Here is a 142198-nt window from a genome sequence, read left to right as displayed (position 1 = left end):
ATCATCCAAACCACTACACTTTCAAGGGAGAGACGGTGTCCTATTGACAGCCACTCCCAGTGACAAGGACAAATGAGGTTGCCCAGGAAAACCAAGACTATGCCCCAAATTCCCATGAGGAAGCTGGCAAGGAGACATTTTGCACAAAGGGCTTCAAAGGAGCAAGGTGTGGTTCTAGTCTTAGTGGTCCCCCATCTCCCCTATTCTTTCCTACCCCAGAGGCCGGCACAGTATAGGCTTCGGGTAAACCAGGTTCAAATACTGGCTGTGGTCAAAGCACTTCACCTCCATGTCTGCTTCTCCATCTGTCAAACAGAAATCATGGGGCCTCCCCGGCGGCGCAGCGGTTGAGCGCTGGGTTGCGAGGCTGCCCGCGGCCTCTGTGGCACCGGTTCAATCCCCAGCTGCTCCCCGGCCACCGGAGGAGGGTCCCGCATGGCGCGCAGACCTCTCCTGCCGCCCGCTGCTCCCCTCAGCAGTGTACTTCGGTCCTTCTGCCTGCTCTGCTCCCCGCTCTGGCTCTGGGGAATTCTCTCACCCTCCCACGCTTCTGACTGTACCCAGTGCTTGTATAAATAAATAAAATAAGTAAATAAATAAATACATAAATCTTTAAAAAAAAAAAAAAAACAGAAATCATGGCCCATGGGACGGGTGTGGGGGGAGGTGGTGATGTGTGAGAATGAAATGCATCCCGCAGGGCCGGGCACAGAAAAGGTGCCAGCACCAGAGTTTCTCTTCCCCTAATACAGAGAAATAATGAAACCCTGCAGGCTTAATCCTGAAACTCTTGGGGGAGAGCAGAGAGGGCCTCTCTCCCGGACCAGATTTGCAAAAGCCTTGTGGGTGAAGGATGGTGTCGGGCCGGCGCTCAGAGACGTCGATTCTCATTCTGGGAGTCATTTTGCGAAGCGCCTTTCTCGCCGTGACTCATCTTGGGACTGGCTGAAAAATCCTTTGAGTTAAAAACAAAAGTTGAGTGAGGCTCTGCTTGCCTTATCTTTTCCCTCTTCCTGCGGCCCTGACCAGGGCAGAGCAGGGGATTCAGAGGGGCTCTGGGCAGAACTGAACCCGATGTCCCTAGTGTGTCACCAGAGGCTGAGCCCAGGCCAGGGGCTGAACAGGAAGGCTGGGGAAACGTGATGGGGTGACTTGGTCCCCCTCTCCTGCAGGTCCTGCTGCTGTGCCCACTCCCCAGCCTCCCCAGCCGCCACCCCACTGTTCCTGGACTGTAGTCGGAGAGAGGAAAGGAGACTTCCCTCCCCTGAAAAGGAACCTTTATTACTTAACACCCAGCGGGAGATATCTGCCCCCCTGCTGCCAGACCCATTCTTGGGGGTGTGACTGGGGCCCGCTGCTTGGCCTCTCTGAGCCTGAGTTTCCTAAGTGGAGCATGAGGACATGACGAGACCTACCGTAGGCGCCCGAGCCTGGGGAAGGGGCAGCATCATCGACAGACACGCAGTGAGCCCAGTGCTTGCCTTCCCCAGGTCCCGGCCACTCCCGAAGTTCCCTTCCAAGAGGAAGGCCAGGTCCTCGCTCCCCTGCTAACCAGCACAGCTCTTGGGCACAGGGCCTGTCCTGCAGTAAAAGGCCTCTAGCGGGTTCTGCCGACCTCTTGGGGTCAGCCTTGGCCCCTCACCTCTAGGAAAAAGCATCCCGGGGGATGGAGAAAGCCTTCCCTGCTTATGCCACGTATTTCCAGTTTCTTCCGTCCCAACCCCCACCTCCACCCCCAGGCTGAAGCCCCAAGAGAATGAGGCTTATGTTTTGGTCACAACCGTGTCCCAGTGCCTACAGCAGTACCTGGCCCATAGGAAGTGCTCCTAACTCTGTCAGGTGAATGAACGAACTGTTTGTTCCACAAATATGGCCGTTTTTACTTAACCCTCTGCTAACACTGCCACACACCATATCAGAATTTCTATTTCTTCTTATTATTTTCTGTAATGTTTATTTCTTCTATTTAATTCTTGGATCTAGCTCACATTTGCAGCAAAGTCCATTTACTGTGAGACGAGGCTATCAGCGGGTTCCCATCTACACTATTAGCCATTTGCAGAATGATCCAGCGTCCTGTGGGTTTGTGGAAGGGCTGGGCCCAGGCTGGCTTCTCTGAGCCCCCCCTCCCCCGTGCCTCCTTAAGGGGGCAGCCCTGAGTCAAGCCCTTCAGGAGGCAGCCCTGCAGGGGCTTAGGCACGCAGCTGCCCGCTGGCCTGGACAATCCGCCATCCAACTTCCCACTCAACCACCTACTCTTGCCAGCGACACTGACAAGAGAATTTGCTTCTCCGAGCTTCAGTTGAACGCTTCATTTGCCCCATCTGTAAAATGGGCATGAAAGTAGCACACAACCCCCTCCCTCGGGCAGGTGTGTCCGGGACACGGCCACCAGGCAGAGCGTCAAGGGGAGAGTTGGCACCTGCTGGGGAGAGTTGGCACCTGCTGGGGAGAGTTGGCACCTGCTGGGGAGAACCACAGTCCACCGAGGCCCTCTGCCCCCCAGGTCAGCGGAGGCCCAGCAGGCGTCTCCCAGGCCGGGAGGGTGACCGCGCTCGGCAGTGGGCAGGCAATGTCAGTCCTGGCCCCCCACTCCTGGGGAACACAGCTCTGCACACAGAGGAGAAGCAACGAGTGTGAAACAGGAACTGCGGGTCCAGAGCCTGCTGTACTCAGGAAGTGCAGCTGGGCCGGGCTGCTGGGCCCCACAGAGACTGTCCTCTGGGCGGCTTGAGCGTTTCTTCGTGGAGGCTGACTTCCCCCAGCGGCCTCTGCACTCAGGCTGGCCTTGTGGGGCAAAGGGAGTGCAGCGCCTCGGAGAGGTGGTGCTGGCGCCCGAGGCTGCGAGCAGAGCCTTTTCGGCCCGGGGAGCCCGTGGCGCCCACCGGTGCTCGCACTCAGCAGGCGCACAGCCGAGTGTGGCCAGAGCCGCGCAGGAGCAGCGTTAGGGGGCAGCGCGGGGGCCCGCGGGCTGGCTGGCCGGTGGCCTAACGAAGCGCCCTAAAAGAGGGCAGCGGGGGGCCCACCGCCGCGTGAGTGAGGGGCCTCAGTTTCCCCATCTCTGAAACGCGAAGGGGGCGCTCTCGAGGCCCGGGAGGGGTCCGGGCGCGGGCGCGCGCAGCCGGGCCCCCCCTCCGCGGCCGGCGTGGCGGCGGCGCGCACGAGCGCAGGGGGCGGCGCGGCCCCGGGCGGGGAGGGGCGCGCGGGCGCGGGCGCGGGCGGCGGCGGAACCGGGGGACGAGCGTGCGGCCGCGGCGCCGCCAACTCGTGTGGGACCCACCGCTCCGGCCGGCGCCGCGGTCCCCGCGCGGGTCTCCCGCCGGCAGCCGAGCCCGCCCGCGCGGTGAGTGGCCTGGGGCGGGGGCGGCCGGCGCGGGCCGGGGAAGGGGCGGGGAAGGACCCGGGGCCGCCACCCACGCCCGGCCGAGCGGGGCGCGTGTCCGCGCGCGCGCCCGAGGCCCCGGGCAGGGGCGCCGCGCGCGCGTGAGGCCCGGGCGCGTGTGCCCCGCGAGGCGTGTGCGCCGCGTGTGTCCGCGCGGGCGGCGTGGCCGGCGGCCCCGGGGGGGGGGCGCGGGAGCGCGCGGGGCGGGGGCGCCTTGGGGGGCCGGCGCGGGGCGGGATCCCGCGTGCCCCGGCAGCGAGGGTTCAGGGCGCCCCAGGAGCGTCCCGGGTGCTTCTCCTGCGAGAGCCCGCTTATGTGCGGACCCGGGGAGTGTGTGCACGTGTGTGTGCTCACAAGTGAGCTGTCTGCGTGCGTGTTAATGAGCCTAAGTGGACAAAAGTGCCCATGTGGATGCATGTCCAAGAGTGACTGTGTGTGTGTGTGTGTGTGCGCGTGTGTGCGCGCGCTCATTCACCCTGGAGCTTGAAGATCCCGGTTGCCACCCCCCAGGCCTCCCTGTGTGATGTGTCTGTCCATGACCCCAGTGCCAGGGAGCCCCTGGAGAGAAGCAGGCCTGCTGTGGGCACTCAGTGGGTTCCCGGCCTTTTTGGGTAAATGAGAGGTCAGGGGTCAGACCCACAGAGGCCTGTTGGGACTGGCAGGAGGACAGGCTTCAGTGGGACCTTGGGGGTTCAGGCACACGGGTGCTGGGCCAGGCTTGTGGTGGAGCTGGAAGAAACCCCTCCTTCGGGTACTGGGGGGCTTGTGCTCGGTTCTCCCTAAACACCCTTCTGCGTGGCCTGGCTTCCTCTTCCCTCCCTGGCCCTGGAGGGCCTGGTGGGACGTTAACCCTGGTGAGGCCAGGGGGCCCCGGACTCTTGTCTGTTTATCTCGGGGTCTGTCTCTGGCTGCTGCGCTAGGTAATGGATATTCATCTCATTTATTTGTGCCGAGCCTGGGCTTCGGGCATGAGCCCCCATGACAGTAACAAATTGATCACAGCAGGCTCGGGATGCCGTCTTCCAAGATCTGTCCTTGCAATTTTGACTGACAGGTTTTTTGTGCTTTCTAAATGTTGAAAATCACTGCAGTCAGAAAGTCTTAATTGCTTTAAGCAAATTTTGGAAACTCTGGGGCTCTGGAGTTCCTCTGAATAGTCAGAATTCAGCTTGTCTTTCTGAGGGGAAAATGTCCTCTAAGGAGCTGGGTGTGTGCGCGGCGAACCTTGGAGGCACATTTAAAACCCGTGGCATTAATGGAAGAAGAATTTCATTGAAAGGGATGCAGGGCCGGCTGGAAGCGCCTGTTCCCAGCACAGCAAGCTTCCAGTGAACCTTGGACGTCTTCTTTTAGCAAACAAAACCTGGAAGGAAACAAAAAAGACCCACATTCTTTTTCTTTTTTGTCCTAAAAGTGAGAAAAAACAAAAAACAAAAAACAACCCCCTTCTGAGTTTGCTGGAAATGCTGCCTCCCCTGCCTCCCTCGATCCCCCACCCCTAAATAAAATATGCCTGTGGGGAGCTGTGGTGAGTCACTCCCTGGCAGAGCGCCCCACGGGCAAACATTTGGGAAGGTTCTTGCCTAACTTCCCAGAAGAAAAGGCCCAGGATTTAAAATGGTCCCTGTGGTTTGTCAGGCTGCTGTCCCGACTGCTTCGGAAATGACTAAAAAGTCGTCTCTATCTCAAAATAAAGTCTCAGGCCTGAGCACCGGCCCATGTTGGTCTGGGTTTAGGGCTGTTCAAGTTTCAAGAAATGGAGTTGCTGGCGTTGCCAGGTGGCACCGTGGTGGCTTTGAGCAAGGAAGGAGCAGAGCAAGGGGCGGACAGGCCCATTGATGGGGCACCCGCTGTCGGCTGGGAAGTCTTCCCGGCATCGATTTTCCTCCCCATGGTTACGCTACCCCGAATGGTGTTTAATTTTTATACGCGCAGGGAAACTGAGGCTCGGGAAAGTCTGTGTCCCGGGACCCCTGACTTTGCAGCCCACCCTCTTTCCACTGGCCCCAGAGGGGGGTCACCCGTGGCTTTTGAAGGTGCTCAGACTGGGTGCTGAGTGCTTTAAGCACATCCACTCACTTAACTCTCATGTGAGACAGGGGTTGTCATCCCCAGTTTACGGATGAGACGAGTCATATCATGTGAGCAGCATTAGTTCATGAGCCATGCCAGGTGCTTGAAGTGCCGGCCTTCCTCAGCCCACTCGCGACAGGACGCCACAGGAACTTCCACAGGTGAGGAAGCTGGGAGGCGGATGAGTTCGTGAACTGAAGACCGTTGGCTAACAGGCGACGGATCGTGGATTTGAACCCAGGCTTGTCTGAGCCGAGCTCGCCGTATTCCCACCGAAATTGCAAGTGACCGTCCCTGTATGCCCAGCACCTGGCCCAAACGCTGGGTCAGGACTGTCATCTTGATCATACAGAGAGGAAGATGAAGACCTAGAGAGGCCAGATCATAAACTGGCAAATGATCAATTAGGATTCAAACCCACACCTCTGACTCATGAAATTCTTATTTTTTTAAAGATTTATTTATTCATGCATGCAAGAACTAGGGTGTAAGTCAGAGTTGGGGGGTAAGAGGATTCACCAGAGACAGAGGGGAGCAGAACAGCAGTGTACCGACATACACTGCTGAGGGGAGCAGCGGGAGAGATAGGAGAGGTCTGCTGTGCCATGTGGGTCAGCTCCTTGCTTGGCCAGGAATGGAACTCATGCTGCAGTGGCTGGAGATTGCTTGATAGTTCTGAGACTCAACCCCTGTGCCACCAGGGAGGCCCCTCCTGAAATTCCTAACCTAAATTGAACCCCACGACTCTGACTCCACAGTTGAAGGTCTTAACCCGAAGCCAAGTCTGTCTGCCTCCTGTGCTTTTCTGCTCTCTCTCATGTGCTTCAGAAACAAGTGGATTCAGACGCCCCTCCCCCAGCTCCCCAGATTCCCTCAACGCTGGGCAACTCATTGGACCCCAGCCTTCCTGAAGATGCTGTCCTCCGCCTTGTCCAGAGCTGCCCTCAGGTGTGGGTGACCCACACCAGGGCCAGAGCTGTCAGATAGAAAGGCTCACAGTTCACATTCTTCTTCCTTTCCTCTCGAAGTGCCAAGGATTGCTTTCAGAAGGGAAGTGTCAAAACAATCAGCAAGAAGAGAAGGCTGTTCCCTTCCTCTTCTTGGGTCATACCAAGGCAGGGAGTTAGAAGGTGGAGAGTGGCAGAGCCTGGTGAGTCATCGAGATTAAGTGCAGTTGGCACCTCCAGGCTTGCACGGGGAGAGAGCAAGCTATGATACCAGCCTTGGGGACAGCCCCTCGTTCTGACCCCTGATGGTGAGGAGTTACTTCCCTGGGCCTGCCTGCAGGTTTTCTGCAGAGCTGACAGCCATGTCTACTTAGATTTCTTGTCACTTGCCATTTCAGTCCCCAGCCTGTCTCTCATCCTCGTTCATTTCCATTTACATCACAGTTTAAACTGCACTGTTTGAAAGGGCCGTGGTGTGTGAGGACCTGTGTGGTTTGGGGTGTGTGGTGCCCTGCAAGTGTCTTTGGTGTTCAAAGGAAAAGGTATTTCTTTCCCTCTCGAGTATGTTCTGCAAATTGATGAACATTTGCAAATTGCTTTGAAATGCGTTAATTTAAGGTGTGAAATAATAGATCTTGTATGAAGGCTCAACCACATTTCTGGCATTGATGGATTTCTCTCCCGTCTGGCCTGTGATTTGGGGAGGTAAAAATAGTCCGTTTCCACGTTTTTATCTTTTTTTTTTTTTGCTGACGTCATTCTTAGGAAGCCGTGTGCACATCCACGGAACTTTCCTTGGCCATCAGCTCGGCTGAAATGCAGGGCTCTGGGAGAAGGCTGCTCCTGGAGCTGGGGGGCACAGCAGCGGGGAGGGGTCTGGGCACCTCCTGGGTGTCTGTGAAGTTGCTTTGAGAAGAGCAGGTGGTGGGTGGCCAGGCTTGGCCAAAGACCCTCAGAGGCTTTTTGGTTTTTGGTGATCATATTTCTGACTGTCGGGTGGTGACGAGATGGCTTTTTGGGAAAATGTTAGTTTAAAAAATAAAAATCAGGCCTGTGGCCTCCCTCATTCCTGTCTGAGCTGGGTGACAGTCTCTTCCTTTGGCCAAAACTGAATTACACCACCGCCTTCCCAGACTCGACTTCCAGACAGAAGCTGACATTGGGGCAGATGGGCGGGTGGTGTAATTTCCTGTGATGTTCAATTTGGGAACTTGAGTGCGATCTAGCATGTCGACGCCCCGCCCCTCTAACAGGACTTGCTTGTGTGGAACCAGACCCACATACGCGGCCTCTGCCGTTGTCTCCCTTGCTGGACCTTTCCACAGCCGGCTTCCCGGGTGGTCTGGTGGCAAAGGCCCTGTCTCCTCCTCGCCAGGCCTTCTTGGCACCCCCGCAGGATCACCGCACCCCACAAAGCCCAACTGGAAGCAGTAGCTGCGCCTGCCAGTCTGGGGGTGGAAGGGGGGCAGCGCGGGGCAATCGTAATTAAAAGGTGGCCCAGCCCAGATCTGAAAGGCATCCAGTCCCTTGATCTGCATGGAGCTTTCTTTCTTTCTCTTAGACATCTGCGTGGTGGTGACCTCACAGAAAAGAAAAGGGGCTTTATGTAGGAATTCCACAGAGTGTGAAGGAATTCTGACAAGGGGAGGGGGAGGGAAGCTGCCATTGAGAGCCTGCAGAGCCTGCATTTTCCCTAAGTTGTTAACCCTCACACTCCAAAATTGGGCTGACATGGGGGTAGGGGCGCTTGACCCGGGGCCATTGAAAGGAGGGCGTCCTTAGTGGATGCCTGGTTCTGTCCCTCTGACCTGCCAGCAGCCTTGGAATATGTCCCCAACCCCTCCCCTCAGGGCCTGCCCTCTCTGTTCCTTGGTGGACAGGAAGAGACCTGCAAAGGGCCCCAGTCACTTTACAAAGGGCTGCAGCCCGGGCTGCCCTGGAGCACAGCGGGAGACTCACAGCCTGAGAGGAGCGTTTGCTCACGGGGTTTATGTATCGTGGACCTTTGGAGTCCGGAGGATTTGCTTCCCATCCCAGTGAAGGCCCGGGGTGGGGGAGGCACTCGCAGTGACATCAGGAACGTGGGCTCTGGCACAGAAGGGGATGTGGTGGGACTCATGACTCTGGACCAAGTGGTTCTCTTCTGGGTGCCTCAGTTTCCTCATCTGGAAAATGGACAGCACCCTAGCCCCATAAAGTCTGAGGGGAGCCCTGAATGCCTTTGGAATGCTCAGCACATAGGGCGACCTTGTAGGTGGCTGCCGCCCCTGCCCAAGACGCTGGAATCACTCAGGGTCTGCCCAGGGCCACTCGGTCAGGAAGGTGGTCTCTGTCCGGAGCCTTTTCAGTCTCCTGCAACATGGCAGGAAGGGGCTTCAGGGGCCTCATCCGGGTACCACTGAAGCTCTTCTCTATAATCCTGCCCCTCAAAATAGACAGGGTGGGGACAGCGGCGATTTGGAAAGAGGCAGGACTCAAATGTCAGGGTGCCCCTGAGTTTCTCCAAAAAGGGGAAATCAATATGTTGTTTTCCTCCGCGCCCTCTCCCCACCAGACGAGGAAAGTGAGCCTGATACATTTTTGGTGTCTTCTCTTGGAGTCGGAGGGCCTCGGAGGCACGGAGAGCTTTGTCAGCCGCGGCGTGTTATTAAGCAAGGCAGATGTTTTGTTAATTATTTACACAGCATCGGCCTGTGGAGGTCTGTGCTGACAGAAGTGGCTGTCGTGGCCCCGGGCCCAGGGGCAGGCAGGGCTTGGTCAGAGTGAGCGAGCAACCCCCTCCCCACGCAGAGCCCTCCTGGGGTGTCTGCACAGCAAGACCTGAGGGAGTCCCCGAGTGTGTGGTACCCCCTTCTCAGCCATCTGAGGTTTCCTCAGCCTGGCTTACTTTGCCAGGGAAGGAGAGATCTTTGGCCCTGGGAAGTGGCTGTTCCTCCTGGGCGGCCTCTGTGGGCTCTGTCATGGTGTGTGTGGAGGGGGGAGAAGGCCCCCAGCCCCTGCACTCCCCGGCTGCCGCCCCTTCACCTGGGCCTGGCCTCCACTGCCTCACCTGGAAAAGGCCCCCGTAGCTCCAGGCTGGGGTCCTTGATTGTCGACATCATTTGGAGGGTTTTTCTTGGAAAACCAAATTTCAGATTAGAATTCTGAAAAGGTGTCAGAACCTTTCCTGAAAGGTCGCCAAGAATGGGGGACGTGAGGCCCCGGGGGGGGGGGGCGGGGGGGGGAGAAGGGGAGTCTGCTCCTGCCTGTGCCCAAGAGTCATTGTTAAGACAAGGCGCGTACATGGAACCTCCGGAAGCTATGAATCCCCGGAGATCTGAGCAGCTTGGTGCTTACCAAGGGCTGCGGGAGGAGCGGTGGGGAGCACCTGCTGAACGGTCCTTTTCAGGTGACACGGAGCTAGGTAGAGGTAATCTCGTGTTGTGTGGGGAAAATCTTTACAAGGAAAGGCTCTGATGCTTAAAAATAAAAGCAGGAAGGTCTCTCAGTTTACACATGGGAAGACTTGAGACCCCGAGAGAGTCTTGGATCCCTGGTCGCTCTGGGCTTGCGTCGGGCCAAGGTTCCGGGGGTGGGGCTGGGGGTGGGGTGTGCTGAGTGGGCTGTGTGAACTAGACATGTCTGCACTGGCGGGTTCGTGACTGTCCTTTCAGTCATTCAAGAAACACATCCCAGCTTTCCAGCAGCCCACCCTGGTGGGGACAGACATTGGAGATGCTTGTGAGCAGTTTGCTGGAGACATGTTCTGGAGCTCACTCTCTTGGGGGTGGGAGGGCTTCCAGGAGAAGGCGTGTCTGAGCCAGGCTTGAGGGATACGCGAGGTGTCCCAGGCAGGGTGTTAGGAGACTTGGAGGCCTGCGAGCGCTGGGTGAAGGGCAGGTAGACCATAGGTGAGGGGGTACATGAGACTGTGGGGTGAGGAACAGGACTTGGGTCCTAGGGACACCCTAAGCAAAGTGAGGCCAGGAGCTCCTAGCCCCTTCCTCAGCCTTTGGTCCCTTCAGATCCTCAGTAGCAGACACTCCACGGATGTTAACTGGATTAACTCACTTTATGTTAACTGGATTAACTCACCCCACGCCCATTTTATGGACAAGGAAACAGAAAGTCCAGGATACATGGTGCTTGACCCATTTGCGTCAGGCTGTGAGGATAGCATAGGGGGGTCCCGTCTGAAGAGTGGGCGGGCAGAGGCTGCCCACTCCATGGGCCTTGAGTTGGCTGGACCCAGTATCTGGAAGGAACAGCCTGTGCCAGGCTAGGAGCACAGAGCAATGTCTTGTCCAAGAGAAGGTCAGGAATGCTCAGCTACACAAGGGACAAATGGCAGGAGAGGAGGCTGTTGAGGCCCCCCAGGGTCCGGGTGAACTTCTGTCTTTGTTGTGGGAGCCGTGGGCGCTTTCTACCTCTGTAGCCGCACTTCTCAGCAGTCTTTTTCCCCACCCGCCTCACTCAGCTCCCGCCATAGGCCTTCTTACCTTTCCTCATGCCAAGCATCCTCCCACCTCAGGCCTTTGCACTTGCTCTCCCCTCTTCCTGAAGCGCTTCGTCCCTCCTCATCCCCATGTCTTGCTCCTAGCCTTCATTCAGAACACTGCAAGAGGTCCCTTCTTCAAAGGGACCCCACCATCCCACCCTATCAAAATTTCTCTTTCCCCACCCCCTTCCACGCATGCTCCCTTCCCTAGCCTGGCTTGACATTTCTGCAGGACCTGCACCCCTCCCTGATGTCTGCCTCCCAGACTAGAGTGTAAGCTCCTTGAGGGTTAAGACTCGATCTGTGGACCACAGTTATATCCTCAGTGCCCAGCGCCAGGCCTGACACGTGGTAGGTGCTCAGTGAATATATATGGAATGAATAGAAAGTTTTAAGTGGGCAAGTGACAGGGTCCTGGGAGCAGGTTCACACCGTGCATCTGAGTCTGAGTTGCTAACCCTTTACTACCTGCAGTGCTGCTCTTCCCCGCAGCCCGCCTCACCCCTCCAGTGGCAGGAGGGAGCTGAGCACTGCCCCCCAACCCCTCCCTGTGTAGACAGGGTTTCTTAGAGAAAGACTCATGCTTGATTTATTCCAAGCAGGAGGCACTAACCCCCAGAGGAGCTTGTACCTCCCGGAGTTATGGGGTCTCCTTCCTTTGCCTCTGCTGCAAAGGCGCCTCCTGGTGTCTATCTAGGAGGGGCCTGGGGTTGGAGTGAGGAGGTGCCACATCTTCAAACAGCATTCTCTGTCAACACACTCATGTTTTAGAATGCATGCCTTGCGGGGGCCGGGGGCGGGGGTTGCTAAGGGAAAGGAACAGGCTGTGCCCTTCTAGCCCACCTCTGGGCACAGACGTTTCTGCCTGGCAAATGAGCAAGACCCCAGATTCCTCTCCTGCCCAGAAAACCAGGGACGCCCTAGCTGGTGTGGCCTTGGCTGGTCATCAGGGCGGGTACCCAGATGGCGGGGCCATTGGGCACCACATGGCAAGCAGACAGGGAGCCGGGGAGAGGAGCCCACCCCATGTGGTTGGCAGGCCCAGCAAATGCAGCCGGATTTAGTTACCCCCGGATCTCAAGTGTGGACTTGGCGTGCCTGACTCAGTGTGCGTGCGTTTCCTTTGTTCGGCTCCTCTCGGAATCTGAGCGGCCTTTTGTGTTTGTTTTAAATGCCAGCCTCCTCGGCTAACCCAGGGGGAAATGAGGACGGGATTTTTGTCTGAAGAGGCCAGGGACAGGGATGAGGGCTGCCCGCTCTGGTGGGTGGCGATAAGGCGTTTGGGAAACATGCAAAGAAACTCCACGCTAAACAATTTTCAGGCATCTACTTTTATGGAACCCCGGGTCTTCAGACATCCGTCATCGGTACACCAGGCACATGACCACAATTCCCAAACCCCCAAAGGGCAGCGGTCTGTAAAAGCATCGTAGTGACATTTGGGGACAGGAGAGGCAGTTTGGAAGATGCTACTTGGTCGCTGGTGTGTGAGAAGCTCCTGGATGCTCGAATGGCTTAGGGGGCAGCATCCTTGAAATTGCTCAGCGCTGAAAATTCTGGGACATATGGTCCCTGTGATGTGCTAATGTTAGCAATCGGGATATTTAATTACCCAGAAAAACCCCTTTGCCGACCCACTACGGGTAACTGGAGAGCCTTTATTTCTCAGGAGGGGGGTTTCACATGGTGTAATTCAGACCAGCAAACAGGGAGTCATTATCCCTCATTAATTTATTAGCTAATTAAGTGATTTATCTGGTCACGCGTTTATTCCTTCAATTGCCACTCATCTGACAGCGTTTGCTGGGTCCCACTCTGTGCCTGGCCTGGTGCTGGGCCCCGGGGATAGAATGAAATGGAACAAATAGCACTGAACCCTGCTGGGTGCCAGCCTGTTGGGGTGCAGCTGTGGGCTGCAGGTGACTTCATTCCATTCCCAGGGACGTTTGCTGAGCACATACTAGGCACGCGCAGCAGCAGATGTGAGCTGAGGCAGCCAGTGACCCTGGCCCGGGCCCCATTCTGATGGGGCCTCGTGGTCTCTGACCTCTGCTTGCGGAGACAACCCCGCCAGCCGCCATTTGCAAGCCACGGGGTGATGTCTCCAAAACAAACCAGAAACAATCCAGATGCCCCAGGAACCGACGTGAGAACAAGGCATCTCCTTCACACGTCGCATCTCAGTTCAGCATCTTGCCACCATCCAGCATTTTGAGACAGAATGTGAGATCTCGTGGTTGGCTAAATACATAAATATTTTATGTCTCGATATTCTGAAAACGAAGCCCAAATGCGCAGAACTGTAGCACATCAGTGCTATAGATCATATGTTATAATAATCTGATGACATGTTGTTTAAATATTTATGGACTGATGCGACATGACAATGGGGGGAGAGAGCAGGCTCCGAGCAGCGCTGTGGCAGATGCCGGAAAGACAAAACCTATTCACGCCATCCCGGGAAGTGTGAGGCGAGGTCTGGGTTTCTAATTTGGTGTTTTGGGGTTTCGGGACGAAAGCTACGGCTGACATTTATTCAGCACTTGCTGCGCCGAACCCCTCGCTAACGTCATTCCTTTCCATGGGCACAGACACCCCATGCGGATGGGACTCTTAACGACCCAAGTCACCAAGGGGAAACTGAGGCCCAGAGCAGGTCAGATAAGCTCCAGACCCCACAACTGGGGAGTAGCCCAGGATCCAGCCCAGGATGGCCACACTCTTCCAACTGGTCGACCCCTTGTTCCTTACAAAGTGGGCTTTCTAAGTCACAGCAAGGAAGGTGAAGCCTGCAAACTGTCAGGCTGAAACAGAAACCACCAGGAACCAATAGCTGAGCATGTATAGGTGAGCAGAGCCCTGTGCCGGGCACGTGATGGGGCTGGGGACATGGTGCCCCTCTTTTTGTCCTTGGTGCTGCAGGCATTGGGGAGTTTTCTGCAGGCTGTCCCTGCATTAGTGTCCTGTGTCCCAGCCTTTGCCTGTGTCATACCTGTCCCTGCCAAGCCTGCCCTGCCAGGCTGGGTACACTCAGACACCATAGCTGTTCGGTCTCCGACAGCCCATGAGATAAGTCAGGGTGTCCTGCTCTACAGGTGAGGGCCTCCTGCCTGTCTTCCAGGGCTGATTCCAGAATCCCTGCCTGTTCCTTCCCTGCCCCCTTGATGCTGTTCAGACTGATGTTCCTTCTGCCTGACGGTGCCACCTCCAGTCCCGCCTGTTTCATCACCACTCTGAGTCCTGGTTGACTGTCACACCTCCAGCACAGGAAACAGAGCCTGGCCCAGAGACCACAGTAAATGACCAACGGGGATTCAAGGAGCGTGGGTGGGTGAGACCCAGTGGCGTCTTGTAGTTTTGCAGAGGCCTAGGGGTTTTCCCAGGGGCCTTAGGGAGTGGGGGTGGAGGGTGAGAGGATTGTGTAAATAAAGGCTGGGCCAGTTACATAATTTGTGGGGTCTCATCCAAAATGAAAATGCAAGGTGCCCTTGTTTAAAAAGCAGGGGAAAGCTTTTTTCTTCCCTCCCAGTTCCTCTCTCCACCTGCTGATATTTTTATTAGCTGTTTAATGCCACGCCCCCTCGGGCACAGGGACACTTGTGGGGTGAGTGCAGACCCTCACAGGTGCCTGGACCCCCCACCCAGGGTGCACCTGATTCCCTCCCAGGCCCTTGCTAAGGGTGGAGGGCTGCAGGAGTTGCTGGGATGGGGAGGTGCGGGCAGTTGGGATCCTGAGGAAGGAGGAGCCACTTGGGGCTCAGGTGCCAAGCCCCCAGCACACACACAGGAATTACCTGGACTTTGCTTTTAAAACACAAGTTCAAAGACAAAATAAAGAATTTCAGGACAGTGAGGACAGAGCATGAGCCCCAAGCGTGGGGCTCCCTTTTGAAATTGTACTCAAACTGGCCCCAATGGGAGTGCCCAGCTTCCGCCCCTCAACACACAGATTTCAGAGCGATTATGGGGCCTGTGTCAGGTCTCTGCCTGGGGCGGGCCCTATCTTATTTGAGGGGCGAGTTCTGGGAAGCAGATCTCCAAGCCGGACCTGCCCACTGTCACATGACCGCCAGTCTGCTCCCCACCCCGGCCTCTCCATGGACACACTGGACACGGGCCTCCTCAAAAATGCCCTTCTGACTTAGTCCCCCATGTTGCTGACGGGTGTTGCTGCGTTGACAAAGCCATCCCCTCGCCTCCCTGCCCTTGAGTGACAAGGGTTGGAAATCACGGATGAGGTCGTTGACCAGCTGGCTCAGGAAGAACGCCAAGCAGGCGGTGCCCTGGAGGCCAGCGAGGAGCGAGCCATTCCACCAGCCACCCATGCTGTTCCAGCCACTCTGGAAAGCACCAGTGAGGAAGACTCGGGCAGGGAACAGATGCGTATCGCTCAGCACCGACGGTGCACCCGAGACCCGGCCAGGCGCTTAGTCTGTGTTGCCTTATAATCCTCACGACCGTTTCGAACTGACCTCATTTTTTACAGGAGGGTAACTGGAGCCCGAAGCCGCCATTCCAGAGCATAAACCACATGTTTGAAACTGAGATTTGAACCCAGCCCACTGACCCCAAAGCTGGTGCTCTTTGCGGGATCCCAGGTATCCTGGCTGGCTGGGGCCGCTGCCTGGCCCAGCCCCTGCCCCGCCATCTGCTGCACATGCAGGGTTGGGGGGCGCGGGGAACACCCAGCCCCGGCTACCCCGGCTCCTGCCTCTGAGATTTGCGCTTCTCGGCAGGGAGCCGGGTTCCAGCTCCAGCTTTCTCCTCCAGGGTCCAGTAGCCTGGCGGCTACTCAGGACCACTCAGAGAGGCCGTGGGGTCACATGGACCCAAACGCAGCCACTCCCTGCCTTTTGCTCACTTTGCTTGGCTTCTCGCGTCCCACGGTGGCACCCAGGTTTGTCACTTGCAAAGCGAGGGGCAGCCTCAGTTGTGGCCTCCCAGGGAGTTTCAGGACCCGGTGAGGCAGGCAGGCCTGAACCCCACGGGCGATCACCGCCTATGGGCTTTGCTGTGTTGGTTGTGAGTGACGCCGTGTTGGGGGACGGCTGCAGCTTGGCAGCACGCGGGGCGCTCAGGGCACCTCTCTATACTGGGATTCACTCACCCAGAGCCTCCTCCCCGAGGAATTTTCCAGCGACCCACAGAGCCAGGCACTGTTCTAAGAAGCATAATGAACAAGACACGAGGGAGCTGGCATTCCAGCTGGGGGCTGCCGGGAACAAGACACGCGCCCGGTGTGTCTGGTGCTGGCCGAGTGTGGCCAGATGGATGGGACTGCAGCCCAGGAGGAAGCAGTGTCCCACGCTGCTGGTGAGGTGACGCTCCCCAGAGTCTCTTTTTCCCTCAAAGGGCTATGGCTGGGGATTTCACATCCTGCCTGTTTAAGGTCCCAGCTCTCCCGGGGGACCTGGGATGTCAGACTGGCTTTGAGAAAGCCCAAGTGGTTTTCCCAGTTGGAACGAGGGAGTTTTTCCCAGGCCCTCCAAGACTCTCCAGTGCGTGTTCCTGCAGCGGCTGTGAACCAGGGCTGGGTGGCCGGACCCCAGCCGCCTGGCACCCGCTGCCTCCTCCAGGAGGCAGGTTCTACTGGTCCCATTTTACAGACAGCAAGTCTGAGTATTTGCCTAAGGACACACAGTAGGTCTGTGGCCAAGCTGGCTTATGAACCCCAGCCTTCAGTTCCCAGAACACACCCCCTGAACCACTCCGCTCCAGCGTGAATAGATGCTTTTGTTTTTTAAGCAGCAGAAAAGCCACAGGTTCCTCTCCAATACCAGGTGCTCAGCCAGCCTCATGCCTCTGTGTCAGGGGCGTGCCGGGTGCTGCGGGAAGGTGCTAGATTGGGCTTGGGAAGTGACCGTGTTCCACTGAGCTGGGGTTGCATTGGCCCCTTGCTCCAGGACTGTGAGGTGGGTGAGGTTCACCTCCTGTTAGGGCTGAGGAAGCTGAGGAACAGAGAGGTTCCAGGACTGGCTAAAGCCACACAGCCCCGGGAGCCTGGCTCCACGCCCACCAGCTCTGCATGTCTTTGGCCTTGGCTGTCTCCGTACCTGCTTGGGCCTCTGCCCTCATTTTGCCTTTGGACAAACTGAAGCCCAAAGAGCTTGTCAGTGGTTTGGCCCCAGAGTGGAGAGCGAGGAGAGCGCCTGCGCCACTGCGGAGACGAATGGCCCTTCATTCCGCAGTGAGGATGCCTTGGCCATCCCGATGATTCTCAGGCCGGAGGAGGCAGCGGATGGCGTGCGATGGGGGCCTGTGGGTGTGTGACTCTGTCTGGGACGCCTCCTGGGACTGACGCCGGGGCCATGGGGCTTTATGGCATCTGGAACAAACTGGCCTTTTAAAAGTTTTCCAGAGCTGTCCCGTCCGGCTGCTGGCAAACAGTTCTCAAGCGGCAGAGCAACAGCCGAGCTCGCGTTCACAAAATGGTGAGCCGCGTTCAGGCCCATTTATCTAAACCCAGAGTCCACGAGGCTAAAGACTCAGCTCTGAGAGGCGGCTCGCGGCGCGCTGCAGCAGGGGAGCATAATCTGCAGGGTTTTCTTCCCATTTACAGGTTTTTTTGTTGTTGTATATTTGTAAAATGAGGCTTCTGCTGGCAAAAGCAGGTTTTAGCGAGTGCGGCAGCTCTTTCAAGACCTAATAAGGCCCCAAAGGAGGGTGTGTTCTGGTAACACTTTCCGTCCCCCGGGGCGGCCGATTCCGGCTTACCTCATTCACTCTGGGCACCGAGCACCATCCATCTTGCTTCCCATTAGCGGAATTACCGCCATCACTTCTGCGGGATGAGATGGGCCCTTTGGAACCGCCTGGGGGACAGAGCAGGATCAGCCGCCAAGCGGTTTTGCTTAAAGGGGAAAAAGAAAGAAGAAAAAATTAGATTCTTTGGAGCACAGGAGTCCTCGGAGCTGAGAGAGCCCGGGTGCCAAGGACAGGCCGGGAGGGCGTGCGGTCCTGCTTCCTGCTCACTGACATGGGGGCAGACCCCAGCCCCTGATGGATGTGAAAGGCGTCCTCACCCTCGCAGGGTTAAGCATGGATTCGGTGACAGGGCCCTGTAGATGTCAGCGTGGACGAGAGGGGTGGGGGCCGGCTGGGGTCGGGGTGGTAGGGGTGGGGGGGTGGCTGCAGCCAAGTGAGGAAGGACCTGTTGGCCATCGGGGCGCCCATCTGGAGGCCCCGGTCTCAGGGACAGCGAAGGTGTGGCGGCTACAGGTTAGAAAGAAAGGATCTAAGAAGTGATGGGCCACTGGGCGCCAGAACTGCACCCACTCTGTGTCATCAGCAGTAAGGGAGGGGCTTGGCCCCCTTCGCCTTTGACCTTCCTCAGCCTGGCCCTCCACACTCCCGACAGGAGTGGAATGGGGATGGGGCGAGACTGAGGCCCACGGAAGTTACATGGTAGGCCTAAGGGTGAGAGGAAAAAGCAGAGTTGTGAGCAGTGGTGAATTCCTGTGGTACCTTCAAGGTATCCTCTGCTGTTGAACCCCCAGTGGCTCTGAATGGGGCAATCCTGATGGGGCCCCACTCACGGCCCATGCCCTGGGCCTCCTCCACAAAGGCCAGTTCCCTTCTCTTGCCGGGATGTTTTTTATCCATACAGAATTCTCAGCTGTCTTTTTGCACACAGCTCCTCTTCCAACTATTACTACTTGATCATCAGAGCGTCATACAGGGGTTACATGTGGTATTACCAGATTGTCTTCATTTTTTATGGAATGGCTCCATTTGATAAATGGACCCAAGGCTCAGAGAGGTAAAGGGACTTACCCAAGGTCACACAGCACAGATTTGCAGCCAGATCTGGAAGCACCTCTCCATCACCAGCCAGGCGGAGAGGACATCTTGCTAGGTGGAGCACAGAGTGTGCAGGGGCGCCAGGGTGTGAGGCAGCAGCTGTGGGGACTGTGAGAGGCCCCGTGCGGCTGTGGCCGGTGATTGGTGTCCTTTGGGACTGGAGCCCCACAGGGCAGAGCCTGAGTTTCTAAACTCAGGAATGGTGGATTTATCCGAAAGGTTTGAGGTTGATAAAGGAAGGGGGTTTGTCAGGCAGCTGTTGCTGGTGGCATGGGTGAAAGTGGTTTGGTGAAGCTGTGTTCAAGCCAAGAAGTGGGTGTAGATTCTCCCAGAGGCTGCAGTTCCACCCAAAAGGAACCCTGGGCCTTCTCCCACCCCGCCCCAGCCCTTTCCCGCTGGGTGTTGGGGCGGGAGGCCCCTCACCTCCACACCCCCAGCCTCTCTCACAGCTTTCTTGTGAAAAACAAGGCCGACGCCTACCAACTTGCTGGGGACAATGTGAGAATAAATGATAAAATATGTAAAGCTCGCAGCGCCGCTTTGAGAAGGGAAAAAAAGTGCCATGGATGTGTTATTTTCCCTAAATCCGGATTTCTGAGTGTCATTTTTTTTCTTCCCTGTTGGAGAAGCTGTTTTGATTCTCGGGGATGAGAGAAGCTGGCGTTAATGGGAGCACATCATCTCAGGCCAGGCCCTTCAAGTCGCCTGCCTCGGAATACATTTATTTTCCCCCAATTTCTAGGCAGTCTCATTAATCTACATGAACCCCAATTCTAAAGCCCTTTGCCAGAACCAATTTTGTTGTTACTGTGATTGAATTTCGATTCTCAGCTGATTGATCTGGAGAATTTAGAGGTGAAACTGTGGAAACAGGCAGCGTAGAGTTTAATATAGATCTGGGGCATGTTGTCTGTACTAAAGGGTAGGCTGTGGGGGGGGGGGTCATAGGTCCCGCCCCTCAAGAGCCCTCCACCCTGACCCCACCAGGAGTGGGCCTGACTGGCAACCACAGGGGTTGCCAGTCCTTTTTCTGGTTTGGTGTGAGGCAGTGTGGCTGGGTAGGCGGCACCCAACAGTTGAGCTGGCTGTTCCCAGGATCTGTCTGGGGCTCCAGGGGGAGATCACAGGCTGCGAGGAGCCCCTGGGCACCCCCTCCCAGAACCAGGAAACCCCAAGGTGGTCCCCAGGGGACTGGGTCCTGCCAACCAACACTGCCCATCCGCCCTGGCCCACCGCCGGGCCTACTGTGGGACACAGTCAGATATTTTTATGTCAAATGGATGCGTGAGGTGAGGAGATGATGTGTCCATCCCCATGACGTCATCAGTAGGTTCTTAGAATCTCTTGACTTTAAGCAAAATGACAGAAGGGAAGCAGGTCTCGAATAAAATTGTTTAAGATTTGGTTTTTCCTGTGCATTGTTATAATGAAACAACATTTAAAGAGGTGTTACCCGAGCTGTACCTGGGCTCCCATTTTATCATCCCTAGAACCCACCTTTTAGCTGGAGAGACAGAGACTCAGGTGAGGATCCTGGGGAGACACTCTGAGCAAAGACACCTTCTCAGGCCTTTCCTTCCAGGCACCGGGGGCTAAACGGAACAGCCCAGGCCAGGTCCCTTACCCTGAACTCCCTCCCACGCGGGCCCCATCCCCTCAAGTGGTCAGGTGGGCCTCCTGTGTGCCAGGCACACCGGGGGCTTTTCCAGACTTTCTCATGGAACAAGTGAACCTTCTGGGTGGGTCTTCTTCCCATTTCCATGTCACCGAAACGAGGCTCAGAGAGGCAACCAGACTGGGTGACAGTTTCCCAGCAGAGAGGTGATGGACCCCCAGGTTTAGATTCAGGGAGGACAGTTGCCTCTGGACCAGTCCCAGTGATGGGAGGGTTGACTCAGACCCACTTTGGTGTTTTTGGGGGGAGAGGGAGACTGGCCTAGGGCATGATGCTTTAGAAGGCGAGAGAGAGTCTTTGACTTTTTCCCCATGATGTCAGGGACAGAGCTTTCCCATCAAGAAAGAACAGGGGAGTCAGCTGGGCAGAGTGGGGAGGCGGAACCCCTTAGGTTGTGGGGCACGTGGGTCAGTCCAGACTTCCGGCCAGCTCAGTGTCCAGGCAGTGTGCTCCAATCCTTCTCTTTCTGGCTTTGGGTGCCCGCCTGTGCAGTGGGAGGATCTGGGGACCCCACTTTCCGCTGAGTGCTGATTCTGCCCTCGGCATCTGCTGCACCGTCTGATTAAATGTCCGCGCTACTCTGAAGCCAGGTTCCCTCGTGCGCGCTCGGGCCGCTCCTCGGCTGCATTTCTCTCCTGGCGTTTACTGTCTGAGACAGCCGCGTTTCTTTGCGTCCACGTGGGTACCCACCTTCCTCTCGCCGCCTCCTGGAGGGTGGGGTCTTCTCCACCTTGTGCCTCGGACAGTGCTTGGCCTGTGAGCCTCTCAGGAAATGCTTGACGAATGCTGATGGAATGCGTGGAGCTCTGTTTCCCTGAAAAGGCAACTGAGGCCCACAGAGCACATGTCGGGGCCCCCATTCACACTGCCGGGCCAGGACCGAACCCTTGTCTGTCTGGGCCCAGCTGGGGCCTCTCTCGCTGACCATCTGGCAGCCTGGAATTCCAGGTGCGCACATCAGTGTCCCCACAGGCTCACACTGCCCAGAGGAACGTCAAGTCCACGCTTGTGGCTTTGGATCTGCTCACAGAAAGCGTGTCCCGTGGCTGCTCAAGGAATCTGGGCATTTAGCCCAGAAAAGAGTGTGTTTCCTGGCTTCCTGAGAACTGGGGCCCACCCTGCCCCTGGCCCAGGCCTGCAGAATGGCTGAGAGGGGGAGATGGACTCCAGCCCTAGACGGCGATTGTGTCAGATCTTGTCCTCCCAGGTTCACAGCCCTGAGCCCAGACCTGTCCCCACAAGGTCATCCGGCCTGACCTGCACCCCCATGTCCGAGCATCCTCTGAGGTGGGCTCAGCTCTCTGGAGTGTCTGGAAAAGAAACACCCTCACTCTCACACAGATTCTTTCCCCGGGTGGCTTTCCTAGTGCGCCCCAGTGCTTACGCCACACACGCAGGGCAGACATGGCCCGATGCCCACTGAGCGCAGGGTGACCCGCTTGTGCTGGGTCATCAGGCTGGCGGGGCCAGATGTTTCGAAAGCTCCTCCTGGAGCTCCAGGCTTCTGGCGTCTCCCGCCAGGCCCGGGTGCGGGTTTATGAGGTGTCTCTGAAGAGGGCTGATCCTCAGCGTCTGCGAGTTGCGTAAGTGCTCTCTGTGGTTTTCTTTTCACCAGAGGGGTCGGTCCTTCTCTCTGCCTCCTGCTTTTCATTTTTCTTTTCTTTTCCTCTGACTGTCCCTCTGCACTGGCCTGGGATGCCTCCTCCCTGGAGCCAGAAGGTCACCCATCCTCAGAGGTTTGAGCAGGCCTTGCCCACGAGTTAACTGGAATAGACGGCAGATTCCTGTGAGGAGAGGCCTGTTTCGTACTCAGAAGAGCGTGGAAGAGGCCTGTTTCGTACTCAGAAGAGCATGGAGGAGGCCAGCGACTGTGCAGCCAGGATTGACGCAACCCCCAGCAGAGCACAGAGGTTGTGTTTGCTGTTTCCCAAATGCAGACCCAGGCCAGATTGTCATCTACCCATGGCGAAAAGAGGAAAGTCAGGCAGGCCTGGCGTTGGCTCCTTCCTAGTCCAGTGTCCTATTTTTATGCAGCATGGTGATAATAGATGGAAATGCTGTTTTAGATGCCAGGAAAAGGGGGTCTGTCTGTAGGATCTGGGGAAGCCATGACACTCCCAGGCCTGGGAACTGCAGGCTGACTCCCTCGGTGGCACCGGCAGCCTCAATCGAGCCTGAGGGCCTTGCTTGGAGTCTGCAGCTCCTGGGGGACCCCGTTCGGCTGCTTGCGATGCAACAGGAGTGCTTTCCTTTTCTAGGGCCACTGTCACAGGTGACCACCTGCTGGGGGGTGTACGACAACAGCAATTTACCCTCTCATGGTCCCAGATGCCAGAAGTCCTTCTCCTGGAGGTCTGTGGGAGAACCTTCCAGGTCTCGCCCAGCGCCAGTGGCTGCCAGCAGTCCTTGGCATTTGTGGGCTTATGAGCATATCACTCCAGTCCCTGCCTCTGTCGTCCCTGGCCTTCTCCCTTCGTGTCTCTGGCCGTGTAGCCTCTCTCACGAAGAGGACATAAGCACACCCGAATCCTGTGTGACCCCCTCTTAACTTGGTTACATCTGCGAAGACCCTGTCTCCAAATAAAGGCAGTTCCAGGTTCCAGGTAGACAGGGTTTTGCAGGTGTGCTGTTCAGCCCCATACAGGGGCCCGAGGGCACGGGGGATGGCCTCTGGGTAGGGCATAGCTGAGCGCTTGCACTGGAGTGTCTGCCGCCATTTGAGTTGGGTTAAAACAGGATTCCCAGGAGGGGCCCCTCTTACGGGACCCAGAGCGCCTGCTGGCTTTGCCGTGGAGGAGATGCTGATGAGCAAGGATGCGTGTTTGGGTGGGGGGCATCATCCCCGCGGCCAGGGCCAGGTTGTGTCTTCTCTGAACAGACCCAGAGACTCCTGGTTGAGAGGTGGCCGGGGCACGCTGCCTCGAGCACATGCTCTATGTCCTGAACACATTTTTGTGCTTTAACTCACGTTCCAAAGGCAGCAGCCGGGCTCACTGCAGCGCACTGCGTCACAGCCTTTAGTCCTCGTCAGCATCAGCCGGGGCGTCCAGGCCCCAGGGTCTGCCCGTTCTCCCCCCATGACTGTGCTCATCTGGCCTGGGGGAGCCACCCCTCCTGGTCATGACAGGGTCCCACCATTCTGGGGCCGCAGCCAGCATAGCCTCTGCCTGCTCTGTGGATAAAGGACAGCCTGGGGGCAACATGGACCTCGCTGGGCCTCCTCCCTGCGCCGCCTGTCCCTGCAGCCCCGAGGCCCCTCTGTCAGTCTGGCCTCTACCTCACATCTAACGCTGGGCTTGCCCAGCTCCCGGCTTTGCATGCACTTTGCCCTCTGGCGGGGGTGCCCCCCACCCTGGCTCCTCCACTCAGAGCTGCTTCCTGTTCAGAGCACACACCCCCACATCTCAGGCAAACTGAGCAGACCTCTCCCTGTGTATGCAGCAGTTGCACTGGACTGTAGGTGCTGCTGAGACTCCTGTCTGTCAGCAAGGCTCCTGTTTCGAATGGAGACCCCACCCCTTTGCTGGACACAAGGTCAGCACCCAGTCAGCACCCATAGTTTGATTGAATGAACAAACTATGACTGTGAAAACCTCACCTCTCTGCTCCGTGCCTCGGTGTCTGTCTGAAACACAGGATGTGGGCTGGGACTCCTCCAGGTCTTTCTGAGGTCTCTGGCGAGAGATGAGACCTCTAGTGAGTGGATTCGGGGTTTTTCCTGCACCCACGGATAGAACCAGAGCGTGGCTGCAGTTACACACGTGTTTAGTGGTCGTACAGATGATGCACATGTGGCGTGAACACTACAGTATGAGAGGCGTGGGGCTTCCTGGTGCTTGCACCGTGTTCCCGGTGAGTGGGCTCCAGGGTCTTTGTAAAGGCCGCGCCCAGGCGGTGCTGATGGGCGGTGCCTTCCCAGCCGCAGCCATAGCCACCTGTCCCCTCTGCGGGCATTCCTCCCGTGCCTGCGAGGGAAGAATGTGTGCCTCCAGGGCCAAGACTTGATGTCGCCGCCCCACAGGACTCCCTCTGCACGTCTGCCTGGCCGGGGCCTCCGATGCCTGCAGCAGGTTCTGCTGGGGCGCCTCGCCAGCTCTCTACACCCCACGCCAGCACCCGCCTTGAAAGCCCTACTTCTGCCGGCTCCTGGCTCTGCAGACTTGCACCTCTAGACCCTCAGTTTCCTCATCTGCAAAATGGAGCTAGAGGCACCCACCTCTCGGGGATGATCCTGTAGGTGCAGATACGTGGGTGGCGCGGGCGGAGCATGTGACAGGAGCCTGCTTGTGTTAGCACGAGTATTTCTTATTCTAGAGAGCAGAGCCAAACAGATCAGTAGTCTGTTTCACCAAAAAAAATCGTGGTCTGAAGAATTGTGTTTTGGAAGATGAACTCAGGTTTTGGGTCAAAAGCTAATTCCCTTGGGGATTTCACGGGGGAGCGTCTACCCAAGCCTTTGAGCCTTGCAAGGGTTCTGCCCAGCGCAGGCTTCATGCGGCGGGCGGGGCTGCTTGTCACGCCTGGTATCGTCTCCCCAGAGCCGGCTCTGGCTGCCCGTGAACAGAGCCTTCCCTTCCTGTTCCTGGATGCCCGAATGGCGGCCTCCCTGCTGCCCCAGAGGCCAGCTGGGTGTGAAGCTCCAGAGTGGACATCAGAGCGGCGCTGTCCATTCCTGCTTGGACAGAAGGCGCCCAGAGAGGCTCAGAGGGGTGGGCCGATGGTGGCCGTGACCCAGGAGCCTCCCCAGGGTCTCCCGGGCTGTGGTTATAAAGGCTGCTGAGCTAACCGAAGAAAACCCACCTCAGAGAAAAGGCAGCAGCTTCTAACAACAGCCTAGCTAGGGAGGATGGCTCAGTGTCTCCAGATATAGGTTGTGGACAGCGTGCCCGACCGCTTTGTGCCTCAGTTTACCTTTCTGTAACATGGGGATAGTAATGTATCTTTCACGGGGCTGTTAGGTAGTAAATAAATAAAAGTAAAGTGAGGCTCAGAGAGGGCAAGGGACTCTCCTCTGGTCACCCAAAAAGTCCCAGGCAGTCAGACTGAGGCTCATGATCCCTTGTCTCGTGGCCGGCTCCGCTGCTCCTCCCCCTCCGCTGGACTTTTTTTCTGCCTTTTGCAAAGGAAATCGCGTGACCCCTCAGCCCACAAGAATTCAGACTGCACAGAACTTCTGAAACCTCTCTGGACTGGCCTGGGACCTCGCTGCAATTCTATTCAGCTGTTCTTTTTCCTCCTGTTTTTTTTTTTAAAAAACTCTAGAGGGTCTCTCGTTTCCTGTCTCCCAAAATAGAAAAATTAACCTTTTGCACAGGAGTTTGAAGACTTAAGTCCCTGCTAAGTGCCCCTGAACCATCAACCCCCTTTCTGGGCCTCAGTTTCCGCATCTCTGAAGTGAGACGGCTCTCCTGCCTTGAGAGGTGGATGGCTTCCACCTGCCAGCTTTTGATTGCTTCAGGAACACCCCAGCCAAGAGGCGTCCATGCAAAGGCAGGTCCGTGCTGACAGTCAGGTGGGTGTTGAGTAAACAGAAACCGGTGACACATCTTTCTAGGAAGTGGGCAAAACCCACCAGCACACTGCCCATCACCACTGCCTGCTAGCTTCAAAGGTTGAGTCATCAGAATGACCCAGACTTTTCTCAGTCTCCTGTGGTAGCAAAATCCTCTTCAACCTCTCTGGGCCGAGTCCCTGGTGAGCAGAAGGTCCCATCCTCCCGCCTCCAGGACATCAAAATGGAGGCTCCTGGTAGCTTCCTGGTTTCTGCCAGGTGCCCCAGCCATAAGCTCTGGAGGCTGCTGGCCTTGGGTGTGAGTCCCGGCCCCCAGGAAGTTAGCACCCACCCCCAGCCCAGCTTTAGTTTCCATCTATGCAGTGGGTGGATGAGCCCGGCCGGCAGGGAGAGGGCAGGCCTGGGAGCCTTTGGCCGGGAAGGGGTCCTGGAGCAGGCAGCCATGGAGACCAGAGCAGAACCTGGAATCCTAAATCGGAAGTCCCCTCGCCTTGGGCTCCCTCGGTGTGGGCTCACTTTCAGGTCAGCCTGGTACCATTATGGGTCCAGCACAGCTGGGCCTAGAATTCAGATATGGGTGTCACAACAAGCCTGGGGGGTTAGGTATGTCCCCATTTTACAGAGCAGGAAGCTGAGGCTCATTAAGTGAAGTAACTTACCTTATGAGGTCAGACAGCCAGTGGTGAGGAAATCAGGATTCACACCTAACTCCTATTCCAGTATGGCCTCCCAGGTGCTCTCGCTGACCCACTGGGTCACCCTGTCCCAGGGGTGGGCTGGTAAGTGTTTAACAAACCAGACAGGCTAAGGAAAGAAGAGATCTGTGCAAAACCGATTGGTAGCATTTGCCAATTTCCATGGTGTAAATGCTGCTGCTCTGGCTGCTTTCAAGCAACCATAGTGCTAAGTGACCATCTCACAATCTGAGAATTTAGGGCCAGAAGTGGTGGTCCCTGGGGCCCTCCCCTCTGAAAAGCCTCTCACCTGCCCAGGGAAGACCACAGAGTTAGCAGAGTCCCTGATCTGGGACTGCAGACCCAAATCAAGCAGATGGGTTGAGAGGCGATAGACACCTGGGCTTCTCCATGCCCTCAGGCCTCTCCCGCCAGAGCCCCTGGAGCTCCACGGGGTGTCTGTGTCACACAAAGACTTGGGTGAGATGGATGAGGCCGGAGTCGGATCTGCAATACCGCAATGGAATATTAAGGCCTGGCAGCCCTAAGGTGTGATATTCCTGCCAGGCCCGGAGCAGAGCCCTGTAAACGCCGGGATATAATGGACAATAAAAGTCGCCGGAAAATAGTGAGTCTCCCAGGACCACTGTCATCCCTGCCACACGCGGTTGCCAGAACCACGAGCCCCGTGATCATGAGGCAAGATCGTCATGTAAATATATAGGGTCTCTTGCCAGCCGAGAGCCAGGATTTATTTTATTGAGACAGTGGGGGAGGGGTGCATCGCAGGTTCATCATCTTGCTAACTTTGTAAAATGCTTTGCCATCACTTCCCAGCTTCTGGGAGAAAAACAGCAAGAGCCAGTGTGCACCAGTCCCCCCAAAAGGGAGAGCCCCCAGAGGCCCTGGTGCCTCCTGCCACATCCATGGCCCAACGGCCTGGTTGGCCACAAGACTGGAGTCCCTTGGAGTCTTTATTGTGAGTGGTTGGGTTGTGAGCGGTGGATTGCCAGAGTATGTGTGGCAGGGGTATTGCTGTTGAGTGGGCGCTGGTTTTTATGCTGATAACAGTAATCTTGATAATAGCAGCAACCACACTTACTGAGCTCTTGTATGTCCCTGAGCCCACAGAGTCCTTGGTTACATACTGACTGCATGTCCTCACTCAGTCCTCATAGCAGCCCCCAAGTGGGGCTTGACTGACCTGCTATTTACAGCGACAGGAACTGCAAAGACAGGATTTGAACTTGGGGCTCTCGGGCTCCAGAGCCTGAGCTGGGCTGTCTCTCCGTCTCTTTAGTACTTGCTCCTCTGGTCCCGGATCAAGGGCTCCCACCTCCTTGAAGCCCCCCTTGATTGGCCCAAGTTAGACTCGACAGCCCCTTCTGTGATTCTGCACCAGTTGGGAACTTTGATCTGGTCCTCCTTCCTCCCCTCTGGCTTCTCCCCCCAGGACAGGGCTACCGTCTGCACGATTTCAGGGTGTGCCATGGAGTAGCAAGTCTTCCACCAGCTTCATAAGACAATGTCAGCACTGGAAAGGTCCTCCGGGACTGTGATCCCATGTTACCGGTGGGGAGACTGAAGCTTGGAGACGGATACTGACTTTCCCCAGGTCACACAGCCCTGTGACTCTCCCGCCACTGTGCCTCGCACACCATGGTCCAAAATAGGAATCACCCTCCAGTAGTTATTGTTACAAGTCCTTGAGCTCCGACTCAGGCTCCTCAAAGATCCTGGGGGGATCCTGAAGCAGGAAGCCTGCAGGGCTGCAGCCGTGGGACCCAGAAGCTTGAGTGTGTGCTGGCCAGCAGCTCCTCGTGGGGTGGCAGAGCTAGACAGAGGAGACCCAGCCTCCCTCTGCTGCGTGGACCTTGTGCTGGAGGCTGTGGTGACTCAGGAGGCCCCAGAGTCCAACGGGGCCTGAGACCACGCTGCACCCCTCTGCCCAGCTCTGCCCTCTCTCCTGCATCCCAGGCAGGCAGGCAGGGAATGACCAGCAGTGAGGGCGAGTGTCAGGGTGCAGAGGCTGAGCAGGGCCAGCCTGGACTTCCGGGCGGTCCTCACCCTCAGGCCTGGGGAGAACAGGACGACTCCCCTTCCGTGGATTTTCTGAGGGCCCCATACCCTGTCCCTGGGCAGGAGCACAGTCACCCCACGGAGGCACGTCTGTGCAGAAGGACGTTCCTCTGCAGCCTACAGGCGGCCAGAAGCAGAAGGATAACTGTTTAAGCAGAAAGCACCCATCTCGGGGGCCCGGCCCTGCCCATCTGGAGCCTTTCTGTAAGTCAAGGCTGATGCTGGTCGTGGAGCCAGTGCCGCCCGCACCAGGGCCTGAGCCAGGCGTCCACCCGGGGGCCTGTGGTGGCTGGCCTGGGCCCAGCCACGGCCACCCCAGGGCCAGCACCTGGGTGTCTGCCTGACAGTCGGGCCTGGCCAGTGGGGAAGGTGTGCTGGCAGGTGGTGGAGCTCAGTGCCAGATCCAGCTCTGTGCATCCTCGGGGGCTTGTGGCAGCCCCCATGGTCACGTTGCAGATGGGGCGCAGGGGCGCGGTGGGGGTGCCCACGGTAGAAGTGGTTCTTGTTATGAAGGAGGAGCCAGGTGTGGCCATGGATCTCCTGCCAGGGCTGGGGTGCCTGGAGCCTTCCTGACTTCCTCCCACGAGCCAGTCCTGCCAGCCTCGCAGCCTTTGGTCCCTCCGAGTCCTCCACCAGAGCTGCCTCCCTCTGTCCCAGCCCCCTGCCCTTGGACTCCTCTGCCATAAGACGCCATCTGTGGCCAGACATGAGACTCCATCAGCCCTGTTGCTGACGTGTTCCTTTTCCATGCTCTTCCCTCCCATGTGGATGTCTGTTCCGTGTCTCAGCCCCTCGGGTGGATCCTGTAAGGGTTCCCTGTCACCTCAGGGTTCCTGCCAGAGGGACCAGTGGGAGGGAGCAGGTGACCTTGCTCGGGAGAGAGAGGCCCAAATCCTGCAGTGACCCCATGGTGGGGGGGGGCGGTGTCTGCCTTGTACTGGGCCTGGTGCTGAGCACTGTGGATTCCCCTGCTGTGGGGGCGCCCCCCCAGCACCCGAGGCAGTCCATACTGCTCCAGTCCCCGTGTTCCCTATGAGGGCGCACGCAGCCGGGATGTGGGAGAGCCGACCTCGAACCCAGGGCGGCCGTCTCTCGGGCAGTATTTTGGCTCAGCTGCGAAAGAGAGACGAGAAGCAGGGTGAGCTTATAAGGAGAGCGGGAACTTTTATGCTTCTTAGTTTTTGCTGGGCCCCACGGGGAAGGGTGGGGAAGGAGCACCAGGGGCGTGAAGGACCCCTCGTCCCTCCGAGGGCCCGGCTGGTTTCGTCCCTGCACCTGCTGTCTGTCGGCCTGCGTCGGCGCACAGGGGGTGGGAGGGTGCCTAGAATGGGAGGGCAAACCCCTTCGTGCCACAGCGTGGGGTGTGATGCTGGGCACAGAGCAATGCTGCCCGCACCAGGGCCTGGGCCCCTGTCCAGGGGCAGTCACTGCTGTGCCGGGGGTCCTGGGCAGGTTGCACCCTCCTGCCTCAGTTTCCCAGAGGGTAACTGGGGCAGCAGGACTGGGCAGCCCCAGAGTGGACACTTGCACCCCTTGCCACTGGCTGGGGCCACACGCGTGGCCTCCCTGAGACTGGTGGCCGCATCCAGAAGAGCACAGCGCCTGCTGCCCGTCAGGCTGCCCGGCCGCGGTGACAAGTTCCATTTACCAGGGGTGGCAGCCGGGCTATATTTGGAGCAGCTCGTGGTGGGGGAGTTTCCTTTTGGCAGTGGCTGGGGACGGGAGTCTTGGGCAGGGGAAGTCCCCTGCAGAGTCCGGGTGGCCGCTCCTCCTTCACCCGCCTGGCACAGACAAGCCGCCCCGATCCCTGGAGGCCTGGATCTCATGTCCGCCTTCCCTGGAGCTTCTCAGGAGCCAGCTTGAAGGCACCAGCCTTTCCCCTGCCTCTGGCTGTGGTGGGGGCGTCACCCTTTCCTGCCACCTGGGGCTGCTGGCTGTACCTTTGAGGGTGTGCCCAGCAAGTGACAGGAAGCCAGGCCCCAGAAACCACTGGGGCCTGGGCTCCCACGGGACTGATCTGGCTGTGGCTCTGCCACCACTGCCCACTGGGCTGCCTGGGTGGTGGGTGCTGCCAGTGGGCCATTCCCGTCGGCCTGGCGTGACCTCTGTCACGGCCCAGGTGGGAGTACTAGACGCGGGTTTCATGCTGAGAGATTCCCAGATTTGCCAGAACGCCTGAGGTTGCAAGAGGCAGCAGGAGCAGTTCTGTCTCGGGTGAGTTTTGGCTGCCCAGGCCCCTCGCTGGCCCCTGGGAGTCTGCTGAGATGGGGACCCCACCAGGGCAGAGCCCGATTCAGGAGAGTTGAGTCCTCGTGCCTCGGGCTGTGGATGGGTGGTGTCTGGAACTCCAGAGAGAGGCCCACGCTGGAGAGGGTGGGGGGGGCTTGGGTGATCCGCAAGAGAAGGTGGGGAAGGTGTGGCGGGGCAGTCCTGTGGCCCCTCTTCAGGGAGGCCCCGCTTCCTCGAAGCTGGGGCTTTCTGCGTGGGCCTCGCTGTCTCTCCAGGGCTGCTTGGGGACCCCGTGTCCTAGAGAAGCCTGCTCCTGAGCATCGAGGAGCCTCAAAATCTGCAGCATGTGCAGCTGGAGAGGGGTTGCGGGGGGCACGCAAGACCAGTCAGGAAACCAGACACCATCTGTGGCTTGTCCCACTGCTCCCAGGTCCCCATGACTCTGGCCAAGAGCTGGCTGCTTCCTGTCAAGTGATGAATGGCTAACGTCTGCTTCTCCCAGGGCCAGAAGAAGGGGGGCCGGACGGGGTGGAGGGTGTCACCACAGCCACAGCCACAGGCCACTGTTCGTCCATCCGTCCGTCCGTCCGTCCGTCCGTCCGTCCATCCATTTCACTCTCCCAAGGGTGCATGGACTAGGGGACTCAGACAGACTTGGTTTCCAGTATCAGTTCTGCCGGTCACCTGCTGTGTGACCTTGGGCCCATCACTTAACCTCTCTGGGCCGTCAGTTCCCCCTCTGCAGCGTGGACTATAGCGGCACGCACTGGGGTGGCTGTAGAGCGGAAGGAGTATGTGCAGCACTTGGCATAGCGTGTGGCTGTTGGTGGCATAGCGTGTGGCCGTTGGTGGCATAGTGTGTGGCCGTCAGTGCGTCCTCCCCACCAGCCAGACCACGTGGAAGGGTGCTTCTTTCTGCCCCAGGCTTGTGCTGGGACCTGGAGGAGTCAGCAGTATCTTTCTCCAGTTGTGCACAGCCCCACAGTCTCAACGGGTTTGGACGGCATTTCTCTGCCATGGGGACTTACCTTGGCAAGTCGTGTTTCTGAGCCTCAGTTTTCTCAGTTGGAAAATGGGGGGTGAGGCTGATACTAAACCAGGTCCAGTCTTGACCCCCGCCAGGGGCAGATGCATGAGTTGCCAGCACACCCCATCTGTGTAGGGGCGCACCAGCCCCTCTGCTCCCGGACTGGCCGAGAGCCCCAGGCGGTGCTCCTGGGCAGTGTCTAGGCCTCCACCTCTGGAGCCTGCAGGCCAAATGGAAATCTCCCTGGCCCCTGGTGTGAAGAGAAAGCCATGGGGAGCCTACCAGGGTGTGGTTTCCTGCATTGGGGAAACAACCGGGGAAGCCCTCACTTGCCTGGACAACTAAGAAGGGGCTTCTCAGAGGAGCCGGTATAGGGTACCCCGAGCCCAGGCTGAGCCACTGAGGCCGGCTCTGTGGTTCCCCTGGGGCCTCGGCAGAGCCGGCCAGCCCGGGAGCCCCCTCAGACTTTGCCACCTCCGCCCCCTGATGAGGGACAGTGACATCCCCACCCCAGCAGAAGGCAGGCGGGGTGTGGGAGCAAGGTGAGGTGCAAAGTGGCGCGGCACCCGCCCCGCTCTCAGCGCTTCTCACAAAACCACAACACACACACCCCTGCACACCTACGCCCCCGACCCCACCCAAGCCTAAGCCTTGGTCTGAGTCTCCCGAGCTTCCTGGTGCCTTGGGTCATCTTTCACTGGGAGGCCCTGAAGATGCAAAGCAGCCGGCCCCGCAGGTTTGGCCTCTGGCAGAGGCAATGGAGGCACAGGACCTCCCCTTGGTGAACTTTCCAGAAACTGGCCACTCTCACTCTGGGGTCTCAGAACCCAGAGTGGTGTCTGATCCCTTCCAGGGGGGTCAGGCCTGATGAGCCCTTGTCTCCCTCGTGTCACGCCCCACATTAGTCAGAGACTGAAGACCAGAGCCCGGGGCGGGTGTTGGGGGCTTCCCGCGGCCGTCACACTGCTCATAAGGGATGAAGAAGGGCTTTGCCCCGGAGCCGGCTCTGGGGTCCCACAGTCCCAGCTGCCTGACCCTGGGCAAGCCCCTGCCCTCTCTGAGTCTCAGCTCCCCAGTCTGTCACGTGGAGGGGACCCCTCCTCATTGCCCAGCGAGCAGCTTGTTTCTCTCTTGACCCTGGAGGTAGATCTTGTGCTCGGTCCACATTCACGCTAAGAGGCCGAGACTCTGCGTGGTCAGGGCAGCGGGTCAGGGTGTGACCCCAGGCCGCCAGGCTCCCGAGCCGGCCTCGCTTACCCCGGGTTGGCTCTGATCTGGCCCCGGGTACAAGAGAGACGCACTTGGGAAATGGTCGGAAACCCAGCAGGGGAAAGCCCGTTGACCACAGGGCCTTGGCACCACAGGCCACGCTCCCCGCTGAAGAAAGGCGCTTTGAGGTGGCATCTGTGTGGCCTGCAGCCCTTGTCTCACATTCCATGGATTTTTGGCCCGACTTGGGCTTGGCCGCCTGGGGCTGGTTGTTCTGCAGCCTGGCAGGAGCTGCAGGCACAGAAGTGCCCGCCTGTGCAGAGGGGCTTCTCCCGCGCTCCGTGTCACCTCCTCCAAGCCCCTTTGCCTTGGTCTTTCTGCAGCCGAACACCGTAGAAGCAGTTTCCGCCGGGAACGTGCAGGGCAAGGGGAGTGAGTTTCCGCTGGGGGGCACCGTGTCGCGTCTGGAAGTCCTGGCCGGCCCTGGAGTCTGTGGCCGTCTTGGTCTCTGGAGGGACTTGGGCAGATCGCCCGCTGAGCCACTTGATCCTGAGCCTCCTCTCTCGGCCTCTCCCCTTCAGTGCAGGGGGTCTGCCAGCACCCGAGGGGTGTGTGGGGGGGGGCCTGGCTCCCTGGAGAACCTCCTTGTCTTCCTGCCAGCCCTTCCCCCTCCCCCTCCCCCACCTTTCCTCCCTCTCCCCTGCTCTCCTCCCGCCTCCCCTCCCTCCTGCTTCCCCCTCCCTCCTCCTCTGCCAGCAGCTCTTGGTGGATGCAGAGCGGCAGGTGCTCCTTTCTGGGAGCAGAGGCCCCCCCTCCTCGCCAGCCTGCAGGTGCAGCGTTCCTGTAGGTCCTGGGGGCTCTGAGGAACAGGGAGTTGTCCAGCGCCAGGGCCTGGGTGCACGGAGCGCAGCACGACCCAGCCGGGTGCTGTCCTTGAGGAGACACGGCCCTTGTGGCCCCCGGCTCCGGGACCACCCCTGGCACGGGCAGGACCCCTCTGGAGCAGAAGGGGCTTGTCAGTGGGGGGCTGTTAGAAAGGAAGGTGATGCGTTGCCACCAGGACCCGTGCAGAGTGCGGCGCTGCGGTTTTGGGCAGATGCCATCACGGGCTCGAGTCCTGGCCCCACTACCGGTGATCCCTGTGATCTGAGCAAATTCCAAGGCCGCCTTATGCCTCAGTTTCCTCTTCGGTACACCGGGATGACAGCAGGCCCTCGCTCCTGACGTGAGCTGAAACAAGACAGGCTAATCTGACAAGCGGCAGTGTCAGCAGAGAAGGAGCCAGCACAGTGCAGGCACACAGCTGTGAGGTCAGGACACACCCCTCTTCAGGATATCCCTGGAGTCCGCATGAGGCAGGCCTGAGCTCCTGAAATGCTCCCAGACCATGCAGAGGTTGAGGGGCCCTGGTGATGCCACTTGGGGGTGCAGGGAGTGACATTTTTTTCATTCACAAATACCTACTGGGTTCCCCTAGTGTGACTGGCCAAGGACCCGACCCCAGCGGGAGACGCAGATGCAAGCCATGGCCCCCAGCCAGAGGCGGGAGGGGGAGGGGAGAGGCGCCTGAGCAGGTGGCAGGTGAGCGCCTGGGCCTCCCTGGTGCTCCGAGATAAAGGCTGAAGGGCTTGCTGAGATCTTTCTCCTCCATGGTTCCCTGGAGGTGTCCCTAAGGGCAGAGGATGGTGAACATGTCACCCCGAGGGGTCTGGGGGTGCAGCCTGGAGCAGCTGCAGAGCCTGCAGGAGTCTCCGGTTTTATCTGAAAATTCATGCGCATTTTACATTCTGTTCCTTCTCGATCTGGCTTATAGTCTCGCTGGCATCTCCCCCTGAGTGCCAGGCTGCCTCGCCTGTGTTTGTCTGTCCTGGGGCTCTTCACAGCCAGCCCCTCTCTGTGTCACCTTGAGGGGCGCGCCCGTGGGGGAGTGCCCACACAGATGGTGGAGCGCTGCTGTGGGGGCTGTGGTCCCATCTGCATTTTAGGAAGTGGCCCTTGTGGCCCAGGTGGAGGAGGGGCACCTGCCCCGCAGGAGGTGTGCACTGCCCCAAGCTGAGCAGGGGTGGTGGGGAGAGAGGCCCCAGAAGTACAGGCACAGCCACGTGATGCTGATTCCAGCAAGGAGCAAAGGGGCAAGTCTGTGAGACCCCGGTGTTCTCCTCCTTGGACGTGAGGAGGAGCTCCGTAAAGTGCCAGGTTTGTGGGGCCCAGCCAGTGTTTCGGTGATTTCACAAGCGGGAGACTGCAGGGTGCTGGCCCCTGCCCGCTTGAGCTGGGTACCTTCTGCTGTGGCCTCACGCTGTCCACGGGAGAGCATTTGGGGGACGGGCGGTGTGGGGTGGACACAGGGAGAAGGGGTGCTGGATGCCGGCATGCAGGTTCCAGAGGTTCGGGGTGCCTTTGACAGCAAGACTGGGGGAAAAGGGACAAGGGCCAGGCTCAGGGGTGATTGGGGGCTAGATGGACAGCCTTGGAGAAGTCAGGGGGTGTCCCAGAGCCCCCCGAGCCTGGACGGGCTGGCCACTGGCGCCTGCAGCTGGGGAAGAAAACACCCTGGGGAGGAGGGAGGCTGATTCCGCAGCCCAGGGAGCCCCCGGCAGACCCCCGGGGAACGGCGACAACAGCCCACACTTTCCTTCGGCCCAGCGCATCCATGGGGTGGCCCTCCTGGGGAGAGCGAGAGTCCAGCTTGCCTCTGGGCCTGGGATCTGGCGGGTGAGAGAGACTGGGCGCGGGTGAGAGAGACTGGGCGCGGCAGGTGACTGGTTCAAGGTTGCGAGAGGCAGTTGGTCAGGGAGAGAGGCGGCGGCGGCCCATGGCCCGGAGTGCGCCCTCGGACGGAGGGCTCTGCCCCTGCCTGGAGAATCGTGCCAGACTGTGAGCAGGATCCCCGGACCTTGGCCTTCCGGTGTTTGGGAAACCCCGGCCTAACTAGGACAGACCAACTCAAGGTCTTTCTCTCCTGACCACCCAGGCTGCCTGGGTTAATGTAGGGTCGAGAGTGGGGGACCGAGTCTGGAGTCTGGAGGGCAGTGATGTGCAACAATCCAGGCTTTGGAGTCTGGCGCAGAGGGGCTTGAATCTGGAGCCTCCCTTGCTGCCTCGGGGCCTCCCTGCACAGAGCCTCGGTTTCCTCCCCTGTGCAGTGGCAACTGTCCTGCAGCCTAGGCCGGGCAGCACAGTGAGGGGAAGGTTTGTCCCATGGGTGTCCTCTGTGGAGTTCTAGCCCTGCGTCTTCTGAGCTGGGTGACCGTGGCGCGTCCCGGACGCTGCGCTTGCGCCCCGGCCCTTGCGAGACGGGTCCAGTGAGGTGCCTCCGTGCGGGGCTGTCTCCAGAACAGGCGTTGGTAAAGAAAGGCCTTGTTTTCTTTTGCAGCCCGTGCCCTCGTGAGGCTGGCATGCAGGATGGCAGGACAGTCCAGCCACATGCCCCATGGAGGGAGCCCGAACAACCTCTGCCACACCCCGGGGCCCGCGCATTCTCCTGACCCTCAGGTAAGCCCATTCCCTTGTCTGCAGTCCCTTGGAGATTCTCCAGGGACTGCGGATCCCTGAATCTGCTTTTTCCAAGATTCCGGCCTCTGGAAGAAGCCCTTTGGTGGCCCCTAGCCGGAGTCTCTTCTTGGATGCTTCCAGCAAAGGTAGCTGAGCGCACTGTCTCAACCAGTCAGCCCTTATTCACTCAGCAACCCTCCGCGAAGCCCTCTCAGTGTCAGGCTCTAGGCTGGGACTCCAGGCCCTGGTCCTGCCCCAGGGGATTGCACATGAATCTCCCAGGGTCAGTGGGGGTTAGAGAGCAGATGTAGGAAAGAATGAGGAGTCAGGGTCATAGGAGGGAGGCCTTGGGGTCAAAGGGGGGGTCCTCACTCTGAGCCCAGTCTGCCTCCCCGTCTGTGCTCTGGCCGCCTCCAGCCTCTCCTCCTAGGCCAGCAGAGCTCTGGGGGTGCTGGTTTCCCTACAATGGTCTTGCTCTCTCTGCAGGTCCTTGGAAAGCTCGGCAGCCTTCTGCAGCTTTCTCAAGGTGGCTTCAGGGTTTCTGAGCTGCTCACACCCATGCCTCTGCGCATGCTGTTCCCTGGGCCTGGAGTGCCCTCCCCAAGGCTGCCTCCCAGCCTCGGTCAGCGCTGGTGCTTCAGCGAGCCTCTCCCTCCTCTCTGCTGCCTCCAGCAGCCTGAGTCACACCCCACTTTGGGACTGGTTCCTGGGCCCCCTCCCTCCATGGAAAATCCTGCAGGGTGGGGTTTCACCTTGACACTGTTCCAGGCAGACCCAGAGCAGTCCCTCAGTGCTGCTGAGTGGGTAAAACAGGGGCCTGGGGCCTGTGGTGCTTATGCACGAGACAGACTCAGGTCTGCTCTTAAGGACAGCACAGCTTCACGGGAGAGAAAGATAGAAACAGAGCAGAAGAAACCCAGGGGCCCATGGAGCTCCAGAAAGACATCTGGGCCAAACTAGGGGGCCAGAGAGACTTCCTTGAGGAAGTGGCATGCCATGGAGAGGACAGAAAACCTGCTGGGCAGGCGGGCCAGGACCAGATGCTGCCAGGGCCTGGGGACAGCCTGATAACGATAAAAAGTAATACCCAGATATGAGACTTCCTGAGCCAGTTTCTAATTGCCTGGTCCCTTTTGGAGGACTTCAGATGGGCTGGTGTTTGAGCTATTTGGGCAGGGTTGCCCTGTACAGTCACACAGGTTATACACTGCACAAAACTGACCCAGGAGGCAGGTGAATCTGAAATCCTTCTGCACCTGAACTGTCATCAAGTCATATTCTTTGGTGCAGAGCTGCCTGAGCTCAAGAGAAGGGGTGACTCTGCAGACTCACACCAAGCTGACATAGGCACTAGTAGACACCGTGCATATGGGGAAAGGCTGTGCATGCACACACGTGAGCAGTTGCCCAGGGTCCAAGCATTTCTCCGTTCTCCCCGCTCTCCATTCCCATTACTGCCTGGGAAGCAGGGACCCCTCTCCCAGGTGGGATCTGGAGAAGCAGATCCCAGGAAGCTGGGAAACCCGCAGACACTGCTGGTCAGAATCCACCAGGACATATCACTGATGGCTGGTGGCGGTAGGGCCTCCTCGGCTAATGTAGCAATTTGTCATATTAAGTCATTCACTAGCAATTGAGTCCCCCTTGATTAATCTCCCAGAATTAGCCAGTTGCATTTTGAGCAATTAGGGTTAATTGCAGCCTCATTTGGCAGAGGAGAGAGCCCCATAATTATTTCAGGAACAAGGCAAGGGGCCGGTGGGCTGCGGTGGCAGCAACGTCCTTGGCGTTTGTCGCACATGTTGGAGTGGGTAATGACATAGTTAAGTGTAATTAGATACGATTACTCAGCACTGGGCAGCGGCTGTTGGTGAAGATGCCCCCGATCCCACCAGCATCTGGCTGGTTTTGCAGAACTGAGCATAGCAGCACTGACCCGAGAACGCTGCAGGTTGGAGTAGGAGTGACTCTTTCCCTCCTGACGCGCTGGTATTTAGACGCCACTTGGGGAGACAGCCCATCCCAATCTTGCTTGTTTCAGGATACAGAAATATCTCAAACTGAGGACAGAGGCATTTTCTTTTTTTATGGCAGGAAATTGCTGTATCCCTGAAATCATCCTTCAGGCAGATCAATGCTGTGCTGTAGACCAGGCTGGCTCAGATGCAGCTCCATCCCCCCCACCCCCCCACCCCCGCCAGGTGACACTGGTGCCTCAGTTTCCTCATCTGTCAAATAGGGCCATGAAGGTAAAGTCCAACATGGCATCCAATATCGTGGGTGTGGAGGGAACGGCATGCCATTGATCTTATTCTTATATTTTCAAATCTGTCTTCTTTTCACAGTGCAGAAAGAACAGCTTAGCAAACACTTAGATTCAGGGTTCTGTTAACCTTTGAGCCCAAGGCTAGTGGTTTGATGATTTCAAGGAACTGTCTCTCTTTGGGAGCTGTCAACATATAAAGCATGTTTGTTGAACCCGGCAGAATCATATGTGAAATTCATGTGTACTCGGGACAGCGGAGTGTGCTTGCTTTTAGTGAGATTTCTAATGAGTGAATGAAGTTGAGAACAATTGCTCTAAGTGCCCCAGTGCTTTCGGAACATTTCCATCGGGAATGAAATACAGGACTCAGCGGATCCTGTAAGAGCCACGTGCATTTCCAAGAAGGAGAAAGGTGTTCTTGCCCGAGAAAGCCCTGGCTAATGTATCTTCCATCTGGAAACTCTTGCAGACCTGCTTGGGACATGCCAAGTTCACTTGTATTCAGCTCTATTCTGAGAAGAACGTGCTGACTTTGCAGGGAACAGGGACACCCACAATGTGTGGGGCAAAATCTCCATGAAAAATCTTCCCAAAGCATCGGTGATAGTGAGATAAGATTTAATGACCAAAATATTAGTGGCCATTAAAATTCAAGAAGTGTTTGCAACGTTAGTTATAAATTCAACAAGTCTTTGTCTCGGGGCTGCTGGGGAGCCCACATGGTATTTTCAGATGCTGAGGGCCCAGGGCTTTGAAAGCTCAGAAAGGCAATGACATGGGGGCCGGTGACGAGCAGGCGTTTGGGGCAGGACGGGAAGTAGAGACTGTTCCAGGAGGAGGACAGTGCACGGTGTAGGTCCCAGATATGACGGGGCGGGGCAGGCCTAGTCGGATCAGAAAGCGATTAAATACCGTGCTTCGGTGAGGAGGGGTGGCTGGTGTACAAGGCCTGTATCCATGCCTTGTCGTCTGGAATAGAACTGGTAGCAAACGGGTCATCCATAATATGTTCTAAGCTGACAAGGGAGTCTGGGTTTTAGAAGCTCACAGATCCCTGATTTTGAGGCACAAGTAAGACGAAAAGAGCTAAGGAGGCAGCTGCCTCCCCCAGGAGAGAAGATGCCTCTGCCTTAATTGACCAACACAGGAAGGAAGAATTCCAGAGACTTCCACAGGAAAACCAATGCATTTGGTAACCGAAGGGACGAGGGAGAAAGGTGAAGGAGCGTCCAGCTCCTGGCGCGGTGGCCGATCCCCTGCCAGCCTCACCTTGTTAGTGGCTGGAACTGGGTCCGGATTGTCTATTGCACAGGCTCCAGCTCGGCTTCCTCTCACCTCGGCTTATGAGAATCATCCTGGGGGAGCCATAGACCGGAGATGATTTTAGGTTTTGTGATGGGGCCTTTCATCCATGCTTTGGTGTCCCGGTCACTGTCCGCACGCGGGAGCAGAGTGCAGACCCCTGGGCTGGGACACAGGGTGGTGGAGGGACCAACAGCAGGATGCTGGCACTTGCCTCGTCAGAAGCGACCCAGAGAAGCCCCTTCTCCAAACTCCATGGTGTAGGGGAGGGAGCTGAAATAAGCAGCTTGTCCCTTCTGCTCTCAGAATCCCTGTAGCTTCTCTGGCCCCACTAGGCCCTCGAGAGGCAAGATTGACTTTTGGCCTGAAATTAGCCAGGTCATGGGGAGCTGAAGAGGGTTGGCCTCACGGAGAGTGTGGCGCCAGGGGCCCTTTGTAAAGCGTGCCCTTCTTTTGTGCCACATGGATTGAAAACACATCGCTGTGTACACATACACCGAATCCATTAGAACTTCCCTGCACACGATGTCAGATGTCTTTAAAGGTGAAATTCGTTTACAGGAAATGTCATTCTGATGAAGTGTGCTTTTTAAAATCATAGGAACAGTTGCCTTAAAATTAATGATGCATTGCAAATATCAGGGAGAAAAGACCCATCCAGTGTAAAGATGATTAAAATTCAGGTCAGAAGTCTGACTTAGTCAGGCTAAATTTTTTAATGAGATTTCAGAAAATTAATTGGGCGAATGCATTTTTATTCTTTTAACATATAATTCTATGCTCCTGTTTAAAGGCGGGAGGTGGGGGTTGTCAATGGCTGAGGCTTTATTGTGGTTCAAATATTTTAAACTCAAATTAGCACGAGGTGGAGGGTGTTTGTGGCCTAACTTGATCTGTCTGGGAGAAAGGAGCTGGGTTTCTCTGAGCTTCCTGGGGTGGGTGTCCTGGGATGGTCCAAGACGCCCCCTCCCCATGCCCCATAGGTCTGGCCTTGGCGTGGAAAAGCTGGCAACACTTCCTGGGAGGGTGGGCTTGGGGAGAAAGGCGCCCGACCTTGACTGTCTCCTTGGCCAGGCTTCCTCTGTTGTCCACGGAGTCGTTCTTTGAGCTTCCTCCCTCCTGTCTGAGACACAGTCCTCCCTGGGGCCCACATAGCTCAGCGTCCCTGCTGCCTCCACCTGTCCCTCCACCCAACTCCTCCACCTTCAGGGAGAGCCAAGGGGCCCCACAGCCTGGGAAGGAAAGTGTCCAGTGGTTTATCCCTGTGTCCAGGCCATGGCTCAGCCCTGGAAAGGGAGGCCAGTTGCGCCCGTGGTCTGTCGCGAGCCCCTGGCAACACCCCGGACGACCGTGCAGGGGACGGTGAAGTCAGGAGGGGCCGTCAGCCCATGGCTTCTCCGCGGCTGGGTGACCGTGATGTTGGGGAAGTGGCCCCATGTTGAACAGCGCCGTGGCCGAGGCAGCGGGAGGGTGTGAGCACGCAGCACGGCACCTGACATCGTCCATGCTAAGAAGATGGCGTGTCACTGGATAATTGTTTTTCTTTTATTTTAGTTTTCATTTTAGTTTTCACAGAGTTGGAAATAACCCCAGTGCCGACCCGCGCTGGGGCGGGGCTGCTGAGGATGTTGGTGATGACAGCCAGGAACTCTCAGCTGCTTCCCTGGGCCGGCCCCTCGCCTGGCTGGTGTACACGTCCTGCCTCGGCCCAACCCAGCCTCAAGGGAGTAGGTCACCCCGGTGCCCCCCATCTCACCCTGGGATTTTAACCCGAGCCTCTGAGGCCCAGTGTCCGAGTCTCAACTAACAGCCAGAGCTGCAGCCCCCTCTGCCCAGGGGCTATGCTCATGCTCCCCTCCCCCAGGGGGCAGGTCATTAGCTAACAATGATTATTCTGAAACCCCCGTCATGTCATGCACTGTTCTGGGCCTGCCCAGACCCATCAGGACCCTTTCCCCAGAATCATCTCCTGGAATCCTCAGAGAAATGCGGGCCAGTGTTACTGTCCCCCCATGGTGGATGGCCTCACTGGGCAGCAGGAAGGGGTGGTGAGTGGAAGGCCACAGAGAAGCACTTGAGAGAGACCCCCCTCTGGGGGCGAGAGCTCAGTTCACCTTTTCCTTTTCCGCGCGGAGGCCCTGTTGATAAATTGGGGTCTGGGCTCTGCTGGCTCAGGGACTGTGCCTAGGAGCCCTGGGGTGCCCCCCATCTGAGCAGAGGTCACCCTGGGGACGAGGCCACATCCCCAACCCCTGCCCAGGCAGTGGCGGCCCTGGAGCCTGCGGGGACTGCACCCCTGTAACCCCTGCCTCCCCAGAGCACCCCCCTCTAATTAGGTGGAAGGGGTTGTGGTAGTAAATGCAAATCTGGGCCTTCCCTTATCCAGCTGGGCGGCACCCCCTGCAGTTCCTGGGGCTGAGGGGGCAGGGGCCGGCCTGTGGGGAGTGGAGCCCTGCAGCCAATGCCCCTTCCCTCCCACGTGGTGAGCAGCAGCAGCCCAACGTCCCCAGAGCGGGACCCTCAGAGATCACGTCCTCCAAACCTTGCACTGGGCCAGGGGGAAACTGAGGCCCAGAGAGCGGAGGGACCTGCCCTGTTCCAAGGAGCAGCACAGCTGCTGAGATCAGCAGGAGGGCAAGTCCCACCTCCCCTCTGACGAGCTGTGTGGCCCTGCCTCAGTTTCCTTACTTACAAAATGGTGTTAATAATATTGGTGCTTTGGTGAGGGGGGGATGTGGTGTGGAAACACACACAGGAAGAGGTGAAAACTCTACCCTGTTAAAAACCAATGGAACCTCAATAAAAATAATCCAGTTTTCACAAAGAGAAATTCATCTTCCAGGTGCTCAACTCGGTATCGACAATAAGTAACGAAAACGTCATGTAGAGGAAAAAATTAAAATTAAATGAATATGGGAAATGAAAGTGGCATTAACTTGCTGTGCAAGTAAGTCACGGGACCCTTCCAAGCGAGGGCCAATGCTGGCGCACAGTAGGTGGCTGTCACTGCCTCCCCTGCGTCTTTCAAAAAACGCGCCCCGCACTGGCCCTGGGCAGCCAGACCCTCAGCACAAGGACACAGGGGTGCAGCACGGGCCTCACCTGGAGCTGCCGCTGGGCAGGACAGGGCTCAGCAGGCTGACGGATGCGGGGCTGAAGCAAGGAGCTCGGCCAGCCACAGGGTCCTGGGGGAAAAGTCCAGGAGGATTCTGAGTTGGGAGGCTTCACACTACACACAGGATGGCTCTGGAGCCCCTGTCCTGAGTTCAAATCCCAGCTTTGCCATTACTGGGGTCACGGCCTCAGTTTCCACAAATGGGCATAGCAGTGATGTCTATTCACTCATGGGGTGAAGCACGCAGTAGGTGTCCAATCAATGCTCGCTCTTCTTAGGTGGGTAGGTAGACTGGTGTTACTGAGATCTGACCTGGTCCTGGCGGCCTCACCTGGAGGCTTAGTTGTGGGCCCAGTGCCGGTGCCAGAGAATCATCATGAGGCTCTGCATACAGTCGTCCAGCGCATGAACTCAGAGTGTCAGGCCACGGCTTTGTTTTTTGGTTTTTGTTTTTAAGACTTATTTTTATTTATTTATGCATAAAAGAGCTGGGGTACAGGCCAGAGGTGCAGGGGAGTGACAGGATTCACCAGAAAGAGTGGGGAACAGAACAGGCAGACTGATGAAATACACTGCTGAGGGGAGCAGCGGGGAGACAGGAGAGGTCTGCTGCGCCATGTGGGTAGCTCCCTGGCCGGGAATTGAACTCATGCTGCAGTGGCTGGCGATAGCTTGATAGCACTGAGACTGCAACCCCTGTGCCACCAGGGAGGCCCCCCTACAGGTATTTTTACACCATCCCAGGAGAGGAAGCTGCCACTTACCATGGTGACTTACAGGGTTTGGCTGGGGGGCAGGGGGTCCACATGTGGGGTCACAGGGCAAGTGAGAGAACAGTACAGGGGGTGAGGATGCTGGGGGGCAGCAGCCTCCTCGGTGCCTCCTCTGCAGAGGGAAGTCGTCTGGCTTGTGCAAGGGAGGGGTTTGGAGACCCCCAGGGGGCCTTGGAGGCTCTGAGAGTGGGGCTGGCCAGCAGAGTCTCTCGTTCATCCTCAGGGGTGCTGCTGGGGTTCCAGAAGGTGTTGGGGTCCCAACCCTCCACTCCAGCCTGACACCCCGACACCCTCTGTCGCTTCCCTCCAGAGGCACCCGAACACCCTGTCTTTTCGCTGCTCGCTGGCTGACTTCCAGATCGAGAAGAAGATAGGCCGAGGGCAGTTCAGCGAGGTGTACAAGGCCACCTGCCTGCTGGACAGGAAGACGGTGGCGCTGAAGAAGGTGCAGGTGAGCCAGGGGACCAGAGGGGCCAAGCCGCATCCCTGCAGCCAGCTTCTCCCCCAAACCCTGTGCTTCTGGGCCCTCCCCTCCCCTCCGTCTGTAGGGAGGGGAGCTAGTACCTGACTGAGCTACAGGGAGAATCAGGCGGGCTATGAAAACTCTGCGAATTATAAAGGGAATGGAAAATGAGCATGCACTGAGCACCTGCTGTATACCAGCTCCTGGCAGCAGCCTATGGGGAGGGATTGTCATCCCGTCTTTCACGTGGAAAAAGGGTGCAGTCGGAGCAACTGGCCAGGGTCACAGCTGAGACTCGACCCCCGTCCTGACGACCCTGGTACCCGCCTCACTGGTTGGGCCTTCCCAACCTCTGTGTCCCTCCTCAGCGGGGCAGGGAGGCCAAGCAGATGGGTTTCAGAGCAGCCGTGGCCAGCCAGGAAGCAATTCAGGCAGCGCCCCCGAGCCACTTTGCTGCAGGAAATGGCTCTAAGCCTGCCACCAGCTTCCCGCGGCCCTTGCCCCGCTCTTTTGTCCTTAAAGAGTGAGATGAACAGCCTGGGCAGAGGAGGCCCCGTGGAGAAGGCAGCTCAGGTGCCCGGGCAGGGGAGAGGGTGGGAGAGAGTGGAGAGCAGCGGGTGCTGGAGGAGAGCCCCGTCTGTGCTCTCCGCGTGCAGAGGGGCTCACCGGGCTTTGTCTTTTTTTTTCGGGGTGGGGGGGGTGTGTGTGCGTGCGCCATGATGGCTTTTGGGGGGTAGAGGTGACCTTCTCTTACGTCCTGTGAGTTGGAAGGTGCCAGGAGCACCAACCCCCTGAGCAGCCGAGGGCCTGGGCGGGAGGGACCGGGGCTCGGGACCCCACTTCCTTGCTCGGCCAGGCTGTTGGCCCCACTTGGCGGGGTGAAGACTGCAGTGCCCAGCCTGCCGCGTGCCCCCGAGCGCCTCACAAGCACCATGCTTTTCTGGGCCGCAGTCTCCCCGTAAGTCGTAAGTCGGTGACATTAACTGCTGCCCCGGGGAGCCCGCAGAGCGGCCAGTCTGGCGCCTGCCAGGTGGGGCTCCGGTGGGCGGAACCATTGCCCTGACTGGGCCTGAGGAGTCGCCAGGAGAGCCAGGCCCCATCCTGGCGGTTCCGTGGGGAGCTGGGGGACAGTTTTAATCCCCACTTCTCTCTTTCCTCTCGCCCAAGATATTCGAGATGATGGACGCCAAGGCCAGGCAGGACTGCATCAAGGAGATCGGCCTCCTGAAGGTGAGCATCCTGCCCCCAGGCCAGGCCACACCCCGGCTGTCCCAGCTCAGAGCCCGTGAGGTTTGGGGTGATGCCCCGCTTGTTGGGGTGCAACAAGCGACTTCATTTTCTCGTGGCCACGCAGCCCTCAGGGTCCCCGAACTGCTGTGCTTGCCCCACATGGACCCGCCTGAGATGGCGGCGCCCAGCTCAGAAGTCCTCGCCCCGCAGGCACCCAGGCGCGGCCAGCAGCGGCCTGCCCCGGCCTTGGCTGGGCGGGAGCGGGCTGGGCCTTGGGCGGGGCCGCCGTCTCTGCTCCCCCCACCCTGCCCCTCCTCTCGCCATCTTTCCTCTCCGTCTTTCTTTAAATTTCCAAGTGGCCTTTTAATATTCAGCCACGGGCGTGCTTTGCTTTGCTTTGCTTTGCTCCCCCATCTTGTTGCTGCCGCCAGGAGGCGCTAGCTGCCGGGGAGCTCGGGGTGCTGCCGAGACCAGCCATGCAGCCTCCGGGGTGTGGAGGCCCCCAGGGAGCCTGGGCTGTCATCTCTTGGGCTCTTCCCCACGAGGAAGGCAGGACGCACAGCCAGGGACGGTCCCTCTGCGGACAGGAGTCCTGGCTCAGCAGCGCGGGGCCAACTGCACTGGGCGGTGGCAAGAACAGACGCGCCAGGCAGGGAGGCCCCGGGGGTGGGCTGGAGTCAGAGACAACAGAACTTCCCGGACTATCTCTGAGCCTGCCCCAGGCAGCTTTGTCCTGGGGCTCTCTCCCTGCTCCCCAGACTTGAGACTCTGACAGGGGAGGAGGAAAGTACAAGCACCAGAGTCCTGGGGGCTTGGCTTCACGCCGTGTCACCCAAGCAAGCAACTTCGCCCCAGCCTCAGTCGGCCCGTCTGCTCAGTGGGAAGCACTCCTGTCTCACAGGGTGTGGGTAGATCGAGAGAATTAAATATAGTGTCTGAAGAGGGTCTGTTCTCTCGGGGCATCCTCCGTGCCCATGAGAGAGAACTTGCTCAGCGGTTTCATAAAGTGGGGCTGCTGGTAGCAGTGGCGCCCCCTGAAGCCCAGCTAGGCAATGTCAGCTTAGTGGTTGGTTCTTCAGGGCCCTGCCTGGGCTCTCAGTAGTGGGGAACTCCTAGTAGTGGGGGGACAGGCAGGCAGCAGATGGGCAAGCTGGACCTGCTGGGGAGAGGCATTCCGTGCCTCGCCCTGGTCCTGGTGCTGCCAAGGGCCTCGAACATGGGCTTCAGCTGCAGACACACCCCTTCTAACTGGCCCTGTGGCCATGGGCAAGCCGTTGACTGCTGGGGCCTCATTTTCCTTGCTGTGAAAAGGGATAATGGCAACTGTGCTGTCTGCAGGGGGCTGGGGTCAGAAGATGCGCTGGAAGGACGCCAGCTGGTGCTTGGGGTGTGGAAATGTGGAAATGTCCCTGAGAGGCAGCCTAGTCTCCCCACTTAGAGCCTTGCCGGCAATGCCAGCCCCTTTCCAGAAGGCCAGCCAGCCTCCCCGCCTGCCATGGGAAGTCACCAGGATGGGCCAGGGCACGAGGTGTTTCCTACAAAACAAAGGGAAAGATGGTTCCCAGAGGGGCCACAAGGCAGACCCGAAACTCAGAACCTCCCAGGGCAGAGGCTGGCGGACGACACCAGGAAACGGGCAGGGAGAGTCACAGACTTACACGTTCAGCCCCTTTTGAGCACCTGAGTCTCAGCTCTGCATGGCCAAGAGAAATAGCCCGTCTCCCAAGCATCACACCCAGTTGGCAGGTGCAAGATGGCTGCCCCACGTTGCCAGGCCGCTGGCTGCCAAGTGCAGGCCTTTTCCCAGGCACCCACCTCTCAGCAGCAGCCAGCGCCCATTCAGGCCGCCAGCGGGTGCCAGCCTGGGCAGGTGCCGAGGCCGGCCTTCTCTCATCGGTTCTGCTCTCCCTCTTTCTGGGCAGCAACTGAATCATCCAAACATCATCAAGTATTTGGACTCGTTCATCGAGGACAACGAGCTCAACATCGTGCTGGAGCTGGCTGATGCGGGCGACCTCTCGCAGATGATCAAGGTGAGGCTCCCGGCGGGGCAGGATCAGAGGCCACCAGGGTCAGGCAGCCCTCCCGACCCCGCCTTCAGGCTCAGCCGCGGCCCAGGAGGGGCCCTGCCTGCCCTGTCCCCCCACACATTGCCAGAGTAGCTTTTTCTTCCCATTAGCCTCAGGGAAGCTCATCTCGAGCGTCCTGGTGAGCACAAAGCAAGACGAAGGTGATGCCTGGACAGGCCCAGAGGCTGGGAGGGGTCAGCTGTGGGCGGAAAGGGACCCGTACCCAGCCCCTCCACACAGCCTGCCCGCGGGTCCTTGTGTCACTGCTCCTGCCTCACTAAGGAGGGGGTAGAAACCCATGTCGGGCAGATGCAGCTCACGGAATCTGGGAAAGCATCTGTGGGTCCAACGGCCTCTTTTTACAGAAAGAAAACAGCCAGGTTAAGAGATTTGCCTGAGGATACCAGCAGTGGGGGTACAGAGCCGTGCCTGAGGCCCAGGTCTCTTTCCTGGTCTGTGACATCCGCAAAACGATGAACACACGCTAAGTCCTACGCTGCAGGCCCAGCGCCCCGTCTGGCTCTGCACCCCGCACCTGTCTGCTCCCCTCAACTCAACTCCTGGGGCCCAGAACCAGGCGCACTATGGGTCTGGACTCAGGGACCCCGCAGCTCCCCCAATGGAGCACTTAGTGTGGCCACAGCCCTGCTGAGCCCACGTGCCGTTCCCGCATCCGCAGTGTCCTCACATAGGAAGGCTCAGCCCGGTTTATTCACCTGCCTGAGGCAGCACAGCCTCCAAATGGGATTCCAAGGCCACCCCGCTCCCTGCTCCCCCCCTCGAGACCCTCCCCCCTACTGGCTTGAAATTCTGCAGGCCACTGCTGGGCACCCAGTGTGTCTGCTCCCGGGGCTTCACCCTGCTCCCGGGCACTCTTGCAGATGGAACCAGACACAGATTCTGTGTTTCCCTCCAGGCACCAGGGACTGAGCAATTGCTCGTGCTTGCTCTTCTGAAATTTGGCTCCTAGGAATACGGGCATCGCTGGGAAGCCGCATTACTTGAGCTGTTATCATCTGCTTTTATTTTTTTGTTGACATATTAATGTGTTTTCAGGGATGTTAATTTCCACACAGATCCCTGGTGGGAACAGATGTGCTATATCATGTCTCAGTTCTGCCTGCCCCCCTACTTTGTTTCTCCTTCATGTTTCTTTCTCTCTCCCTAACACACATGCATCCAGCACCCACTGTGTGCCAACCTTCTGTACCCAGACCTAGGGGTGCCGCCAGCAGAGGTCCTGCCCTCCGGGAGCTTGCCATAAACTGGAGCAAGCTTCTCCTCCAAAGAAGGCTTCCTGGAGGAGGTGACACCTGAGCTGAGACCTGAGGGGGTATGGACAGGACAGCTCATGCAGGAGCTTAGGAGGTTGAGAAACCCAGGGGTGCACAAAGTGTTTGGTCCAAATGGCACTGTGTAAGGTTTAGGGGGAGCCCTGGCAGGCAGGGCCTCCTGTCCCAGCTCAGGGCTGGATTTTGTCCCAAGGTCAGTGAGAGGCTCTCTAAGGCTCATGGCAGGGAGTGAGCCTTGTGTTCTAAAAGAAAGACCGGATACAAGGCATGGTACCACTCCTCCTGGAGTCTCCTTACCCCTCGCCCCTCCCTCCTGCTGCAGGGCCTCATGGGATGCTGCCCCTGCAGGTGGGAGAGGCAGGCAGGAGCAGACCCTCAGCCCGGAGTCAGACACCCCTGCTGCATGACCTCGGGCAGGGGTCAGTGTCCCTGTCCCTAATGCCCCTTCACAGTCCCTGGGCTTGGTAGGACCCCAGTTTCCTGGTCTCTCCCACTCTCTAGCCACCTCTGGGATTTTAGGGGAGCAGAGACCTCTCTAGGGTCTCACCCCAGGGCAGCACTGTTGTCACCCCAGCAGGCCGGCCTGGGGCCATGGCCCCACAGCCCACAGCCTCGGGGCTAAGCAGACTGGGTGCCGGCATTATTAATGATAACAATGGTGAAACCAGGAGCCGCTGCAGCCCGGAACCCACCAGAGACTCTGCACCTCCCGCTAAATGTCACAGAGCGTTTATAGGACGTGACATTTAGGAAATCACCACTCACAGCCGTGCGTCCCGCTTAAATGCTGCAATGAGGATTAACTAACATCGCAGCATAAATAACACTCCTGCCCGGCCCACCCTGAGGCTGGGGTGACCGGGGGTCCTGAGTTAGGGGGTCTGCGCTGAGAGCCCAAGGCAGCTCACCCGAGGGGCCCCTTTGCCAGCGTGGAAGCTCCGAAGAGCCTCACAGGGCACTGGTGCCAGGCCAGGGGTGTCCCGCGGCCACAGCCCTGTGAGCTGGAGGTGCCGGGACCAGTGCCCGCTGTGCCTGTCTAGCTGGGTGACCTGAGCTCAGTCCCGCGCCTGGTGGTTACCAGCGTCGTTAGCTAAGAGCTTGGGCTGGCTGCGGCTTCCCTGCCACCCCCTCCCTGCGGCCTGGGCGGGTTGTTCTTTTTGTTTTTTTCCAGAGCATTAAATACGGTTTTTCAGGCCAGGAAGCAGATTCATGCCTGTTGAAACCCAGGGTGGGGTCTACTTGAGAATGGCAAGCACTTGTCCTTGGGATCTCCTGCGCCTGTTGACGGTCACACGGGCTGAGACTGCCCTCTCCGGCACTGGGGGCAGCGGTGATTTTACCACCCAGCGTGTCTAGGGTGCCCCCCTGCTGGGCCAAGCCAGGCCTGGAGGCAGAGAGAGGTCACGCCAGTCCACTCCAGCAAGGGGCTCCCTGTTGGAGCAGGAGGAGGTAGATCTGAGCCCAGAAGATTCCAGAAAAAGTATGATTGAGAGCAGCCAGAGCAGCCTTCCGAATGCACTCCAGGCATCATTCAGCAAACCCCTCCAGACACCCACTTGGGGTCCACCCCCGGAAGCTCACAGCTGGGGGGAGGGGGGAGCAGGTGACCAAGTGGAGGGGGGACAGGTGACCTCGCAGGACAGCGGGACTGAAGCAGAGGGGTGACCGCCCTCCACAGCCCGTCGCCCAGACCTGTCCCTCTGTCTCCCCTGCCCCAGTACTTCAAGAAGCAGAAGCGGCTGATCCCCGAGAGGACAGTGTGGAAGTACTTCGTGCAGCTGTGCAGCGCCGTGGAGCACATGCACTCCCGCCGGGTGATGCACCGAGGTACAGCCCCGAGGGCTGGGGGCACCCCGGGCCCCTGCAAGCCGCCTTCCCTCGCTGCTCCCCAAGTTTGGCTACTCTGTTCCTGGAACAGGTGGCTGTCGAGTGTCTTCCCGTCCTCAGCGGGGCCTTTAGCACACACCCCCTCTGACCACTGAGGACAGGCCAGATGGCACCTCACCCACTGTCACGCCCCACACCATCTCCCTACAGCCTCTCTCTCCCCCGCAGACATCAAGCCTGCCAACGTGTTCATCACAGCCACGGGCGTCGTGAAGCTCGGGGACCTCGGCCTGGGCCGCTTCTTCAGCTCTGAGACCACCGCGGCCCACTCCCTAGGTAAGGGGGGCCTGCCCACACCCCAGCAGCCCCCGGCGGTCCTGGTGGACTCCATGGGAAGATGGGAAGCCTCTCCCGCAGCCCCTGGGTTGGCTAGTGCAGGAACATGTCTTTGGACCCTCAGCATCCCCCCACCTCTTTAGAACAGTGACCCAGAGGGGAGCCCCAACTGCCTCTCATACCATCTCACACTCTCCCAGGAGAGGGTGACTGAGTGGAGGTGCGTCTGCGCTGGAGTGGAGGTGCATCTGCGCACACGCAGTGGTCCCCTCTTCTCCCTGCTGAGTCTTGCCCCGTCCAGTGCAGCCCACTCAGTCCGGTCCGGTGGGGGAAGGGTTCATATTGGAGCTGCTTCCAGAATTTGCTTTTAAACAGGCAGTTTTTTGGTTTTTGGTGTTTGTTTTTTCTTTTAAGATTTTTTTTTATACAAGAACTGGGGTTCAGGCCAGATGCACGGGAGGGTGAGAGGATCCACCAGAGACAGAGCGGGGAGCAGAACAGGCAGACAGACTGAAGGCACTGCTGAGGGGAGCAGCAGGCAAGACGGGAGAGGTCTGCTGCGCCATGTGGGAATCTCCCTGGCCAGCCGGGAATCAAACCCGCGCTGCAGAGGCTGCGGACAGCTTCACAGCGCTGCGCTCAACCCGCTGCGCCACCGGGGAGGCCCTAAACAGGCAGTTTTGAAGCTGTGGGGCTGTGAGCTCCTCAGCTAGGAAGTAACACCAGCCAGACTGTTGGAGCTCGTAGGAGCTGGTGGGACAGGGTGGGAGAAGGCCCTGGAGCTGGCAGGGGGGCCTGGAGCTCCACCTCAGTGGGGGACACCGCCGTTGGCTGCAGCAAGGCAAGATGGGGAGATGTGTGCTTTGGGTTACATAAAGCAATGGCGAGCTTCACAACTTGTGAGCCGGGGACGTCTCTGAATGTGAAACTTGGAGCGATGGACGATGACTTAGAATATAGACACCCCACGGCAGGAGGGTCCCTTAACCTGGACTGTGTAAAACTCTCCACAGAGTGGGCAGAGTGTCTGCTGCTCCTGGAGCCTGTTCCTGGCTCTTGGAGGTGGTGTCTGCAGGGGAAGGTGTTCCAGGCCACAAATAGGAGCTGTGGGGCTGTGTGGGCTAGTCCCCTGAACACCACTGTGCCCCCCACTTGTCTCCATCCCAGTCCCAGCCCCAGCCCGGGTCTCCTGTCTTCCACCCCCAATGCCTGGCATCTTTTGGGGATGGTGAAGGGCTTTCTGGAAGATCCACTTTGCCCATGGAAACTGTCACTGTCATACAAGTCCTGATGGCTCAGAGGTGCCCATGTGTGTCAGCCCACAATTAAGAGAAACGCACCAACTCCAGGGAGCGACCGCCCAAGCTCTTGCAGGGCGTGAGTGCGTGTGCCCACCTGTGCACGGGGTGGCTTGACATGCTGCCTGTCTAACCCTGCGGCACAGGTGCCAGGCCTCCTTGGGAGCTGGGCATTTCATGCCCCCTCTCTTAGCTTCAAAGGAAAGGGTATGAAGGATTCACTGACCTGAGCACATGACATTTCTTTTTAAAGTATTTTTTTTTAAGATTATTATTATTTTTTAATTTTTTTTAATAGAGGCATGTTTTATTTATTTATTAGTTTGTTTGTTTGTTTTGTTTATACATGCACTGGGTACAGTCAGAAGCGCGGGAGGGTGAGAGAATTCACCAGAGCCAGAGCGGGGAGCAGAGCAGGCAGAAGGACTGAAGTACACTGCTGAGGGGAGCAGCGGGCGGCAGGAGAGGTCTGCGCGCCATGTGGGACCCTCGCCCAGCGGCCGGGGATCAAACCGGCGCTGCAGAGGCTGCGGGCAGCTTCGCAACCCAGCGCTCAACCGCTGCGCCACCAGGGAGGCCCTGAGCGTTTGACATTTTGTTCATGCCTCAAATAGTTCAAGGGTCAGCACGATCCTTACTGTTTGCAAACGAAGAATCCAAACTGCAGGGAGCTGGAAGGGTCTCCTGACCCTCCTCCCCACGGCCAGGGTCCTGGAAAGATGCCGCGTGACTCCCCCCGGGCCCCGGCCACCAGCTCCCCTTCCTGGGAGGAAACCTTGTCTCTCCCGGTCCCCTCAGAAAATCAGTGTCCGTTTGGGGCTGGTTTCCTCTGTGGCAGGAAATCCTAGGGAAACTGTCTGAGAGGAGAGTTGAAGGCGCTGCCTCCTGCCCCCTGTCACTCCGGCCTCAGCCCTTCCCTGTCTCGCTGCGGAAAAGGCTAACGCGTCAGAGCCGGTTAGGGTCACGTCGTGGGGGACAGGCAGAACCCGGGCTCATCTGACAGCGAGAGTTTCTCGGCTCGGGCTGCTGCACTTATTATATTAATGAGGAGCAACGGGAACTCGGGGCAAGGCCGCCTGCGTGAGCCCGACTCTTCCGAGGCCTCTGAGCAGCCGGCCGGGCCACGTGATGGGTGGAAGGAGCGAGCCCCCCTCCCCGGGGCTGCCCGTGTCCCGAGAGGCCTGCACGGGGCCCCACACCCCGGACTGCGGCCAGGCTCCGGAAGTCTTAGACACAGCGAAGACCCCTTCTCGCAGAGAGCTCCTGCAAGCGGCTCGCCAGGTCCTGCACGCGAGGTCCGCTGCAGATGGAACTAATTGCCACCGCTTCACGACTCGGGAAGGGCCGGGCTCCCTCCCATGCTGTGCGTGGGCATGAATTAGGCATCCACTGCATCTATGCGCACCTACTACGTGGGGATGCAGCCGTGGCCCCCCTGTTGTCCCGGCAACCACCCAGTCTCCCAAAGGTGCCGACCCACAGCCGGGTTCGTGCAGATCCCCTCTGCTCCTGCCTCCTCCTCCCCCGGCGCCCTCCCCGCCTCTGTATTTGCTAACACGGGGCTGGCATGAAAGGGCATTAGTCATGCCATGGCCGGGCTGACAGGTGCGGTACCCAGCAGTGGCAGAGCGGCTGCCTCGGTGTCAGGAATAGGAGCCGTAATTAGAGCGCGGAACAGAATGAGCGTCAGACGAATTACCAGGCAGCAGATCATATTTGTCAGAAAGGATTGCATACATAAAAATTAAGTGACAGTACACGCCGGCGTAATGAAAGAAAAATGAAAGATTTGCCTATACACAGCTCACAAGCTACAAGCAAGTGTCTCGCTCCGAGCAACGGCAGCAGCTGCAAGACAGATCGCGGGGCCGGGAGAGCAGGCCCTGCTCCCTGACAGGGCTGGGCGGGGTGGGCAGGCGGGGCGCCCGGGGAGATGCACAGCACAGCGCAGAGGGGTCCCGGGGCCGCCTCCCGCCTGGCCCCCACCACCCCGATCCCAGCAGGCCAGGACACTGGAAAGGTTGGCCCAGAATCTTGCTTTAGCAGGTAGAGCCAAGGCTCCAGGGGTGGGTGGGAGGGGTGGAAGGGCACATGCGGCCCGTTCCTCACTCACCAGCCATGTGTTGGCACTTTCAGGGGCCCGGACTGTCAGGATGAGGCAGGTGGACACCAGAGAGGGAGGGGCGTGTCTCAAGAGGACGGCAAATGAGGAATGGAGGCTGGTCCGGGATGCAAACTGCAGCCCCTGAGCTGTTCATTCATTCATTCAAGAAGGATCTGTGCCTCCCCCACCCCGAACTAACAGCGGGGGCTGGGGGGTCTTCACAGAGACCTCGGCTCTGTCCTGATCGCACCCCAGGGGTGACCAGCCCCCCGGGTGGGAATGGTCAGAGCGGGTTTGGGGAGCTGGAAGCCCAGGTGCGGTGAGGTGGGCGCCTTTTGAAGCCAGGCGGGGCGCTGCGGCCAGAGCTGCGTGCTGGCACGGGGCAGGCAGGGAAGGGCCTCCAGCCACCTGAGCCACTTAGATGGGGGCCGCGTGTACCCGCAGACTTGCACCACCTGCCTTCATCTCTGAGACTCCGCGTGGAGCTAGAGAAAGGCATCGAAGGGACGTAATCTGAAATGAAGTCAGTGCTGGAAAAGCGCAGTGTTTTCAGCTTCTCCTGGGGGCTGCGCGTCGCGGGCTCAGCTGATCGTTTATTAGCAGAGGTGACCCTGGAGGGGTTTGTGTTGCTGCCCAAAGCGGGTGTGCCGGGCCGTGGGCCCAGCTTGTCTCCCGTAGGGAGAGAAGCTCTGGGCGCAGGGGACAGGCCCCCTCCCTTGGGGTGGAGGACGGTGGGGAACGGGCAGGGCTGTGAGGGGCTAGGCCAGCCTCTTCCGGGTGGCTGAGGTGGGGCCCCCAGGGCAGCAGCCTGGGAGGCAGGGGGAGAGGAGAGCCCTCAGGCTGTGGGGCCTGATTGGATGTTGGGGGCAGGAAGGCAGGAAGGGACTTTCACGGGGCTCCCCAGTGAGGTGAAAATGAAGCCGGGCTCGGGACTGGTCTCACAGCCATTTACGCGCCCTGCCCTCCTCACCACGCTCAGCCTTCCCTCCCCACCACCCTCTGCTTCCCAGAGTTCCTGGCAGGGGACCCCCCCAGACCCTTCCCTCCCCCACATCCGCGTGCCCAGGTAGTGCCTGCCTCAGTTTCCAGGGAGGGGCACAACCTCCAAAGGACAGGGGAGGATCTCAGAGACTGAGTTCAACCCCTCAGGGACTGAGCTTCACCAATGGGGAAACTGAGGCTGGGGAACTGAGGCAGCGAGGGGGCTATAGCTCTCAGCTGGTGAGTGGCTGGGCCGGGTTCAGACCTACTGGGTGCAGCTTCAAGTCCATCCAGGCCTGGCCTGTGCCAGGCGGAGCCACCCACCCCCAAGTCCCCTCTGCTGGATGCTGTCTTCAAGGGGCCCCCGTGTCTCCAGCTGTTTGCCAAATCACGGGGGAGGAAGCCCTGCTCCAGCCGCCAGCCTCTCCCCGGCGTGAAGCCTCTGCCGTTCTTACAGCTAATGAACATGTTTCAAACACTGCGGACGTTTCAAAACACCGCCAAGTTTGTGTTGACAGGAGTGGGGCGTGCTGGGAAGCGGGCCCCTTTAATCAGCCACCAGCTTTGAGGTCCGTGTCCTCCTCTGATACCTGGGCGTCTGAAATCCGGGCGTTCCAGGTAAAGATGCGGAGGGCTGGGTTCGGCAGGCGGCTTTCCTCCTCCACAGCTCCAGCCCCGGCTGCGAGGAGAGGCCGTGGGCGCAGGGCTCCTGGAGGCTGCAGGGGAGAGGGCTGGAGGGGGCTGCGGCCCGGCTGCCTGGCCCTGCCGCCTGGCCCTGCCATGGCACATCCCCTGAGCACAGCGGGAGGGGTGGGGACCTGCAGCCGCCTCTAGAAGTGCTCAGGGGTCTCCCTGGGGCAGGCCATGCCCTCCCGCACCCACCTCACGATAGCTCCTCCTGCCCTTCCCAGCATCGCTGCTGCCCCGGGTTTTCTGGAAGCCGCCTCCCGGGGCCGCTGCAAGCTCGGACGTCTTTGAAGTCTCTTGCTTTACCTTTAAAACTTATGCAAGTTGTGCCTTGTGCTTTAGAAATGTTTGCGCATTTGTTGTTAAAGCAGCTTTTAAAACCAGGTTTTAAGGACTTATTCCTGGGGAAAGCTGGCAAAGCAGTTCGAGGCCTGTGTTCAGCCCCTGCGGCTTTACACGCCCCTGGCACACTTGAGAGCCCCCCAAGAGGCCTGGAGAGTCCGCCTGGAGGCAAGGACAGGGCCCGCCAGGGAGCAACGGTTTTCATGCCGCATGAATTCATTTGCTCCGCAGATGTTTCTGGGCTTCTGAAAAATGAACAGGTGGGCAAGGCTTTGCACAGCTCCTCGCAGGCTGTGACAGCAAGATCTTCTGGGAGCTGTGAGAGGTGCAGGTGGCCAAGTCCTAGGCCTGGAGAGTCTGCACCCCCAGGCCTGGGGCTGGGCGGGGTCCAGATGGCTAACAAACTCCTCTAGGTGATTCAGGCTTTCTTTGATCAGTGAGCCCCTCGGGACTCTTCCTGGGACAGGCAGCTCCCCTGGTGGGAGGGCTCTCGCTCCTGGGAGGCTCAGCACAGCATCTGGGCTCAGTTCACACTGTAGACAGAAGGACGGATGATGAATGACAGACAGACATGGATGGGTGGGACATGGAGGAATGAAGGATGGATGGAGGGATGGACGGACAGGCAGGTGGATGGATGTGTGGGTGGGTAACAGATGAGGGGGTGGCACATGCAGCGCTGGCATCTTAGCAGAAGTCTCACGTGCATTTGCCTTCTTCTTACATCGGTGGAACTGGTTCAAAGCAGAAAGGAGTAGAAGGCTGGGGTGGAGAGCAGAGGGGAAGGGGAGTACTCCCTAACCTTTCTCTCTACCTGTGCCCCAAGATATCACCGCGAACAGGGCTGAATCAGGCACCTGGAGCCCCAGCAGAGCGAGACACTCGTGACAGGGCAGAGGGACCAGGGGAGCAATCCGGCCTCACGGAGCAGCTCACTCTCCCCGGCCAGGAGGGGCAGCTCAAGCTGGACCTTGCAGGAGCTGCGAACAGCTGGGCCGCAGCCAGCGCTGCGACGTCACAGAGGCTGACGGAAGAGCAGGCTGGGGTGGCCAATTGGGAGAGGGAGGGGCACCCACCAAAAAGCCTCCACCCTCCTGCAGCCCTGCGCCAAAGCCCGGCCTCTCTGCGAGTCGCGCCCCCACACCCCTCCTGTAGACACCCCGGTGGAGCTGAAATGAGCAAAGGGCACTATGGAGGGAGGCAGGAGGTCGGCCAGGGCGGCCCCACCCCGGGACGAGGGCATCAACCAGGGGCCCCAGGTGTGTGCGTCCGGTTGAGAGCTCTGCCGGCCCCCGCTGGAGACGGGCCTCGTCCTCCCTCCCTGACGCCTGTGTGTACCCCATGGGCACCCCACCCAGGTCAGGGCAGGAGCCCAACAGCCCAGCCAGCACATCCGTGCACAGCTCGGCCGCTGCAGTTGCTCGCAGTCTGGCCTCAGGCCCACTGTGCCACGGATCCGCTTGGATCTCTCCCGTGGTTCGGACGTGGCTCCCTCCAGGCCAGTGCACCACGAGGCTGCACTGGAGCCCGCCTGGGCTCCCAGTAGAATCCGCAGGACTCACTTGTTGACTGACAGCGCTTGCTGCTGAACAGCAATGAGCACCCCCTCCCATGTCAGCATAAAGCCTGCTGACAGGATGACGGTTCTCAAGAACACATACTTAAGTGATGGCTGCTGTCCTTGTTTAGGGATTATGGCCACAAAGGGTGCTCGGTGTCCCGAGAGCTACCCCAGGGCTAGACACTCGAGCTAAGATGGAGCCTCTTGGGGAGCCAGCAGGGGGATAAACCGGGCGTCGGGCTGCAAGACAAAGGTGTTGGCACGGACCAGGGTGTGGGTTCAAGGAGCCGTGAGCCCCTGCTTAGAAGGACGCCCCGAGCGAGCGGTCCTCGCAGACGGGGATGTCGGCCCTGGCCCCTTGGCCGGAGCTCAGCGCCGAGAGGGGCTTCTCCCGCCCGTCTCTGGTGGGCTGAGAAAACAAGACTATAAGGTTTGCAAACAGCTGTGCTTTTTTTTTTTTTTTTAATAGAGGCATGTTATTTATTTATTTGTTTGTTTGTTTGCGTGCTTGTTTGTTTTTTGTTTATCCAAGCACTGGGTACAGTCAGAAGCGCGGGAGGGTGAGAGAATTCACCAGAGCCAGAGCGGGGAGCAGAGCAGGCAGAAGGACCGAAGGACACTGCTGAGGGGAGCAGCGGGCGGCAGGAGAGGTCTGCGCACCATGTGGGATCCTCCTCCGGTGGCCGGGGAGCAACCGGGGATCGAACCGGCGCCGCAGAGGCTGCGGGCAGCTTCTCAACCCAGCGCTCAACAGCTGCGCCACCGGGGCGGCCCAGCTGTGCTTTTTCAATGCAGAAAACCGTCTTTGATTTGTGAGGATGGGCTTCCTCCCTGGTCCGGTGTTAGACTGCCTTTGCTTTGGGGTTTGCTTTACTTGGGAAAATTAAGTTGCCCACCCCGTGTTTACCCCAAAGTATCTTCTGCCCATGGAATGTCGGGCCCCTGCTCTTTGAGCCCAGCTCACTAAGCCAGTTCTGAAGCGGTTCTGGTCCCAGGCGCCCACTTGTTTCTTTGGTGGGGGATGTCCCTCCCCAAGACCCCGAGCGCCCCTCAGGCACCGTTTCCTTTGACACCAGACTCCCCACGCTCCGGTCGGAACTGCAGCCACCAGCACCCATGGGTGGCACCTCAAGCCACGGCTTTGCATGTTTGGGTCTCAGTTTCCCCATCTGTGAAATGGGGACTGCCAGGCACACGGGTGAGCTGGCACAGGCGACCTGCGTGGTGGGCGCTAGTGGTGGGCGTTTTCTTCTCACTGTTGAGAGCTGTATCGGGGATCTCCCAGCTGGGCAGGGTAGAGGCAGGAAGGGGCCCAGAGCAGGTTTTCTGATCCAGCAGACCGGGTAAAGGAGGAGTCAGAGTCCTCAGTGGCTTTTGCAGGTCTCTTATCTAGATTTACCAGGTACACGGCAGGCAGGGGTGCTGGGGGGCCGGGAGGCTGGCAGGCCTCCCAGCCCCCAGCAAGTCTTCACTCTGTCTGGGCTCTCTGGCCTTCTCTCGTGTTGCTTCTCTGCTCTCCTGCTTCTCTGCTTCTGTTCGTTCTCGGCTTCTGCTGGCGTCCCCGTGACGCCGCCTTTATAAACTCAGTCTCTCAGCCCAGGTGCGCCCACTTCAGGTGCCCGCCATCGGGCATGCACTCAGGACCACAGGGTTCCCTCATCTGTCCTAATGGCGGGAGGGCAGAATAGCCTGATGCTTTTTCCTTACCCCACAGGCAGTCACTTTAACGAACATTCAGGCACCGCCTTCCCAGAGCCCCCGGGCAGTTGGCCCCCACCTGATTCTTAGGTCTGGGCGGGTCCCGGACCGCCTTAACGGGGCCCCACCAGCACAGACACCTCCAGCTGGCCCAGCCCCTCGTTTGACAGACGAGGGACAGGTGCCGATCAGGGGCTCTCCCCAGGCCCCACCCGACCCCGCCCGCAGGCCCAGGCCGCGCCCACAGCCTCAGCACCCACCCCTTGCTGTGTTTCAGTGGGGACGCCCTACTACATGTCTCCCGAGCGCATCCACGAGAACGGCTACAACTTCAAGTCGGACATCTGGTCTCTGGGCTGTCTGCTGTACGAGGTGAGCGTCCGCCCAGCTCAGCGGCATTTTCGGGGCGTGCGTGGTGGGCTCAGCTCTGGGGGGTGTGGGGGCAGGAAGGACCCCAGAGCAGGTTCTCTGGTCCAGCAGACCGGGTAACGGAGGAGTCAGAGTCCTCAGTGGCTTGTGCAGGTCTCTTCCTTAGATTTACCGGGCATATGGCAGGCAGGGGGGCCGGGGGGCCGGGCGGCTGGCAGGCCTCCCAGCCCCCAGCAAATCCTCACTCTATCTGGGCTCTCTCTGGCCTTCTCTCGGCTTCTTTGCTCCTTTCTCGGCTTCTGCTGGCGTCCCCAGGACGCCGCCCTTAGAAGCCTAGTCCCAGCCCAGGTGAATCCCATTCCACAGGCCACACCCCACTCCAGGGGCCGCCAGCAGGCATGCGTTCAGGACCGCGGGGTCCCGTCATCCATCCTGACGGCGGGAGGGCAGAAAGCCGGTCCTTTTCACCTTACCCTACAGGGGGAAACCCCGGGGGTCGTGGTGTCCGCCTGCGGCCTTGGTACATCAGGGCCCTGTCCTTCTCCGCCCACTGTCAGCCTGCGGAACTGTCAAGGCCTGTGGGCCCCAGGGTAAGGCAAGCGGGACCGGGGGGCCCCCCAAAGTGCTCCATGCGGCAGAGGCTGACTCCTTCGGGACTGACCTCACAGACCTTGGGCATGAATTGAAGAAACAAGCTGCCCACGCCGGCCCACCCGGGGGCTGTGGCGGCTCTGTGGTCGGGGCCTTCCCTCCACCCTGCGTTCCGTACCAAGACTGTGAGCTCACAGCTGACGCTTGACAAGGCCTCAAGCTCACAGCCCCCCCCTTTCTGTGTCAGCGCCTTTTATCAGTCAGACATTGCATCGGAAAAGAGCGGCCTCTGGTTATAGACGAAGCCAGTGGAGCTGTGGCCCCTGGAGGCGTTGCGCCCGAGACCCCTGTCTTCTGGAGGCCGGGGTGGGGGGCTTAGGTGTCGGCCCTGACAGTAGGTGGGTGCAGACCCAGATTCACAGGGGCATCTGTGGCCCTTGCAATGAGGACCAGGCGGGGGCAGCCAGGTGGAGGCGTTGCCCCGGGGGTGGGGGGTGAGTGGGTGGGGGGTGCGGAGCATTCCCGGCCTTCACAGGCAGAGGAGGGCTGAAGGCTGAGCTGCGAATTCTCCCCCCACCGCTGTCTCTGCCTCCTGGCTGTGGGGGCCTCGGGCGTGGTTAGCAGGTGGGGGTGGGCCTGGGAAGGATGGGGTGCAGGAGGAGATGCGAGGGAGGGCAATTGTGTCGTTAGCAAGGGGAAAAAGCGATGCCTGTCAGCACCCTCCTCAGCGAGGACGAGGCAGCGCCCGCTTGTGATGACACCCCCACTGCTGTCTGGAAGGTGGGCCCACACCGCACAGGGCATGGGGCTGTTTTGTGTTTTGTTTTGCTGAGACTGCCCAGCACCAGACGGGCGACGCCCCAGCGGGGTCACTGGGTGGCGCAGAACCTCTGCCCAGCCCACGTTTGTGCCCCCAGACGAACCCTGATTTCAGGGTCTCTCCAGCCATCCCTCCCGGTCTGGTCACTTCTCCACGTGGACACAGTGGCCACCAGGGCTGCGGTGGCCTGCGACAGAGCCAAGTCCAGTTCGTGAGCTAACCTCCGGGGCTCCCACCTGAGGGGTTTCAGACCCTCCACTAAGTGGGCGTCTCCCCCAAAGGGTCAGTGTGAAGGGGCGTTGCTACCGGGTCTCCCCAGACCAAGCGAATGCCCTAAGTGCGGCAGGCGGGCTCCAACCACACGGGGGCGGGTGCCGCACACAAGCCGCGGCCCTTTGGGTGGAGAATGAAAGCTCCTGGTGTAGCCCAGACTTCCGTCAGAAGGACCTGAGTGTGAGGCCCAGCTCAGGGAGTAGCCGACCCTCCCCTGGGCGCCCAGTTGCCCAGAGTGTCAGATGAGGCACCCCCCGCCCTGTGCAAGCACCTGGCTTGGAGAGGCGCTCGACGTGGAGGGCGGCTGTTGTGTGATGCTCCCGCCCGCCATTCCCTTCTCCTCCCGCCGCTGACCCAGCTGTCCTGTGCCCCCGCCTCCGCCGTGAGGCTCCTGCAGCTGGCTGCTTTCCCTTTTTGCTTTGGCTGGTGGGAAGCCTCCATCCCGGTGGAGGACCCAGCTTGTTCTCTGCCTGCGTGACTGTTGTCCCTGCTCCAGATGGCTTGTCCCTTATTTTCCATGCTGCAGTGGGACTTCTGTAAGCCGATTCCTGCCGCTGTGAGCCCCGAGGGTCCCCAAATGTAAACAGACACACAGGCCGACCAGGGCATGACGGGCAGGCGCCCCTCCCCAGGGCCTGGCCGGGAGGATGGCAGCTGGCTCCCTGTGCCGGTGCCAAGCTGCCGACGAGAGCCAGCCCTCCTCCTGCCCCAGCCTTTGTCTCGGCTCCTGGAGGCGACGCAGCCTGGATGGCCCGTGGCGCCCGCCTCGGTGGTTTCTGGGTCAGGCAGCCCCCCGAGTCCTGGTCTTGGGCCCCTAAACACATGACTGACGAGCGAGCAGTGGTGTTAGTGGCTCCCAGCATGGGGGCTCGGCTCGGCTGAGTTGGTTTATTTGCTGGCAGTGTGTGGGCCACGCAGCGTGCAGCCAGGGAGGGACGCGGCAGCGGGCAGTCATGAAATCAATCGGTCGAGTCCCAGGGGCACTGACGACCCAGGGCAGCAGGCCCTGGTCTGACCCAGTGGCCCCACCCGCCACAGACGAGGGCCTGTGTGGTGGGCCGGCCAGCCCTCGGCATGTGACGGCGGCCGGTGGGGCTACCGGGCGGCCACCCTCTCCCACACCCAGCCCTGCAGGGCTGCATGAGGGTATTTTCGGGGGTAAGGGGAGGTGGGCAGCCGCATCTGAGCCCGGCCTCGGTAATTGGAAGGAAATGCCCACCTACACAGCTCCCACCCCACACAGCCTGCAGTGTCTTCCAGGGGCTCCGCACCCACACTCCCTCCAGGCCATGCCTGAGGGTTCAGTGGGCCGCCAGGGCCCCTGGGCAGCCCTCCCCTCCCCCAGCCCTGACTGGAAACCCCACAAGCTCTGCATTCGTTCCTGTGGCTGCTGTAACAAATACCCCAGAGCTGATGCTTCATGCAACCTAAAACCATTCTGTGCAGTTCTGGAGCCAGAAGTCCAGTGTCGGCGTCACTGTAACGAAGTCCAGTGTCCTGGCCGGCTGCCAGCGGCCCAGCTGGGTCTGCAGGTTCTGGGGGGGGAATGTCCATTTCCTGGCCTTTTCTGTGGAAAATGAAAAGGCTGCCGAGATTCCTTGGCTCCTGACCCCTTCCTCGGGTCACTCCGACACAGCCCCTTGGCCCCCCTCTTAGAAGGACACACAGGGCTGTACATGGGGCCCACCTGGGTCACCCCGTGACTGGATTCTTAATTCAGTGACACCTGCCAGGGCCACCTGGTACAAGGCAACGCATCCACAGGCCCTGAGGATCACGATGCAGACGTCTTCGGGGGCCGTTTATTCAGCCCACCATACCCCTTCACCCGGCTGTCCAGATGCCCACCCAGGACCTCCTTGAGGTCACCCTTACAAGCTGATGTTGACCCGCAGCTAGTGAGGAGCCGCCTCAGAGCGCGGCCCCTGCCACGCCCTTCAGGGGTAGGGTCTAGGGGGACCCTCCAGGAGGCCAACGTCAGGGCAAACAGGCCCGACACCCCCGACGCTGGGCGTGGCAGTGCCCCAGGTGAAACACAAGAACCGTACCAGGCTGGTCTCAGCTGGGCGGGGAGGGAGGACATGGAGGCTCAGCGAGGTGGAGAGACTTCCCAGGGTCACACAGCCCTGGTGTGCTGCATGATTCAAGGGTGCTCCCGTGGACAAAGGCCAGGCCTGACCTGAAGCAGGGCCTCTCCCCTGCCCCCTAGCCCCTGCGGCAGGCGTGACCAGGACACTAGTGGAGAAGGAGCCGCCGAGCCCCTGTGAGGGGAGGGCCAAGCCGCTCCAGTGCTCCGGGAGCCCCCAGCAGAGCCGCCCCGGCTTGGCCATGTGGGAAGGCCTGGTGCTTTATTTTCATTACCCAGCACGCACCGTGGAGCCTCCCAGTAGGCGGCCTGGGCTCTGCAGAATTTATTTATTTACATGGGAACTCAGCTTCGAGCACGGAGCTGAAGGAATGGTTCATTTGGCGCCAGCCCCAGGCTCCTCGGCAGGGGCCTGCCCACAGCAGCCTTCAGGGCCAGGGGACAGGCCCAGCAGGAGAGCAGGCAGGGCCAGGCCAGGGGTCAGCTGGGCCGTGTCCGACTCCTGCTCTGGAATTCTGGCTTGGGCCGGAGAACGGAGTGGTCGGGATGCCCCCCTGCCCCGTCACGGGGGAGAGAGGTGCTGTGCCCCTGGGTTTGCCCGTCACTCCAGGACGTGCTTGGGAGACACTGGGTGACACAGTGGGTGCCAGAGGCGGAGCCTGTCCCCTCTGAAGTCAGCTGCCCCTTCTCTCCCTGACATCTCAGATCATGCACCAGCCCTCCCGGCGGGCCTGCGCCCGGCCGTGTGCCATCCTCAGGGGGAAGAGCCCCGCATTCAAGGAGCAACCCCAGGCCGTGGCTCCGGCCCTTCCAAGAGGCGGCCAGCCTGAGAGGCAGTCCCTGCCCTGCCTGGCCAGTCCACGGCGGCCGGCTGCCCCCGGGGATAGCTCACTGGGGTAATTGTTCTACTCGCAGCCTCTCCGGCAGCCCCAGAGGCCCCTGCGCAGCGGTGCCCTGGCCGGGGAGGCCGTGGCTGACAGCGGGAGGGGGCGCAGGCGAAGCTGCGGGGCTGGACCTGCATTGGGGGTGGAAGCCGGCAGCGATGGGCAGGGCAGGCCAAGAGGCTCCTCCATATGCCCCCACCCTGTTAAGCAAGCCCCCCCACCCCACCCCCACCCCCCGGGTGGGAGGGGGCCCCGGGGCGGGGAGGGAGGCCAAGGGTGCGGCAAGTGCGGGGCTTATCACCCACCAGCCTTTGGGGCCCTTTTGGAGCCCCGCACAGCGGGATCAGATGGGACTGGCCTGTCGGGAGGACTGCCCTGCCCTCTCGGGGGCCCGACACCCGGAAAACCGGGGAATGCATGGGCGGGGCCAACATTTAAACATCCCTTCCACTCTGAACAGAGCAGTTTTCCTGGAAAATCCGTCCTAATCCACCAGCCATGACTTAGGAGGGCACCCTGGTCGCCCTGGTGACCGCCTCGGAGCTCCCGCTGCCCTCTGCTGTGCCAACGGGTGTCCTTTTGAAACCGCCCCATTAGCCGTTTGCACCCGAGGTTCTCATCTTAATGACTGGGAATGTGTGGCCCCGAGCCCGTCTCGCGCTGGCGGTGAAGCCAGAGTCCGGCTGGCGGAGCCCTCAGTGGCCCGGGCCTCCCCCTCCAGGTGCCAGCACCACCCCCACAGCCCACCCGCAAGGGCCTCCTCAGTGGGGCCAACCCCCGGCTTTAGGCACCTGAGCCCCCAAGCCCCGCCCTGGGCAGACACCTGCACCTGGGTCAGGGGAAACCCCAGTCTCAGGCCACACTCTGCTGCCCCCCTTCCATCCCCCCACCCTCCGTGAACCAAACTCTGAAGCCTCCCCGGATGCTTCTGGAGTCAGGAGTCAGGCCCTGCCCTGTGGTCCCCAAGCCCATTCATGGGGGTGAACAGGAGACGGGGGCAGAGCAGGAGACTCAGGCCCTCACGCACACCCCCAGCTGCCACCGGGAGGGGCTGGGCGCTCGGCCTCGGCTGCCCAGGCGTCTCTGGCGGGGAGTCCGCGGGCGTGGCCCCGGGGCAGCTGGGCTCCTCAAAGGACGGCCAGACGGGGGACCGCACGGGGGACCGCACCGGCGGCAGGAAGCAGGCCGGGCTTGGCGGCGGGGGTGACAAGAAGCCCTTGAATCCCATTATGGATTAATCGGCAGATGGGGCCGCGGCGCCGTGCTGGGCTGCCACGCCGCCGCCTCTGGGCCGCCCACGGCCCCCACACGCCCCCCGTGAAGACGCCCTGAACCCTGCCCTGAGCACTGGGGTAGGGAGTCTGGCGGCCTGCAGAAGGGGGAGGCCCGGGCGTCCCCCAGCTGGGAGACACCCCCCCTGAGGCCACCACCGCCATCCCCCCGCTCCCACCCGGCGCCCCAGGAAGGGGCCCACCCTCGGGGCAGCTGGGTGCCCCGGCCTCCTGGAGAGCCAGGCCTCACCACTGCCCTGCAGGGGGAGCCTCTTCCCCTTTTGCGGAAGAGCAGGGGCGCAAAGGCTGGAGACACGGCCAGGGGGTGCAGGGCGGTTTCCAGCAAGCCCGTGAGAACTAAAGCCAAAAATGAAATGCTCCCCCCACCCCCAAATCCTAGTCCTTAGGTAAGTAGAGCCTCCTGGGTTTATGAAGTAGACGTCCTCCCGCTGGCATTGCCTTGTGGAATATTAGGGGGTGCCCCAGGGAAGCCGCCGGGGCCCGGCTGACGCCCCCACCCCCCGAGCTGAGCCTGGCTCCCTGCACCTGCCCTTGAGCCCACGTCTTCCCCGCGCTGCCCTCGAAGTTGTCACCGAAACCCAGCCCCGCTCCATCTGCTTCCATGACAAGGATCGCGTCGAAACCGCCACTGTTTTTTTTGACTCCAGCTTCCTCAGGGCTTGGGGACGTGCGCTGGGCAGTTGCTGCTGGGAGGACTGGAGCAGGGCTCACCCCAGCTTGAGTGTCCCTCTGCCCGGCCTCGAGCTGAAAGCTCCTCTCTCGCCCCCTCTGCAGATGGCCGCTCTCCAGAGCCCCTTCTACGGTGACAAAATGAACCTGTTCTCCCTGTGCCAGAAGATCGAGCAGTGTGACTACCCGCCCCTGCCCGGGGAGCATTACTCAGAGAAGGTGAGTGGGCGGCCACCAGGGGCCAGGCCTGCCGAGGCCGGACCCGGCAGGGACAGCACAGCGTGGCCACAGACGTGACCCCTCACCACGCTTGTGGGGTCGCCGAGCTGTCCCGAGCTCGTCCCTCGTCCGTGACATGGGGCCGATCCCGGCAGCCGGGCCTCACGGGCCATGTAAGGGCCGAGCCCGCTCATGTGACAGACCCCCTCTGCCCCCGCCCCCACTAACATTGCACCCCACGGTCACCTGACGCAGGGCCGGTCGGAGCAGGTGCTCAGCAGGCATCAGCTACTGCTCTTGCTTCTGCTCACGGTGAGGGTCGCGGGAGATCGGGGGTCCGAGACCTCCCTGGGCCCGCCTCCCGGCCCACACCGAAGAGGCCAGGGCGCGGCCGGGTTGGGAAGCGTCTCCAGGTCCCCGCAAGGCACCTCGGGAGGAAGAGCCCCTGTGCTCTGCGGTGGGAGTTGGCAGGAAAGTTGGCGAGATTCCCCTCCCGAGTTCCTACTTGGCTGGTTTGCTCTTCTCATCTTCTAAATTTGGAGACTGTGCCCTTCGGAGCAAGAAGTCAGAGCCCCGCGCCTGGGGCACGTCACGACTTCTCTGTGCCTCAGTTTCCCATCTCTACAAGGGAACCCTAATCTCTGCCCCAGGGACATGGAGCTGACATGAATGAGTCCACGTCGAGCCCCCGGCCCTGGTCTCCCAAGTCAGTCACCCCAGCTCGCGAGGCTCCCCAAAGCATGCGCTCTCGCGGGCTCAGCCACCACCAGCAGCATTTCTGAGCTCGGTGTCCGGGCGCAGTGGTGCGGGAGCCCCTCGGCCACCTCACTTGTTACGTCACCTCTTATTTTCCTGTTTTCCGTTTCTGAACATTTTCAAGCATGTGCTTCGTGCCAGCCGCACCGTCTGCTTGACTCAGTTTGGTCAAGGCCAGCCACAGATGTTGGGGTTCCGTGTACGGGGTTCTGGGTCCCTCTGAGAAAGATCTCAGCAGGGTCCCCCATCAGCGGCACATGGCAGTTTTATAAGGGAAAAGTGCAGGCAAAATGCAGGCAAAGGCCGCGTATAAAAAGGGCAGTTTATTAGGAAGAAGAGACACCTGCACAGATGCAGACAGGCCGTTTTAGGGCAAGACCTGCGTTTTGCCAGAGCAGGGGGCATCCTTATAGAGTGTTCTTTGGGGCGATTCATTCGTTTGTAAAATGTTATCACTTTGCGGTCAGGTTGGGCCGGTTTTTTATAAAGACAGATAATCCTTTCTGACCACACTTCTGGTTCTGGAAACTTCCATAGCTGGGCTTAATCATGCCCACCCCCAGCTCTGGTTTTTGACCGTGGAGAACTTCATGCTTAATATTCTCCTCGAAGCTTCCATCAACAGCTACCTTCTCCTGAGCGCTAAGGAAACTGGCACTCTGGGCGTCCAGGCCACCGCAGGCTCAGCTGCCCCTGCCCAGCTTTCCGGTGTTTACGGAGCAGTGGACGCCTGCAGGGAGGGCCGTGCTGGTCGGAGGGGACACTTGCTCAAAATGCCTGACCTCAGGGATCCCTTTGTAGCAGGAAACCGACCCCGGTCCCTCCGCCTGAAACCCCTCACAGTGTGCTGGAGCCCCGGGGCCCCCACATGACCCCCCAGCGTCCCCAGACTCCCTGCACTTGGCCGCAGAGTCCACCTGTGCCCCCAGTGCAGGACCTCCCCTCTCCGCGCTGGGGCTCCTGACCCGACCCAACCGACCCTGCCGGGCGCCAGCCCTCCCAGCAGCAGGTATTTAAATACAAAAAAAAAAAAATGCAGTGAGCCCAGTGATGCAAGTTAAGATGTAGGCTTTTTAAGGTCATTATTTTAATTACCATTAAAATAATTGGCACTCCGGCTATCAGAAGGGAGGCGATCAGAGGCACATGTGCCCCTCCCCCACCCCAGGCTGGCGCTGCCTTCAGCGTCTGTATAATTAAAAGCTCCGTCTTTCGTGAGCACAATAAAGAGGCCAGGGGGTGGGCAGACTGCAGCCCTGCTGCATGTTAATGCATTTATTATGATCAATAAGCCCTTGCCTTGAGTGTAGTCCTCTGGTTTAGGCATCTGCGTGACTGACAGCAGACACACACACACACACACACACACACACACACACACCCCCCCCCAGTAGACAGTTGAAAGTTCAGAATTATTTGGAGGTGACAACTCTTGGGGCCTCAAGGTGCAATCTTTGGGGACAGACAGGCCGAGGCTAGGTCCTGGCACCCCACCCCCACCCCCAGTGGTCGCGACCATCCCTCACCCTCTACGCCTCATTCCTCATCTTCCAGCCACTGTGGGGGCGCGGTGCTGGGGCCGCCTCCTCCAGGCTGCTTTCTTAAGACTCCAAACCTCTCTCCTCTGCAGCTGCGAGAACTGGTCAGTATGTGCATCTACCCCGACCCGGACCAGAGACCCGACATCGGCTACGTGCACCAGGTCGCCAAGCAGATGCACGTGTGGAATTCAAGCACCTGAGGGGCCGCAGCAAGTCTCAGCAGAAGCCAGCACCACCTCGCCTTACTCGAGTCTTCTCTCCCAAGTGGCCACCCGGTAGCCTAGATCAACTGAGACAGGAGGGTGGGGGCGTCACAGTGGAGGTGTGCAGAACGGCTGGGGGGGCGCTGGCCACAGTTGCTGGTGGCCGCATTCGGAAGCCCTTTCTTTCAACGGTGGGACGGTCTCAGCGGGGTGGCCGGCGAGCCCCTGCCGTCCACCCCCACCCCATGGTACCCCGTGTATCCGGATGGTAATGTGAATCTTTTGGATAATCCCTTCAGTCAGCAAAGGCTTCTACTAACAGAATTGCAGGAGACCAGTTTGCGGTGAGCCTCTGCAAAGGGTAGTAGCAGTTTAGCTCTTAGACTCTCCTCAGACCACCAAGCTGTGTGCTTAATTTTACTCTGTTGTATAAGGATAACCTGGAGCTCATTTTTTAAAGTACAGCGGAGATTTTCCTACTATTTTTATCTACATAAAATGATGAAGGACAATGAGGACCCAGCTTCTGGCATCAAACTTCTGCGAGGAAGGCAAACAGAATTGGAAGGCCGCGTTTTCTACGCAGCTGGCTCAGCCCTCTCCCGCCCCAGCTGCCTGCCAGGCGCTTACCCCAGTCTGGGCGCTGGCAGCGCAGTTCCCCATCAGTGTTGAGCCTTTTCTTCCGTGGGAAGGCAGCGAGGGGTACAAAAAAGTTTCAGGGCTTGCCCTCAGGTGGTTCTCTGAACAAATTCTGGTTCAGCAACTCCAAGTATGACCTGGGCGAGTCTCTTGGCCTTTCCTAGTCTTCATTTTTTCATCTATGCTCTCAACCTTCAGGGTTGATGACAGAATTTGAAATAAAATGCCCAGCTCACACGTGATAATCCAAAAATGGCAGCCACACCCCCCTCACATGTGCAGTCTGCGGACCACGTCAGTCAACACACAACTGTGCAAGTGTAGGAAACCAGAAATGTGTTCATTCATCTCTTGTTCCCAAACAGGATTCACTGTGAAGACTAATTTATAAATGTGAACGTAAAGGAAAACTCAAACTCTGAAGGAAATAGTTGCAATTTTGTTTTTATCCTCAAGTTAATCCTCCAATGTCTAAGTTGTTTCACTGACTTGGTGACAGTTCAGCCTCCAGCGGGTGCCCGCCCGCCCCGCTGGTGTCCTGGTCGGGAGCGCTGCCCGCGGCTGACTCCCTGGGGATAAAGGCCGCGGGCGGGGCCCTGCTGTTTCCACCTGTGAACTCTTCTACTGTAACTCTGTGGGGCTTGAGATTTTCTTCAGATGCAACCTTTGCTTTGTACTTGCTCTCCGGGATTGAAATAAAATGGGGCCAGGTTACTCCTATGAGTGGCTGTGATTCATGGATGGTTTTAAAACAGCTTCACGTGGCAGCACAATTTCTTGAGGCGCCTTGAAGAAACTTCTCAGGCCCCAGACATTCTGAGTAATCCTGGAACTTTCTTAAGTTCCCCAGATAATTTTGATAGTATCTGCCAAGTTGCTGCCTTAACAATTCCATTGTTCTCCCTACTCTGCTCCTGGCGAGTCACAGGGCAGCTGGCCCACGCGGAGACCCCGGTGCCAGGCCTCCTTCGCTGGCCCCCAGCCCCGCTGTCTCCTGGCTGCACCGCTGATATCTTCCTGGCCCCAGACAGTTTGTTCGCAAGTATCCTGCTCTCAAGGCGCCCCCATGGCCGCGTCTCCCTGTGCGGGATCAGCTTCAGACACAGATGAACTAGCGCTCGGCACACTCCCGGGAGCTCTGCCTGCGGCACGGGATTTCAACCCCACACCAGGTTTGAGCGCTGGTGAAACGATCATGTCCAAACTGCTGCAAAAGTTAAGCCCCAAAGCACTCCCTTGGCTCGGTGAAGCTGGCCAAAGTGGAGCCTGCCGGTTGCTCGAAGCTCAGGCAGAGCAAACCGCCTGCCCAGCTGCCTTTCCCTGGTGTCAGAACCGAGCTGTGCTTGAGCAGCACGCCGGGGGGAGGGGTTCTCTCCCCGTGGCTGCTGGGGTCGAGGCTGCGCTGCCACATCCTAACCCAGCAACGCCGCGTCGCCCTCAATGAGAAGGCACAGCAGGTATGAACATGTATCTGAACACTCGAACCACCTGGCTTCCTGCAACAGAGACGGCCCGGTCTGCTCTCAGGGGGCTGCGCTCATGCACCCCCGGCTGGAAGCGGGCTACCGGGCAGGAAGGGAGCACATCCTGACAGGGAGGCCAAGGCAATGGGCTCAGTGTCCAGAAACCCACATGACCCGAGACTCAGCCACTCAGTTGGTTTACGGTTTTTATTGTTTCATTCAGGAAACACAGGGGAGCCTCGGATGCCCGCGGCGTCCACAGTGGCAGCCCACCCTCACCGCACCCTCAGGACGTGTCCATGGTTTGGACTGTCTCTTCTAGCACCTCGATTTCCAGGGTAGTGACCTTCTCGGTGAGCACGGCAGTGGTCCCTTTCTCACACCTGTACCGGCCAAACCTAGAGAGAGGGGCGCACAGTCAGGCGGCACGCAAACCTCCTGCCTTCCCCGCCACCCCCACAGGTGCCAGGACACACTGGCGGTGTCCCTCCACCTTCGGCCTCCCGCCAGTCCCCTCAGCAGCGCCCAGCCCGTAGGAGCCTTCATGCAGCTTCCATCACCCTTCTCTGTCACGACAAGATGACCTCACGGTTACCACAAGCACTTGCGACAAACTGAAGATGCCCACAGCCAGGCTTGGCTTGTCGCTTTAGAGCATTCTCCTGAAACTCAGGAAAGGCGAGGTGACGGTCCCCTGCAGGGACACCGCACAGCAGCACCACCACCTTCTCAGAGTGAACCCGACAGAGGTTTCTCTGCGCACCAGGCAGAGAGAGAGAGACACAGGACTTGCACCTTCCTGTGTCCTCCCCAACCGGAACTGACAGGTGCTTCCCTGGTTCAAAGGATCAACAACAGCGACCACCTTGTCCCACACTGTCATTTCGAAGTCATGGGAGGTGAACCAGCTCCAAGCCCACCCAAGGCAGACACTCCCTGCCCCAAGCCACAGTGCTCGGCTGCTGGCCGCTCCTGCCCTGTCAAGAACACCTGGCGTTTGCACAGTGCTGAGTACCCACTGCAACTGACACCTCCTGCTCTGGAATGTGTGTGTATATGGAGTGGGTGTTAAGCATTCCAGAAGGTGTTATCCTCTGGCCCAGCTGGGGGCTGAGTGGGAGGTGGCAGTTTAGAGAGCCTGCTGTGCTCAGCACAGACGAAGGGACAGGGGCCCCGAGCCATGGACCAGGCAAGCAGCTGCACCACCAGGAGGAGCTCAGCTGATGGCTGCCGCAGGTAGGAAAGTGCCAGTTCTCTCTGCAAGTCACCTAGCGCCTTGTCCCCACACCGTGCCTGACACTCGGTGGCAGACATCACGGGTGAGCTCCAAGGCTGACCTGTGGAGACTAGGCCACAGTCTCCACAGTGCCTGAGCGGCCTTGGCGCTCTCTGAAAAATGTACCTTCTCCTGGAATTCATGGTTCTCTTCAGAGCAGAGAAAGGACAGCAGGTGACTCAAGCCTCTCCCTCTCACCCCCCAGTCCAGAGCTCTCGTCCCCACTCTGCCCCCACCCCCATCAGCATTTTACAAGTCAAGTCACTGTCTACACCTGACCGCAGCCCACAATCATAAAGCAAAGACTGACTTGAAGGCCTGCTGTGTAAGGCTGGCTGGAGTCGCAGGAGTCACTATCTGTGGGAAGGCATTAAGAAAACCTGTCCAGACGGCAGGGTGGCCACAGAAGCCACGGGCCAGGAAGAAAGTCATCTCCTTCACTCACCTGGTCCCCTTCTTGTTGGGCACTGAGTATGGACGGAGAAAGTCCAACTTGGCCTTGCTGATGACACAGAGATCAATGTTACTTCCAGACCCCAGGTCATTGAAGATGCCGGCTGCGATGGCTTCACTCACCAGCTTCTTGGCTTCTTCCTCCTGAGAAAAAGAATGGCAACAATAATATCCAGAGCCGAGCGGGGGCGCCTGGAGAGCGCTCACTAGCTGCAGGCACATCACCTGTGAGGGTCAGCACTATTTTCAATCCCCCTTTCATAGAGAAAGAAAAGTCTCACAGTACCTCACTGATTTGCCCTAAGTTTCCCAGCTGGCAAGTGGGGGACCAGGTTTTCACACCTTTTAGTCACACCCCACCCCCTGAAGTGACTGCTCCACGTCAATCACCACACAGCTGAGGACCATGGACGGACAGCACTTTACCATCTAAAACAGGGTCAGGAAACTTCTCCCATAAAGGATCGGGTAGTAAATATTTTAAGCGTTGTGGATATATAATCTGTCCCAACTACTTAGTTGGGTCAAAGGAGCATAAAACAGCCACAGACAGAACCAGTAAAACTCATTAACCAGATGGCTTGTGGGCTGCCTTAGGCCCACAGCCGTAGTTTGCTAACCCCTGACCAAGAACACCCAACATTATGTTCCTGGTAACATAAAGAGAGTCCATGTCATGGAAAAGCCGACACCGCACACAACACAGGTTCCGGGGAAATGCTGAAGCGCCCGGGGACCCACGGACTCCCGCCCACAGGCCTGCAGGCTCACTGAGACGATCCGTTTCTTTGAATCACCTCTATCCTACTTGTTTAATAAGCTGAATTCCCTAATGTTATCCGTGAAAAACTGGAATGATTCACTTCTTGTCCAAGAAGGCCTGTCCCACGCCTGGTCCTGCGCTGAGAGGTAGAGCTGCAGGCACGGATGGAGGGGCTCCAGGGCCCGGGTCTGGCGGGGCTCAGCGTCCAGTGGGGGCACTAGTACGTACAATGGAGTCTGGTGACGGCACCAGGCTGGATGAGGCAGCGCTGCGGGAACACTACTTGCATCGGGGAGGGCTGGAGGACACTCGCACACTCAGAAAATAGGAGAGTGAAACAGAGGCAGCAGGGCAGGACCCGAGGAACACCAAATTCAAGCTCTTATTATTAATACAACACGGACCAAAAAAAAAAAAGATCTCTAATTTATCTCCCCTCTCCACCCACGTATAAACATAAACATACAAGTGAATTAAAAAGTCAACCAAGTAACACCCTTTGAGAAACACAACCCACCCCTCCAGCCCTAAAACTCCAGCCTGAGCTGTCACAGAGCAGATCTGCTGACTTGGCATTGTGAGAAGAGCCATTCGGGGCTCCTGCTCCTCTGCCTGCCCTAAGCCAGGAAGGGATTCCAGTGACGTGAGTGCCCTCTACAGACTCAGAGGAGGAAAGAAAAGATCAGCCAGAAGTGGGATTCTCAGCAACCCAGAGCAGGAAGCTGGGGCTTTTTTATTCCAGGTTTTCTCACTTCCTAAGTGGCACTCAGGTGCGGCCACCTAACTGGTTATTCTCTTGTGATGTGCAGGACTGTAAGAACACATTCAACAGGATCCTCTAATCCGGAATTCTCTTCTGGCATCCCCAAATCTGGGGCCAGGAGCTTTACCAAAACTTAGTAATGGAGGTGGCCAAGAAACTTCTTCAAGATGGCTGCTGCCATCGCCCCAGAGAGCAAACCCCTGCCCGAACTCCACCTGCGACTTCATTCCTAGCTGACGTGAGCACACACCACAGGGCACCTGCACAGTCTCCTGACCCTGACCCACCACCCCCTCTTCCTGGCCCTTCTCTCTGCTTTATTGATTCCTTTGCTTTGTCATCACTGCTTTTCTTATCACTGCCGCGGGTGCCTTGGGCCAGCAAACAGTACCTAGTGAGTGTCACAAATCTTGCTGGCAGCACTTAGGAGTTAAGATTTAAAATAATTAAATTACCCTTGAGAAGAGGGATGGGGAAAGACTTAGAGAAAACCAAAACACACACACAAAGCGAGGCACGAGGCACGCATCTCTACTGTCAATTAGATCAGGCACATGGGTGCCAGAATGCTGACAATGCTGAGATTACAGGTGATTCTCTCTCTGTTTGCAAGTATTCTGTAATGCAGTAGATGAACTTCTAAAATTTAAAAATGTGCAAGTCTTGAAATGTATTTGTATATAGCCTGACTTACAAAATTATCATGTGTGTTGTTATTTAAGTGACAAAAGGCTTTCAAAATTTGGGAAAATACACATTTAAATCTTTTCCTCCCTAATCCTAGGACAGATAATTCTTCCAGGAAGAAAATATCATGTATTTGATTTTTCCCCAGTTCTACTCCTCCCCACTCCCACCTCCTGGGCACAGGACCGAAGAGGTCACCAGACAATGGGCAACATTACTGAGCACCTACTCTACACGGCCCACACAGAATGAAGCAGTGTGAGGAGCATCGTATTTACCCCTGCCCCTAACCACCTCGTAAGGCTGGCCTGTCAGGAGCTATGGCTGAAAGTCAATGACTCACCCAAGGTCACCAAGCTAGTAAACAATAAAGGATCCTCTGGGCACAGGCCGGAACACTACAGCACCAAGCAGCTCCCGAGTAAGCCATCTCAGCAAGTCAGGACCATGGAGAGCAGTTCCCTGATTCGCATTAAGTCACCCCCCAACTACCAAACATCTTCAAAACCCAGACAAGTTTAACACAAGAAAGGCTGGACGACTAGCAGCTCCTCTGAGGGTCCTCTGAAGGTCATTTCCAAGACAGGGGAGGGATGAGCAGTGACTCCCAAACTACTCACAGACCACCACCTACCTATTTCTAATATATCAGAGATCAACACTAAAGCCCGAAAGCTTTTTTCACAATACCTCACACCCCACCCCACTCCAAATCCTCAGAACACAAATACAGGGAAGATTACCAAGGCTCTATGGTCTGCCCATTACTTACATAGTTGTTGTCTTTCACAAATATTTGGAACACCCACTGTGTTCCAGAATGTTTCATATGTTGAGATGGTCTTTTACTCCAGTAGTTCCACACCCAGAATTCTAGACACATATGCAAATATGCTACTGGGCATAGTCATACTGTGTTTTCTTTATAGTGGAATTTCATAATTAAACACTCTTGTCTTTAACACGTGCTACCAAATATTTAAGAAAACCATCGAGAAAAACTATAAACTGAAACAAGAGGTGGTGAAAACACCACATTTTTATCTGTCTCTGGCCCACACAAAGTGCAGAAAGCATTGCTTCTTCCTTTGGGATTCATACTTCATAGAGAAATTTCTGGAAGACACAGAAAAACCTGAGCTCTGAGCAGCACCTGCCTGGGGAAAGCTGCTACCGAGGGGCTGTGACCGGGGCCCTGCCAAGCCTGAGACCCCAGCTGGTCAGGTGCGGGTGCAATGCTCTCTCCCACTGCTGGGGCCACGTCCTCCCGCCAGCTGCTCGTGGATTTACGTAGCTAGTCACAGGGAACTTGAAGTCCGTATGTAGACGGACTTGGCACCACTCATCCTGACCAGAAAAATAGCTCTCCAGGCCAATGGCAGCGTCTTTTCACGTAGAGATACTCAGCCTGGCTATCGAGGGGCAGTCAGTTGGGCAACCCAAGCTCAAGGTCACCTGGGCTGAGTGACTAGGTCTGAATCCCCACTTTCCTACTCATTGCTGTGCAACCTTGGGCAAGCCACTTCACCTCTCTGAGTTCATTCTCCACTTCTATGACATCGTGATGATAAATTAAGATTTATCACAGGACTGCTACAAGAAATAAAATATAGAAAGCATGCGTGGACTGCCAGGTCTGGCCCATCGCTGCTGCTTAATAAACAGAAACGTATTTAAGAAGGCAAGCTAGAGGGCTCCGAGAAGTAGAGCCGATCTCTACGCAGTGACTGCTGCACAAAACCCCAGGCTAGGAGGAGGGCCAAACAAACCTGCTGACAAATCTTCACCCCGTGCCACAGAGAAGTTCCTCTAATAATTAATCCAAGCAAAAAGCACACTCCCTAAAAGTTCAGAGAATATAAAAGGAGCACTTCCTGCTTTATGGCTACAAAGACCAAACTAACTGGGAATATCAGTCCCCGGGGCCACCCCTGCTTCTTAAATGAGATTACAATAAGAGTGATGTACTGTGCGCGAGTCAGCCGTGACAAGCAGCACTTTATAGAGCTATCTGTTTGTCTCTATCACTGCAGCGCGCAATGTGTCCCCCGACTCCAATGTGCAGCTCCATTTACCGCTACATGACAAATGGGCAGCACTTGTAAAAGGCACAAAGAGGTCCACGTCGGCCATGTAATGGTCACCACAGCTGTACCCGAGTGCTTGAGGGGACAAAACAGACCCCCAAGTTCATTAAACTGACCAGTAATGGATCTTTCAAAAAGTGCCTTAGGAATCGTACAGAAAAGGCTAAAATAAATAACTCAGCATGGAAGGCTAATCTGAAATGGTGTTTGATAAATTATTTATAACACAGGCGATTGTCTGCATTTAATATTGGAGCTACTAGTAGCATCTTTAAAAGATGATTTATGTGTTGTAATGCTATTAAACTTTATATTGGCCCACTGCTAGCTATAAAGTCTGCTGAGATTTAGAGAATGAGTTTTAAACTGTCACTGCAACATCATAGGAGATGGAGACTGTATTAAATCTTTACTTTAAACCTGTTATCTAGAGAGTTGCATTTTGTAGACACTCACAAACTGATAGATTACCTCGGCATCCACTATGGTGCAGGTCCAAAATAGTACCGCAAAGAAACTTTTGCACATTATTCTTGTCTACAGCTACAATTGAATTTCTCTTCTCACTTAAGTGATTTTTAGATTGGGAATGTCACCAGGGTAAAATGCAGGTGCCCCTGCCAATGGGCACCCTGGACAGCTCAACATCAAATTAATACTCCTTAAATAAACCCTCCACACTCGAGTGCTGGGTTACGCACATGCAGCAGCTTTACTTACAGTGGAGGCAGGCATATTAAATATGCATTTGACTGAAAACCTAACAGGCTATTTTAGATAGTGCTTTGGAATGTGAACCTACATGCAGACAGCTACATGTAGATGGCAAGTCATCTGCAATAAACAACTTGTAACTAAAAAAATCTTAAGAACCTAAAAAGGAATAAAATTGGTTATTTGCTGGAAAACAGATTTCATTTATGTAACTGAGGCCCCAACATTAAGGAGTGGGTTGAGAAGGAGTCAACCTTCTTCTAGAAGGCACTGCAGGAGCAGCCCCTGCCTCCTGTCCCACTGTCACACAGGAGCCTGGAGTGGTGGCTCTCCCACCTTTGTGTGGGGGAACAAGGATGTGGGTGGCATCACAGGTGAACTCACACTACTTCCTCAAACCTACTTGCCATGAAGTGGAGCAGGCCTGGTGAGTTCAGTGTGTGCGTCTGCCAGCCACGGGGAGTTTACTAAGAACCGAATCACTCCCAATTTATCCCAGAAAATATACATTTTCCTTTGTCACTTTGATTTGAAAAGCAAAAATGCTATTGCATTGATGATGTGCAGCAGAGCACATAAAAGCTTGGGTGTGATGAGGCTTTGGACTCTAAAAAAAGGATGAAGTACCCCAAATCTAAACCCAGGCAGCCGGCACAGTGCTTGGCCTGGACAACCACAAACGACAACACAGAACCTCAAATGCATTCATGGCTTTGTCAAGGTAAAAGACAAAATTCATCACAAGACCGATCTTTACCAAGACACAGTCATTCCAGAATGGCCCCAGTCCCAAGTAGGGATCTGGAGACAAGAGCGCTCAAAGGCAACTTAAGAAGAGGTTTAGATTCAGCGCTGTGTGGGGCATGGCCGTGCTGAGGAGCCGGTGAAGTCTCTGGTGCGGCCTGAAGGAGTCGTTCATGGCTAATGGTTGAATAAGATCTAAAGAGCTCAAACAAGTGTTTACAGCAGTCCCTCCAAAAGCAGAATGCTCCCTGTACTGGGTCACAGACGTGATGGATCCCACATGTAGCCACATATTTTACAATGGGAAAGGTTAATTTTTTTCAGACTGGGTTATGCGACAAAAGCAAAGGTGCTGGAGTTTTGTTTTTAGTTGGTGCTGTTCAAGTGGGCAGGGGCTGCTTGTGTGAACCCCTGGGAACTGTCAGGTGCTAGAGCCGCAGCTGAGCGGGCCTGAGTGTGCATGAGCCAAGTGACCATCTCGAAGGTCTAGACAGCATTGCCATTTCTTTCCTCATAATGCTTCAGTGCCCGGGTTCTGGGCGATGCAAATAACAAAGGGCAAAGGCCGGGTTGGGGGGGGGGGGTGTTTAGAGGAGTGACTGTAGGGCTTTCAGACGGGTGGAAACGGGTGTTTCAGGTGCAAGGAATCACCACCCCACTCACTCACTGCCAGCACAACCTGTTCCAAATCACTGAATGGTGTAGAAGTCCAGGTGCAATTCAGGGCTGGGGGGGGGGCGGGGGGGGTGGTTGGCCGCTGCTACACAACCACAGTGGGCCGGAAGAGGATGTCCCATAACGCCACGGAAGGAGAGAACGCCCGGGAGATCCGGGTCAGAGATGACCACTGGTCTCTCCAAGTCACAGCATGCCCATCAGCCCAGGCCCACTGGGAGGAATAAAGGGATGGGAATGCCCCTAACACAAGGATTTTGCAAAACACAGTTATTAGCAAGTTGTAGGGTAGAAGAAAGAGCAAAGGTGTGAGCGAACATGGCCGTCTACCACAGAGGATGAGCCAAATGTTACCTCTTAATCTGCGTAAGTGCCGCTTGCACGGCAGAGGAAACTGAAGTTCCAGGAAGGGTGGCTGGTGCACTCAAAGATACATGCTGTGTACAACTCAGAGTGAGGGTCTGTGCCAAGCTAGTGCTTGGTATCATGAAAGCCTATGCCTTCCCCTCAGTAAATCGGAGGTGGGCAAGAGATTTTGCTGGATTCTGTGACAGCAAACAGAAGGAAAAACACCTAGGCTTCCAGAGGGAAAAGGACCAAGAGACAAGGGAGCATATTGCCTCCACGAAGAGAAGCCGCGCTCGCAGCATATGTGTATACAAATGTCTACTTCCACGGCTGCTCTGACTCAGACGGAATCAGAGAAAACTAACAAGAAAGACTGAGAAACATGCTCAACTACCCCTCGAATGAGAGCCAAGCTGCCCCAGGTAGTAATAAGATCTTGATAACACTCTCTCACCATAAAATACTCGGTCAGTGATAACTCTGCCAACCAATTCCTGAGCTGCTGAGGTATCACCCAAAAATGGGGCTTGGAAGGGGCTTCGGGGGAGATGAAAGGAATTTGCTCTTCTGGTCGCAACTACTGCAGAAAGGAGCGCATGCACGGTGAGCCGCCCACCTCCAGGTGCGGAGCAGGAAAAGCACTGCGAAGGGCAGGGTGCGCGGGAAGACTCCAGTGAGGACGTGCCCCGCACAGTCCTGCTGGTGACCTCCAAAGGAGTAGGAAGAACTGAAAGGACACCCCAGAAAGTATCACCCACACCCTTGCTCTAGGGAGTTTAAAGATGGCCATAAAAGAAGCAAATTCCAAATGATGGCAACTTCCTGGAAAAAGCATATGGGCCCACTTGGTTCAGCAGGCATTTACTAAAGGCCCAGGAGTAACGCTCCAGACACTGTGGACACTGAAGACAAGGTCTGCACAGCCACAGGCCCTGCCCCCAAAGAGGGCACCATCCAGAGGGGAAATAAGCAGGCAAGCACACAACAGCTGGGCACGGGAGGACAGGTGGACCGCGGCCTCCCGGGTGCAGTGAGGACAGCCTGGCTGAGTCCTGACACCCCAGTCAACCACAGCCCAGCCGAGGGGCAGAAGCCATGGCAGGAGTAAAGCTTCAAGGGTGGGAGAGAGAGCAGTGTGACATGTAGGGAGGTGGGCATGGCTGAACACCAGAGAGCCAACCCTTTGAGCTGGGCAATGGAAAATTTTAAGATCGCAAATGATGTAGTTAAGAGTTGTGCTTTCAGAAGCTGCAGCTTGAAAGGCGTGAGGCAAGAGAGGAAGGGCTAGGAGAGGAGGTGATTATAACAATCCCGACGCGAGATGGGGTGGCCCAGGAGGGAGAAGCATCAGCAATGGGACTAGGAGGGTGGATGTGGGAGCAGAGGAAGCAGCGGCTGGTGAGAATGCAGGAGAGGGCGACCCACAGGTGCCACCTGCACTCCCAGCATCAGTCATGAGCACTGACCACACTCTGAACAAACTCGGCCTTCACAGAAAGGCCCTTTGTAACTTTTTGGCAGCTCTTTTTTGGTGCGCTGATGGGAGATAACGATCAACTTAATATTTTCTAGACACCAGAATATTTTCTAGACACCAGAAAGCTTCTTCAACAGGAGCTCGAAAGGGTGTCACCAAAAAGGGACAAGAAAAAGGTAGTCAGTAAAAGAGCACTGAGCACGTTCTGGGCTCATGCATGCCACTTCAATGATGGCAGGGCCCTCAGAGTAGGTCTAGAGTGTGACAGAGCATAGGGAGTGGTTAACTCTGGGGCAAGGGCGAAGGGGAGGAAGAGAAAGCAACTCTAAGAAGTGCGGTCATGAGGGCCTGGCCATGGTGCAAGATAAAGCCAGGAGGAAGCAGCAGTGGACGGGCCCAAGTGACGCAGACAAGCAGAGCAGCCACCTGGCACCTGTGTGCTAGGAGGATGCTGCTCCTCCTTTCCTTGGGACCCCAGGCGTATGCAGTCTGCACAGGAACTCTCCTAAACAGAAGCCTCCCGGGAGGTGGGGGGGGGTGGTGATGGGAGCCTTTCAAAGGGACATAAGCAAATTTCTAAAGCCTACGGACATCCTTACCGTACTGATCATGGTGACCGGCGGGGTGGGAGGCAGAGGCAAAGAATTTAAGAGAATGAAGAGGACCCCGGAGATTCAGATATGAATTGAGTCCTGTTACTTACAAGCTGCATGACCCTGGTGATAGTCACTCCATACTTTTATATCCCAATTTCCTCATCTGCAAATGGGGCTGAAAACCACCCAGCACGTGTCAGTCACTTGTGAGGACTGAAGCAGCAGTCCTTGCAAAGAGAAACCTGGGGTACAGAGCTGCAACGCAGGAGACCCCCGTGGAGCTATCCCTCCTCCACTGCTCACAAACATGGTTAAGGAGGCAAGACACCTAATTTCCGAACTGCCAGCAAAGTTCGGGTGCCATTAACAGTGCTTTTGCTTTTTCAACCCCGTTTAAAGCAAATCAATTATGAAAGTAAGCATGACACTGGAGATGAAATTCAAAAGGATGCCATAAAACGCTGTGTTCACATGAGCATACAGGATTTACTGTCAAGTCAATAAGAAATGCACTAAGCAGCACGTACTTATTACATTTCATCAGAAACTATTCTAAAGGAGGCAGAGGAGAACTGACATTCGCCGCATGCAGACTCCATGCCAAGTGCATTACTTCACGTACTCCTGCAAATAACGCTGTTTACGGTGGACACGACCCTTATCCCCATGCTACAAATGCAGAAAACCAAGGCTCAAAAATGGAAAATGACTAACCCAGAGACACTCGACCAACAAAACTGGAAGGTCTGAGAGTCACAGTTTTGTCTAACTCCACAACCATGTTTTTTCATTCAAGACAACAGAAGTTCCAAACAATTAGTCTCCACAAATGGGAATGACGCTTGCCGGGTCCTCAGATGTAACTGGTAAATCACTGATGGGCTGACATTTTTAAAGTAATTCACCGCTAAAATTCCTCAAAGTTGCTAACCCATCATTCCATCATTTATCTGCCCTGTTATATTTGGTAAAATCAAACTACCCAGAAGTCCTCAAATACAGAAGCTACACTCATCAAATCCCAAGGCAAAGGTATCAAACTCACTGCTTCAATGCTACATTCAAATGTTTACATTCCCCTTGACACATGTGCAGGAGCTCTCAGCAGTGACCTGGCGACTTGCTGATCACTGTGCGTGTCAATAAAAGAAAAGATACATTAATTTAATTTGCCCATCAGGCCAGTTGTTACTTGTAAAACTTAACAAAAACTGACCCAAAAAAGGCAAGTGCCTTTAAATGTTCTTTTAAAAGTTGGGGGCAAGAAAGACAGAGGGTAGAGCAGACTCTGTATATCTGCGGCACAATCTACAAACACGGTCCCTCCTACCAAGGCCTTAAATACTGACTTAAGCCCGTGTTACAACGGAGCTGTTATTTTACAAACTGGGGCATCAGGGGTGACACAAGAGGCAAAACTCAATCCTCAAAGCCAGACCTCTTCAAGGGCCATGCAGGCATTTCCCATGGAGCCGGTTTTTATTCTCCTATCATCCACCTATTGCCCAATTCAATTTACCTGAGTTAAAAGAAACCAATGCATTTGTCAAGGCGTCAAAGGTAATGAGTCCTTAAATCTTTTTACTATTCCATTATCATCGCAGTTCCGATGTCAGACTACACCCCAGCACCACAACAGGGCAACAAGACCTGCGACTGTGTTCTGCCGATTGGTTCTCATGGCAAATATTCTCAAAAATCTGTACTACTAGGTGGAATTTTAAAATATCTATTTAGCACAACATCTTATCTTTTTTTATTTTTGTGTTTGCTCAATTTTGGGGTAAGGGGAGCAGTATAAATTACCTCACAGAAATGCACAAGTAACATTCTCTCTTCAGGTTAAAACTTTACCTTCCTGAGGTATGCTGCTGGGGTCTCATTACAGCAGGTAATCTCACATTCTGCCGGGCGCCACACACTAAGCAACAGCATCTCCCAATTACACTGCAACAGAAATCTCAAAGGACATCTGAACAGTCTATACAGCTTCTGCACCCACTGCTGAAACACAACCACCTCTAATATAACGTGGCAGTTTTCTAAACTAAATATTCACATGCAGGGACGGGGATGCTAAGCTCGTGTGCTCACCCACAATGACAAGCGGGTGTTAATTAAAAGGCCACAATGACTCAGGAATGGCCACCCGGATGACTTTAGACTGTCTGGAGTTTTGCTTTCCTATTTCCAAATATGTTCAGCTGTCCAAACTTCTGGGATTACACAACAGAGAGGAAGTTAGGGCAAGCGCCCAAAAGTCTTTGTACCTGATACCCTTTGTCTGGAATGGTCTCTCATCAGTCTTGCTGTCCCACCCCTTCCTCAAACCCCAAGAGAAAAAAATTCATGTGAGGAATCTCATGTGAGCTCCTGTATGAGGCCATCCTGTATGAATCTCATGTGAGCTCCTGTACGAGGCCCAATTCCTCTTCAGCAGCACCGCTACAGCCCCCTTATATGTACCATTCTCATATTTTCCACACCATACTTTCAGCAGTCGCTTGTGGGCCTGTGCAGCCCACCAGGTTGTAAATGTCGTGGTCCCTAAGAAAGAGACCATGTCAATACCAGGCAGGGAGCTCGCCGTCCATCAGGAGGTAAGTCAAACCAGGATGAATGGGCTCATGCCCACCCTTCCCACCTCTGAATGCCCACGCCTGCACACGGTTCACAAGGCCTCCAAGGTGACTCCTGTAGAGATGTTCTTCCGGTGGTATCAGTACCAAGAAACTCCTGGCTTTTTGTCCACTGCCTTTTGCCTTTGCCAATTGTGACGTGTCTTAGAAGTTTTTGAGAAAACCCTACCGCGCCCTTCTTTTAAGCCTTCATAACAGCAGAAGGTATCCGGGGTATATTTGTTCTTACCATTATCATTTGGCTATTTTTGGAACTGTTTTTACTTCGGCTAGCAAAACTCACAGCTCATGATACAGGACAGGCTGTGATGCAAAAAAATAACTGTCATCTTAGTAGTAATGGTTTTGAAGTATCTCATCTAAGCCAACTTTATTCTCATGCCTCTTAAGAATTGCCAATCCCTTCAAATATTGGCAGTTCCATTTATTCAGATCTTCCGATATATAAAATTTGCTGACTTTTCCCCCCTTGAGTTGATACAGATATATGAAAACTGTGAAGCTTTTTTTGGCTAGAAATGAAACTTCTCTGCCTGTGCAAATTATAGGGGCATTTTAAATTACCATATGCTTTAGATCAGAAGGTAAAAACAGTACAGCAGCCCATGAAAACTTCCAACCCATGAAAGCTGACAATTCACTAAAACACAGTTCCAGGCCTGACGTTCCCCTCCACCTGCAGGTAGTGATCCTCCTTAACGTCTAAACGCCCCATGTTAACAAGTTTACACTTTTATTTTGTTCATTTACATGTACATGTAAACACACATAGGCACCATTTAAATATTTAGCCCCAAATGTTATTTTAAACTTAATTTTTTTCACAGTTAACTGATAAAAGATGAAAAAGAAGAAACTCCTAAATTCTTCATCACATGTCAGTGTATGCGAACGAATGCGTAATGCTTGGCTGCTCTGCACACCCACAGGCCCACCCCTCCCCCTTTCTGATATCGCACACCACACAACTATAATAAACCATGTTAATATTTCATACCACTGTGAAATATGCTGGAGTATCAATTCAACATCTGCTGTCTTTAGGGTCCAGGAGTCCCGCAGAGACACTTTCAATTTGTAATTGAGTTCTATGCTGAATTAATCAGCAGTTTATCTTTTTTACTAAAATAACGTCTCCACCACTAACCCAGATTTACATTAACAATTTATGCCAAATTACCTGCCAAGGCAAAACTTATAAGATTCTAAGACACCATCCAGTAGTCCTATATTTCATTCCTTCTATTTCTCTAACCTAAATACAAGAGAAGTGGAACTCCATTGTTCAAGAGCTTGCAAGCCTCACTCAGAAAGAACGCTTGGACTTGTGACACAGAGCCTCGCTTTTGACAGTGAAATTCAAGGGGTTTTCCCCTCTTCCTGGAAAGCCACTATTTGAAAGTGTTTATGCTTCCTAATTTTTTACAAAATTGATTTTTAAAGTGGAAATCAGTGAATAACAAAAGAGCTTTTCCTGCTTCTCCCAAGGAGCTGCGCCATTCCAAATCTTGGCTTGGCTTGAGTAGCAGAAAAGGACAAACTAGAGAAAGGGAGTTTCTTTTAGGGCCTTAAATTATGCACGTGAGGCCCGAGTTAGCAAAGGCCGTTCGATTTAATGAGATAAAGAAGTCCATTTTCCCTTAGAGATGATGCAGGATATTTATCAGCAATAATATCTTCCTTTTAATTCCACCCGCAGAGTTAAAAATCACCAGACACTTAGTCTAGTCAATACTATTCCTGTGCGGAGCGCTCACCCCCTCTGACTAGAGTCTCCGGTCGCAAGAAGAGTTTCATTCTGCTTGCTGAGTCTTTGCCACAGGTGCAGCAAGTAATACACTTTGTGAAATATTTCTCCTATATGGTATCTCTTCCCCTACATTTCACAGTTATAAGAAATATGTAAAGGAAACATTTCAAATAAAACACCTGCTCCAAACAAATGCATCATAAATAATTACCTATCTACCACAGAGTAAAATAATACTTTCTTTTCAATCTACTTCACCCCCAGCAATATAAGGGATTTCCATCGCCGTGCAGAATGGCCTCTCTCAATACTACTTGCAGATTACAGTACCAAGTACAATGCCTTGCATTCAGCTGGGAACCAGTAAAGCACCTGCTGATTGATTACATACTGATCATGTGAGACAGTGGAATTCAGTGTTTACATAGCTGGAGGGGTGCAGGGAAATTTTTTCACAGAAACGTTTTTGGTAGAAAAATCACCAAAAAAATTCCAAAGTCAGCAATTATGGCAGCATACCCTTTGTAGCACTTTACTCCTCAAAGAATTAGAAATAGAGACCTTCAAAACTTTACAGTTGATTCTCAAATTCTAGAGACCTGGTGCCGACAGGAACGCATTCTAGCTCACTAGAGATTCTGAGAACTATACCTTTCCTCCTGGATCTCCTCCCCTCTCTTCCCCTTTTATTTCCTGAGACTAAATGGAAAAAAATAAAATATCCTTCACCCTTTCCTCAATCCCACTTTGGACTTCAACTTTTCAAAGGCAGAACACAACAGACAAGGGTGGAAATGATAACCAACAACTGCCATTAACTGGGCTCTGGGAGAAACAGAGACAGGAAGACAAGGACTTGGCCAGACCAATGGGCTTTTAAGTGGCACTCCTAAGTCTAGAAAGACAAACGCATCCTAGAAAATCAAAGGGAGAGAAGCAATTACTTCTGAAATTCCAGACTTCATTTGACAGGGAGCATAGTGCAGCCCTTGACTCTGTCCATCCTACAAAACACCACACCCAGAAAATGAGAGCAAGAACACCCAAGGGAGCAAGCTCAACTCAGAAGACCCTTCCTGCTTCTCCAAAGCTGGCCCAGCCGTGGCTTCAAATTCAGAATAAGCTTACTTTTTAAAAGGGGGACAACTCAAATTATCTACTGCTGGTGAGAAGCTTTACAATATTGTGTCTCCTCACAATCACCTACCTACTCCCACAATTTAATAGCAATTCTCCAAATCACCTGCTGAACTGTAACGGCAACCTCAACATCTGTTCATTTCTAAAATTATTTATGTTGGAAATCATTACTAAGAATATTTCTATACAGGGCCCCAGGGACTGTATCTTTGGGTTACCAGCATCTCTAAAACCTAGAGCTTTATGTTAAATACAAACAGAGAGAAAACTGAGGAAAAGTAATACATTTTTTGATCCAGCAATAAAAACATGATTTACTATGGGTAATGCTTCAGATCTTAAGGAAAGCCAATAAGTAGGAATTATGACCAAGAGCAATGACAGAAATAGTCTCAGGTAAAGTCTCTAAAAAGGACCTTCAGTATTTAGAATGCACAATTAACGCAATTACTGCCCAAATTCAATGCGTAAAAAGTGTCAAGTGTTTGAGTAGTTACAACTGAACATTTCTAAAGTTGCGTTAATTCTTAATCAATAAGGAATCCATGAAAACCACAATGAGTTATCAATACACAACTGCCAGAATGGCTATTATGAAAAAGACAGGTAGAAAGTATTGGAGAAGATGTGCAGAAATCACAAACTCCGCTAAGCGATACGGCCACGTTGGAAACAGTCTGTCAGTTCGTCATCAAAAGGTCAAACGTGGAGTTGCCATTTGAACAAACAATCCCACCGTAGGTACATATCCAAGAGAAAGGAAAACACATCCATGCAAGAACTTACACAGAAATGTTTATGGCTGCATCATTCATGGTAGCCAAAAAGTGAAAACAATCCAAATGTCTGTAATTTATTAAGTGGATAAAGAAAACATCCACACAACGGAATACTACTCAACCATGAAAAGGGAACAAAGAGCTCAAACACAGATGAAACATCATGGAAATGTAGGTGAAATATTACAAAGATATTTTAAGTGAAAGAAGCCAGTCAACAGACCACAAATTGTATGGTTCCTATTTTATGAAATGTCCACAACAGGCAAAGCCTATGGGGACAGAACGTAGGTTAGTTATTGCCTGGAGTTAGGAGGATTGGGGGTAAACAGGGAATGACTGCTAAGGGATACGGGTTTCTTTTAAGGATGATGAAAATGTTCTAAAATTGACTGTGGTGATAATTCTATAATTCTGTGAGCACACTAAAAACCACGGAATAGTACACTTAAGATGGGTGAGTTGTATGGATGTAAATTGTATTTCAATGAAGCAGCTATTAAAACAAGGCATCTATCACTTTTAGAATAGAAGTCCTAAAAATTAAAAATCGTCAACATACTTAATGACATGTCACAAGTCAAATAATGCATATTCTAACAGTATTTCCTTAAAAGCTAGAGGATATGATAGACCAAAATGTCAGGATAAATCCTTAAAAACATTTAATAAGAATTTTGGCTCTATCTGTTTCTTTCCCAGGCGTACATACAAGATTCCTAAACAGATGTAACACCCAGACAAACATAACCTTAAAATTTAAAAATCTGGGAAAGTAAGTCAAGTTCAGCTCATTAAACTGACACCTATTAAAGTGTTACAAGAAAAAAGTCTTAAACACCATCAATACCAACAAGAGACTAGAAAATCATTGTTTACAATAACCACTGAATGTCTTTTTTTTTTTTTTTTTTTGCATTAACTTAAAGCTGTTTGATGCCAACAGGGTTCACATCACACAGAAAGGTGCTCTGGCTAAACACTGATAGTCTTCCTTGATCTCCATTGTCTGCTGTGTGGGTTCCGCCAGCAAACCTCCCAGCGAGTGGTCACCTTCCTATGGAGTCATTAAACCTCTGAATGTCAGCTGGTGGGATTAGCCAGCAGCTTCCACACCTGAGCCCCGTGGCAGGGACAGAGGCATTTGGATCAAGATCACTAATGAATACAGAATTCATATGCCGCTTGTCAGGGCTCCTGAGCTCAGAGCCGCACAGATGCAACCTAAATAAGACGGAGGACAGAAGAATTGTTGACGAAGATTAAAAAGTTTTGGCAGTTGGGAAAAAAAAGAGCACCTCGTTATTCAAATATGAGAGTCTTGTTCATCTTTTTTTGTTGTTGTTCAAGTTATTCATGATTTGCCTCATGTGGACAAATGCCATTCACCAATACTTAAAAACTTCTTGGTCTCGTTACTAAACGCCAAGAGGGCTATGCCGGCTGAACATTAAGCTATGTGGACAAGAACTGGAAACTTTGGGGGGGCGGGCAGGGACAATCACAGAAAAAATAACTAGTTAAAAGAGGGAAAAAATTCTAAAATTCAAAGAGAAGCCAAAAGCACGTTCCATGGTAAATGACTTACTACTATTTCCCAATATTTCCGTGTTCTGAATTCTGCACCTTTCCACTCCCGGCTCCTTCCACTGACTCACCACAGAGGTTTCCACTCCTCTTGTGACACTTGTCTGGCTTCCTGCCGTCTTCACAAGCCCTCATCAGAGAAAAGCAACAGCCCACACCTCCGCTCACCTGGAATAAGATGTCTTTCCCACTCTGCTGTCAAAGAATCACAGGCCTAGCAGCGAGGCAGAGCAGGCCAGGGACTGATGCTATCAGAGGCTCTCAGGCCAGACGGACAAGGTTCAAACCGCGACTCCCTCACTGACAAGCTGTGTGACCTCAGGCAAGGCATCTGACCTCCCTACACTCTGATTTTCTTCTCTACAAAACGGGGCTAACAAAGTATATATACCTCATGTGGCTGTTGACAAGTAAATGAGATAATGCAGAAAAAGCTGTTAGAACAGCGCCTGGCACCACATACACGCTCAACAAGCCTCAGCTAATGATGGCAGTGTTTCCAATACCTTCCCCCACAGCACAAAGGCAAATGCTTCCATGGCCTCTCATACAATGAAGAGGCTGCTTCTACTGTCACGATGACCTCTACCTAGTCTGTCTCAATTTTAAGTTTTCAGATGGCAAAGAAGAATCCTATCCATATTATGCCACAAACCACCAAGTCCTACACAAGTGCAAATAATCAAGTTAGTTGTTGCTATGTAATGACTGTATCCTATTACTGGATAACTAAAAAACAGAAGCAGTTGCCACATCTGAGAGCCAATTTTGTGTGAGTCACCATATGAGGAGTTTTACAGATCACATCTAACCCTGACGGCAACCTGCAGGCAGGCCTCTGGGTCCCCATCCACGAGGTGACAGTCCTGGGCCATGGCTCACCGGGAGTCATGTCATGTCCTGAATACACTGGAAACAGATTCACAGCCCAGTCCTCCGGCTCCTAAGTTCCTGGGCTCCTTTCCCTCATCCAAAACACAGAACTCATGCTCTTTGCTTTCCTTCAGGACTAGTCTATGTGCCAAACTGAACAGATTCTTTCTTGTTAATCGAAATAATGCAGATCTCTTACACTACTGTCCATCTGCAAAGCACACGTGAATCTGTGGCTTCAGTGTCACTACCGGTCTTAAGAAAAAAACTGCAGTTACTTTTAAGATTTGCTGTCGGGACACCACATTGGTATCAACTCTCATTGCTGTAAGTGGAGCTATAGCTGCCTGCAATGACAGATTAATTCTGTTTCCTTGGTAGCCTGGTGTTTGGCATCACGTTTGTGAGTAAGCACAAGCCTTTAGGGCGACGGCTGCTCACATCTGGGGCAATCTATAAGGGCTTCTCCAGAGGCCAGACTCACAGAGTGATGAGATATGACTCCATCAATCAGACGGCTGAAGTGGCACTTGTACACGTCACCATCTATCTTTACCGAGCTCTCTGAAGGGTACAGGGTAAGAGCCCATCTCTCAGCACTGCCACCAGAGAAAGGACCATCACAGTTGGCAGTGACTAAGCATGTGCTGCTTAAAACTGAAGACACACTAAGACGAGGGGGGAAAAAAGATCCTGCTGGTGTTAGCACGCCTCAGGCAGTGGTAGAAGCTTCAGCAACTCATCTTCAAAAGGCAGAGAGCCAGAGCTCTAGAAACCTGCAAAAATTGGCTAAGCCTGCAGTCTTCATTTCTTTAAGTTGAGCATCTTCAAAGTCTAGAATTCTAACTGTAGGGCACAGCAGCTGCCACTGCAGATCTGATCCTCTCAGCTTTTGGCAGCTCTCAACTTGAGATTCTAGCAAAAGAATTTTTCAAGTCGCTATTACTGCCTGTCATGGATTTATAAATATTGTTCACTATCTGCTGTGGCATGGCTCTCATGGGACGCCAGAGCATGCCAAATGCGTAACAGAATGAAAAACAGTTTCTATTCTTCAAATAAATGCTAATTTTTTTAACTGTGCTCACGCGATGTGTCTGGGTGACCAACTTCAATAGTGCAGACTATGTATCAGAGAAGGGAAAGCCGATTGTCCTTTCCAGCAGCATTCAGCTGCTACTTTCATTAAGCGTGTTTAATTAGATTCCAGATGCTAATTTGCAAGTCGATACCAGAGGGTGCAGGACAGTTTGCCTTTGAATCGTCTCCCTGTGATGTGAGGTCCTCCCGCACACCACTATCCTTCAGCGGCCCGTGCACACGGTTCTGACAATTAGTGCCAAGAGGGGATGGTATTGATCTTGACAGACTAAATATTAATCTTCTACCCATTTTAATGAATTATAATCTTCAAGAATTTAAATTTCTCACTGGGCCAAATGAAAACATTCCTTCTTACAAAGAAACAGGATGGAACCTAACAGGAACTAACCGGTTATGTGATCCATGTCCTTAATTCCCTCCATTCTCTACAAGAAGTTTTATTTCAGCAATATTAGCAATTGTCAAGCTATGCACCCTCTCGAAACTAACATGCTATTTCCGGGTACTGTGGTTAAAATCCCTTATGTTTAACTAAAAAATGGACTTAAAAGGTCAGTGTGGCTATCACTGGTTTCCCCCCAGCTAGCCTGTGAATAACCACCAGAATTAGGGGCTTAATTCTTACATCAGCTTTAACAATAGGGGGAAAAAACCTGGGCGAACAGCTTAGTGCAATTCATCATCAGCAAAAAACCACTCATATAACTGACCCCTTGTCATTACATCAACTCACACATTTCAAAATCCACTGTTCTGCTAATGAACAGGTACAATGTCTGAGCAAGCAAACTTTGCTGATTTAAAAAAAGAGAAAAAAGCACAAGATTTATCACCAGTAATACCCCTTTTCTATGCCTCCATTTCTGTCATAGCTCAGTGCCGTGAACACTGAAGGTGAATATGTCAAACTGATTCAAAGGAAGGGTCATCTGAGAACTACTAAGTAAAGTTGCTTTTGACACCTTTTTATCCACTGCTTCTGCTACTACCCGCCATGTACCAGTCAGCATGCTAGGTGTAAGAAAACAGAAGTGAGTATGCTTTGTTCCTGCCCTCGGAGGACTTTCAGGCCAAAGACAAGACAATGAAAATGACAAGACCATTAAAGACGGTGTTAGGGCCAAGAGCGGGTGAGGATTTTTAAAGGCCGCTCATGTGCCTTACACTAGCTGCAGTGTCTCCGAAACCTCAAGGCACTGGCTCAGACCACTCAAGGGGTACAGACCACACGAGGGGTACAGACCCTCTTAGGCAGGCGTGACTCCAGCTGGGCTTCACTCTACTGCTTCTTGGCCTGTAACTTCCCAATGAACGTTGGCCTTTTGCCTCACCTTCATTTTGCTTGAATGGGGTGTTTGCTTTGTTGACTGCCCACTACAGCGTACCATTCAAGAAGTGTGCTAGTTATCTTCCTGTTCTCTCAAGAAAATGTTCAGCACTTTCCATTTAGAAGAGAAAGTCCCCTCTACTTCCTGGGTGGTTTTTGATGACTCAGATTTTGTCTTAGCGGAGGATTATTGTGTCTCAACTAACACCTACTGAACACAGGAGCTGCAGAACAGAAATGATTTTATGGCCTCTGGCCTCAAGAATCTCCCTCTCTCACTGGCAAGTAGGGGAGACGTCTCTAAAAGAGCTGGAAAGGGCCTCCCCGGTGGCACGGCGGTTGAGCGCTGGGTTGCGAAGCTGCCCGCAGCCTCTGCAGCGCCGGTTCGATCCCCGGCTGCTCCCGGGCCACCGGAGGAGGGTCCCGCATGGCGCGCAGACCTCTCCTGCCGCCCGCTGCTCCCCTCAGCAGTGTACTTCGGTCCTTCTGCCTGCTCTGCTCCCCGCTCTGGCTCTGGTGAATTCTCTCACCCTCCCGCGCTTCTGACTGTACCCAGTGCATGTATAAATAAATAAATAAATAAATCTTTAAAAAAAAAAAAAGTATATTAAAAGAGCTGGAAAACAATGGGACAGGGATGTACAGTGCAGCAGGGGACACTACTGAATGAGCGCAGTGCTGGCACACGCCAGCAGTGAGGCATGAGTGGCAAGCAAGCACTGATCCAAAGGATAGCGAGTCTCTGGTAAGGCCTGAGTGGGGGGAAAGAAGGCCCATTTCTCCAAGCTTAAGAGGCACAGCCCTGGATGTACACCTGACGGAGAGACATGAAGACATTTTCACTTATATTAACAGTAGGCATTTTCATGTGTCTTGGGGAAAATATAAAACCAGCACAACAAACTTATAAGCTGTATTTGTAAATAAATTTAAAAAGGTGAACTAAACTGCAAAGAAGGGAAGGAAGGGAACTAACTAGAAAGAGGCACTTCGCAGGAAGGACATGTTCCCTGTCTTGAGTGGCCATTACTTGGGTAATGACAAAACGAAAACCTATGGAACTGACACACTTAAGATGGGCGTATTTTATTGTGTGACTTCAATTTAGAAAACCAAGTTAGTTTTCAAGAAAACCAGTAAGTAGCCCCTGGGTATGGCAGAAACCTTAAATGTGGTGTGTAAATGACACATTCCAGAGACAAGGCTAGACTAGCCCTATCTGGAAGGACATGTGAACCACAGGTGCAGTTTTAAAGTTCCTAGTAGTTATATTTAAAAACGTGAAAATAGGTGAAATTGGTGTGAATATTCTTATTTAGCCCAAAATACTTAAAAGAACCCTGTTCCAACATGTGATCAATATAAACACTACAGAGCCTTTTTCTCCCAATTTTTATACTCAGTCACTGAAAGCTGGTGTGTCTCTTGCTGACATCACCTCTCCAGTCAGACTAGCCACGGGCTCCAGCAGTCGCAGTGGGGAACAATAAATGCTTTTAAGGAGGGAGGGACTTTACGCCTAGAACCATAACAGTCTAGGCTTAGCGCTGCCCGAGGTATATAGGCTTATAGCTGAGGAGAAAAGACAAGACGAAGATGGGCTTTCTCTAATGTACTGATCTTAACAACAAAGTCAAGAGTCTGCTCCATGAGTCTGGCCACCAATCCACTGCCCGACACTGAGGGACCATGACAGTCCAAGGCTGCGCCTCCGTCAACTCTCGACACGCGGAACAGCGACTGCCCTGGAGAGCCAGAGAGGCGGGAAGGGCAGCTGTGCACGCCTGGGTTCCTGTGAGGTCAGCCCACAGTCCTTTCCCACACGGAAGGAAATAAGCAGACTTAGTCACCCAAGCCCGCACTCTCAAAATAGGCAAGAAAGAAAAGCTATGGAGGGCTACATGCCACAGACAGACAGAAAACCTCCTTGGAAATAAGGAAAACTAAATTTGGAAATTTGAAACCAAAATGTCTTTGTTCCATGAGTTCTACCCAAAAGCAGAGCCAGAAATGACACCCCGGTCAAATTCCCTTTCACAACAAAGAGGTCACTAAAATGGAGTCCTCCAACACTGCTGAGTCGTCTCAGAAACAGCATCATTTACTCTTCACCCAGGGAAAGCAGACAGCCAGTTGTTGGCTGTCTGGTCTTAAATATTTTTATTACCTATTAACATCCCTTTAGATTTGTAAAGTATTATCTACTGACAACTGTTACACTATTATCTGCTTTCTATTTATTTTTACACTCACTTCACTGGAGAAGCAGGTACTACCTTCACCTTAATAAAGTCGTTTTTGTTGATTGTCAGCCTGCGTCAAGAATAATATCTTAAGTGAATAAAAACCAGTCACCTGAAATTGTAAATTTAAATAATCAATCTGAAATGAGAAATTGGTGAACCTGTTTTGCGGTCTCATAGCTAAAGCAGAACACTACGAGCGCTGAGTCACAGTTATAAGTGATCTGAGAAACACACTCTTCAGATAACATCAGAAGTTTTGTTGAAGGGATAAACACATTTCCCTTTATTTCCCCAAATCACATCAACATTAAATTCACGGCCTTTGAATCATTTCAAATCAAAACCCTAAATAATGTAAAATTTACTTTAGCAGAATGTTATTAAAGGTCACTTTTAGTATACACCCTATACTTTCACCAATTTCTGCTATCGCCATTTTTCTCTAACATATGGAGCCCCCAATCAATTGGAAATAAGACAAAGCTTTCAAAAAAATCTGGAAAGATTAATGTGGCTGAAAGGAGAGTTTGACATTACTGAGGCGATTTTCTAAATGAAAGTCATCAGAGTCTTGCTCCGGACACCTTTGTTAGTCCTAATGGATTTGCGAAGCCTTGGGAAACAACCCTCCTTTGGATGGAGGGCTGGGAGATCTGTTTTTCTTTCTTTCTGTCTTAAGTGACCCAGTATATCTTTTCTCTATGCACTTAAGAAGCCCAAAACAGAAAATAATGCTGATATGGGAATAAACTTTGATACTGAGAAATGAGAACAGAATCCTAAACTCATTTACAGTTGGATACTTGCATCTGCTTACTGTTCTTAATTGGAATAAGACACTTTTTTTTTTTTTTTGTATAAAACCCCTAGCTAAATTCTACCTTCAGTAGCCTGTTTTGATTCCTGCAGATGTCCAAGAAAGGGAAGAAACCCAGCCAGCCATGGCCAAGTCCTGATTGTGCTAGTCTCACACACCAAGCGCAGAGTGGCTTCCAGAAGCCCCTGGATTGGCTGAGCAATATCCACAAACCTACATCCTCTGGCCTGTGTGGCACTTGGCACAGACCTAAACAGCAGAGAGCTTCACAGCTCCAAAGACACTTAGTGTGCCAATGACAATAAGCATTGGTAGAGTAACAAAAAATTTCAAATAAGCCCTCCTGTCCAAAGATGAGTAGACATAAAGCACTGTCAAAAAAATAATTTCCAAAGACATGCTTTGATAGCTGAACAGAACAATACTGCAAAGGCAGAAATGCAGACTCCCACATATTAAGGAACAGGGTAAACCCCTCATAACAGCCAACTAGTTGTTGAAAGAAGCTGATAATCCACATAAAAAAATTAACACCTATCAAAAACCCAGCAGCCAATATGAAGACTGCCTCAGGACTTAGGTGTCTCCCTGCTGGTTTAGGGGCACGGCACCGTGGTGGAGGAAGCACCCGCAGTGCAGGGGACATCCACGTACACTCAACACCCCTTCAAACGTGACAAGGGAAGATGTGTGGGTTTGTTCTGGGGGGGAAGGGGGGGAGTGGTGTTGCTTAATGGGAGGGGGGCACATCTATCATTAAAGCAGACTTAAGGGAATATCATTCAGAAGATACCATCCCCCACCACCAGTGAAAACAACAAAAGAATACCTTATATATTTGAGACACTAGACCCCATTACACTTGAGAAGAGTCCACTACACACATATCTCACCCCCATCTTGTCAGATGCAGAACAATCTATAGAAATTTTTTAAGCTGCCCCCACTTTCACGCCAGGTCTCTGTGACATGCAAAGACATTCACAGTTTCTCTATTATTGGTGAGAAAACAAAAAACCTGTCATTTTGAGCTATCATGACAGTGAAAGCTTGGTGCACGAGCAAACGTGCTATACCGCAGCGGCATTTACAGCCAAGAAGATTCCTACACAGCCCACAGCAAGCTCAGGCAACGCTGGCTCATCAAGCCCGAGGGCGCGCGCTCAAGGGCCACTCCAAAACGCCCCCTTCACGAGCAGCCGGTCTTCTCAGCAAACTGAGGATCTGTGCCAAGAACATTCCCACGAACAGTGGTGATCTGGAGGAACTGGCAATCGATCTGTACATGTTCAACATACAACTGGAAAAACATCTGAAGGCGAATAAAACTGCACGGGCTTACATACCTCCATATCTGGCCTAAACTTATCTTCAAACACAGCCATTGCTGCCAAGGAGCCAGAACCTGTAAGACAAAGATGCGCTTTTAGTGTATTTACCAACTCCCAGCTTCTCCCTCTCAAGTTCACCTCGGGGCAGCAAAATGGCAAAATGTGCCCAATGCCACATTCAAGTACAGTGTAAATATTAATCCTACAGGGCCACATAAACCAGGTAAGCACTGCACTTCAAAAGCCTGGAGTCACACTACCACTACCTCAGGTAAACGTGCAACCGGCCTTACTTCGTCTACTGATGGGAACTGCAAATTATTCACACTAAAATGCTTAAGTATGAAAATGAGGTTATGGAGAACTTATGTTTTACAAAAAATGAATCCCACAAAATTTCATATCTACTCTGCTCTGAGTCTTGTGCTCTACAACTGTGCCTTGGCAGGCTGCTAGGTATAGTGCTAAATACCAAGCCAGATAGAAAGAATAGATTGTTCTAATGAGCTGGACCTGGCAGAGTCACCTTGACACGCAGGGAAGAACTACAGCTCCAGCGATGGTAATAGGACGATGAGCTGCAGCCACCAGGTTATTCCAGCTACAACTGTAAAACACTTTATTATGTGGCATTTATTTGGAGCTGTTATTTTTAGTTTGTACTTTGAAGAGTAACAGCTGAGTAGACAAAATGACAGACAAAGAAACAAAAATTTATTATCACAAAAGCAAATGGCTGAAAGGTTATGCTGCACAGATATTAACAGGGAGCAAATTTCTCTCGACGAAAGTGGGATGTAAAGGCATTACAAATAAGTATGGGCTCCCTTTGAACGGTGTAAAAGGCAGCTCAGCACTATTTGAAAATTTAAACTTGCTTTGTTCAGAAACCAGAGAATCTTTAGAAAACTATCAGCTTGTCTTTACAGGGTTCTGGCAATATTTCAGGATACTCCACTTTTGGAGAGAGAATAGAGTTGCCCACAATTTTTTACTCCAATTAGAAGATTTTTTTGGCATTTATTACTTTTTAACTTGTTTTGCATAACACTATCTATTTAGCTGGGTCACAGAGAAAACCATATTTTCTATTTAAAATGATTTGTGTACATCGCTTGACCACCTCAATGGTTTAGCAAAGGAAAAAGGCAGCGATTAAACAGTTTCAAATGAGGTGTCCTGCTGATTTTATCAAGTCTGCTGAATGTATAATGAAAAAGGAGAAGCTGACAGCAATGCTGCATTGAGAAAATACAGACTACCTTATCTGAACCATTTAAGGAGGTCCAATTATAGATCAAATTTAAAGGGTAGAAACAGCAGATTTACAGACACAAATCAATGAACATGGTAATCCCGATGAATATGACAGATGCTCCTGTTAGGGAATACCGCCGTGGCTGAGGATCATTGCCTTCCCAGCACCGGATACATCACATCTAAAGCAGTGGGAAGCGTCAAGTGCAGGCTGGCATTACAAGCAATGACTATTCATTTAGGCTTTGGGAGCAAAAGGCGGCCCCAGTTTCCCCTCTCTCAATTTTTTCTCCTTAAAAAGAAAAAAGAGGGGGGACCAAAGGCTATTAAAAGCCCTCTGAAAAGGAAAGAGAACTTACACAGATATAAAAGCAGTGCACCCAAGTAAAACTAGCACAAATGCAAGCGCAAATTCACCGTACCAAACCTCTGAATTACATAGTAAGTGTGTCCTTGGCAGTCTGGAGGCACAGACTCCAACATTTGTGAGCCACGTGTTCATGCTGAGATTTGGGCTGAGGAGAGTAACCCAAGTGTCTGCTTTGAGGCACGGGTGAGAACCAGTCTTGGACTTCTAGCAAAAAGCGAGCTGGTTTTGTATGGAAACAAGGCAGTTGTCATGAAGAAACAAGAAAATTGCAAATAAACTCAGAAAAACACTTTCAGATACAAAATACTCCCAGGAGCACCCAACAACAAGCTGGCCTTTCCCAGAGTGATCCAAAAATATCTCTGCAGAAAGTCCAAGTGTAATCGTACCAGACACCCCAAATAAACACTGGACAGGGAAAAATTTACCCAACAGCTAACAACTTTATGGAAAACTATTGTCCAAAGGGAAGTGAGTTTACTTTCAAAGCACATCTCCTTAAAACTTACTAGTCCTATTTTTTTTCTCCTGGCTCATCCTTTTGCAGTTTCCCAGTTAACAGACTAAGTTTATTTTTCCTAGGCACATATACTTCCTTTCTCGTAACTTCATGCAATCTTGTAAGAAATAAAAAATAGGGCCTCCCTGGAGGCGCAAGGAGTTAAGCACCACACTATGAAGCAGTCCACAGCCTCTGCAGCACGAATTCGATCCCCGGCCGGCCAGGGAGCAACCCACATGGCACAGCGGACCTCTCCTGCCTCGCCCGCTGCTCCCCTCAGCAGTCAGTCTGCCTGTTCTGTTCCCCACTCTGTCTCTGGTGAATCCTCTCACCCCCCACACCTCCGGCCTGTACCCCAGCATAAATAAATAAATCTTTAAAAAAAGAGAAAAAAAGAAAGAAAAAATATTTTCTCTCCCAATATAGTTTTTCCTCTATCAAGAACTTATTTTCCTGTTTAGAAACAAGGTTGCAGGAAAAAAAAGGCCTATTAATGGAAATTATGGACTGAAACCCAGACTCTTAAAACAGAAGTATCTATCAAGTTTGAGGAGGCTCCTCACAGCAGGAGTGATTTTTTTAAAAAAGCTGAAACTGTAGCAGAAATAAACATAGGAAGGACACTGGGCTCTTATTACATTATTCTTCTGCTTCCAATTTTACATCATACCCCCTAAATCACATTCAAACTACCCACCTATCTACTTCTCTCCCTTACCCACTCTCCCTCTCAGCAGGGGCTTGCTAAACTGCCCAGCGCTGCCTCCCCTGAAATCAAAGATGCAGACTCCAAAAATTTGAAAAGAAAAAGAAATTCAACCTTAAAACAATTTCTAAACCACGTGCAATCGGCTCCTGCTCCCAGCTTCTTAGGAAAGGAGGACTTTGGCGCCCCCTTTTCAGAAATACGCAGAATTACTAGGAGATGACATACAATCGCCTCTGTCAACAGGTTTCTAGGAATCCCTGAAAGTGTCTGCTATTTAGAAAAGTGAGTGCTTCAAATATGGCTGCAATTGGCCCAAGTGGGCAAAAGAACAAGATGCAAATCCTCGCATGATTCCAAGGCAAAGGATTCAGGGGAAGGAACAAGGAATTGGCCATTAAAAAGGGGGGGGGGGGAGCCCGAAAGTGCAATGAAACCAGTATCCTTTAATAATTTCATTTAAGTTCCCTCGATCTTGTTCCAACACCACATAAAACTATATAAATAAATCACCTAATGCCACACAGGTTCAGCAGCATGTGACCTACAGAATGTTTAAATAGTATATCCCATTTTCTCCACAAACCACAGTAATGCCCTGAGATATGTCATTATCTCAGCATCAGCCAGCCTGACCAGGCACTCTCATACCCCAAACCAAAGCAAAATGCCTTGCAAGGACAAGGAGCCTGATTTTTTTTATTCCAAAAACAAGGCCAGCTGGTTTCCCATTTAAGGAACAAATAAGCAAGAAGCCGAGGGACTGCACGGCCACGGGCCTCAGCTTTAGCCGACAGGCAGAGCAGGTGAAGGGACAGGTAAGCAGGTAAGCTTTCCACAGGGCAGGATGAGCTCCGCGAGCAAGGGGCACGAGGCCTGCTCTCAGGGAACGTGCAACTGGGTGGAGCAGGTCGCCAAGAGGGAAGAAACAAGAGCATTGTCTTGAGTGCCCACATGACCAGGCAGAGCCATCCTCACAGCAACCCACCGAGGCAATAAAGCTACTTGTCCAGGATCACAGGACCAACAGCACAGGGCAAGATGCACCCCCATGTCCTTCTCTCACACAAAATATTCTACATGCCCCAATCCAGAGCAGAGTAGACACATAAGACCCTCTATGACCAGGTCTCCGCCTCCCTCAGTTCCCGAACTGCTCCCAATACAAACACACAGACATACTACCAAAACCTAACTGACAATTAATTGCTAACTACCCATACCATTGCAAGCCTATCCCACCTTTGCCCCCAACAGTCCACAAACTCTTACTCACCCTTCAAACTCAGGTGAAAGATTACTTCTTCCCAGGAGCCCTCCCTGACCTCCTCCACACCCCCATGAGTTTATCACTCTCGTCTCTGCAACTGCCATCCTTCCTATCTGTGACCTCTGGCACACAGTGAGCACTAAATGGAAGGTGCTGTATGGTGTACGACCATCCAGTGGAGGCACCAGGGAAACAGAGCAGGTCCTGAAGAAGCGGTGATAGCAGTATTAGTACTGACTTGATAAAATATAAAAGAACATTTATTGCCTAATTTACCATACGGGGATAAAGAGAAGACAAACTCAATGTAAAGCAAGTTCAATTTTCAAAAAGAAAGAGTGGCTTTAAACCCACAGAACCATGTCCTGTTCTATGTCTGCTCTGGGCCAAACCTCCATGGCACCACAGGAGTGAGACACCCTCCTTGGGGTCCACATTCTGGCAACAAAGCGCTCTGCCTCACCGGCAGTTTCCATGTAGCTGCTCCCCAGCAACATCCACCAAACCTGTTGCGACTGAGCCCACTCACAGTTACTGAGGAGCCCGTGTTGCCTCCTTAAAGCAGAAAAATGAGGTACAATTCAGTGATCAGCATTTAGCAAGACCAGGACTCTGTACAAGTCTGTGATGGCTCCCTAGTCCTGCATCCACTGTGCTCCCCCAGGCTCACCCACACACTCACCCACCTGCTCAAACACTCAACTCCCAAACCACCGGGCAGCCAGACTGTGGAAAGAGACAGGGAGGTGGGAAAGAATTCACAGCTCAGCCCTCTTCCACCATGGGGGACCAGGAACTGCTCTGCACCCCACCTACCCACTGCAACCACCTGGGGGGACACCACCCCGATTTAGCAGCTTCCACTTGGTGCTCATTAAAAGAATTTCTCCTACAACAGACGCCCACTGAGTCCTAGAGAGCAAGTCTGCTCCCCACCTGACTGTCAGGGCCTGACACCCACAGAAGGGGGTCTCGGGCACAAATTCTTTAAAGAACCGTATTTCCAGGCAATCTTAAAATGAAATATCTGTTTTTATTAATAACAGGCCACTGGCTTTAAAAAAATGACTAACTGCTCTAAACAATGTAAAAAGATAAGCCCTGAAACTGAGAAAAGATGCGCAACGCGCAGAACATTAATAACCGAAAACAACTTGCAGACAACATCCACATGCCAGCAGAGAAGAGGATACAGCAGTTTCACAAGATGAAAAGGCAGAGGCCTATGCATATTTAGAAACACTCCACGTCACTAGCAATCACAGAAATATGAATTAAAATTAAATAGCCACTTTTTTCCTGTTAATGAGCAAGAACTGAAAAGAAGAACGCCCGGCGCTGACCGAGGTGTGGCAAGAAAGGCCCTCGCCAAGACGGTGAAGCCAAGATGGAGAGAACTACTTCCCTAAAGGGTAATTTGGAAACATCAATCACAAATCATAAAACTAGACACACCATTAAACCAGCCAGAGAGTTACCCTTAAGAAGTAAATGGACGAGTACCCAAATTACGCATCCCCAAACATGACTGTGCGTAGACTGCTGGGGGGGGGGGGGAACCAGGGGAAAACATGTCGGTCCAAGAGTCAGGAGAGAGGGAAAAGAAACCATGCAACACTTATGGTCATTAAACATGACAAATTTGGGGGGCAACAGGAGGATGTCCATGATACAGTATTTAATGGGGAAAAACGTGTTCCAAGCAACCGCACCAGCTCTGCTTGAACAATACACGCCATGACTGTCCGACCCAGAAGAACACAATCCAAAATATGATGTCATAACAATAGGCGGTGCCATCTTCTTTTTGTTTACTTGCATGGTCTTATTTTTATTCAAAGATGATACAGTATTTGCAATTTTTAAAGGTACAAACTTGGAGAAAATAAGAATTCAATGTGAAGGGATGGAGGGGAGACGGGGGCAAAAAGTGAAAGACCAAGACCTCGCCAGCTGTCAAGTGCAGCTGTGAAACAGTGGCCCCAATGCAGACAGGGGTCCACAGCCCCAAGGAACAGCAGCAATCAATCACACAAACAAACACACCAAGTCTCTCTGCCGTCCTTGGGAGGGCTCCCTAGGACCATCCGAAAAGGGACATCACCCTAACAATCAAGTTCTCGGAGCGTATCAGTACCAACCCAGATGCCTCTTCTCCAGAGTCTGCTCTGCGGCAAACAAAGCACTGAAAGGACCACTACAAACTCCATGTGCAGTGTGGAGACTTCCAGCCCAGTCCATTTGCTTGCTCTGCACTTCAGACATGGCAGACAGGCATCACCCCATCTTACTAAAGGGGAGACTAATCTCAGAGATACGGAATATAGCCAGCGATTAGCAAATCTGACATTTTGAATCCAGATCATTCTGAATGAACGATGTTTCTTTCATTCTAACACGCTGCCTCTGAAATAGCAAAGCCAAATAGTACAACTAAAGAAAAAAAAAAAAAAATTAGCAAACAAGCATGGAAGAAGCAGCTACATTTTCTTAGCTTCCTCCCCCAAAACAGCATGCTTTCTGGCTTGCCTTTTCTTCAGATTTCAGTCGAAGATTTCCACACATCTGGATAGTAAATTTGTGTTGTTTTGCTTGGAAATTCAAATGAGACTGGAATTTTAGTTAAATGTTTTAAATGATTAAACAAATGCCACTCACTGTCTAGTGATGCCATTCAAGTATCTGCTCTAAGGTTATTTATTTTAAAATAACCCCATTCTAGGGCCTCCCCAGTGGCACAGCAGTTGAGCGCTGGGTTGCAAAACTGCCCGCTGCCTCTACAGCGCCGTATCGATCCCTGGCCGCCAGGCGAGGGTCCCACAGGGTGCACAGACCTCTCCTGCCGCCCACTACTCCCTTCAGCAATGTACTTCCTTGTTCTGTTCCCCGCTCTGGCTCTGGTGAAATCTCTCACCCTCCCGCGCTTCTGACTGTACCCAGTGCTTGTATAAATAAATCTTTAAATATAAAAATAAAAAAAAACCCATTCTAACAAACAGAATGGTGAAATTAGTCTCCATCTTCCAAAAACTCTAAAGGTGTTTCTTCTGATCCTGGCTTATCAGCATGAGTGCAATTTGAACCTAACTTCCTGAGAAAACAATACAACTCAGGTCAAAATATGAATGCTATCAAGAAAATTTTACTATAATTAGATACTGCTTTTACTTGCTCTATATATTTAAGAACACCTGCATTAATAAGTCTTGAGGCTAGTGCCTTTTTTTTAAAACATAAAACATTTTTCTATGTCAGAGTTCATTAAAGTATTAAACCAAACAGCAATTCTAGACTCCTTGTTACTAGATATGCTGAAGAAACAATAAATGACTGAAATAACTTCCTAAAACCTGCTGCTATGGGTCCACTTCAGGACGATCTATAGCCAGGTGTTTGCTTTTTTCCATACAGTCCAAGCTCACAGACTCTCAGACCAGGGAAGGAGAAAGCAATTTTTAAAGACCTTTTAGGTCCCAGACTCTGAATTCAAGTGACACAGTATTTCCTCCATTTCAGACAAGGAAACTAGGTGAAACAAAGGCAACACTCAGTAAACCAAGAGTCAAACCCACGTCTTGGGGCTCTTAGCCATGTGCCATCCAGATGGGCAACTTCCCTAGTATTTTCAAACCAAACACCCCAGGTGCCCACTGGCTGGCAGGCTCTGGCTTGTACAGATGCACTGAAGCAGGCACTCTGCTTCCCTTAGTTGTGTTCCCCGACACGTCACCAGGTCTGCACATCACCTCTGAGTCCTGCAAAGCTGCCAAGCTGCACCAGCAGGTCCGTCACATCAGACACAATGTCAGTGTTGCCCCAGAAACTGCAGTGTAGCAGTCCTTGCACCCCAGCCAGCCCTCCCCACACAAGGCAAATGACAGCATGTATCTTCCTGAGGGGGGACAGCGGGGAGACTTGAACGAATCCTGAGAAGGCGCCTGGCACATAGTAAAAACTCAATAAAAATTCGCTATTGTAATTACTGTAAGACCCAGTCCCTGTCCTGCAGGGCCTATTTGACAAAATCATTCTCCAGAAGTCCCAGCCTTGGCAGCTTTAATGGAAACGGAGGTCTTCAAAATTTCTTCTCTCAAAGCCATGAAGTTCTGAGAGACAACAGGAAATGGATTTCTACTGCTTTTCCCCAAATCAATTTAACCGGATCTTTTCAGGATAAAAGCTGCTCCTTCTGCTAAGGAACAGTCCATTTTAAGCACCCACGGACCTGTTTGCCACCGTGGCCTGCCAAGGAGCGAGATATATGCAGCGATAAAAGAACAGCACGCGGAACTTTCTAATCCATCAGTGTCCGTTCTCCCTGACAGAGTGCTTACTCACACTGGCTCATTGGTAGGCAACTGGCCGCTCACCCTGGATAAAATTTGGGGCTTTTCACAGCCCCGTGGACTGGGCTCATTTTTCACTCCATTCCTGTTAAAAGGCCTCATCTCCCGGTGTTGGTACCCGCTCTGGAGGCAGGCACTGCCAGTGTGTGAAGAGCTGACTTATGAATACAAAGCAGCGCAGTGCCAGGAGACCAGGCAGCCGCTAGAGAGCAGTGGAGCGCCTTTCACGCCGGGAGAGCCAGGCCTACAGAGGTGGTGTAATTGTATGCATGCATTTCATTATAAGTCTTGGCCAAAAGCTTCCAGGAGAGGCAGGCCAAGCAATCAGACAATCTTGCATGGGTTGCTGAAATCCAGATTTGTCCTTTGTCAGCATAAACAGTTTAATTTGATGTTTTCACTCCTGAGTAAGCACTGAGTATTACATTTAAACCCCTCGTGAGGGGAAAGAATGCTTCCTTTTCATCAGCAAATGTACCTCAATGTCAAAGTCTACCTTTTATTCACAATGAATAAAAAAATTATTCCATTTAATCTGCTTAGAAATAAAATTTTTAGAGCATCCAACATTTTTACTCAAAACTGATTTCTCAAAAACTGCAGTTCCTTTTCTAAATGCAATGCAGTCAAAAAGGAGTTAAATTTTACTCTAAGTAAATAATTTAAAACACCACTTGAAGAGAACAGTGTTTTTCTGGTATAATTGCAACTGCAATGTCTCATTGACCTGACAGGTTATAAACACTCATTCTTAAAAAAGACTAACAATTGGGTATCCAGGCCTAAAAGTGAAAGGTTTTATTAATGTATTTTAATGAAATGCCACAAAGTAAGAAGACAGAAAACTGCTCTCCTTCAAACAGGGGAGTCACCTAACCCTATGTTTAGGGGATTGCACGGAGGATGCAAATGACCTTAAAATATGCCTCTCTTAATCAGTCTCCACATCATTAGGCCCTGCCAGGAAACAGAAGCTCCCACTCAGCACTCTGCTGAGCCCAGACCACACTTCTCCCTCCTGCTGCAGGCGCTCCACGCAGCCCCAGCTGACAGGTTTCAAAGGTAGCCTTGATTCTGGTCCACATCGCAAAATAACTTCGCTATTGCAGCTTATTCCACTTTGCAGGTCTATTTCAAGTTTTCCTGTCCCTCAGAACCCTCAAGGACAAAGGACCAGAGTTTAATAATACAAAAAACGCACTTAGTCTTAACTATATGTAAAGGTTTATGTTTTCACAGAGCTATGGCAAACAATAAGAAGTGCTACTTACTGAAAAATAGTAAGCAGCTCTGTTACACATTTTCTCGCTTTATTCATCAGTGGACTAGAAAGCATTACCTCCATTCTATAGACAAAAAAAACTAAATTCAGACAGGTGAAGGAACCTACCCAAAATCACACAGCGAGGAATGGGCAGATCCAGCTGACAGCAAGTCCCTTGCTTGAGGGACTACACAGCAAAAAGTCTTCTGATGCATAAAATGACTTTCCCTTTAGTCTGTCCAGTAAGAAAGTAAAAGACCATCAAGCACTAGGTTATGAAAGATAAAGGCACTTTTCTATTGCAGGGCCAACTCTGAAACAAGAGCAGGGTAAGATGAATTAGTTAACCTCACTCTCTCTGAAGTGGGGTTTAAAGCAAAGGACTTAAAACTTCCAGCAATGCATTTAACTGTTCTCTTGGCAAGGGCTTTTACTTGCTTGTCTACTGAGGACTGAACTCACATCACCAAAGACTTCATGGTAAAATATTAGAGGAGAAAAAACAGGAGGGACAGCACATTACACGTTCATCCAGCACCTCACATTTACCCACTAGAAATATTTCATCTTTCTTTATGCAGAATCAAGAACAAACTCCACTCTAATTAGAACAGATTAGGAAACTGGCAAGGACTGGCTATGTTACCTTCCCAGTAACAACATGATGCACTTTAGAAATAAATATTTTCTCATTTCCTAACATAACGGCACCATCTATTGGCTTAGTACCACCTCTGCAGTAACGAAGAAGCATAATTCAACTTTCATGGGCTTCCGGCTCCCAGTTGTTTTATTCTTGGCATACCAAAGCTGCGTGAATTTTAAGATATAAAATCCAAGCATTGCACATTTTGAATCTTTCAAAATGCATTTTACTTAAATTAATTAAAGCAGGAAAAACTGCTGCCAGAGAAATCTCAGTACACAGAACAGCACACAGATAATGGGCTAGCACTCAAACTATCAAAACACCACACACACAAACATCTACACTGCGCACAAAGATCTTTACGTGTGGTGTATCACTAACCCTCATACATTTCCCATAGTATACTTTCCCTAACCACCATTTTACAGAAGCAATCAATGCTTGTAGTCAAACAGCTATTGCATTTTGGACTTAGATCTGAACCCAGGTCGACCCCAAAGACCCACTCTTGTCCCTGTGCCACACCGCCACAGAAAAAAGCCTCTGCACACAGTGCTGTGCAGAGTGTGTGTGCATGCTGCATTGCATCCTAGTAAGCCTGGGACCTTCCAACTCAAAAACCATCAGTCACCATTCATCTCTTCTTTTAGGATTCTAACTGCACCTCAGGTGGCTAAGAAAAGACTGTTATGGGTCATCACTGGCTACATGGACAACATTCCCACCAGAATGAGGTCCCCTCAACTGCACACCCGACCCAGCAAGCAGGGTACGTGTAAGCCCACCCAAGCACTGATGGAGGCCCATGCTACGGACATCAGCCCAGACTAGCCAGAAAAAAGATTTTACAGCAACCCCTAGAGCTAGGAAGTCCAGATGCCCTCTGAGATGACTTTTACACAGGCGTATGAACATACAGGACTGCCAAGTTCACACCTGATTTGCGAGTTGAAAACAAATGTAGAAAAACATTTGCCATCTTGGGCCTCCCTGGTGGCGCAAGGGGTTAAGACACAACCTATGAAGCCATCCGCAGCCACTGCAGTACGAATTCGATCCCCGACCAGGGAGCTACCCACATGGTTCAGCAGACCTCTCCTGGCTCGCCCACTGCTCCCCTCAGCAGTGTATTTCAGTCAGTCTGCCTGTTCTGTTCCTCACTCTGTCTCTGGTGAATCTTCTCACCCCCCACACCTCTAGCCTGTACCCCAGTTCTTATATGCATAAATAAATCTTAAAAAAAAAATTGCCGTCTTGCAGCACACTATTATGATACAGTGCAGGAAAATTTTCAAAATCAAGTCTATCAAAATATCTCATGTTTTAGCGTAAAAATACGGAGAAAATGGCAAGTCTAAATTCCCTACAGATGTTCCTATGTTCCAACTTAATTCTAAGATTCTGCTGCCCACAAGGTAAGACGTGATGTTTACTGCCATGTCCCGAATCTTTGTAATTGCTAGGGGGCCCTGTAAACTGGGACCTAAGAAGTACATTCCAGTAATTAGGAAATTGTATAACTAGTTTATCTGGAGATAAAATTTTACCTGGATGGCCCTGGCAACGACCCCAAGTCTTCCTAATGGTGAATGCCAATATTTATTCCTTAAGTTAGTATTCCTAAATTGTCCAAGGGCCTCATTTCCAGGAATATTGAGCTTGAAATTGTATTCATATTAATTCTCTATGTGAGTAAGTGGGCAAAAATAAAAATTTTATGTACCTTGCCAACGCTGCTCCAAGGAACACTGCCAGACTAATAGCAAAGGAAGGTCCCCAAGCTTCTCCTGACACTACTTCAATTCGTCTAATAAAGAAAAGCTGGCAAGTTGAAAGAATAAGCTAATTAATCTGAGAATTAAGAGAACCCACATTTTGTCTATAAAAAGTAGAGCCAAAACCCTTTTCCCTGTCTTAATAAAGAAAAATTCAAGAATCTTGCCCAGTTTTCAACAATCACACTAATCGATCACCAGTAGTCTCTTACAAATGATTCTCTTAAAAAAGAATTAATTAAATGAAATCTATGGAGCCCTCTCTTCTCTTTGAGAACAAACCAGATCACATTTGTTCTGGAGCACATGCCACACACCACTCACAGCAACAGCACAGTCTCAGGGAGGGCAAAGTCAGAGAGCCCTGGGTTCCCATCCCAGCTCGTGTCCTCCTGGCTATGAGGCCTTAGCTGACCTCCTTAAGCCTCAGTTTCCTCACCTATATGGCCAGGGTGACAGGACCCACCTCACTAAGCATCTCACAACCAGGAAAGCTGGGAAGCTGGTGAACGGGCACCGGCTCTCACAGTGGTCAGCATCACATCCACAGAGAGGGTTTTAGGACAGGATGGCCCAAGCCACCCACAGGAGCTAGGGACACTCTTTTCCCACAGAAACCTCTGGAAGGCGAGCCCACAGAGCAGGCTCCTGGAACCTGTGCCCGAGGGGCTGCACCAGGTGGTACAGATGCACAGGAGAAGCAGGTGTCTCCTCCAGGTAAGCGAAGAGGAGCCCTCCAGTGCCTGGCCAGGTGCCAGCACAGGCCCGTAGGTAGACAAAATTTAGACACGTTCATCTTAAGGGTGACTTGTAGCTTCCAGCACTTACTGTCAAATCAGTCAGGAAAGAAAAGATTAATTACAAAGTTTTGTTTTTATTTCTCATAATAAACAACTCATGATTTAACTAAAACATGAGAAGTCGCATGAGATACTCATTTTCTCACATAAGCTACGCTGATGGAAAGCCTCAAGTCCATGGCAGCAAGAGGGCTGAGTGCATCTGTAGTTTGAGGTTTGGTTTATAGCTGACCCAAAACAACATGAATCAGGACAAAATACACAAAAACTGGGCAGTGCTGGGGTTCTCTCCAAACAATCAGGCCCCTACCCCATCAAAAACAAAAGAGGAGGAGGAGGAGAGCAAGGGCAAGCACTGCCAGAAGCGAGAAGCAGCCGTGGCTGGGGAAAGGCGGGGGCTGCCGCCAGGAGAGGCAGCCACACGCCCTGCTCCAGCGGACACTGGCGAAGGTGACAGACAAAGCCACGCAGTGCAAACACTGCCTTTTATTCTACAGTCTCTGATAAAGGCTCCTCTTCACAATGGGCTTGGGTTGGAAGAAAACAAAAAACAGAAATAAATTACGTTTTCTTAGAGTGGTAGAATTAGGGATTTTTTTTTTTAATTTATTTATTCATGCATACAAGAGCTGGGGTACAGGCCAGAGATGCGGGGGGGTGAGAGGATTCACCAGAGACAAGAGCAGGGAACAGAACAGGCAGATTGACTGAAATACACTGCTGAGGGGAGCAGCGGGCGAGGCAGGAAAAGTCTGCTGTGCCATGTGCATTGCTACCTGGCCAGCCGGGAATCGAACTCGTGGTGCAGAGGCTTCAGATTGCTTCGTAGTGTGGTGCTTAACCCCTTGTGCCACCAGGGAGGCCCCAGAATTAGGGATTTTTTAAATTGCCTCTGATACTATAAAGCTGTTTCAGAAAGCATTGTTTTAACATGCAGGACCCAAAAAATTACACATAGAGCAGTTGAAAGTAAAGAACAAAACAAATCAATGCTCTTTGGGAATTTATATAAATATTTTTAGTATTCAGAAGCAAGGTTTAATTGCTTAATGAAGCTAACATCTGTAAGATGATAAAATCAAAGTAGCTGTGTTGTACTGGGTCTTGCTTGAGCTGGAAGACAAGAGTTCAAATCCCAGCCTTGCCACTCAGGGAGGGCAATAATGTGCAAGTTACTAAATCTAGGTTTCAGAGATAAATGGAATAGCCAAGATGGCATCACTTCCATAGAATATTAACCAAAAATAATGTGACAGCAACAGCAGACTGGCACAGAGACACTCTGTAACAGACTTTAAATTTAACATGAAAGTAAGCTCTAAAAGATCTGCACACACGGAATGCTTTCTGGCAGTCTCTCAAGCTACACTGGGGCCACACAAAGGGAACCCAATTAAAACCAACTCCATGCCAGGGATACTGCAATCAATAGCAGCTAGGCTTTCTGCCCCTAAGTTTCAGACATTCTTTGGCACAAGCAAGGCAGAGAAACAGAAAACTAATTCACCATCAAAGACAGAGCACACAGGATCTATGGGACTAAGGAGTAAGACAGAGGCTACTCCCCTAGTCTCAGAAGTCCACAGGGACAAGAGGGACGAGGCTGGACTGCGAGAAGGTGTTTCACACCAAATGCCCAGGACTCCCCCTCAGCCTGGGGCAGCCACGAGGGAACAGCTTCTGGTCCAGACTTGGGATGACAAACAGGAAGGCAGAAATTTCTCCAGGCAGAAAAGACACTTCTGAAGCAGGCTGCAACAGTGGGTGTGGTGTGAAAGCCTGTTCAGGGGAGGGGCCAGGACATTGGGACTCTCGGAGGACGAACAGGAAATGAGCCCACATGGAAATGAGGAGGCTCCTGAAGCATTATGGTCAAGAGCCTGGAAGGAACCAGCTCAGAGGAGGACAGGACAGATGACAGAGACCCAGCATCCAGCCTAAGAGCTGGCTGGTGAGCAGTCGCCTACTATCCTTTAAAATCTTCTTCTCATTCATTAAATCATTCAGTGCTTGCAACAGAGGCTTCTGAACAATCCATCACACACTAGTCCAGAAACTCCACTAAGACTCTATTGCAGTGTGTCCTTACAGTACACCAAGGACAAAGCTCTGAAAACTCACCGTGTCCATCCCTAAGAGAAGGGGTCAGTCAATGTCAGTACAGCCGTATAATGCCACTCCTGCTAGCTGTTGGTATAGGAATGATTCATCTACGCAGCTGATACAAGAACTTCTTCCAAACAAGTTAACGCAATATGTATAGCCTGATCTTATTTGCATAGGACTAGATAGCTAGATGGAATAGACAGATAAGAGAGACACAGGTGTATCTTAAGACATTTCTTGGCGGGAAAAAAAAACCAATAAATTCTTAATGTGATGCTCTGTCCTCCCTGAATGTCCACATGGCAAATTATTTTCATCAGAAAATGTCTTATTGTCACTTGCTTTGTAAGGACTTTCCAAATACTAGTCATCCTCTACCATTCTTACTACTCTTCTCTTCCCTAGGGCACTGAGCACAGAGCCCTTTTTAGACCAACGGTGTATTCCCGCATAGTGCGGTCTCCCGCATGAGGCCAGAGCGCTGAGCAGGTGCTGTGTTGACCACGACACCCCCACAGCAGGCACAGGCCTGAGCACACAGGAGATGCTGAACAGCACCTGACAAATGTCTACCTGTCTCTTATTCTTCTTTTAAGATTCAGCTCAAGTGAAGTGAAGCTTTTCCCACACTTGCCCAGTTTAGAAGTGACCCTTCCTCCCCTAGGCCTCACTGGCCTTTGTCAGTTTACACCCCTGTCTCCTGGTTCCACTGTCCGTAGAGGGCAAGAATCCGCAACTTCCTCTCCATCTACTGAGGTGCCTTTACACAGGCGGCACTTAAGAGATGGCTGAGAACTGAACAAAGTAAACCTCCAAGTCCCCTTCTTAATCTGGGCTTTTATGACTAGGATGTGGAGCAATGGTTTCTAAGTAGAAGGGGCCTAGAAACTCAGAGCTGAGGAAGCCCTGCCCTGCACTCTCACTAGACTTGAGATGCGCGCTCATTGGGAAGGCCAGCGCGCCGGGGCTTGCAGGAGTGAAACAAGCAGACACATCTCCCTAATGACTTATTTTCAACAACATGTCCTAAATTCAGGCTTTTCCTGAATTTACTAAAATTACTACAAAAGAAACCAATTCAACTTTCCCATTTTAAAAATGAAACAGCTTTGTATCAATGTTGAACATCCTGGATTTGATGATTTTATCGAGGTGATATAAAAGAACCTACTAAAGGACTCAGGAGTAGATGTTACTGTGTCTGCAATTTACTCTCAACCTTTCCCCCCAAAATAAAATTAACAATGTGTGTTGGGTCAAGTATGGAAAAATGTTAACTAACAAATATGAGCAAAGGCTCTCTATGACTGTGATTGGACACTGCTACTTTCATGCAAGACTGAAATTTTTTAGGTAAAGAAAAAGAAGAAAGGGCCTCCCTGGTGGCACAGCGGTTGAGCGCTGGGTTGCGAAGCTGCCAGCGACCTCTGCGGCGCCGGTTCAATCCCCGGCTGCTCCCCGGCCACCGGAGGAGGGTCCCACATGGCGTGCAGACCTCTCCTGCCGCCCGCTGCTCCCCTCAGCAGTGTACTTCGGTCCTTCTGCCTGCTCTGCTCCCCGCTCTGGCTCTGGTGAATTCTCTCACCCTCCCTCGCTTCTGACTGTACCCAGTGCTTGTATAAATAAATAAATAAATAAAATCTTTAAAAAAGAAAAAGAAGAAATAAAACTTGTTAATAGAAAAGGCTCTATCACCTTTACCAAGGCATCAGATGGGGAGAAATAAAAACAGTACTTTGATGGAGCTAACAAATACATTGGAATAAAGCAATTTGGAACAATTCTAAAATTACTCTAAGTATCTTCATTTTAAAATAATTACAAAGATTCATCCATATGGTATCTGGGGGTAAATCATTCTCCCCAACAAACAGGGAACATCTGTTGTATAAAACCTTATAAGAGGCTAGGTAACACAATGGAATAGCAAAGTCTCAAACTGGCAATTTCCAAATTATTCAAGGCAGCAGTTTTCCAAGTTCTGCTGAACAAAGATACCAAAATAAAACCATGAGAGATGAACAGCAGCTGGAAAGGCACCAGCCATGTGTGGCCTCTTATGAGCTCTAACCTCCACGACTTAACGGGGACTTTAACAGCAAAGTGAGAACTGCAAAATCCCCATTCTTCTTATATACCTTTGTCATTTTTTCTTTTTTTTGGTCATCAAAAAGCATACTCTTTTTTAGCATTTAGAGCTAAGATACAAATGTAAAAAATCTGGTTTAAAAACAAAAACTACAACGAACAATGAGGTAAGAAAATTAATAAATTTTAAAAAGAACAACAAATATTACAGGCCCTGGGCCAGAGGCTTCACTCACTGTTTCTATTGGCTATGACCTAGTGTGTTAAGTAGGCTTGGTTGACACCATGTCCTCCTGGTGCAGTACCTGAGGTTCAGAAAGGAACTAATCACCCATGAACCCTCAGATATTAAGCAGTAAAAAGAAACTCACAGATTAAAATCACCGCTGCCTATACCAGGCATGACCCTGCCGTCAGCCTCCCTCCAGCTTCCCTCTGCCTGGAAGGCCCTTCCACTCAAAGCTCACGTTCCTCTCAAGACTACCTAACCTTCCTATGTCACACTACAATCTGACTCTCTCGCCCCACCACTCCCTAACCCCTTACCCTGCATTAGCATTTTTTTTAAGAGATTTTTTGTTTGTTTGTTTTTGCGTACAAGAACTGGATTATAGGCCAGAGGTTCAGGGGGTGAGATTCACCAAAGACAAAGTGGGGAGCAGAACAGGGAGATCTACTGAAAGATACTGTTGAGGGGAACAGAGGGCGAGACAGAAGGGTCAGCTGCACCATGTGGGTCAGCTCCCTAGCTGGGGATCGAACTCATTCTTTAGTGACTGGCAACAGCTTGACAGTGCTGAGACTTTTAACCCCTGCGCCACCAGGGCGGCCGGCATTAATCCTTTTTAACAGTTACCTTTAAAGATACTTGTGAATTTACAAGTAGATATTAGAAGTAATACTTCAAGTTCACACATAACCATGACCCACTTTCTCCCAAAGGTAATATGTTATATAACTCCAGTACACTGTTATCTGTGTTACTTTTTTCTCCCAGTTTTTACACTTTCTATCATGTTTACTATGTATCTACCCCCACTAAAATATAAACTCCCTATAGGCAAGAATTTTTATCTAATTCCAAGCACCTGGAAGAGGGCCTGAACCCAAGAGGAATCCAATATACCTTGCTAAATGGATCAAATCACTGTATTGCACTGTTTCCTCTAACAGGAAACAGACATGCTCTTTAAGAAACCATCTTGTAAGTAAGTAGACTATGAAACATCAAGGAAACATCACACTCACCCATGGTGACGTAAGGCAACTTATCCGTGGATCCGTGGGGATAGATGCTGTAGAGGTGAGGTCCGGTAACATCTACTCCCCCTAAAACTAGGGCTGCACCAATGTAACCTTGATACCTGGTGACCAGAACATGCACAAGAAAGAAAATGAGTCTACATTGCATCACTGTAACTTTACAGAAAGCTGTACAGGAAGTCAGACAACAAAAAGCTTTTCTTATACTGCAACTGTTTCATTAAGTGAAACAAAAGAGAACAAAATGACAAATACTAGTTGACTACCTTTATGATCAGTCAATAAAAACTGTAAGTGTGCGAGGCACTCCACATACCTTCTTCCACCTCTCACATTCCCCTTTTAAGAAGGCACCCCAGTTTTCACATCAGAGCCACCAAAGACATTAAGTGCCTATGTTGCGGAACTCCAAAGATTTTCAGCACCCTTGCCATCACCCCTCTCTGTGACCAGCAGATAAGCTAAGTTAATAGCGAGGAATTACTACACGCAATCTGTTCAAATTATCAACCTCACCAGACAACAGCTCATGTCAAAACACCTTTTCCTTTGAATAAATCCACAAAACTATCACCACAGATATTTGCGTGAAAAAGAAAAGCATGTCATCACTCAGGGAAGTGAGTGATGAAGTAACTGCATGACGGCCTATAGAACCCATGGCCACTGCCCACGGGATAAAGCTGTACTCGCCAGCGTGGGCAGGGAACACTTTTGACCCCACCCCACCTCCTTACTTATTCCTTCAGAGTCTTAGCCGATTGGTGTGCCACTGCTATGGACTGTTTGCTTTCCCCTATCTCATTCCATTTTTCTCCCACTGAATTGCTATGCTAGGTAAGTAAGCTGGATTTAAAGTTCTCTACTGTGAGTTTTCAGCACTTTGGAAAGAAAAGTGAAGCTAACACATGCTGATTTGCCTAATGATACAATCACCAAAACTGCTACAAATAAATTAACACAAGAACCAAAGTCAGGGCCTCCCTGGTGGCGAAGGGGATTAAGCACCCCACTATGAAGCAATACGCAGCCTCTGCAGCACGAGTTCGATCCCCAGCCAGGGAGCTACCCACATGGCACAGCAGACCTCTCCTGTCTCGCCCGCTGCTCCCCCCTCAGCAGTGTATTTCAGTCAGTCTGCCTGTTCTGCTCCCCACTCTGTCTCTGGTGAATCCTCTCACCTTTACACCTTTGGCCTGTACCCCAGCTCTTATATGCACAAATAAAAAAACTTAAAAAAAAAAAAAAAGAACCAAAGTCATACTTTAGAGTACCTCAAACTTAACTACTCAGCAAGAAGTGCTCCAGGTAACGAAATCAAGTCCAGTCTTTCCCCATGCCTTGATTACCATATTGTTATTTCAGAAAGCATGTTCCACTCATTAGTGAACAATTAAAAAGCAAGAAAGGATTTCAGAAGCAGCCTCAAAAAGGCCCAGAGGCTCAGACGGGAGAAGAAACTGGTGCAAAGCCACATGAGCTAGCCAGGGGGTCAAGGCCAGACCCTGCGAGACGGGCTGAGAGGTCAGAATCAACAGCCCTCCACTCCTACAGCCCAGACTAAGCCATCCATGCCCTGCCTATCAGCAGAGGCTTAAAGAAAATCAACTCTAAGCAGCTGGTTCCCTTCCAAGCTAAAACATCATCCTGTTTGAAGTCTTTTTTAAGAGTCTTAAATATTTTGGCAAGTTATTGAAATCCTTAAAAGTTTTCCCAGAAACTCTACTTTCAGGAATCTAATTCTAAGGATATAATTGAATAAATATGCATAAATGAATGCACAAGGATGTTTACATGCTATAATAAGTGGAAACAGAGGGAGAACTGGCTAAGTGAGCTGACACCATATACAGTAGAATACTACAAGATCTGAAAACAATAATATATTTTCTTTTATGTTGTTGATGGTAGCAACGATGTTATCAAAATGTTAAATAGGCATTATCTTGGACCTAGCAATTTCACTTCTAGGAATTTCAGAATATAGCCTAAGTCAAGTCACTCTAAAGTTTCTGTGTTCTAAAGGGGTCATGGAATACATACTAATATTGTAAAGAGCTTAAAACAAACAATACTGTTGAAGTTCAAAAACTGGTTGCCGTCTATTCACAGAATGGAATACAATGACACCACCAAACAAATCAAATCAACATTAAACAAGGGAAAAGATGCCCAAACCCTCTCTTTCCACTGATTCCCATACAAGGAAATGGGTTATTCAGGGGGGAAAGGTACAGTGCTAGAAAAGAGTACCCCTTGCTCTTTTTCAGGCTCTGAATATTAAGAGGATATTACTGTGCATTAGGGGCCTCCCTGGTGGTACAAAAGGTTAAGAGCTATCCATAGCCACTGCGGCACGAGTTCAATCCCCAGCCAGGGAGATACCCACATGATGCAGCAGACCTCTCCTGACTCGCCCGCTGCTCCCCTCAGCAGTGTGGTTCAGTCGATCTGCCTGTTCTGTTCCCCACTCTGTCTCTGGTGAATCCTCTCACCCCCCAACTGCTATGGCCTATACCCCAATTCTTGTACATATAAATAAATAAATCTTTAAAAGAAAAAAAAAAAAAAATGTGCATCGAGCCCTGTCCTGGACACTGTCATAAGCCCTGCTTCTTTATTCATTTCCTCCTCGAAAGTCAGGGGCCTCCCTGGTGGAGCAAGGGGTTAAGATGCAACCTATGAAGCTATCTGCAGCCACTGCAGCACTAATTTGATACCCCAGCAAGCCAGGGAGCAGCCCACATGGTGCAACAGACCTCTCCTGACTCGCCTGCCGCTCCCCATAGCAGTATATTTCAGCAAACTGCCTGTTTTGTTCCCCACTCTGTCTCTGGTGAATCCTCTCACCATCCACACCTCTGGCCTGTACCCCAGTTCTTGTATGCATAAATAAATCTTTATAAAAAAAAAAAGTCAGAGACCTCTATTACCCCCATTTTCTTGAGGAAGAATCTGAGACTAAGGAACATGAGGTGAACAGCTCAAGTTCACACACTGTTAAATGCTGTGCACTGAATGTGAACCAAAGTTCAAAAATCAAATCCTATTCTTTTTTCCCTTATACCACTGACTCATTTTATATAACTCAACAAAAATGTTAGAAAATATATATATTGAAAGTTCCTCTCAAAATTTTTACAAATAAACACTGCAAGAAGAGATTTTACAATCCCTAAAATATTCTAAAGTGATTAACAGAAATATCTTGTAGATTACTTAGCTGATCTTTAGATGACATTGCAAGGAATCTTAAAATAACCTACTCCCATTTTACATGTTTAAAAATTACTTCAAATGTAATGCACCATACAAACCACCAGGGGGAGCGTTGTATTTAAAATAAAAATCACAAGTGGGTTCAGAAATCTTGAGGACAGGTGCGCAGTAACAAGCTTTCAGACTATACTAGGTAGATTTGATAGGCAACAACTCTCCAAGAGTAGCATGATGGTTATGTGCATAAATAAGAGGGAATCGCAGGCACAGGGCGCAGTAAAGGCAGCAGGAATTAGACAATGACATGACGAGGCTTTGTGCCCATCAAATTCCTAAGTCTTGGTCTCACCCATAAAATGGGAACTATGGGCCTCCCCTGATGGCACAGTGGTTGAGCGCTGGGCTGCGAAGCTGCCCGTGGCCTCTGCAGCACCGGTTTGATCCCTGGCCACCGGGTGAGGGTCCCACATGGCGCGCAGACCTCTCCTGCCATGCCCGCTGCTCACCTCAGCAGTGTATTTCGTCAGTCTGCCTGCTCTGCTCCCTGGTCTGGCTCTGGTGAATTCTCTCACCCTCCCGCGCTTCTAACTGTACCCAGTGCTTGTATAAACAAATAAATAAATCTTTAAAAAAAAATAATCCAACAAATCAGTTTTTAAAATTCAAATCCCTCAATTTGTAATCCTCGGTCACTACTTCAAAAAAACAAACAATAAAGGTTTTCTAATACGCTAAAACAGCCTGTGAGCTGCCAGCTTACACACTGCTTTCTCTTCCGGCCCCCCTGATATCACACAGCCACCCTAGGTGCTTTCTACAAACAAGGAAAAAGAACCTGCTGAAGGCAAGTCCCCAAAGGGGAACCAACACTGCAATCCAAGACAAAATGTCCGGGTTACTTCCACCACCTTTGCTCTCAAAGAAGCAAAGGAGAAAGTGAACTTAAAATCTGAAAACTGTTGAGAGTTAATCAAACAAAGCAACCTGATTACTGAGGAAGGAAGAGAAACAAAACCAGGTGGGAGTCAGTAGGGAGTGAAGGTCAGGTCAGGCCAGTGACTATTCCTCCTAAAGCCTCAGTCTGTTCCCTCATTAATCGGAGATATTAATAACCCCAATCTCAGTCAAAAGAGAAAAAGAGATCATGCATGAAAAGCACTTAGCATAGGGCCCTGCAAAGAGACAGAAAAATATCAGTTAATAGTAATGTTGTTGGGGGCCTCCCCTGGTGGTGCAGCAGTTGAGCGCTGGGCTGCGAGGCTGCCCGCAGCCTCTGCAGCGCTGGTTCAATCCCTGGCCACCGGCGAGGGTCCCACAAAAAAAAAAAAAAAAAAGTAATGTTGTTGGATCCACTCAATATCACTTTTAATTTTATTGTTATTTTCCTCATAGAAGAGGAGAAAATCACAATCATTTGTGCATGTATTTATAAGATGAGCTCAAAGTTTCCTTCCAATATGAACAAAAAGGTTTTTTTATCCAATAATATCCCTATGCCTCATGAAATGACTCAACTGTGAGTCATTTATTTACGGAAAAAGACCTCAAATACACTATAAAAGACACATGAAACTACAATGGCTTTTCAGTAACAAATGATTTTTGGAATAAAATGTGTACTTGTGAAGGTTTTTTTCTCTAGCTTCCCTATTTCCCTTGGCTGAAAATTTAAGACATGAGGAAAAAATTGCTACAAAAAATCCCCATCCTGGAACCTTACCTGAAAAGCATCTGCTTCAGCATCCGATTGGCCGTCACAACTCTGGGAAGGCGGCCAGTAGAGAGGGAATGGAGTTCCAAGTTGGAAGAAATGAGCTGGGTTGTCATGTCTGTATCTGCAGCTGTCCCAGCACCACAACAACTAAAAAACACAATTAGAAATTTAGCTGAAATTCAATCCCCAAAGGGCTCAATTAGAAACAAAGCTTCCTGGATCACTTCCACCAAGTTTAGGTCATAAAGAATTTTTTTATATTATCTCTGCACTGTAACTGCTCTGGTCTAACTGATCTTAAATAAACATAAAACTCAGAATACACATCTAATTATATGCAGATATACTTTCTGTGGTCCAATGGGACATTTCAGATCATTGGTTTCTGTGCTTCTAACAAAGTATGCACTTTACTAATCCTATAAATACAGCCATCTGCTCCACGAGCAAGGTGTGTTAAGAGCTGCGATTCACCATTTATCAAATATTTACTAGCATGTAGCAGGCAATACACTAAGTACTTAGAATAAAGAAAATGTGATGCAATCCTGGCACCTGACTGAAAATTGAGTGGAGGAGACACGGGTAGACAAGAATTATATTACCTCGGATAATAAAACACAGTAGCAGAGGTAAAAATGCTATGGGGAGCTGGAAATGAGAGTAATTGAATTTGATCTTTGAGAAGAGGTTTCACATGAGCTGGATTTGGAACAATGTATAAGCAGGAAAGAGGAAAGGGTGTTTCTAAGAAGAGGGGCTGGTATAAGTAAAGGTAAAACAGCTTGGTGATGAGAGGAACAGGGACACGAGAGAAACAGAGATAATCCAGGTGTAAATGGTGGGGGGGGGGGATGTAGGGGGTGATGGCAACTAAATAGGATGGAAGATGGGCCTTCCCAGGTGGCGCAGCGGTTGAGCACTGGGTTGCGAAGCTGCCCGCGGCCTCTGCGGCGCCGGTTCGATCCCCGGCTGCTCCCCGGCCACCGGAGGAGGGTCCCACATGGCGCGCAGACCTCTCCTGCCGCCCGCTGCTCCCCTCAGCAGTGTACTTCGGTCCTTCTGCCTGTTCTGCTCCCTGCTCTGGCTCTGGTGAATTCTCTCACCCTCCCGGCTTCTGACTGTACCCAGTGCATGTATAAACCAAACAAACAAATAGATAAATAAATAAGACATGCCTCTAGAAAATTAAAAAAATAAATAAATAAATAAATAGGATGGAAGAGTAAGGATTTGTGAGATTGTGCAAGACCTTAAATATCATGTTACAGAGTCTCAATTCTATTCTGAAAGCAGTGTGCAAATGTGAAAGTATCTTGAAAAGTTTTTAAAGAGGACAGGGGAATATCTGATCTGAGTTTTACAAAATTCAAGATGACAGAAGAGTGAACAGGATGGAGAAGAAACCAAAGGCAGAGGCCAAGGAATGACAACTGATAGTCCAGTGGAGAAAAAAAATCCACACTAAAGTCTTAACAGAGGGAAGGAGGGAAAGAATGGATTTAATCTGAAGGTTAAAGGAAAAGGGAGAACTTGAGAATAACTAGCTTCAAAAGCAGGTGGCTAGAAATGCCATTTAAGGAAATACAAAGAAAATACAGGCTAGTGAGAAAATACTCCAAGTTAACCAATACTTACTAAATGTTAGGAGATATGAAGTGTATTTTTGAACAGTTCTTGTCAGCAACAACCATCCCTTCAGTTGCCCTTGTATCTGCTCCAAGAACAATGCCATCCTATTTAAAAATAATAACAATTTTACATATATAAACCACAGCTCTCTATTCTCATTTAGAGAAAACAACATTGGCATCCCATGATCTTCCAATCCACCCCTCACCCTATCCCTTTCAATAACACCTACCAAACATATTATATACAATATACCTTCAGAATAAAAGAAAGGTTATTAATAAACCTTAGCTGAATCCTGAATAATAAGAATTCTCATTCCTGGGGCCTCCCTGGTGGCTCAGGGGTTAAAGACACAATGTTATCAAGCTAGCGCCAGCCACTGCAGCACAAGTTCCAACCCCGGCCAGCCAGGGAGCTAAACCACATGGCACAGCAGACCTCTCCTGACTCTTCCTCTGCTCCCTTCAGCAATATATCTCAGTAGATCTGCCTTTTCTGCTCCTCACTCTGTCTCTGGTAAATCCTCTCTCTCTCTCTCTCTCTCTCTCACACACACACACACACACACACACCCCACCATCCCCACACCTCTGGCCTATACCCCAGTTCTTGTATACATAAATAAATCTTTTCAAAAAGGGGGGGGCCTCCCTGGTGGCACAGGGGTTAAGACACAACCCATGAAGCTGTCTGCGGCCACTATAGCATGAGTTAGATCCCCCGCCAGGGAGCAACCCACATGGTGCAGCAGACCTCTCCTGACTCACCCTCTGCTCCCTTCAGCAGTGTATTTCAGTCAATCTGCCTGTTCTGCCCCCCACTCTGGTGAATCCTCTCACACACACCCCCATACCTCTGGCCTGTACCCCAGCTCTTGTACACACAAATAAATAAATCTTTTAAAAAATAAAATAAAATGAATTTTAAAAAAGAATTATCGTTCCTGTTTTCAAAATGAGGCTCGGAAACTTACTGAATTCCTTACAAGTCACAGAGCTAATATGGGAATATCTGAATTACAATGAAGAAATCCTCCCATTTAAACTGCCATCCCTATAGATGCCTTTATGTCACTGTTTACCTTTAACAGCAACAATCTTCCCTTTTGACCCTTACAAATTTAAGGCAGGAGTCATGATATCCACGTCATGAATGTGCAAAGTGTGGCCCTGAGAAATGTCATCTGCCCAAAATTGCAAGCAACACAGAAGTTAACTGTCAGATAGACCTGTCAACGCCAAATCTTGTGTTCTCCCATTATATCATCCTGCTTCCGAATGGGGAACTTAAGAAAATTGACCTCCTGTCAAAAACTCTGCAATGTCAAGGAAGAATATAAACATAAAAGATATAAGCCTCCTGACAAACAATTCTTCCCTAAAGGACCTCTTCCTGCTGTATTCTGGAACATGCCCCCCTTCCCACGGAGCCCCGACAGGTAAAGGAGCCAATTGTCTTAGTTCCTGGCATCAGTTAGGTTTGTCGCGGCTGCTCCTGGCCCGCCCGGCTTACCTTATAGACCACCCCCGCGATGGTCGTCCCAGTTTTCCGGGCCGCTGGAAGCTTATAACCTTTCTTTGCAAAATCGGCTTCCAAGATGGCATTTCTGAGAGCAAATGAAAGGATAAAATGTCTTAGGGCAGGACGGAAAGTGCCTACTAAGGCTCTCAGGAAAAGAAAATCTATTCTTTGCTTTCACGCCCATCTGTTCACTGAATCCTCCCAACGCCAGGACTCCTGTCCCTCTTTTCAGCGAAGAGAGGGGCAGAGGAGGGGCGGGGGTCCGGGAGCGCGGCCGCAGCGCGAGGCAGACCCGCCTCAGCAGCACCCACGCCCGGCCCGGATTCCCCTGAGTCACACGGGCCGCGGGCGCGCGCCACGCCGACCGCCCTTGAGGGGTGAAACCCGGACTTCCCCTTCAGGCTGAGGCCCGACTTCGACCCCGAAACCACTCTCACCCCCGCCCTGAACCCCGCCCCGGCCTGGGCTGCACCTGCGACAGTTATCGAAACAGAAACCTCCAACCGCAGGTTGATACACTGACACGGCCGCCATCTTCCCAAGGAACCACTTCCGGGGGGGAGGCGGGAGCAAGTGAGCCAGGGAGCACTTCCGGCGCCGCGGGCGGCTGCGCCGAGGGGGCGGGGCGGACGCCGGGCGCGGGCGCTTGATCTTCGAGTCACTGGCTCCTAGAGGAGCCCGGCGGTGTTCGGAGTAGATCGCCCCCAGTGGCCCGGAGGAGAAACTGGCGCCCTCGGTGGCAAAAAGACTTTTCCAGAGGCTGGTCCAGAGGCTGGGCGCCTTGTCGTGCAGCCCGGAGGTGTTTCTCCCCTGAATCCCGCTGCCCTGCACTTTGGAGACAAACACACCCAAGCGCCAGCAACAGCCCCACCATCTCCTCGCACTGAGCAAGTGCTCTCAACTCTGAATGGGAGTCCTTCCCTGTCAAGGAGGTAATACTGTCCTCCAAAGGGTACTGTGAAATGAGCAATAAGCACACGAAAAGATGCAACACCGAAGTTAACTGTCATTGCATTAGGGAAATGCAAATCAGAACCACAATTAGCTACCACTTCATACCCACTGGGATGGCTGTAACCAAAAACACAGAAAATGACAAATGTTGGTGAGGATGTGGGTAAACTGGAATCCTCCTACCTGGCGGGTGGGAGGGTAAATCGGTGCAGCAGCTCCAGAAAACAGTTTGGCAATTATCCAAAAAGATAAACATACACCCAGCAATCCCCCTCTGAAATATATACCCAAAAGAATTAAAAACATGTTCACAAAGATTTGCACACCAATATTCATAGCAGCATTATTCGTAATAAGAAAACGTGGTACATCCATACGACGGAATATTTTTCAGCCAGAAAAAGGAATAAAGCACAGACGCCGGCCCCAACTGGGATAACATTCACCCTCTGTGCTCATTGAAAGTGGTCAGGCACAGGAAGTCACATAGAGGATGGTTCCCTTTATATGAACTGACTGTACTTCATAAGCAAATCCAAATAGCAGATAGTAAAGTAGTAGTTGCTAGGAGATGGGGGGACAGAATGGGGAATGGCTGTTGGTGGATACAGAATCTCCTTCTGTGGTCATGAAAATATTCTGAAATTAGGTCATGGCAGCTGTCACACAGCATTGTGAATATACTAAATAGAATAACCACTATATTTCAAATAGTGGATTTTATGTCATGTGAATTTGATTTCTGTTTTCAAAAGACTGCTGTGAGAATTGAAAATTGCATATGGAAAATTATACACTGGAACACTGCAGCTTTTCAATAAATTGCTATCATTGTCAATGCAATCACTTAGCCCTGCCAATAGTCCTAAGAAATATAATTAAACTTATTTTACTGCTGGGAATTAAAGTTCATTCAAGTGGAATAATGTGCTCAAATTTACCTAGCAAGGAAATGGCCGCCGTAACCTGTGGGTCAATTAATTTATTCAATCAGCAAATATTTTTAAGTACCTACTGTGTGTCAGGCACATTTCAGGGTATCAATGAACACACAGCATCCAGTCTTCCAGAACCTTTGTCTAGCACAACTATGTGTTCCATAAATATTTGTTAAAGGTTCAATTCTTTTTCACTCTTCTCTGAGTCTATATGTGTAAAAACAGGAAAATAAAGCCTCCTTGTCTCCATAGGAGTCTACTGGTGAACACATGTGTGACTCTCCTGTGTCTCCAGCTTTCCCTGTTAGTGAAAGTAGAGAGTAAAAAGACTTGTCCTGAAGATACTCAATTCCACAGACTGTGCCAGTCATAATGGACATGGCCTGGATACTGCACAGTCAGTAGATAATTATTGAATGAAGGACAGCCTCTCAGCAAACACTGTCTCTCCTGAGCTCAGCTCTGAGGGAATGAACACAAAGATGAATCAGATGCCGTTCTTCTCCTCATGTTTTGGGTTGAATTGTGTCCCCGCCCCCCAAAAACACCATATTGAATTCCTCCTCCCAGTACCTCACAGGGTTTTCTTATTTATTTAGAGATCGGGTCTTTACAGAGGTAATAGAACTAAAATGAGGTCATTAGGGTGGGCACTGGTCCATCGTGACCAGTGTACTCCTAAAGGGAAAAATCTGGAGACAGACACGCACACAGGGAGACCATCACGTGAAGATGAAGGCAGAGCTGGGGTGATGCTTCTACAAGCCTAGGACCGTCAAAGATGGCCAGAATCTGCACAAGCCAGGCGACTGGAGTAGAACAGTTTCTTCCTCCCAGAAGGAACCAAGCCTGCTCACAGGTATCAGGCTTCTAGCCTCCAGAACTGTGAGACAACAGGTTTCTGTTGTGAGCTTGCTTTGCCCATCCAGCAATTCTTTTTTAAAAAAAAAGATTTATTTATGCATGCATGCAAGAACTGGGGTATAAGCCAGAGGTGCGGCGAATGAGAGGATTCACCAGAGACAGAGTGGGGAGCAGAACAGACAGACTGACTGAAACACACTGCTGAGGAGAGCAGTGGGCAAGACAGGAAAGGTCTGCTGTTCCATGTGTGTAGCTCCCTGGCCGGGGATCGAACTCATGCTGCAGTGGCTGTGGATAGCTTCATAGGTTGCGTCTTAACCCCTTGCGCCACCAGGGAAGCCCCCCACCCAGTAATTCTCATCTTAACGGGTCTCTTTGGTAATGTTTTCACACCCAGACCAAGCTGAGGAGGTGGCACTGATGCGTGGCCTCTGGAGGTGGCCCAGCAGAGGCAGCAGGAGCCCAGCAGAGGGCGATAGAGAACCTCCACGCAGCCTGGGCCTGGACCTCTAGAGGCAGCGCCTGAGGCCCACAAACCCCACTCCACCAGGAGCAGGGCCAAGGTGCCAGCAGTGGGTGGGGGGCAGCTCCAGCACCTGGTGCTCAAAGACCCCTGGTCCAGCCTCCCAGTCCAACAGGACCGCAGCCCCCTGGACAGCAGCCTCTCCAGGGCCTGAACACAATCCTGTCAGTGCCACCAAACCGACTGGCCAGTAAAGCCACCACTTCCACCCTGCATTTGACTGTGTGACCCCGGGGGAAGCCATCAGGCTCTCGGGGGCTCAGTTCCCGAATAATAAAATACTAACCACCATGTCCAGTGTCCAGGTTCCACCCACTTTATACCAGGATCTCGTGACTACCCCAGGCACCTAGGATGTGCCAACACTAGGAAAGCAGGAGATCAAGAGAAAGGAATCATGCCTGCCCCTGGAGAGCAAGCAACCCCGAGGCCTGGGCATCACTGCCCACATTGCAGACCAGGCCGCTGAGGCCAAGCAGTGACGTCACTGACTCTCAGGTCACACAGCTGATAAGATTCAGATCACACTCCTCCCAAACCTAGACACGCAGCACCATGTCCCCGGCACCCACAATTGTAGTCCAGATGAAACCCAAGTTCCCATGTTCCTTGGGGCTTCACCAGAGCAAAAGCAAGGTTTCCTTCTCTGGAATTCTCATTGCCTCTGGGTCAGTAGCCAGCTGTGTGAGCTTAGGCCGGTCTCTGCACCTCTCTGAACCCTAGTTTCCTCATTCATTAAACAAAAGAACATTTTAATCTTTCCCTCACCCCGTGATACCTGATGAGAGCATGCAGAGTAAACCGTGAAGCTCTTTCCATATTTATTCACCCAGTGTTGCCTAAGCCCCGCCTCGTTGCTTTACGGGGCTCTGGGCCAGATCACAGCCATCTGGGCGCTGGTCTGGGAACTGCACCTGTAGTTCGTAGTGCTGGATTGCCAGAGCACAGCCAGGAGAGGGCAGGAGACTGGGCCTGGTGCAGCAGGATGGGCGCCCCAGGGGACAGGAGTGAACTCCAAGACCAGAGGTCAGCGATGCATCTGACCCAGAGAATGGAGCTGTGCGCGGCCCCTTCATCTACCTGGGTTATCCAAGGTCCTGGCTAGCACCTCCCCAACCTGCTGGCTGCTAGAATCCAGCGTGAGATGCCCTGGAAGGCTCACCCCATCCTCTGGCAGGACACACACACGGGGACGGAGGGGGACTCACAAGGAAACTTGGCCCTCTTCCCACTGCAGGGAAAGCAGCCCATGATGCTCCTGGTTGCTAAGGCAACTGGGCCCTTGTTTTTCCTTCTTCATAAATAAGCTATAAATAGACAGGGCAAACCTGGGCGCCTTCCTGTGCATGAATTAGCGCAGCTGCTTCCGACTCCAGGACTCCTAGCCCAGCACCCAGGTACCAAGCCTCACAGCACAGGCCCTGGAAACAAGCTCCAGTGGGAGGGGCTCAGAGGGGCACAGGGGCGCGCAGGCAGTGTGGACCCCCTCCACCATCTCAACTGTCCTGGGATACTCAGCAGATGCTGGGGCCCTACCAGGGTCCACAGAATCCAATCACTGTAAGCAGAGCCTGGGATGGGTGTTTAATTACTGAACCCCCAGAGAGAAGATGAGCCCAGGCCTTGCCACCCCAGCTGATGATGAGCTGGAGGGGGGTGGGGATCATCCCTTCCTCCTGCGGGGCCTGGGGAAGCCACAAGGAAGCCGTGAGCCACACCTCCCACTGTGGAAGCGTGTCAGAAGGTGCATGCCCTTCCCCCCCTGGTTTCACCATCGCTGCTGACATGGACTCGAGACCAGGCTCTGTGTTAAGGGCTTCACAAGCCACAACCCCGTTAACTGCCACCGCGCATGCGGAAGGCACTGCTATGATTTCCAATGAGCTGGGGAGAGGAGAGGCCTAGCTCAAAGTCATCCCGCTGCCTAGCACGGGAACTGGAATTTGAACCCAGGCCTGTCCTGTCCAGAGCGCTTGTCCTTAACCCCAACCTCTCCTTGCAGCGAATTTGGTTGTCTTAATAAACCCCAAAGGGGGGGAACAGCAGATGGGATTCCTGAAGAGGGGAAGGAACAGAAAGAGAAACTGAGGCTCAGAAACCCTAAGGACTGGCCTGAGGCCACCAGGGGGAAGAGTCAGAGTTGAGACTTGGGTCCTGGAGGGCAGGCTGCAGAAAACGGGACTGTTTACCCCACCAGCAGGGAGATTCAGGCGGACGGGATTCCCTGGTGGATGAGGGCAGACTTCCTAGGGGGCGAAATGGAAACAAGCTCTTCGGGGACAACAGTGGGAAGAAGGAAAGGGCGTTGCAGACAGAGAACGCTTGTGTGAAGGAATGGGGGTATGGCAGGGCAAATGGAGTCCGCAGAATAGCAGGCAGGTGGGTGTGGGGCAAGGGCAGGGTGCAAGAGGTGAGGCTAGCAAGCTGGGCACCTCCGATCACGAAGGCCCCGTAGGCTGGCGCAGAAGCCTGGGCACGTCCTGAGGGCGCTGAGGAGCTGCAGAGAGGCAACAGGACCTCTCTGGGGAGAGAGGCCCTTGGATTGAAGAAGGGAGCTTAGCAGAGCATGCCCCCCTAAAGTCAAGGTTTCCTGAAGGCTGCTGGACCACAAATGATGGGCACCTTCTCTGCCCAGCCAAGCGGCCTCCGCCTCTGGATGTGGGAGCTGGGCGCCCCCCGCATGTGCCGCTCCGGGGTCTCCATGGTCCCTCCCCTTCTGCAGCCAGGCAAGGGCTACTTCATTCATTCATCCACATGTTCCCTGCACAAGCTCTAGGAATGCCGGGGGCCCAGGAATAGAGACTCTGCCCTTAAGGGAAGAGGATGAAGAAATCAGTCAGAAAGGTAAAAGGCAGAAGATTCTAGATGCACTGGGTGCTGAGAGGCTCAAGTTGGGGAGAAAGAGCACTTAAAAAAAAACAAACAAACAGTGGAATTGTAAACCACACTCGAAGGTGAGCAGGGGTGGCTGGCCGCAGGGAGGACAGAAAGGGCTCTCCGGGGGAGAGGAGGGTCTAGGCAGACACATGGAGACCAGAACCCCGGTGGGGGAGGCTTACACGAGGGGGCGTGGCTGGGAAGCCAGAAACCGAAGCAGGTGGGAGAGGCCAGCCAATCCCCAAGGACACGGGGAGCTTTTGGAGGAGACGGGCCTGCCCATTACCTGTGCCCGTGGTGATGGGGTTCCCCAGGAAGTGATCGCCTGGGGCTTCGGGCCATGCACCTGGCAGCTGGCAGGAACTGAGTGCATGGGGAGAGACTGGAACGGGGAGCAGGGGGGAGGGTGGCCTGAACTTGGGTGGTGCCATGAGGACCGTGAGAAGGGAACAGTCTCCAGAGAGGTGACAGGAGGTCAAACAGGTGGGACGGGCGCAGAGCTTGGACGTGAGGAGCCGGGAGGAGCAGGAGTACAGGTCTCGGGGGTGTGACTCGGGTGCAGGATGGAGGATGGTGGGGTGCTGTATGCGGGTGCCTTTGGCACGTTGTGTAGGTGGTCTGGGCCTGGGGGAGAGGCACAGGAGTTCCTCGAGAGCAAAGCGAGAAAAGGAGGCCAAGGAGGGAGGCCAGGGGGTGGCGGTATTTACCAGGCAGGTAAAGCAGGCAGAGGGTGGAGACAAGGAGCCAGCAGGGGGGACCAGCCAGAATGATGTCTCCCTGGCCAAGCTGGAGATGGGGGAGAATCACCCCCACAGTCCAGCACCAGCAGGAGAGACAAGTCCATGGGACCATTCCCACCCGTTGTGCTGTTTTCACCATCCAACCCAGCAAAGTCTTTTTTCTGATAATAATACTCAGCTTTGGTGACGATGAGCTGAGCACTTCCTGCGTTCGCTAGTGGAGCGTAAAGTGGCACAAGCTTTCTGGAGAGCCATTTGCCAAAATAGCTCAAGATCCCATATGACACAGCACCCAGCGCTAACAACACGGTGGTCGCACTTCAAATTTTGTTAAGAGGCTCCCTCTCCTGTGGAGGGTTCTTCACACGCTCCTAAGAGGAAAAACAGGGGCCCGGGAGCCTTGGTGGTGACGGATCTACCTGACACTTTGATCGTGGTAACAGTGTCACGGCTGTGTGCACAGGCCTCGACTCTTCAAATAATGGACATAAACCCATGCAGGTTTTTTTTAATATACAAATATGCTGCAATAAGGCTGTTTTAAAAAGCAGAGGTTGGGGAGCCTCCCTGGTGGCGCAAGAGGTTTAGATGAAACCTATGAAGCTATCCACAGCCACTGCAGCATGAGTTCTATCCCAGGCCAGGGAGCTACCCACATGGCGCGGCAGACCTCTCCTGTAGCGCCTGCTACTCCCCTCAGCAGTATACTTCGGTCAATCTGCCTGTTCTGTTCCCCACTCTGTCTCTGGTGGATCCACTCACCCCCCACACCTCTGGCCTGTACCTCAGCTCTTGTATGCAAAAATAAATCTTTAAAAAATAAAAAAAAATAAAAAATAAAAAGCAGAGGTTAAGATCCTTGAAAAAAATTCCAAACATTTAATTAACCCCAAGATTCCCCCTCTGGGACTCCATCTTCGCACAAAGATGTTCATTCTAACACTGTTAACGGTGAAGTATATATTGAATATGGATTTCATATATTGGCTATTACGGATTATGCATATACATACACATGTAATATGACGTTAATATAATAGAAATCCAAAAATTGAGCCACTCTCCTGCCTGCCCGGGATGCCTCCCTGTGCAAAGCAGTAGGGGCAGCTGCCCCCAAGGCTGCGCCATAACTATACAGACCTCTCTCTCAGGAAACCTGCCCCTTTCAAGGCAGCACTTACAGCCCACTTGTGACTGTGCAAGTGTCCTTTATTCTTCTCTCCCTTTTGATAATAAACCTGCCCTTTTGAATAAGAAATAAATAAATAAATCCAGAAACTGTTTTAATGTCAAACTAAAGAATGGTGAAATAATTTACGATGGAATATATGAGGCCATTAAAAATTGTGTATTCAATGCACGTTTAGTGACACAGAAGAAAGGGTGAGAAACAGGCACAATTATGTGGCTCCAGCGTGACGATGGGACCCCGTGAGTGTGGGTGTACACTGCACATGTGAAAAAAATCTTAGTGAAAATTCCTCGCTGGTGAGGAGTTCTTATTTTCCTCTTCATGCCTCTTTGCTTTTTTTCTTTTTAATTCTCTACACTACATAGTCATTATTTTCCCCCAATTTTATTTTGGATTTTTTTCTAACCTTCAGAAAGTTGCAAGAGGTATACAACCCCCTCTACCCTCTCCCCTTCCCCCTCTGTCTCCTGGACCAATTGAAAGTCACACCCTAAATACTAGCACATAAGTTCCAAAAATACGTTCTCCTCCATGCCCAGTACGACCATCTCACATTCAGTGCATTTTGAAATTTCTGCAATCATCCCAGTAACACTTATCCTCGTGATTTTTTTGGACCCATGACCCAAGAGCTCACCCTGAAATCAGTCGTCTCCTAAGTACTTCAGCAGGTGTCTCCTAAAAGCAAGAGTGTCCTCCTACAAAGCCACACCACCTTTATCACCAAAATCCAGGGAACTGACCGTGTGTTCAGTATTACAAATGAGTATTCAGTCCGCACCCAAATGTCCCCAGTATGGCCTTTGGGATTTTTGTGATTCAGAATCCAGTCTTCAAGCTGACTTAAGCCTTTATCCTTCCATCTGGAGCAGTCTCCCGGACATTTCTTCTTCTTTCTTTAATCTTTCACAAAGAGGCCCGGCTAGTCAGTTCTGAAGAATATTCTCTTTTTTTTTTTAAGCATATTTTTTCCTCTGACCATAAACTGCTTGGCCTTAAAAGCACCTTTTCATTTTATTTTATTTTTTTAAGATTTATTTATGCATACAAGAACTGGGGTGCAGGCCAGAGGTAAGGAGGGGAGAGGATTCACCAGAGACAGAGTGAGGAACAGGATAGGCGGATCCACTGAAATACACTGCTGAGGGGAGCAGCGGGAGAGTCTGCTGCGCCATGTGGGTAGCTCCCTGGCCGGGGATCAAACTTGTGCTGCAGTGGCTGCCAATAGCTTCATAGTGCTGAGACTTAATCCCTTGCGCCACCAGGGAGACCCTGGAGAATATTCCTTAACAGAGACTCATCTGAAGATATTGGCAGGTAAGCATTTGGTTAGCATACCTCTAAGTGGTGCTTCTTCCTCAGGGACACCACCAGAGGTGCCTGATACTGCCTTATCCCAACAAAGTAAGTTTAAAAAGAATCTTTTGGTTGGATGGGTGCGATTTCCCCATTTGTAAGGCTATCTTTGGTTCTTGGTAATTAAAAAGGATTCTGTGGATGGTTTTTCCAGACTGAATGACTAGCCTAGTCACGACGGCCTTTTCCCTATGCCGGTCACATGCACAGGTGATTTCTCCCCAGTCAATATTCTGATATTGATTATCAGATGTCATTTTCTGTTTCCCTCCTCCTTAATGGACACTCTTCTATCTGGAAGAACCGGCCCTTGTTCTGTCTGTTTTTTAATTCCTTTTTTAAAATCCAAGGATTCTTTGTTTTTATTCTACGAGCTGTAACCCATTCCTGTTCGTCATCATCTTGATCTCCGTTTGTCTCAAATCTGTCACTTTCACACTGACTCCCGCCAAGTGGAGCTCATTTTTTTCTGGCTCAGCGCAAGGCTCTTGGCGTAGAGTCGACTCTTGCTACTTCATCCATCCATGGGCCACAGAAACAGCTTCTCAACTCTGGACCCCTGGAGACTTCAAGGTCAGCGGGCAGCATGAGAAGCTGCAGCATCTGGGTGGACTTTGGGGTTCTTTCTCTCAGAAGCACCATGCCAGGATTTCCGTTCCAGGGCATTGCCTTGAGCTGCTACTTGGGGGGCACAGGCACCCACTTGCCTAGACGTTCCCACTCACACCTCCATTTAATTCTTGCACACAGAAGGAGATTAGTTATAGTCCAGAGATGGGGACAAAGAACTCTGTTCTTTTGTAACTTCACCAAGGAAAGGAAAAAAGGGGAGAATGGCCTGATTTCAGGTGGGGGGAGAACAGCAGTGCCTGCGAGTGTGTGTGCGTCCCCAGCTGCCCAAGCCTTCGCATTCCCTTTCTTCTGCTTTGCCTTGCCTTTGCCCCGGTGGCAGCACAGTGTGCTCGCAGCAAAATGCACAGACTGAAGATACGGCTGTGTGGGTCTCGACACGTCGGCAACCAGCACCCTAACCAAGATACAGAACATTTCCACCACCCCCAGCAAGTTCCCTCCGGCTGGTCCATTCCTTGTAAAGGCAACCCCTTTCTCTGTCTAAAAAGTCTAGAACCTCACATAAACAGAATCGCACAGTGAACGTGGGTTCTTCCTCTTCACTGCCCAATAAAATGGTGATTGAGGGCCTCCCCGGTGGCGCAGCGGTTGAGCGCTGGGTTGCGATGCTGCCCGCGGCCTCTGCGGCGCCGGTTCGATCCCCGGCTGCTCCCCGGCCACCAGAGGAGGGTCCCACATGGCACGCAGACCTCTCCTGCCGCCCGCTGCTCCCCTCAGCAGTGTACTTAGGTCCTTCTGCCTGCTCTGCTCCCTGCTCTGGCTCTGGTGAATCCTCTCACCCTCCTGCGCTTCTGACTGTACCCAGTGCTTGTATAAATAAATTAAATAAATAAATCTTTATAAATAAATAAATAGATAAAATGGTGATTGAAAGCCTGGCAGCAGAACCACTGCCCAAAAACTGTTCCTGAGGCTCTCCAGAAGAGAGGAAACAGCAGGGTATGGATGTCCCTTTTGGGTTTTCTCCCCAGATCCCTGCTCCTAGGCTGGTGACTGAGAAGGGGACCCTGATCAGGCTCACCCACTCCCACCCACTCCCCGCAAAGAAAAACACCTTTTGCGGCCCAGAAACTATGCCCGAGAAGGCCCGCTGGCCATGGCGGGGGTCTGCATACACAGAAGAGGGACTCTGACTCTGTGGGGACCCTGAGCCCCCGACCAGGGCTTTCCACCCCCAACCCCACCCTAGCACCTCGGTCTTGTCCATCTGCCTGCAGAGCTGCGAGTAGCACCAGTGGCCAGCCGGCCCCCCGCATGTCTGCTGTCAATCTGCCTGCTGCCCTGGGTTGTTTACTGGAAGCTGGCCTCCCTGCCAGGGTTCAAAGCCCTGGCCCTGGGCACGTCTGCGGCAGGAAGCAGGCCGGGCAGTAATTGGCGGCGCGCTGCGCTAAGGGCCGGCAAGGGCCCGCATCCTCCTCCAGCGTCGCCTTTGAGGGCTCCATATTGACCTTCTAAGGCCTCAGGGACTTCCTGCTGCACACCCGAGCCAGCACCAGCCACAAATTACTCGTTCCCTGAGAAATCTATTAAAAGGTAACCGAAGTTCAGGGCCCAGGAAGCTTAATGTCTTCTGTTCCCAAGAGCCACCTGCCAACTCCTGCAGAACTGACAGGAACTGAGCTAGAACTCTAAATTGGGGGGGCCAAAGAAAACTGACTCAGAGATGAGAAAAGGCTGCCATTCTTGAGGCCCAAACATGGCATCGTGACAGGGGAAGAGGCAGGACCTGGAGTCCTCTAGAGATTGGCTCCAATTTGCCTTCATGCTGTGTGACCTTGGGCAAACCACCTGGCCTCTCTGAGCCTTCCAGGCCTATAAAGGAGGTAAGAAGCCCCACCCCTAGGGTTGGAAAATAGCTAATGCACTATGAAACTCCAGGCACGTGACATGCTCTGTGAGTGTTGCTAGATCAGAAACAGACTGTATTTAATTTATCTTCTAAGCAAGAGAGAGACATGAGCCCAGCGTGACCTGCATGTGCCTGCAACCAGACCTGCATGACTCCTTGTGCCTGTAACCAGGGCAAGGAGTGGCAAGCCACAAGCGCCTACAGACTGGAGCTGCAGCTTGAGAGCAGAGGCTTGGGGGCAGGACACAGCAACCTCTGGCTTTCCCAGGTGTGGACCTCTTACCATCGCCAGCAAGGCTCCAAGTGGCCAATGAACCATGGGATGGAGGAATGAAATGAATGAATAAGTACCCACATCACTGGCAGATGTGGTGGGCTGAAAGATGCCTCCCACCCAGATGCTGCTGTCCTCATGCCCAGAACCTGTGACGCTGTTACCTTACATGGTAAAAGAGACATTGTAGATAATTTGAAGAACCTTAAAACGGGAAAATCATTCTGGATTCTCCAGTTGGGTCCTTATAAGCAAGGGGCAGGGGTTGAGTTGAATTCTTAGGTGTGCGCTGATGGAGAGACATCTGCAACAGGTGGAGGTGAAAAGAGGGCTGGGTCTCCTGGGCATTGAACTTCTGTCCTCGGGACCTGGATTGAGTCCCAAATCCAATGTATGTTTTCATGATGAGATGACGTGCTTCTGTGCCCACCTGACCTTAGGATTTAGAGGGCCCAAAACACCCGCTCATGACGGACAGCTCAATTCTCACTGTGACTTGATTGCCCAAGGTCAGGTGCTGGCTCTCTCCGAGGGTCCACTAGAGGCCAGGCGCTGATTTCTTAGGGTCAGAGTTAATGGGCCTGCTTCTAAACCCCAATTAACTAATCTTTGTTAATAGATGCATTTGATTCATTTGGCAAATTGCTCATTTCTTAAGTAACAATCCTTTGTTCATTGATTTTTGCCGAGCTGGCTTTGGGAGAATTGACTTTCAGCAAAAATGCTGAGTGGTGGCTTCAGACGTTAGACTCGGTATATGATGTTTGGCCTGGGGGATTCTTTCTTGTTCTTGGTTTTTGGTTTTTTTTTTTTTTAAGATTATTTATTTATGCATACAAGAGCTGGGGTACAGGCCAGAGGTGTAGAGGTGAGAGGATTCACCAGAGACAGAGTGGGGAGCAGAACAGGCAGACTGACTGAAATACACTGCTGAGGGGAGCAGCGGGCGAGTCGGGAGAGGTCTGCTGTGCCATGTGGGTAGCTCCCTGGCCGGGGAATGAACTCGTGCTGCAGAGGCTACAGATGGCTTCATAGATTGCGTCTTAACCCCTTGCACCACCAGGGAGGCTCCTTGTTCTTGGTTTTGCTCTCACTTGACTTTTCCCCTAAAATGGGCAGAGACCACCACTCTTCCGGTGTGGCTGCCCAGCTGGAAGAACATGGCCATCCCCAGAAATTCCAGGGGGGTTGCTGGCATCATGCACCATCTTAAAAGGGATCTCCTTGGCCAGGGGCCTGGGGCACCCTGATCTGATGAACCTGTGTGACATGCCCACCTGCAGCAGAATTCCAAAGTGCCCACTCTCCCCTATTCCCACATTGGTTACTCAGCCAAACACTAACCTGGGTACTACCCTGTTGGTTAGTTGGTTAATTTAATTTTATGTATCAACTTGACTGGGCCAAGTATCCAGATGTTGGTAAAACATCATTCTGGAAGTTTTTGTAAAGGTGTTTTTGAATGAGATTAACATTTAAATCAGCAGACTTTGAGCAAAGCAAATTAACCTTCATAATGTGAGTGGACCTCTGCCAATTAGCTCAAGGTCTTAGAGAAAAAGACCAACTTCCCCACAGTAGGAAGGTCCAGCCATAGACTAGGGCTGCAACTCTCTGCCTGGTCTCTAGACCACTGGTCTGCAGGTTTTAGACTCGCTTCTGCCATCACCTGAGCGGATCCCTAGAAATAAATCTGTGTGCCTTTGTGTGTTTCCGTGTGTGTGTGTGTGTGTGTGTGTGTGTGTGTGTGTGTGTACGACACCCTGTTGGTTCTGTTTCTCTGGAGAACTCTGATATGTGGACTGTGTGATGAAATTAAGGTCACTAATCAGCTGACCTTAAAATAAGATTATGGTGGATTACCCAGATGGCCTGATGTAATCACATTGGGCTTAAAGGCAGAAGCAGCAGAAAGGAGATGCGACAAAAGTGGGGAAATGTAGCAGAAAGGGACAGCGGAGCAACGTGAAGGGGGAGCGGGCCCTGACCTGTTCTGCTGGAGGAACCACATAGCAAAGTGCAAGTAGGAATGTGGCCAAGGGGCATGAAGAGCTGCCCTGATTGACAGCAGCCAGGAAACCGAAACCTCAGCTCCACCACCACAGAAACGGGATGTGGCTATGGGCTGATAAGCGATTTACTCCCAAAAAGCACGCTGCCCTGCCCACACCGAGCTTCACCTTGAGACCCAGAGCAGAGAGACCAACTGAGCCAGAAGAGGAGCGTTCTGAGCTAGGGCTGCTACCTCAGAGTGTGAAATTCTCGATTTGTGTTGCTTTAAGCTGTTATGTCTGTGATAACTTGCCGAGACAGCAGTAGAAAGCAAATACACCACCTGTGAACAACGGGGTGGGGTTGTTATAGGACAGGGAGAGGGGCAGCCCAAACCCCGCAAACCTGCCTATTCTAAATGGGTTCTGCCATCCGCCGCATCAACACAAAACACAGGAGACTTCAATGGGAAGGAACTTTAATAAAACTAAGAAACAATACAGGAAAGGCAAATTTAGTTTCTAAATGAAGCACCCAAAGTCACCCTTCCCCTGTGGGTAAAAGTCCATCCATATGGGATTGGCCCAGAGCAAGGCCCCAAAGCCTGCCCCAAGTCTAAAGCACCTTCCAGTGGGGACCCACAGAAAAGGGTCACAAACAACCGGACAAGCCCGGAAGGAAAAGAGCAAAATCAACATCAAGATAAAAGCTGCCATGGTCACCTCCCCACGGGTCTCACCCTCATCTGTGTCACCCCGTCCACGACCAAAAGGCAAGCGCAGTTTCTTCACGTATCTCCTGCCTCCATCCTGCTTCCTTCCTCAGTCTCTTCTGCTGCTTCTCCTCTTCCTGCTCAGCTCCACCCTCCCTTGGGTGAGACAGGGAACCTCCCCCTTTCCTGGGGACCACCCTGTTACAGGGTCACCCCTCTAATGCCATCGGAGCCACTCACAGAAGGGGGGCTCCCCAAAAGAAAATTGGGTGCTGTTCTCAGAAGCAGCAAAAAAGGGAACTGGGCAGGGTTGGCAAGACTCCAAGATGAATGTGGATTCCCCATTGCCGAGCACCTGGACCTGTGGGGTCCCCCCCCTCACCGAGATCCAGCCCCTGCCTTCAGGCCCCATCTTAGCTCCTTCTGTTTGTGCCCATGACCGGTGCCCTCCCAACAGGTGGCAGTTGTTTCCTCTGCGCCAGGAATTTCTCCAGCTCTCCCCTCACCCTTCCCTCCATTTCACCCCACTATTCAGGTGTCCAAAACCCTCCCCAGAACGGGGCTAGCTCCCCAGGCCTGACCTGATGTAGGTTCCACATGTAAACCCTCAGCCATCAGGGAGCAGCCTGGAGCTGGGCAGGAGTTAGAGCCGGTGCTCGGGGTCACATGCTGCTCACCCAGCCCCCCTGGCTGGCAACTGGCAGGAATGGTCACAATTAGTGCTCGGCACCTGGTGGGCAATAGAGTCCCCAGGTCTCAGAAGAAAAAAGCAAGGTTCAAGAAGGTAAATCCTTGCCCCAGGCAAAAGTGACAGAAACCTAATTCAGCCAGAGCCAGGTTAATCCTGCTACCTGGTGGGGGCGGGGCTGGCCTCGGGCACCCTCTGCTCACAGACCGGCCAGGCCCTCACCTCTGACCCCCCCCTCTGACCCGCCCCCACCTCTCTCCCAGTAGCTCTTCCTTTCTGCCTCCTGGCGTGTGTCCCTCCTCTCAGCTCGGCTGGACTCCCTCCCACTTCCTGCAGGCTGATGGGAACTGCAGCCTGTGGCAGGGGCGGAAGCGGCTTCTATTTGGGGCGGCCAAGGGCCCAGATGATAAATGACACTTAAACTCCCTCGCAACCGGTGACACGGAAACACGAGTATTCCAGAGCCCCTCTGGGAAGGCTGCCTAAGGAAGGCAAGCTGACTCAGCACAAGGGCTGCCTCGGGCCCTGCCCCCTCCTCCTTCCTGCTGCCTGAAACAAAATGGCTGAAGCTTTGGCAGCCACTTTGGGCGGTTGAGCGTTGGGTTGCGAAGCTGCCCGCGGCCTCTGCGGCGCCGGTTCGATCCCCGGCTGCTCCCCGGCCACCGGAGGAGGGTCCCACATGGCGCGCAGACCTCTCCTGCCGCCCGCTGCTCCCCTCAGCAGTGGTACTTCGGTCCTTCTGCCTGCTCTGCTTCCCATCACACACACACACACACACACACACACACACACAAACAAAAATGCTTGCATGTTTAAGCCATTTTTATGCAGAGCTTTTTAACCCAAACTCAGTCCCACAACTGATGCTCACAGATACTCTAATTCATATCTTTTGACTCAGAAACCCCAGCCTGAGGACCCCAGCTCTACTCACTCTGCAAATAGAGCAGAGCTCAGAACAGCAGAGCTGCGCGCGCGCGCGCACACACACACACACACACACACGGAATGAGGGGAATGGCTGAATAGGGGCCAGGCCCATTTTTAGTGTGTTTGTGTGACTTGTTTGCTTTCGAGGAGAAGCAGGCTAGGCTCACATGAACGGTGGGTGAGAGAGGAGACTCTCCCAAAGACATGGGTGTGCCGGGCATGTAGAAAGTGATGGGTGCCCACCCCAGCTAGCTCTTGGTGGACCCCAGTTGGCCTGGCTCCCTGTCCTTCCTCACCACCCTGCAGTATCAGCCTGAACCAAAAGGGGCTTCTCTATCCACCCTCTCAGCGGTGAGACCCTGAAGGAGCTCCAAGGTTTACCCCCAGACCAGGACTGGAGACAGCCTGCCAGACAGCCTGCCTTGTCTACTGTGGGAGACGAGGAGAGAGTCAGACAGACCTGAGGCCAAAGCCCCCCAGCCGTTCTGTGTATGACCTGGGTGACTTGCTTCACCTCTCTGAACCATGAAGCCAATTCCCTCATTTCTAGATCCAGGCTGTTTTGCCTCCATCCATCCTAAAATTATCCGGCATGCACCTAAAATTCCCTCCTCACCCTCTCACCCCACAAACCCCATTCTCCAAAAACCCACCTCAAGTCAAAGCTCCCACCACACCCAGCCAAGGAGTAGTTAGCTTGGATGTGTTAACACATTCTCCGTTGTGCCAGAACATTCCAAGGTAGCCTAAGAAACAACCAAACTTGCAGGTTTTCAACCAAACACACAGAATAGACAAGGGCAACCAGGAGCACAGCACCGAGCCTGCGCCGGACAGCACCCAGGGGCGGGAGCGGACGGAGGCAGGGGGAGGGTAAGATGCACCAGGGACCCAATCAACCCCCAATCCACCTGTCCCTCCCAGGGGCATCGAGGAGGCCAAAGACACCTGAGTGCAGCTCGGTCCAGCTCTTCCCACCCCACCCCCCAGCTGCCCAGAACACCAGCCGGCTCCTACCCATGGGGCACACCCAACAGTCTGGGGGCAGGGGCAGGGCAGGGACCAGCCCAGCAAAATGGAAACTTCATTTTAAAATAATGTTAATACAAGTTATTTGATACCTATTATTATTTAAAAGTGTCTTGTTTTCATGAATGAAAGACTGCCTGCTCATTAAAACCAGAGCGGTCAGCTGAAAATGGGAGTCTCTTGTCATCCGAGGGAGGGGTCAGATTCCTCCAGGAAAAAGCAAAGGAGGGAAAAAGAAAGGCAAATGAAGGGGATTCC

General features: G+C 53.0%; 2 protein-coding genes across 3 annotated transcripts; one reads left to right on the top strand and one right to left on the bottom strand.

The window, feature by feature from the left end:
• Window positions 1-36462: 36462 nt before the first annotated feature.
• Window positions 36463-69623, top strand: NEK6 (NIMA related kinase 6; the record flags this gene model as incomplete). 2 transcript variants are annotated; one of them, XM_084236573.1, is made up of 9 exons in its annotated part: window positions 36463-36579; window positions 44346-44486; window positions 45666-45728; window positions 47651-47761; window positions 50808-50916; window positions 51145-51252; window positions 60201-60295; window positions 67013-67126; window positions 69513-69623. In XM_084236573.1, 9 exons carry the CDS (start codon window positions 36490-36492, stop codon window positions 69621-69623), a joined length of 942 nt encoding a protein of 313 aa, XP_084092699.1. The 2 variants fall into 2 exon arrangements, with proteins under 2 accessions (XP_084092699.1, XP_084092698.1); XM_084236572.1 differs by having other exon boundaries at window positions 36490-36579; window positions 60171-60295.
• A 2315-nt stretch (window positions 69624-71938) lies between these two features.
• On the bottom strand, window positions 71939-124923 carry PSMB7 (proteasome 20S subunit beta 7; the record flags this gene model as incomplete). The annotated part of the gene is made up of 8 exons (XM_084238580.1): window positions 71939-72126; window positions 73450-73682; window positions 97908-97978; window positions 116286-116401; window positions 121240-121380; window positions 122872-122969; window positions 124381-124474; window positions 124862-124923. 8 exons carry the CDS (start codon window positions 124921-124923, stop codon window positions 72015-72017), a joined length of 927 nt encoding a protein of 308 aa, XP_084094706.1. The 3' UTR covers window positions 71939-72014.
• Window positions 124924-142198: the final 17275 nt, after the last annotated feature.

Source organism: Talpa europaea (assembly GCF_964194135.1).
Source record: "Talpa europaea genome assembly, chromosome: 7".
Lineage (NCBI taxonomy): Eukaryota > Metazoa > Chordata > Mammalia > Eulipotyphla > Talpidae > Talpa > Talpa europaea.
The sequence above is the reverse complement of the archived record's forward strand: the minus strand, read 5'-3'. Positions and strand labels throughout refer to the sequence as shown.